Consider the following 115604-nt stretch of genomic DNA (forward strand, 5'->3'; position numbering starts at 1 on the left):
GAGAGATAAAGGAACCAAGAAAAAAAGAGAGATTAAGAGGCAGAGAAAACAAAAGAAGAAAAAGACTGGAGATAAGGATTTATGTACTACGGGTCACAATCACTTTTTTGTGTTGTTTTCCTTTCATTGTTTTTGGGGTTTGTACAATGTGAGGAATTATGTCAGACTTACACTTGGGGGTGGGGAGCAGGTTATATACATGATGTACTGAAACAAAATGTATCAATAAAAGGACTTTTTAAAACAAAGACAGAAACAAAAGAATGAAGAGACAGAGGCAGAGGGAAAGGAGAGATAGAAACAGAGAGGAACAGAGAGGGAGGGAGAGGGAGAGGGAGAGGGAGAGGGAGAGGGAGGGAGAGGGGGAGAGAGAGAGAGAGAGAGAGAGAGAGAGAGAGAGAGAGAGAGAGAGAGAGAGAGAGAGAGAGAGAGAGAGAAACTGACACAGAAGATCAGAAATAAAGAAATAGAGACTGATATTATCAGATATGAGAGACAGATAGAGGGACAGAGGCAGTAACAACAGAGATGGAGAGACTGGGGGACAGAGAGATATTGACAGTGAGAAACAGTAAGGCCAGAGCCCTAGTGGCAGAGACAAGAGACAGAAAGGAAGCAGAGAGCAGCGGAGGGCAAAAATGCCTGTGACCAGCAGGGCTGACCTCCCTCAAGCCCTGGGACAGAAAATAGCCTGCCTCGTGCTGCAAAGCATTTCCTGTGGGGCTCTGGGGACCCCGAGAGCTGTACTTTCTCAGGGGTGGGGCCAGGCCATGGGAGTATGTCCTCTTGCAATAAGATTCAGGAGAGTGAAAGGGGCTGAAGAAGGGCCTGAAACATATCCCTCCCCATCCCCTCTGCCCAAACATTCCCTCTCCTACCCCAAGTCAGGGAGCTCTGCGGCTCAGTGCATAAAGGTGTAAGCTAGGCAGCTCCATTTATAAAGCAGAAACCTCAGCTTAGATGAGCCTAAGAACCCTATCTCCAAGCAGATTCACACCTCCCAAAACAATGGCTCTGAATCCCACCCTCTGTAGCCCTCTGACCTAGTCCCCAGCCCTCACTGAGGAAATGGGGTCTGACCCCGATTGGTCAGAGGGAGAAGAATCATAAAGTACTGGAATGAATGACTGCTAGACTTGGAGTCAGAGGATCTGAGTTCAAATCCTGTCTCTGCTGCTTGCTGCCTGTGTAACCTTGTACAAGTCAATTCACCTCTTTGGGCCTTCTCTCCCACTCTATAAAATGAGGGGGTTGGACTTGATTATCTCATGGGTACCATCCAGCACTACATCTACGATCTTAAGGCCACCGAACTTGGAGTTAGGAGATCAAGAGTCAAGCTCTGGTTGAATCTTTGAACCAAAATTACTAGCTACATTGCCTGTCCAAGCCTCAGTTTCCCCATCACTAAAATAAAGGGGTTAGACTAAAATCTAGTAACTTGGATCAGGAGTTCTTAATCTGGGATCCACGAACCTTTAAAAATATTTTGGTAACTGTATTTGAATATAATTGGCTTCCTTTGTAATTCTAGGTATTTTGTGCTATACGTTTAAAAACGTGATTCTGGGAAGGGGTCCAGAGGATTCACCAGACTGCTAGAGGGTTACAGGATGCAATAAACCTGTAAAGGTAGCCTGGAGCCAGACTGAGAAGCTGCTTTATGTGTCAAGCTGAGGAGTTCAATTTTATCTTCAGGCACTGGGGAATCACTGAAGGTTGATGTGCAAAGGAGAGATGTGATCCCAAGTAGTCCAGGAAGATTATTTTCTCAGCTATGCAGAGGATGGATTGGAGAAGGGAGAGCCTGGAAGCCAAGAGGTCAGTCAGGAGGCCATTGTCCAGACAAAAGATGAAAAGAGCCAGAAACACTGCTACAGGAAAATGAATTTAAGGAGCCAGGTATATTTAGTCTAAAGAAGAAAAAACTTGGGGTAAGGGAACAGATGGAAATGAGATTCACTGTCTTCAAGTTGAAATATTAAATCTCCATTTAACCTCCAGAAGTCAGAACTTGGACCAACAGATAAATTACAGGGAGGTAATATAAAGAACATCCAATAATGAAAACTATTCATCAATGAAATGGACTAACTCATGAGGTAGTGAGTTCCCCACTTCTTGGAAGCACACAGATAGAGTGCTCAGTCACTTGTCAGGGGCGTGGTGGGTGGGACTGCTTCCACAGGCAGGAGGATGAACTAGATGGCCTTTACTGTCCCTTCTGGCTTTGGAACTGCCAGACATTCATCATCGTCAGCTCACCGGATCATAAAAATAAAGCTGGAAAAGACCTCAGAAATATTCTACTCTCTCACCTTTATTTAACAGATGAGGAAACTGAGACCCAGAAAGGCAAAATAGTTTGTCCAACCAATTAGCAGAGCCAGGATTCCAACATCCTGACCAAGGTCTCCTTACTCCAGTCCAATACTCCCTTGCATCCCCATTCCTTTTCCTCCAGGGAAATCATTTCCATTGAACTTCAGGGGTTCCCCGTGATCACTAACAGAAAATACAAACTCTTCTGTTTAACATTCAAAGCCCTTCACCATATGGATCCAGCCAACAATTCCAGGTTACTACACATCACTCCCCTCTTCACAGACAAACTGGTCTATTTGCGGTTGGTTTCTCATATGTAACATTCCATCTCCCACCTCTGCACCTTTGCACAAGCTGTGCCCCACGCCCAGAATGCTCTCCCTCCTCACCCTCTGCCTCTTAGAATCCTAGCTGTCTTCAAAGCCCAGCTTGAGTGTCACCTCCTACTTGATGTCTTCCCTGATTGTCCTCCCCCACCCCCCAGCTGCTATTGACCTTTTCCAAAATGATTTTGTGTATGTTTGGCATTAGTTTTTCTGCCTCTGTGTTTCCCTGAGAGAGGACTTGTTGGTTCCTTGAGGTCAGGGACTGTTTCCCTTTTTGTCTCTAGACTTCCAGAGTCTACCATTGTTTGTGGCACACAGTAGGTGCATAACAAATGCTTGGTGATTGCTCGCTTGATTCCCACCAAGCCAGTCCGCCCTTCCTCCTCCAGCCGCCTTCTCTGCTTTGGACAAGAATCTCCCTGCGTCTCTCCATTCCATCTGGCTTCTTTTCTTGCCTGAGACTACACCAAGGACTTGGATCAAAACCACGGAGAGAATGGGGGGAGGGCAACGATGCCTATTCTGGGACATCCCCTCCCACTGTCCAGTCACTAACTAATCAGTCTCTTCTTTATATTAGAGACCTTCCTGAGGCCAGGAAAAGTAAGGTACAGTTCTACACCCCTGAATCCCTTTAATCACCCCTGGCAGTCACAGGGACAGAGAAGGACTCCTTGGGGCCAGCTCAGCATGTCCCTTGCAGGGGGCAGAAACACTTTATTTCCTGACTCTGGGACAACTCCCCGGAAAAGCTTCCCCCGGGCCAGGTCCAGAGAGAATACCAATCTCCTTAAAACCATTCCCCATAGAGCACTGCTGACCACAATTCTGGCCCTGACCCCAGTCATTCAGGGGGAGGGGAGAGGACCAGGGGACCAGGAGAAAGTTGAAAAACAGTTTGTTCCGTACTGAGAAGGAAGGGAGTATCTCAGGGCTCAGTTCGGTGAAAGTGCCAGAAGATAGTCTGCTTTTGTCCACAGAGGGGCAGGCACCTAATCCCTACTGCTTCACTTCCACCCCAGAGCAACCAGGACATGTAAAACCCACATATATGATGCAGCACCTCAGGTTTGCTGTGTGACCTTAGACAGGTCACTTCCCTACTCCACCATTCATAAAAGAGAAAAATCTTTCCTACTCCTTTCTACCTAAAGATGGGGAAAAGCCCAATAAGCCAAAATTGTGTAGGATAACCTCTGACCAATGATAATTACAATGATATCAACCTTTCCTTTTTTTCAGCATATAACAGTCTAGAAAGGCTCTTCTGATAGATTTGCTCATTGACGTGTTAATCAGCTTCATCCCTGTGACTATAGAGTCAAATCAATAAGCCTTTTTTTTTTTATTTTTTTGGCAAGGCAATTGGGGTTAAGTGACTTGGCCAGAGTCACACAGCTAGTGAGTGTTATGTGTCTGAGCCCGGACTTGAACTCAGGTCCTCCTGACTCCACGGCCACTGCTCTATCCATTGCGCCACCTAACTGCCCCAACAAGCATTTATTAAATTCCTACTGTGTACCAGGCACTGTGAGAAGTGCTGGGGATATAAAGAAAGGCCAAAAAAAAAATGGTACCTGCTCCCAAGAAGCTCACAGTCCAACGAGAGAGACAAAATGCAGACAGCTCTGTACCAACAAGATACGGAAAGGATAAAAGATATAATCTCAAAGGGAAGATACTAAGATTAAAGAAGACTGGGAACGACTTCTTACAGAAGGTGAGACTTCAGCTGAGACTTGAAGGAAGCCAGAAGCCAGAGATGAGGAAGGAGAAAGCTCCAGGCATGAGGGACACCGCCACCCCCCACCCCACCCCAGCACCCGTGAAAATGCCTGGAGTCAGACAGGCAGTTTTGTGAGGTGAACAGCCAGTGCCACTGGACTGAAGAGTTAATGGAAGGGAGCAAGATATGAGAAGATTAGAAATGTAGGAGGGAGCCAAGTGATGAAGGGCTTTGAAAGCCAAACAGAGGGTTTTCTATTTGATTCTAGAGATAATAGGAAGGCACTGAAATTTATGGAATAAGGGGTTGCCATGGTCAGATCTGTGCTTTACACTTTGACAGCTGAATGTAGGGTTGTCTGGAGTGGAAGCCTGAGGCAGAGAAACTTACCAGTAGCTACTGCCAGCGGACAGTGCAGGTGTGAGGTGAGGAGAGCCCGCAGCAGGGGTGGGGCAGTGTCAGGGGAGAGAAGGGGGGAGTATGTTGAGAGATATTGCAAAGGTAAAAATCAGAAGGACATGGCATCCAATTAGAAACGGAGGGTGAGAGAGTGAGGACCCGAGGATGAGACCTAGATCTGTGAGTCTGCATGACCAGGAAGATGCTGGCACCAAACACCCAAACCACCCGGCCCTAGACTCTGCTCCCTTCTGCGTGTTGTCCGTCCCTCCCTAGCAGAATTCAAGAAGCTTGAAGACAGGGACGTATGCATATCTGCATCCCCAGTGCTTCGCACAGTGTCTAACATTAATAATAAAATTAATAATAATAATAGCTAATATCTATGTAATACCTACCATGTGCCAGGCACCAGTGCTTTATAATTATCTCATTTGATCCCACAACAACCCTGGGAGGTAGGTGCTGTTATTATCCCCATATTATAGATGAGGAAACTAAGGTGAACAGAGGCTGGCTTCAAACTCAGGTCTTTCTGACTCCAGGTCCAGTGTTTTACCCACTGGGTCACCTAGCTTTAATTAATTTAGTGGATCCTCACAATGACCCTGTAGGGTGGATTTGTTATACCCATTATCCAGATATGGAAATTGAGGTCAAGAATAAGGAAGTAACTTTCCTAAGATCACATAGTAAGTGTCAGAGCTGGGACTCAATCCCAGGTCTTTAGGTTTCATGTCTTTTTTTACTGCCCACTTGATCTCTCCAGGATATTAGGTAAAAACACCGTGGCATCATGGTAAATACAATCAAAAATGGCTGGACTTGGAATCAGGAAGATCTGAGTTCGAATACTGCCTCAGATACACAATACCAGCTGCATGATCCTGGGCAAGCTTCCCTCAAACTCAATTTCCTCTTCTGTAAAATAAGAAGATTAGACTCCATGACCCTTAAGGACCCTTCCAGTTCTAAATCTGTGACCCTATGAATCAAATTCTACTTCTGACATTCTGACATTTGTGACAGTGCATCACACAGGCCTGTCAGCTAAATTCTCTAAGTTTCCTCTTCTGTAAAATGAGGATAATGATCTGTGGCAAGGGATAGCAATGGTATACAAGATAAAAAGCTGGGCTCCAGGTCAGGAACACCCAGGCTCAAGTATCACCCCTGATACTCACTGGCTACAAGTCGCTTAACCTCTCGGGGGACCCACACAACTCTCTAGTGACCACAAGTTGCAAGGTAGAGAAGGCTGCACATTAGCAGGGGGAGATCCTTACCAGGAGCTTCCCTCCTAGCCTGACAAAGTAACTCACAGGCTTGATGCAAGGATGTCATGGGATGATGCACAAAACTCTGAAAGTCTTAATTCCTTCTATAAACATCGACCTGTGGGTTGGCTTGTTTGAGCTCCCTGAAATCTGCATCCTGGGTAGAGCTAACACTTCGCCAAGTCCACAGATGGAGGAGAAATAAAACAAACAATACAAAACCAACAGACAAATCTACCTGTTTAAGGAACATATTGTAACTAGTTGTGATCAAACAAGATAAACATGTAAAGCACTTTGCAAATCTCAAAGTGCTTTGTAAATCCTAGTTATTAGGATTTATTGGCACGCCCCCCCCTTTGCAGTGAGCTTTCCAGGTTACTGACAAGAGCAGCAGGTAGCACCCACCTGCTCCTGCTTTGCTGCTGGGTGTGTTCCTGCTACTAATGTTTCTTCTATCTATTCTTCTTTTACAGAATCTCCTCTGATGTTCAAGCAAGAGTTAGACATTTCCCTTGCCACGGCTAGTTGCTTCATCTGTGCTCTCCATCCCCTCCCCTCATAACTTTTCCATGAACTTGCCCCACACATCATCCACTCTCTCTCATCTTCAGTACCTCACTAACTCTTACTCAGGGGTACATGTCTATCTCATTCATAAGAAACCTCATATGACCCTGCCATAGTTTGATATCTCCTCCTCTTTTTCACAGCCAAACTTCCAGATAGACTTGTCCACACTGCTACCTCCATTTCTTCACCATCCATTCACTCCTCTTCCTCCACATCCACTCCATCCTTGCAATTTGGCTTCAGACTCTACCATTCGATGGAAACTGCTCTCTCCAAGACTACCAAGGATTATTTAGGTATTCAATTTTATATACATATATGTACATATGTGTGTGTATCTATATACACACATGTACATGAACGTGTGCATGTGTCTATGTATATGTTGTCGTTCAGTCACTCTCAGTGGTGTCTGACTCTCTGTGACCTTTGGCAAAGATACTAGAGTGATCTGCCATTTTCTTCTCCAGCTCATTTTACAGATGAGGAAACTGAGGCAAACAAGTTAAGTGACTTGCCCTGGATCATGCAGCTAGTAAGTGTCTGAGGCTAGATTTGAACTCAGGAAGTTGAGTCTTCCTGACTGGAGGCCGGGCGCTCTATCCACTGCACCACCTAGTTGTCCCATATGTGTATACATGTCTCTGTGTGTGTATGACTATTACCAAGGATCACTTAAGTTTTCAATTCCATGTCTATATAGAGAGATTCTCCACAATCAATGGCCGAGTTCTTAGCTCTATTTCCACAATCTCTCTTGCACCTGCCCTATTCTCTCTTTCAAACAGCCACTGCCTAAGTTCAGGTCCCCTTCCCCTCTTGACTTTTGTAATAAATAACTTCCTAACTAATCTCTATGCTTCCTGTCTCAGTTATCTCTAATACATCTTCCAAGCAACTGCCAAAATTATCTTCTGAAGGCACCAGTCTGGGTTCCTCTCCTGCTTGAAAACCCTCAGTGGACACAACAGGGTAAAATACAAACCATCTATTCCTTCCTACTCTCCATGACATTACTCTCCCCTGGTAATCACACTTTCTCAGTCTCTTTTGCTGAATCTTCATCCATGTTGTGCCTGCTCAATGTGAATGTCCCCCAGGATTCTTTCCTCGATCTTCTTCTTTTACCCCTCTATGCTACTTCACCTTTAATTTCCAGAGATGTAATTACCATCTCCACGCTGATGGCTCTCAGATTTCCTTAGCCAGCCCCAAACCTCTCTCCTAACCTTCAGACTTGCATCTCCAGCTGCCTGTTGGGCATTTTGAGTTGGGCGTCCTATAGACATCTCAAACTCAAAGTGACCAAAATAGAATTCATTTTCCTTCCCCCAAACTTTCCCTTCTTCTGGACTTCCCTATTGCCGTTGAGGGTATTACTAATATCTCAGTCACTCAAACTGGAAACACAGTTATCTGTGACTCCTCAGTATCTCTCACCCACCCTACCCTCATAACCAATCTGTTGCCAAGTCCTTTCAATTTTACCTTCCCTAAATTCAGTCCCCCAGAACTGGACACAGACTTCCACATGACCAGGACAGAGAAAAGCAGGAACTAACTATTTTTGTATCCTACATGCCTTTTATTAATGCAACCTAAGATCCGAAGAGTATTTTTGGCTGTCACTTCATAATGCTGACTCATATTTACCATGAGAGAGGGAAGCCCTTTCTAACTAAAACACTTAACCAGGCCATTATTTTGGGGAAGATTGCAGAGCAGGCTCTACTTAGGCTGGTACTAATAGACAGAAAAGTGAGAGCGAGCCAGCATGGGGTGTCTGGGGAGGGAGCATGGGAACAAACCCTGGACACAGATGTTCCACCCAGTGAATGAACTACCTAACAGAGTTAACTGAGGAGGTGACCCTTTCAGTTACATTTGGAAATGTGACTAAAACTGGGATATCTCCCTACCCTCCCCCTCTGAGAAATCCAGGGTCCTAGGGGAAGGGGCCCCTCCATAGAACCAAGGTCCATTGTATAGCCAAAAATAACAACAACTTAGTGCAACCACTGGGCGCCTGTCCCTCTCCCAATGAGCTGCCAGTCCAGCACAATGACACACTGGGTCCAACAGCCATCAGCCACCCTCAGAGCCCCTCCTCCCCAGCTGGTCAGGCAGTTCCCAACCCCCTCAAGACAATGGCCAGGCCCCTAAGCCCTGATAGCAGCCGTGGACAAAACTGGGTGAGTGTCCATTCACAGGAAGTAGCCTTCAATAGCCCGATAACTTCCTGTATCCTGACATTGTGAAGGCCTACTTCCTGCCCACAGTCTCCTAAAATACAGCAAGGCAGAGTTGGGGCAAGATGACAAATAGGGCCTTTCCCCACCACTCCAGCCTCCAGCTCTTGGGCACTTAGCTTCCTGGATGACCCGGATTCCTACCCCACTCTTACCCTGAAGCTTTCTCCTCACCCAGCACATATACCCAATGACTGTCCTAAGATCAGAGGTCATCTGGTCTATCTCTGCCTCCCAGCCAAGCTTCCTACCCCTGCCTCCAACACAATCAGAACCGAGATTGGTTCTGCTTGTAATGCTCATCCAAGAAAGTGACTCTATAGTAGTCACCCTATTCCAGCTATCTCATGTGTCTCAGTGTTATCAACATCTCCTTCAGGTCTAACTTAAATGCCTCCTGCTGCACTTTAGGGGAAATGATCACATTCTTCCATGTAATACCCTTTCGCAGACCAAAAAAATAAAAATAAATCGTGCTTGTTCACCCAATAATAACCTTTTCTCCAGGTCCCTCAGCTGCCCGTGATCCTACAAATATGAGAGAGGTCCTAGGTTAGCCTAGGAACAAAGCAGGCAAGGTCTCCAGGAGCCCTGGCCACCCCTCTTTGTACCCCCCTATAGCCAACTTTCTCCCAGTCTCACCCACTTTGACATCCCTTCCTACCTCTCCAGTGCGATGAAACAAACATAGCCTCAAAGAGGAAGAGGTTTCCCAAAAATCAGTGGGAACAGGACCATAACTAGGAATTTTTGTACTCAGGACATCAAGGAGGCATGAGGACATGCCATCTGATAACATCTTTTTTCCTAATTATTCTTACTAAGTAAATTAAGCTCAGTTGTTTCTACAGTGTTGAGAGAATGCAAATGAGGTCATCACCATCTAAATTTTAATACCCCAGGGCAAAGCTCCAGTCACCCTACCCTAGTCACAGTTCTGGAAAGAAACAGGCAACATAAACTCAAGCCCCTTGATTTCTATCATCGGGTCTCTACCACTTCCCTTCCCCTCAGCTTTCCATTCAAAGTCAAACCAAGTAGCCAAAGTTAGCTGCCATCACTCTAGTTCAGGCCCTTGTTAACTCTCTCCTGGATTATTATAATAACCAAGTGTCCTCCCTGCCTCAAGTCTCTCCCCATGCCACTCCACCTTCAACTAGGCTGTCAAAGGGAGCAGATCTGAGCATGTCACCCTCACTCCCAACTCAAAAAATCCCAGAGGCTTCTTCAGGATCAAGTAGAAAATCCTCTGTTTCACATTTAAAGCTCTTGATAACCTGACTCCTTCCTAGCTGTCCAGTCTTCTTCCATCACACATTCTACAATCCAGCTCCACTGGTCTCCTTACTATTCCTCAAACACAAAATGCTCTATCTGTAGTATCCTTGCCTTTGCACTACCGCCTATCATGCCTGCTAGGTTTTCCATCACCCCCAGATGCTAGTACCTACACCCCTTAGATTATGTTCCATCTACTCTGAAAATATCTTCTTGTATATAGTGGTCTCCTCCACTAGAATGTGAGCTCCTTGAGGACAGGGCTGGGTTTCTGCCTTTCTTTGTACCCCAGGCACTTAGTGCTAGGCATACAGCAGGCCTTGAGTAAATTCTCGTTGGCTGACTTAACTGCTAACCTCGGACCAGAAAACAGGGTTGTTTGAAGATATTAGAAGGGAGGAAAAGGAAGGCGGGAGGGAGCTCTGATTATCTTTACCCTCCCATCCTCCTCCTCTCCCATCTCAGGCAAAGTTCAGGGCCTCCCTTCTCCTTCTGGAGTGCCACTGGCCACAACTAACACCTTGGACCTTAGACTTCCTATTCCTCCTTGCTTCCCTCCATCTCAGATCTCTAGCCACAAAATAAACTTCATGGTAGAGATGGAATGAAAAGAATAACAGAAAGGGGAGAGGGGAGAAAAGGAAAGTGATGAGAGAAGGAGAGGGAGAGAGAAAAATGCAAAAGGAAAGGTATGGTGAGAGGGACAGAAAATGAAGAGGTTGAGAGGGAAAAGATGAAGAAGAAAAAGGAGCATGAGAGGGAGAGGGGAAAGGAGGGAAATAATAAGGGAGAAAAGGAAAAAGGAAAAAAAGAGGAGAGGGGGGAAAGAGAGAGAGAGAGAAGAGAGAGAGAGAGAGAGAGAGAGAGAGAGAGAGAGAGAGAGAGAGAGAGAGAGAGAGAGAGAGAGAGAGAGAGGCGAAAGGCTGAGGGAAAGGAGCCAGGAGGCCCATTCTCTCTGCCAGATATTGTTCTCTACTTTCTATGCCCCTGGCATTGAGCCACAGGTGATCCATTGTACAGGCTAAGGAGAGAAGCCCCCAGTGGGCAGGGGCCCATTCATCCCCCTCCCTGCCAAATGAGGGCTATGAGCCTACTTCTTGGCCAGACTGGAGCCTGAGGAGGAGAATGTCTGGAAACTACGGAAGAAAAGGAGCAGAGGAAGTCTCAGGGGAGGGAAAGCCTAGACACTTTCCCACCCTCCACCCACAGCAGAAAGAGAAAAGCTAGAGGGGGCACTCGGAGTCTCCAGTGCAACTGGGGGCAGGGACCTTGGGACTTCTCTTCTTTGGAGAGGTAGCCTGGTGTTGTTAAAAGAACAGTGGATTTGAAGTCAAGCTAGACTGAGGTTCACTCACCATCCACCTTCGACCTACATAAGCTGAGGATCTGGGAGAGTCACTGGACTTCCCTAAGCCTCAGCTTCCCTATCTCTAAAATAATCTTTTTTTTTTTTTGGCTAGGCAATGGGGTTAAGTGACTTGCCCAGGGTCTGTGTCTGGGGCCACATTTGAACTCAGGTCCTCCTGACTCCAAGGACGGTGCTCTGGCCACTGTGCCACCTAGCTGCCCCACCTAGCTGCCCCACCCTGTCTCTAAAATAGGTGCAACATTTTTTTGCAGTACCATCCTCACAGGTATGTTAGGAGTATCAAATGAATACAGAGAGGGCTTTGAACACCTTTAAGCCTTACATAAATGCCAATTATTATTCCAACTGTCTGTCGTCCTAGTGACTGACTTTGAGGTCTATTGAATATAAACTAATCCAGGATTCCCAGGAAGAGTGGGGCTACATCCCCACGGACTTTCTATCAGTACGGAATAAATCGTAACAAAAGCCTGAATCCCTTGGCTATAGGATCTCCTCTCTAGGCTTGACACTCTAAGCCTCAGTTTCCCCATCCGTAAGATGAAAGGATTGAATGAAATGGTCTCTAAAGTCCTTTCCAGCTCTGACATGAATTCTGTGGGGACCCTTGATTGGGTGCTGGTTGTAGAGGGAAGACTTCCCAGCCTGGAAGGTCTCTCTTCTTCCTGCTTCTCAGATACCTGGGATTAGAGGGTCCCTGAGGGGATCAAGAAACCAGTCATGATCCATTCTGCCACAAAGGGTTGCCTCTAAAGCAGTTCTCAACCTTTTTTTGAGGCAGCTGGGTGACAGAAACAGACTTAAATTCACAGCCTGCCTCATGCTTAGCTGTGTGACCCTGAGCAGGTCAGGTAACTTCTCTTATCCTCAAGTTCTTCTTCTCTAAAATGGAGATAATCATAGCACTGACCTCCCAAAGTCATGAGAATCAAATGTACTTAAAGCACTCTGCAAACTTTAAAGGACTATAGAAACACTAGTTGTAATTATGTCATAGACCCCTTGGGGAAGCCTATGGATCCCTTCTTGGAATGGTGTTTTTAAATGAACAAAATAAAATGCATAGGATTACAAAGGAAATCAATTAGACTGAAAGTTATCTATCTATTTTAAGTGACAGACCCTAAGATTAAAAACCTCTGTTTTAAGGGTTCCTTCATCCTTTAAAAGGGATCACCAGAGCAGGATCCCAGGTCTCTCACCCCTAGGGAAGTTGCTCCCCAAAACAGGTGACACAGACCCAAAAGGGAACAAAGATCACCTTCCCAGAGATTCCATTCCCCCACCAAGGACTCCCATGTCAAATAGGACAATGCCTGGAAAGCCAGGCTCCTGGCTGAAAGATACCCAAGTTAAGAGGGAGCTAGCAATATGTCTCCCCTTCTAACAACAAGCCAGGGTCCGGTGCTGCAGTGAGAGCCTCTGGCAGTTCTTCAGGCAGCAGCAGGAACATCTAGTGAGGCGGAAAGAGAGAACATTGGAGCCATGCACCCAGGAGATGGCTTAGCTATCATAGTCCCCTCTATTCCTCAGATGCAGGCTGTGTAGTGGGTTTTATCTGTGGTAGGTACTAGATCCCAGACACTCTGCAGGGCCAAACCCACTGCCGCTCCCCCCCTTCCTCACCCCACTACCGTCAGGTGGTTCGAGCTCAGGGAATGGAGTCTTAACTGAGCCAAGTATAATTAGGAAGGTAAATTTGCTGGCATCCACTGTTTCCCTCTCAACTTTAGGGATCCTCAAGAGGCTAAAACATAACAGTACATGTACTGTTACCAACTCTTTAAAAGCCAGCTGGGGGAAAAAAGGAAAAAAATATATTTTTTTTAATTTAAAAAAAAAAGCCACCTTGGGAAGAAGCCTGGCCCTGATAATGAAGGAGGGGAAAGAGGAAAGGCCGAGGGAAGGACTGGGCTCTCTGGCTGTTCCTTCACTCTAGAGACCACAGCCCTAATCAGCCCACACTGACTTTCCTCCCAGGGCCTGCTTGCTCTCTGCCACCCTGAGAACTCTTCTTAGCTGGGCAGAGATAGAGATAGAAAACCCCTCAAGGCCCACCTCACCAAGACCAAGAAGGTCGCCAGAGACACTCTCTCCCAAAGATTTCCTAGGGAAGGGACCACAGGCATTCCCTTTTCCCCACCCTACCCCCCCCAGCAGCTCTTCTCATTGAACTCTGAAAAGTTCCAAAGGTCACCTTTTTCCAGATGTTACACACCAGATATACAGCTAAGAAGTCTACAGTAAAACCATCTTCTCTCCTGACATGGGGATGCCAGGAATTCCCAGAATTGCTAATAAGTGTGAGCCAAATGTGACTTCCTTCAAATGCCCCCCTCCTCAAGCCAGGCCAGAGACACAATGGGATAGTATCCCAACGGTAGTGATAAGGCTGGGAGGAGTTCACTTCAACCCTTGTGGCCTGATAAGGCTCTGCTGGATTCTGAGCCTCCCCACTGTTACCCGACTTCTGTGGAAAGGGTCAAGCTCTGACGGAACAGAAGCCCAGAGACCTTGCTGAATGCCAATTAGACACCTCAGAGAGGGCCCAGGCAAAAGCTGATGAGGTACACCGTACTCAAAGCAAAGCAGAGGCAGTGAGGGAAGGAATGGATGGAAAGCAGCAGGGCACAGCATAATTGGATTAGAGGTAGAAGCGATTTTTAGAAGTCATCTATTTCAGCCACTCCATTTTACAAATAGGGTAGCTGTGGCAAAAGCAGTGAAGTGACTTGCACAAAGTTATACACATTGCAAACTGCAAAAGTGGGATTCAAACACAGATTCTTAAGAGGCAGGTAGCACAGAACCCAAGGGATTCTAAGGGTTTTGGTCACATCACACTCTTCCTCTTGCCCCCACCCCACCCCCACAACCCTGGCCATGAACTTGCTTCGTAAACCTGCTCTTCAGTTTACACCGCTATTTCCTGTTTATACCCAAGGAATGGTTATTCAGACTTTGTCCTAGACTTAGGAGGACTCCTGACTGTCCCCCCTCCCCCCCCAAGTCCTATAGCTTTTCTATCACCCACCTTCCCCAGGTTCAGTTTTGCTGTTTTTTGTATCTCTGAGATCAGAAAGTGCTGTATAACTGTGTGACCTTGGATAAGTCTTTCCACCCACAGCCCTCTCCCCACCCCCTCTTCATTTCCCCTTCTATAAAATGAGAGGGCCACAGTAGATGATCTCTAAAGTCCCTCTCGGTCTCAGATCTACGATTCTATAAACCTATATTCACGTCTGGGCTCCTAAGCACAAGCAGAACCCCCAAAAGGGGTCGTTAAGAGGAAGGCTGGCCAAGGCCAGGAGATGTAGGGGACAACATTAGGGGCAAAACAATCCACCTTGTCATCACTGAGCTGAAAATCAAAACACACACCACTCATGCCTGTGGGAAACACAGTGACCTCCTGCCCTCCTGAGCTCAGGGAAACCAGCCCAGAGAAACAAAGGCGAGGAGTTGCCAGGAGAACTCATCTGTCTAGCCTGAAACAATAAAGCTTCAGCCTTTGGAGGTGGGGGGTGGGCAGGAGTTGTGGGGTATCCTAGGGAGGTACTGGGTAGGAGACAGGGACAGGCAAAAAGAACATGCCTCCGAAGTCAGAGGAAAGCTCTCAGGGCTCCTAGCCAGGGTTCTAGTGCAACTGTGGCCACTCATATATACGGGTGCCTGGAGGGGCATCACTGGACACAACACAGGCTCGTTCTAATGGCTGCTAGGCTAGCCAAGGAAGGTCAGGAGAGAGCAATTCTATTCTGGCCTCTAGCCCTACCTAATCAAAAACTAGGAATTTCTACACCTGAAGCAATCAGGGGCAGGACAAGTAGAAAGGAGAGGGCTTGGGGGTGGGATGGGGGGCCACAGATGGTGATGAAGTAAGCCCTGGGACACAAAGCTTCTACGATGCTAAAGGATGGTTGCTTGGTTACTGCTGGGGGGAATAGGAAAGCAAGGGACAAGGGGTCCCACCAATAGGGAGAAAGCATGTACTCTAGGATGGTGCTTGGTGGCGCCCCAAAGCCCAAATCAGCCTGCCCTCGCCACAGGTCTGCACTAACCAGCTGTGTGTCCCTGGACAAGTCACTGCTCATCCTTAGCTCAAGAGGACCAGTCTTGACTTGATGTTTCTCTTTAGAAGGCCTGAGCTTTCCCACCCATAACTTGAAAAGAATCAGCATTGTTCTCTCCGGGGAGGATTAGTAGAAATCTTTGAGCTCTTTGAGAGTGATAGGAAGGCATTATGTAAATATAAGTGAGTTAATTCCAGATTTCCTGAGGAAATGGGGAAAACAGAGGAAACAGGGGGCCTGTCCCACAGACAAGGATCCCAGATCTTTTTAAGATTCCCATTCCTATAGAAACTGGGGGGGGGGGGGGTAGGGGTCAGAGATAGAGAGGCATCCTCTCCCATAACAAATCATTATACTTCTCTCACAAGCAGATAAGAAGATTGAGGCACAGAGGTACAGTACAAACTGTTGACCAGCAATTCTCCATCCACTCCACCTCCTAGGTCTCAGAACCAAAAGCTATGGACCCAGTGAATTCAGAAGAATCTTAGCATCTCAGAGCTGGAAGACACCAAAGAGGACATCCAGTCCAAATATAGTCCAAACAAATGCTATCAGAAGCAAGAATGTCCTTATAACATTCGCAAAGAGTTTGCCTAGCCTTTACCTGAACATCTCCAATGATGGGGAACTCACTACGTACTGAGGCAGCAAATTGCATTCTTGGACATCTTCCATTTTTAGGAAGTTTTCCTTACTTTAAACTACAATATGACTCCCTGTAATTTCCACCATTGGCCTCACTGCTACCCTCCAAGGCCAAACACAATGACTCAGACATTTACCACCTGGTAAATGCATTAGGAGTCTCCTTGGGCTCAGGCCCAGCTCCTTGCTGGACTCCTCAGTGCTTCCCACAGCCCAGACCCTGCTGAGCTGCCACAGACAGAGTTTTGATCACTGCTACATGAAGGGTTTCCTGAATGCTTTCCTGAGGACATTGTTTCCCTCTGCAGAGTCATCAAGGTCAAATTCATCATGGGCTTCATTGGCCCTGGTCTTACCAGGGCCCTGGATCAGTGGGCCATCCCACCCACCCCAATTCCTCATTTGTGGGGAATACAACCCCTGGCCCCCATGGAACCAATAACAATGGCACAAGCTCAACACCAAAAGACCTAGAGGGCCAGGCCAGGAGCAAACCAAGCAATCAGGTCCAGGCAGACCCTCAGGACAGAGTCCAGAGGAAGACCCTGCCAAAGGGTGATCAGAACCCTCCAAGATTTGTCCTCACGATCTATATAACCTGTCGGACAAGTACTGCCCTTTACCCTAACTGTGCCCCAGAACCAGCTGACTCGATTCAACAGGCATTTATTGGGCCTCTGCCTTTGGGCATACACCACTGCGAGCCGGGGACATGGGCCTTCCTCAGCCAGTGCAGCCAGCACTGGGATTCTTCTGCCTAGAAAGCTGTTCTTGAAGCTGCAATAATAGGAACATTTTTAAAAATAAAAAATCAAAAAACTCATTGTGTAGGACATGGTCAGTCAAGGCTTTGTCATTACTTGAAGACTGAAATTTAGCTTTGGCCATTAGCTTTGGAAAAAGAAAAACACTGTTAAGCAGACTGAAAGTGTAAACTAAAACAAAGCCCTAGGGACAAAGTTAACCTAAAGCTCATTGTTTTCAAGCATGTCAAAGTACTACTTCCATTACATTAATGACAAATCACATTTATCTAGTCATTAAAGTAGGTTCCTAAAGGACTTGGAAACATTTTGTACATAAAAGTAACTAAATTTCATTTCTTTAAAACTGTCTGATACTTCAGATGGGCCTTTACTCTGATTAGTCAAAATCAGTGAGGTTTTAGAAAGTTGCAATAACGTCTGGTATTTTTATAGACAGGACCTTTATAGCTTCAAAATTATTACCTCATTTTCCCCAGACCATTCTTTTGAGGTTGCCAAGGTAAGTTGCATTGTCCCCATTTTACAGAGAGGAAAACTGAGGCTCAGAGAAATTGTGGTTTGCCCAAAGTCACCCAGGTGATGGAGATGGGCACTAACTCCAACTTTCTACCTCCTCCAAGTCTCTCTCTCTCTCTCACACACACACACAACACACACACACACACACAAATTTACTCATTGACATTTATGCAAACCCATCCTCCACAGTGTCCTTCCCCAACCTCTTAGGCTGCACCTTCAGATCACAACCCATTGTATTTGCAGGAACGTACCCTACCAGTCCCCCCAGCTGGTTGAGGGTCTGGAGCAAAGAGAAGGTTTTTGTACAACAATATGGTATTCAGTTCTCCCAATGTTCTCCAGAAGTCTTCAGCCACAAACACTGTACCTGGAAACGCTGAGCCCCGGCCTCACCTGCATTCCCGAGGGCTACCCCCTCCTACTCTTTCCCATTCTTTTTCCTACTCTCCTGTTCACCAGACTTAGAGAATACTACTCCAGAAAGTTTCTCAACTCTTACTCGTCTTCCATAAGACTAGTTAAGAATAACACCCATTTACGCTATGTTGCACGTGTTTTCGGACTTTCTGAATGTATCCATCAGTTGTGTTATCTTTTCTTTTTCCCCTCTATAAAAAAAATACGATTTTTCATATGGGATGGCTCTCCAGCAAGGTGAGGGGAAGGTACATTAGATACTATGGTTATGTGAGAAACAGAAAATATCCATAAAAGTTATTTTAAAAAAAGAATACCACACATTAGTATCACTTTTCAAAGTGCTTTCACATCCATTACTTCATTTGACACAAGCAAACGCAATCTCTTTGAAGGCAAGGATCTTCAATTTTACCTCTGTATCCCTAGCATGCAGCACAATAATTATAAGAACCAACATTTACATAGTACATTAAGGTTTGCAAACCACTTTGCATTTATCTTATTCGATTCTCACAACAACCCTATGAAATCCCTGCTATTATTATCCCCATAAGATGAAGAAACCAAGGTTGAGAAGCTGAATGGCCTGTTTAGAGTCACAGACCTAAGTATCTGAGGCATAATTTGAACTCAGGACTATTTTCTGCCACTTTTTGTATCCCCAGCACTTAGCATAATGCCTGCCACCCAGTAGGCACTTTAAAATATTTACTGATTAACTAAGTCCAACACTTATGCACAGTGCTACCTAGCTGCTGAATCTCTGGCACATAGGAAGAATCACAAATATTTGTCAGGCTGGATTGGTTTGAATGGAGTTACAAGATCCTGAGATTACCTCCACACCAGGAAAAAGCATCAATCAGACTTCAGACCAGGAAGAATCTGATGCTGAAAGGGAGATCACGGGTTCTTTGGAAGTCATCATGCAAATAAATGCTACTTAAACATTTGTTCAAGTGCATGGTAGAGAGGATTCTTGTTCAGGTATATACTGGACCAAAAGGCTCTTAGATTTTGTGAATAATACTATAAGTTATCCAGGCCAACCCCATTTCACAGCAGAAGACTCTAAGATGTCAGAAGCCCAGAAGAGCCAGAATTGAAATCCAGTCTTCTGACTCTTAAGTTTGCAGAAAAGCAAAGGGAGAGGCTTTTCTTTCAGAAGCCCAACTGTCAATATTCCTCTGCCCAGGGAGCCAAGGCAGAACCCAGAACTCAGTCCAAAAGAGGCCACCCCCAAAGGCCAGTGGGTCCCACAGCCTACAGAGGGCCTCCAGTCTCCAGGGCAGGTCTAGGCTGGCCAATGCCCAGTTCACACACACTCTTGCTAACACAGCAGTAGGCACAGGAAAGGGACCAGAGACAGTGGAAAAGCACCAGACACAAAGTCGCTGAGAGTGTGGAGAAGTGATTCCTGCACGCTTTAACAGGATAACCCCGTCTGCAGCACCAGCTGAGTGACTAAAGCACAGTCAGAGGGAGAATGGGAGGAGGAGGGAAAAAAAAATACCAACAAACCAACCCTGATGTGTTTTCAGTGAATTATAACCAGACTGGTGAGAAAAGGAACAAGGGCACCTTGAGGAAATTAACAGGCAAGAGAAAGCATATTCAAATCCTAACTCATGCTCATATATACTTGGCACGGTGGAAAAGACAATGAATTTGTAGTCAGGGGATGAGAGTTCAGATCTCCCTGGGCAACTGGCCAAGCCACTGAAGCACTCTGGGCCTCAATTTCCTCATCTGTAAAATGAAGGGTTTTGGGTAGATGGCATCTACTAAATGCCTTCTGGTTCTAGATTTATGATCCTGTGACCACTCGGTTCTCTCACCCAGCTTCTCACAGAAATGCATCAGAACTTTTGGAAAGTGACCAAACTGAGGCAGGCCCAGCTTAAGTCAAGGATATGACAGCAGCCTGGGATCCCCTTAGCAAACAATGTTATTAGTGCCGGAGAGATTTATGACAATTTAGTTTTTTGCTGTCTCTCTGGGCTTCATGTAGCCACTGTTAAGAGTGGAAAGAACATAAGACTTGAGTAATAGGTCCTAAGTTTGAATCCTGCTTTTGCCACTAATTAAATGTATAATCTTGGGCAAGAGGCTTCCCATCTGGGAGCCTGTTTTCTTCACCTGCAGACTGCAGACTTTCCATCATCCTTGCACAACCCTTCAGAATCGTTTTGAGGGAATAGCTTGATTAATGTGCGCTTTAGTTACAAGAGGATAGAGACCAGACCTATACTTTCACTGGTATAGGGAAGTCCCAGGTGAGGAAACTCCCTCTCCTAGTGAAGGCTGCCACCTACACACAGAAAGGTGAAGTGATCTGCCTAGGGGCACACAAACAACAAGCTTTAGAGGTGGGACTCCAATCCCAGTCTCCCTGTCTCCAAGGCCAGCTCTCTAACCACGGCACCGAAGTTCACCCAATACAAGCATCATTGTTTTACAGATAAGGGAAACTGAGGCTCTGAGAGGTTTAAGCAACTTAGTCAAAGTGATACTATGAGCTATTGATCAGGGACCGCTGGCCTGCTGTTAAGACAGCAGCAGCTTCTAGGAAATATGATTTCAAAACCATCAGAAAGAATCTGAGAAGAGAGAAGGGGAGATGCCAGTCCCCAAAGTCAGCTTGACCCAGAGTCACCTTTCCACAAGAGCTGCAGTCGGCAGTTAATCCAATGATTCAATCCTAGGTCGTCAGTCAGTGTCCCCCATTGCCTGGTGTTTTTGCAGGTTCTCTCCCCCTCCAACGGTGCTTCACTTAAGCTGGTATTCAGATGACATCTCCTACAGCCATAAGTAGACTCCGAGGCAACGAAATCATCTCAACTAATCCAAAATGTGCCAGCTAGAGCCCTAGTAATTATGGCTTCCTTCAGAGAGCTGACCTCAGAACCCACCTCTGACAGGGATGGCTGTGTGACCTCAGGCAAGTGACTCAACCCCTCAGTGCTCTAGGCCAGTGGGATCAAACTCACAGGGAAACAGTGGCCACTCAATCCTACAGAAGGATCCTTTCAGCCCCTGCGGCCGAGTATTGACTGAGAAAACCACATATTGACATTATGTATGTTTTATTGTATTTGTTTAGTTAAATATTTCCCATTTACATTTTCATTTGGTTTGGTAGGCACTTGGGAGTATAGTGGACCCCATGCAGCACATTCAACACCAACCTAGGCACAAACTGCAAAGAAGGTGAGAGCCTGCCTTGTTCGGGAGTCCCCCATATCAATGAAACCACAGGTCCTGCCCCTAACCCTGAACAGGCCATATAGCACATGGCCCTCAAATAGTTTACTCCTCATCTAGCGCTGCTGCCTGGTGAGGCATCATGGGGCTATTAAAAGAGCACTGGATTATGAGTCAGAGGACTTGGTTTCAAAGCTCAGCTCAGCTACTATGTTCACCTATGTGAACCTGGACATGCCTCTGGGTCTCAGTTTTCCTCTAAGAGGCGATCCTGATATGATCTACGATCCTATGTGCCTCAGGGAGGATCAATTTAAACAAATGAACAGTAAGCTTCCTCGTGCTCACTACCACCAGGAGGGGGCAGCACCGACCCACTACAACAAACAGCAAGGGGCAAGGGGGGCGGGATGTGGAGGACTGGTACAAAATAAATCTTCCCTCTGACCCCAAGACTATTCCCCAGCCTACAGGGCCTAAAAAAGCCTCTTCAGCTCTTGGCAGATTCCCTACAGACTCTTCCAACCCTGCTTTATGAGCCCCGAACCACAGATGTAATGAGGTGGAAGGCTCTCCCAGGACCAAGATGCCCCGAGGAACAAGAGCAGTAACTTCCCAAAATGATGATGCAAGGGCTTCAATGAGTCTGGCCTGAGACTATGTCCAACCCATCCAGTCTACATCCTATTGGAACAGTTGTCTGCATGCTGGCTGCCCCAAGAGAAGGTGAGCTCCTGGGGGTAGGCACGCTTTTCAGACTGCCAGTACTTAAATAGAGCCTGGCACAGGGTGAATGCTTAATAAATGCCTGCCATCTGAATGGCGGCCTGCCTTGTGCCCTCTCAGCCTCTGCCTCATTCCCAAATACAGCCTTAGCCATTTCAAGCTTTCACCCAAACGGGAACAGCATCTTCCCTCCCAAAGCCCAAATCTCTAGGACAGATGCTAACTGAGGGATAGGAGGCATCCTTTTGACGGCCATGAGGAACATGGCGGCCTTCCCCTTAGATTTCGACCCCATCCCTGTCTGCCTCTCCAAATTCTTGCCCGATGTATAAAAGGTGGCATCGCTTGTTAAGGGCCCCCTCCTCCCAGATGACTCTGGGATGGTGCTGACTGAAAGGCTAATATTACCCAGAATAGTGTTTAGCTTATCAAGTCTGCTATCAAGTGCAGCAACTTTTCAGCATGACAAACAATTTCCTCCATTTTCCCCAAACCTCCCTGACCCCTTTTGATCCCTCCAGGACTATGTGATGACTAGAACTGATCACAAGCAACAAACAATAGTGTGGTCAAAGGAGTTTGGGAAAATCTACCCCCAGAAACCTGCTAAAAGATCCCTGGGAAAACAGCTATTGCTCATCTAGCAACTGAGCAAGTGAAGCAATGGGTCAGTCACTGACGGGCTTCTACCCCGCGAATCCCCCACCACCACACCAGCAGGGAGATAGAGGCAGCACGGTTCTCAGACTCCAGTTTAATTGGGTTTGCACTCTACAGGAAAGGGGGTGTTTTCGAGCAAATTCAGCAGATAGATGATCCCCCTCCTCCCAGCGGGAACAGCCTGGCCTCCCTCTAACAGCCAACAGCTCTCCTTCCCATGGGAATCCAATCCCCTTCCAGAGTGCAAAGGGAGAGCTTCTAGGAAGAATAAGAACAGGGAAATGGGATGGGATGGGAGAAAAAGACAGACTGGCTTTAAAATTCACCCCAATTGCATTCTGGGCCCAGGAATACCAGCAACATCCCACAGGCCTAGACAACCTCTGGAGGAAGACAAAGGCTGATCCCAAGTTCTGGCTGTGCTCACATAAAGTCAAACTCAACACTCCCCCCAGAGACTGATAGCTGGTGTTTCACTAGTCATCAAAAGACAGTCATGGGGCCACCGCCAACCTCATACTGGGGGCATGGTGAATAGTTCCCTTGTAAGCTGGCTCCCCCATCAGCAGGGTTCCAAGCTCAGGAAACCTAAGCAGTTGTAGCCACCACGAGACAAAGGGCATCCTCCCTTGCCACGAACATGAGTTTTCTTTGATAGTGTCTCTCCACAGGCTGGACAGCAGCTTAATCATCGGGTGGTAGCAGCAAAGTGCCTATGGATATTGATGGAACCAACCAGGTGATCAAGGGGAGAAAGACTGGAAGCTGGGGAGGAGAAGGGAGAGGAGGTGGAGAAAGCGCCAGAACAAGAAGCAAAGTAAACCAAATGTAGGTTCTAGGAAGGGGTGGGACAGAGATGGTGGCCATGGACTGCCACTTATCCACAGCCTTGGAAGGGACCATGGAGCCCAGGGCCCTCCATTAACTCTTTTCAGGACGATTTCTGTTCAATACAGCTTTGGGAGCAAATTCAAGCTTGTCCTTAAGGCTCACCACCTGCGTGAGGTCCTTGCCTAACAGCTCTTCCAACTTTCGGTCTTCCCGACGCTCTGAGATGCTCTTCTCCTCCTCTACAGGCTGGGGTGACTTCCCCCTGATGAACCACTCCAGGTGGTAGCCCACAGCCCCCACCACAAAGGCCACAGGGAAGGTGACATAGGGGGCGTAGGTACGAATCGCTGTCCAAAACAAAGGCCACATGGCATCTGCAAGATGGTATGAGACAACATTAGGGATAAACCGTCCTCTGCTGAAGGTGAAATCATAACTGTAAACCTTAAAGGGCTACATGTCACTTCTGATAACTATTAATGTTAGAGCTCCCTCCCAATCACTGGGAGGGCTCACTAAGGGAATTATTTTAGAAAGAAAACCACACCCCCTAATTTAGCTGTCTTCTAATTTCACATTTTCCAGGTGCTCAACAAATAAATTCCCATTTACCAGAAAAATTCAAATCGTCAGAACTTGTGTTAACCTTTTATACTATATTTTTAAGGTAAAAATAGTTAAACAGCTACGGTTTATTCCAAAAATTCAATTTCCAGGGTATATCATATCATGTGGTTGGTAGAAGACTCAACCTGATCCCAATTCCTACCTTCATGACACTAACAAATAAGGCCTGAGTGGAGCAGGGTTAGGGTCCCTCAACTGCTCTTAGGCATTTCACCATCCCTCTTTCCCCTTCTCCCCCAAAGGACTTCTCAGTCAATACACCAACCTCACTACTCCCTCCCCTGTGAAGTTCAAAACTATAGGGAACAAAGAGTAGCTACTCTGAAATACAGCCCTTGTATATATGACCACTTCCCATTAACCAGAAGGTACAACTGGCCAGGACCCTAACCCATCACTCAACCATTGTAAATAGTTAGATTCTGCTGAATTTTTAAAAAGCAGAACAAAATCATACTCAGATTCTACATCCCATTTAAGCAATCACTATCCACTATCACTTACTGGACACCAAAGGGCTTGAGGCTTATTGTCTTAATTAGTGCTAGAAGGACTAGGAAAAGGAAGTCTCAGGCTCTCCTAAAGAAAAAGACCAACCCCTAAGTAATCTAAGGGAACAAGAAATACCAAAATAGGTCATACCATTAATCCATCCAGTCCACTGCTTGTTTTCTGATAGGAAGGCCATGAGTTGATTTGTTCACCATTACAATTATCTCAAAAAGCCAAAGGCAGTTTCCAAATAACCTCAAAGTTAATTATGGGGCCACCATACATTTGCCTAAATTCTTTCTAAACCCACATTTTTTGGTCTATATCAATTGCTAAGGTAAAGACACCTCGAGGTTTACTATCCTGTAGTAGTGCTAGAATCCAGCACCTTCTGCCCTACAATCTGCCTAACCCAATGCTCCCTAGTTCTACTTTCCTGAACTTGGGGAACAATTCCCAGTTTTATCCCATGCATTCTCTTCATGACTGAATAACCTTCAGTCACATCCCTTTCTCAGTCTTCCTCTTTTAAGGCCTTTCATTTATCCCCTACAGATGCTCTTCTACTCCCATAATCATTTTAGCTGCTTTTCCCGGATCTTTTTCAAACCATGTCAAAGCTTTGATTCAGGTACAGCAACCAAGACTTGTGCCCAATATTAACATAAAATTCAATCTCTAACACAAGATAATGTTATTTTGTTTAAAAACCTTTTCCTGGGGATGCACAGCATTTTGCTAGCCTTCCTGACTCCACTGGACTGTAGTCACTGAGGAAAAATCAATGATGACTTGAAAATTCCCTTTCTAGAGCATAACAAACAGCAGTAGGGTTTGAGGTTCTCTCCTCCCAACCCCACAAAGCTTAGTCACCACTTCTCACAGCCCTGAGAGATTTTCCTATAATTTACCCCGATCACTTTCTGTAAAGGATCCTGCCCTAAGGACAGAACATGCTGAGGCAGCTTCATGAACTCTTAGAAACAACTCAAAGGATTCCTACCTTTGGCTTCCAGGTTTTCTCCTTTAACTATTTCCCACATTTCTCTGATTTCTAACCCTGGGTTAAGACACCAAATCCTTGACCTCAGGATCTACCCTGCTTTTGTCTTTCTTTGTATTTCTAGCACTCGAATAGTACCTGACACACAGTAAGTGCCTAATAAATGCTTGCTGACTGACTGCCTCCTTGACTTGAGATCTGTTATAGAATATCTGTGCTTTTTCTGCCAGTGTTCCCACCTTAAGCACTTTGAAAGCAGAAAACATTTCCATTTTTTTCCTTTGTATTCACAGCACCCAGCAAAAGGCCTGGTACATAGTAGGTGTTTAATCAATGCTTGCTGAATTAAGTTGACTTGGTGCTGGATTCTAGCACTACTCTCTCCCTTCTTACTCTTAGCCATACATAGCATATGACCACAAGAATGACCATAGGACTGGGGAACAATATTTTGTCAAGGATTAAGAACTAGCAGGTCTTTTTCTAGGTGAAGAAGTATAGCTGATGGGGTTGCCCAGGCACCTCTTAGTATTTCTACAAATGACCTGAAAGGAGGACAAGTAAAATCTCAAAACATGGAGAGAGTGTTAAATGCTTTCAAAGCATCTGGATCCAACAATGGTCTGGATCCACACAAGCAGAAGGCAGCACCTTCCTCCTGACTTCCTTCCCTCCTTCTATGGGAAAGGAAGAAGCATTTATATGGTGCCTACTATGTGCCACACACATCCCTGTGCCCAAAAAGGTCAAGGTTTACCGAGTGTCCTAAAGGAAAGTAAATGAAGAAGGCCCAGTAGAACAGAAAAAGCGGAGGCCAGGAGGCTGTCTGATGTCTCCTCTCACCCCGTGACAGTAAGCATTTATGGCCACCGCCTGCCCCTAGCCCCAGGTAATGTCAAAACCTAAGGACAGGGGCAGCGAGGTGGCACAGTGGATATAGAACTGGCCCTGAAGTCAGGAGGACCTGAGCTCAAATCCTGCCACAGACCAAGCACTTATCACTTACTAGCTGTGTGACCTTGGGTAAGTCACTTAACCCCAACTGCCTAAAAAAAAAAAACCTATGGACACCAACACAAAGCTGGCTGGGCTGCACCAAGCCCAGGGTTACTCTGCAGGGAGGAAGGGGAGTATCACCAGCAGAAAGGCTGGTCTAAGTGGCCCCTCCCCTCCCCTAAGGTCCAAGACTCAGGATCTGAGCTGGAAGCGGTCACATGAGTCATCTAGTCCAGAGGTGGGGAACCCGAGGCCTCGAGGCCACAAATTCCCCACCCCTGATCTAGTCCAATCCTACCCAGAGAAGGAATCTCTTCTATAAACGTCCCTAACAAGGGGTCGTCCAATCTCCAGTTGAATATTTCCAACCATGGGGAGCTCACCACTACACCAGGCATCCCATTCCACTTGGGCAGAGCTCTCTCTCTCTCTCCTCAAAATAGTTAAGGACGATCCTCCAGACTTCTGGCTTAAATAGGCCCCTTTGCCAATTCTTCCCCCCACCCCGGCCCCCGCCCCGCACTTCCCACTGCTCCTGACTCTAGTCTTGGTCAATAAGCATCTATTAAGCGCCTACTGTGTGGCTCCAGGGGCTGTGCTGAGGGGGTGCTTTGGCCCCACCTCAGAGTGACAAGGGCAGCCCAGGTCCCCGGCCTTCTCTTCTCCAGGACCCACATCCCCAATCACTCCTAGGGCCCCTTAGAAGGCGTGGCCTCTGGGCGTCACCAGGGGTCGGGACCTTGAACTCTCCGGGTCTCGGAGCTGGCACGAGCAACACCGGGATAAACTGAGGCGTGCTGCTGCTGGAGGAGCTTCCAAGCTTTGCCCCGCCCCCGGAGTTTGCCATGGTAACCGGGGGCGGGTCGAGCAAAGGTGACAGAGTAGGGGGGGAGGGGAGGTACAGCGCAGCAGGGGCTGAGGCCGGGGCTCCCTCATTTCCCTATCACACAAACTTACAACACTCCCCGCAACCCCCCATGGTTTGCCGGGCAAAGAGGCAAAGGTCATGAAGCGCGGTCGGGAGGAGGAGAGGCGGTGCGGCTGCCACTGGAGCCGGGGCTCCCTCATTCCCCGACACACGTACACACTCCCCGCTCCCCGGGAAGCCCCACGCTCACCTGTGCCTCTAGGCCCCACTCCGAGCCCCGCTCCGCACCCCCTCCACCCGCCAGCAGGCCTTGCGCAGGTTTCCCCACCCCCACTCCGCTCCCAGAGGCCCGCGGGGCCGGACCTACCCGCTTCGAGAACGGATTGGTCGGTTTCAGGGAAGCTGCGGGGAGAGAGAAAGAGAGCAGGGCGCCTGCGCCTGCGCCTGCGCCTGCGCCGGGACTGCCAGCGCCGCCCTGAAGGAAGGCGACAGCGCCACCTGACGGTGTGGCGTGGAGGGTGCCTTCGGAGCCCCGGGGATTTATGAATGGGTGGGCACGTGGTACAGCCTTCCAGGCAGCTAGGCAACTGGGCACCTTGAGCCTGAGAGCCCTGGGCTGAGTGGGATCCCCCCGGGGGAGGGGAATGCTTGCTGCTGGCCTGCCTACTAACAGGGCATAGAGTCCCCTCTGACATCCATACGTACTGAATCAGGGTTACCTGGGGCTACCAACGGTAGCCGTTGCCAAAGGTGATCAGAGCCAACCCGCCAAGCTGTCCAAGCCTGCCTGAGGCAAGGTAGGGGGTGGCTGTTTTTCTGGGATCCCCTGCCCCACAAGAAAAGCTCCAAACCCAGAACCAACTGCCTGGGCAGGAAAATCTAGATCTGAGCACAAAAAACAACTCTAAGTGCCAGATGTGCCCGGGAAAGTCGGTCTTCCCTAGGAACTTCCCACCTTGTGGAGAGCCCAGAATAAGAAGAAACAGGCCCAGGGAAGTGGGTATCTGTCACCTGAATAGAGCCACAGACACAAAGGGGACCCCCTGGAGAACCCCAGCCTTCGGGCCAGGACTCAGCCTGCGGCTGGCAGCCAATCTGTACCCCCTCTCCCCTGAAAACCAGGGTCTATCAGAGGTTGACACTGATCGGCCGCACCAACCCAACTTCCTAAGAGATCTTTAGTTTCTCTCCTCATTCTACTATCGCTGCTCCTTAGAATGCCCCACAGCAACACAAGAACCTGCCTACATGTCACAAGGACACACATGTACACACTGACCCAGATTTCTCCCCATTCTTGCCTCTGCCTCCCAACTTTACCCCTCAGATCTCCCTGCTCTGTCTCCTTATTAGCTAAGTTACATAGACTCTAATGGATCATGAGTTTCCCAAGGGCAAGGACCTAAACTTTTTCCATCTCTTTCTAGTCCCATTCCCCAAAGGTGGCTGTGCACTCAGGAGGCTTCAGGAAAGGGTTTAGGGAATATGAGTAATGTATTGAATTGAAACCTTGTTCTCTTTAAATTCCTCCTTCTTCCTGATCTTGTTGGGTTTGGTTCTTCTTAACAAAGAATCTATGAATGTTGGAGATGGAAGGGAACTCAGAGAACATCCAGGCAAATCCTCTCATCGTACAGATATGGAAAGCAAGACTCCTAGAGGATAAGAGACTTGCCCAAGGTCACACAGCAAGGGAATATTAGCCAAGACTCAAATCCAGGTCTTCTGGACTCCTGAGCTAGAGCTTGCTCCACTGCACAAGCTGTCCTTGGCTTTCCCTGCTCTGACATGAACAGATAAAGGGTTTTACTCTCCCTGACAGAAAGAATTGGGTGGTAGCAGCAAGCTGGCAAGGCCAGAGCCTCAAGCAGAGAGAGAAAGGGAAGTGGACTGAGTGTCAGGCTGACTGAGGAGGTGAACCCCTTAGGAGAGGTTCTGGGCTCACTGTGACAGCTGAAGGCAGCATCCTTGTGGAAGTGTGGAAGCTGTAGGCCTTGGAAGGGAAGGAAAGGGTAATTTTTTTGGCAAAGGGACTTCTTGACTAGGGGTCTCAGGGACCATCCTGGCTTAGAATGAGCAAGGGATCTAGGCTTTACTCTGGAGCAGGGATAGCCCTATTCAGAGATCACTGGACTGGAAGAGGAAGGGGAGAAAGGACATACGTGGGCTCCCATCAGGAGAAAAATCTGGTGCTCAAGTCCTTGTTACATCCCCTACAAACACACACACACACACACACACACACACACACACACACACACACACAGCAGATGCCCTCTTCCCAGATGTCCCAGGCCCTTGGGAGATGGGTGTAGGTTCCTCACTGAGGGAGGGAGGGCAAGAAGGGGTCCCTGCTGAAAGAGAGAGCATAAGAGCATGGCTCCTGTGCTGGGCGATGCTTCCACCGCCGCTTTATTCCTCCTGGTATAGTCAAGGTGGGTCCAGGGAATGGGAGTTGAGGGGGAGGGGAAGCCTCCCACCTCTCCCAGCACCCTCCCCTCCCTGCAGCAGGTGGAGAATGGGGCATGGCATCTCCTGGGTTGGTCCAGCCACTGTGGTCCCCAGCAGGCCTGGCAAGGGAGGGTGGGGATCACTATCCCCAGCCCATTAGGGTGGATGGCTGGGTTTGGGGATTCCCCTCTGCTGGGGGGAGGTTCAGAAATCTTCATAAAAAGGGGGTGTTAAAAGCCACAAAGCTCAGTCCCCACGAAGCCCAGCCCCGCGGGGAGGGAGGGACATGGAGCCTGAAGGGCGGGGGGCCTGGCCCGGCCCGGCCCAGCAGGGAAGGGGACAGGATGGCAAAGATAGTGCCTGAGGCAGCCAGTGGAGGAGAAAGCAGAGAAGGGGACCCTGGCCCAGAGGGGAAAGGAAGCAAGGGGGTAGTTGTAGGTGAGGAGGTGTGTGTTTGGGGGGGAGGACTTCCCTCCTCCCCCAAAGGAGTCTTAGCTTGGGACCCAGAAGGTAAAAAAAACCAAACCCAGAAACTGTGATAGGGCCAGACCAGGCCAGGGTCTGGGAAGGCAAGGGGCCATGGGGCTTCCTGGGGGGACACAGAGGGCTGGGCCCACCTCTGCCCTGGGGGGGCCCCGATATCACAGTGACCTCTACGCTGTGTATGTACAGTACAGATAGAAAACAAGGGGCCGCAGGTGGCAGGCGGGCAGGGCCTTGGGCAGGGTCTGGCAGGTCACAGTCTGGTCTGGGCCTCGGGGATATAGATCTCTATGCTGTCCGCACTTTCTGTGGCTGAGCTGTGGCGGAAAGAGGCTGCCCGCTTGGCTGCTAGGAGCCTCTTCCGAGCTTCCTGCCGCTGCCGGTCCACAGAGTCCAGGGAACGATCCTTCACTGGGACCCCCGGCCCCCGAGAGGGCTTCTTTGGTATCGGGGGAGGGACCTTCTTCTCCTCCTGTGAAGGGAGAGAGAATAACATGACTTGAGAGGCAGGGACTGGGATTAGGGAGGTTCCTCTGGTGTACTGATGAAGGAAACTCAAGGGGTAGGGGTATAGAAAGAGCAGGAAGACCTGAAAGGCAGGGATGGTGGAGATCTAAGGGAATAGGGATGGCAGAGACTAAGAAAGTAAGGAGAGAGGAAGGAAAGCAAGACCCAAGGGACAGGAATGGAAAGAAAGCAAGAAGACCCAAGGGGCAAAGATGAAGAAAGAGCTTAAAGACCCCAGGGAAGGGAGAAAGTGAGTAGGAAAAATACGAGAGCAAGGATTGAAGGGGAGAGTAGTAAGAGTATGAGAAAGTAGAGAGTCCCATTGAGGGGCAAAGATAGAGCAAGATTAGGGAGACCTGAGATATAGGGATGGTACAGAACTGAGAATCAGATGGCAGAAACAAGGAAAAGGGATGTGGAAAGAACATACACACGTAGAGCAATGGAGAGAGAGAGAGAAAGATGGAGAGAGAGAAACAGAAAGACAGAAGGGGGGAGAGAGAACTGAGAGGGAAAATTGGAAGACCTGAGGGGAAGGGATGAGGGTAGACAGCAGGAAAACTTAATGGGAAGGGATGAGAAGCCTGTAAGACAGGAAAGCAGAAATCAGAAAGGTAGGGATGGGACATATCTGAGGAGCAAGGACAGCAAAAATTCAGGGAACAAGGATGCAGAAAAGAGACCATATAGATGAATGTTAAAAACTGTTTTTACATGTAACTGGGGAAAAATAAAATAATTTAAAAAAAAAGGAGAGAGAGAGAGAGAGAGAGAGCAAGAGAGCATATACACACCTGGGTGGCAGATAGGATGAGAGCAGGGAGACCTAAGAGTCAGGGATGGGACAAAAGGAGAAGCACAGGAGCACAGATCACAGGGAGAAGACTCGAGATATAAGGAAATGGTATGTTTGTGTGTTGGGGGCAAACATGAAGGGCAGGAATGGTAGAATCCAAGGGGTATGGACATTGCAGACAGAAACAAAGAAAGGGAAGTAGCAAAAAAGACAGAATCCAGTACATAAAAAAATAACAAGAGAGATGAAATAGGAGCTATAATGACAGACATACTGACCAAGATCCTCTCAAAACCATAACAATCCCAAGAATGAAGCAAGCTTTGGATGGAGGTGGGGATCACCTACCCCCACTTCACTATCAAAGAAATCTCTTCTTCTCCCATGTCCAGAGTGTGACCCAGGCTGAAAACTTGGCCTTAGAGAAATGACCTTGAGATACCCCAAAGTGAGTGGCTGCCAGTGGGAATGACTGACCCTAAGACATGAAGAGTCCCCCTGAACCCTCCCAGACAAGAAAGTCATTGTTACATACCTCTGATTTTTAGGAAGTGGGAACCTGCCTTCCCATAACTTCTACTAACTTGCCTTTGGAGCTATGTGAAATAAGTCTTATCCCTTCATCATTCCTTCTCCACTCCTGCCTCAGTGCCTTCCCTCTATGATTGCCATATATAAAAAAATGTGTGTGTGTATATGTACATATATACACACATGTATATATGTACACGTGTGTGAGAGTATACATATATGTATACGTGTGTGTGTGTAAGTAGCAGGGACAGGTATTCAAATCCAGGCCTTCTTGACTTCAAATCTAATAGTCTTTAAACTACACCATGTATAGATGCCAAGCTGATCAAAATCAGGATGACATGCTCAGGATGGGAGGGGGGAAATCACTTTAGGCTGAAATCATGGATCAAACTCTAATAAGAGGACATTTGTGGCTTCACTTCCATAGTTCAAAGACCCATCATTACATCAGCATGGGTCTACCCCCTCCTCCACCTACAAACACAGATCTTCACCATTCTACATCTTGATAGACAGTTTTCTGGGTTGGTCCTCCCTGGGCCTATACCCTAAGCCTTTCTGCCTTGGTAGGACCTAACAGAACCTTCAAGAGCCTAGGGTCACCTCACTCACCAAAATATGGCATAGGAGGACTTGGATTTAATAGGGATACATGTAAACTCCTGCATTTAGCTTTGAAAAAAACAACTATGCTGGCAGAGAATGGGGCTGATGGGACTGGATAACAGTTCATGTGAAAAAGATCTCAAGCTCTTGCTAGACCTCAAGCTAAATGTGACTCTACTGAGTGATGTAGGAGTCAAAGGAGCTCCATTACCAGAAGTAATGTCCAAAAGGAAGGAAATGTTTAACTTAATAAAATGACAGGAGATGGGAGGATGGGGTGGAGGAAAGTTACCAGAAAAGCAGAAGCCATGTCTTTATTATCTTGTCTTGTACCTCTGGGTTGTCCCAGGGTCAGGACCTGCAGGATAGAAAACTCAACTACCCTTCATATAATGGTCAGCCTCCAGGCATGTGAGGGGAGAGGCAGGAGCCTTCCAGATAGTACCTGGAACCATGGCTAAAAACATCCAGGGATGAACCAGTGTACTGAGGGGACATGGAAAGGGAGCCTGCCTATAGCAGAGAAACTAATCAGAAGGAAACAAAGTAATAAAAGGCCTTGGGCTAAATTGGGTCCAGATGGGATGCATTAAGGTCAAGAACAGTGAGATGATAGGTTACTGCATTCTAAGCAAAGAGCACTGGTCTTAGAGCCAAAAGAACCGATTTCAGGTCCTGGATCTAACACTTACGTAGCAGTCAGACACTGAAGAAGTCACCTCTCTGAATTTTGTTTTCCTCAGCTATAAATGTAGGTTGGGTGGTGGAAAACCAGGATGACCCACCTAAAAGGCTGATGGTGATTGGAAATTTTCTATAGCTGTAAAGGGTTACCACTACCATCACCTGTATGAACCCAGGTGGACATACCCTTTTGAACTAGTGACTACAACCTTTCCATTGGGCTCCATGAACAACAGCTCCTATTAAAAATGGCCAGAGTTATCTTTTCTATCTCCTCAAAACCTAGCACAGTACTTGGTATATAGTGGGTGAAATGGTTATTGAATAAATGAATTATATGATCATTGTTTTCAAATATCTGCAGGCTGTCATAGAAATTGATTAGGTTTGTTCTGCCTGGGTCGAGTTGAGAAATAAGAGCAAGGGCACTTTCCCTTGTTCAAATTCCATCTTTGCCACTTACTAACCATGTAACAATGGGTAAGTAACTTATTCTCCCCAGGCCTCAATTTCTCTATCTGTAAAATGAAGGAGGATTTAACTAGATATCTAAGGTCCCTTCCATGCATTTCAGTTACAGACAGATTTCAACTCAAGATAAGAAGGAATTCCCTTACAATGAAAGTTATAATTGTTGTTGTTGTTTAGTTGTTTTCAGTCATGTCCAACTCTTCATAACCCTATTTTGGGTTTTCTTGGCAAAAATATTGGAGTGGTTTGCCATTTCCTTCTCCAGCTCATTTTACAGATGAGGAAACTGAGAAAACAAGGTTAAGAGACTTGCCCAGGATCATACAGCTAGTAAGTGCCTGAAGTTGGATTTGAACTCATGAAGATGAGTTTTCCTGACTCCAGGCCTGGCATTCTATCCACTGTACCACCTAGCTGCCCATATAATAATAATAGGTAGCATTTCTATAATACTTTAAGGTTTACACAAAGTGTTGTCTTAATTGGTCCTCAAAACAACACTACACAGTAGATGTTATTATCATCATCACCATTTTACAGGTGAATAAACTGATCCTGAGGGAAGTTATGTGACTTGTCCTGAGATATGCAGTTAGTAAGTACCTGAGGCAGCACAGATATATCAATCTACTATGTGCCACATAGCTGCCCATTGTTGTTATCCAACAAAGAAATAGGCTGGCTCAAGGAAAAAAATCTTTGAAATTAGGGAGCTTTTTATTTAAATCTTTGCATCCCTAGCACCTGGTACAGTGCTTGACACACAGTAGGCACTTAGTAAATGCTTGCTGATAAAATGATCACCACAAGTATTTGAATACAAAAATGGCATCTAGGAGCTGTCAGTGGTCCTGAACAGCACTACTCTCATGAACTGCTCCTGAAAGGCAGAAAGTGGGCTAATGTATAATAGCCACAGCACTGTGTGCCCCAAGGAATACATGTTGAGCTTGTAAACAATTGCCTTTGCCAGGCACCTTTCTGATTATCTTGACTAGCTGCTCCTGAGCTTAACTGAGAAATTTCATCAGAACAGAACTTTCAAAAAAGCTCTAACGACAGAACCACCTTCTTGGAGTGTCCTGTCTTTGTACTGCATAGAAGCCAGTCTTGACTGAGTACATTTTGCTCCCAGGCAGAGTCCTGGGCACTGGTTCAGGGGAGGTATGATTTTGTCTCTTATATCCCTGGGAAAGCAGGATTCTTCTGCAGAGATTTGCTCATCTGTGTATATAGGTGTGGAGCTGGAAAAACTGAGAAGCTAGCCTTTAGCTAGTCAGGATGCCAGGATTCAGACACCAGTGATAAGAACTGATCTCAGGCCTCATGATTATGAGGCTCTAAACCTCTTAATTGATATGGGGAGCAATCAGGGAGAAATGAAACTAGTTGAAGTGACTAGATGGGAGCTTGTATAGAAGATTCACACGCTGGTAGGAAAATTGGACCAGTCCCTTCCACACCATCTTCCCAGGTTCTATATAGCTCTGGAAAGCCCCTTTGTAAAAAATCCCAGGGATGTGTATGTGCATGTGACAGGAGAAGTAAGGCTATTTTCAGTCCCACAGGAGGTGAGAGAGAATAAAGTCTCCCAAGGAGTGGAAGTAGGAGACTACCCTGGTGGTAGAAGCTCAGCAGGGGAATAGGCAGCCTCTCCAAGGCATCTGAGAAAGAAGAACCAGGGCCTAGTACCTCAGAGTACCCCAGGATGCTTAGTTTGTCTGAGACTACCCACCTCAGGCTCCAGGGGTTTCCAGCTGTTGGCCTTAAGCTGCTGCAGCTCCAAAAATTTGAGGCTCACATCCTCGATGGCAAGTTGCAGGAGGTCCCAGAAGCCAGCCAGGTCCTGGGAGGTGGGCACAGGAAATGAGGCTGGGTCCTGCAAAGGTAAGAGAAGACAGGGATGTCCCAAGCCCAGGCATAGGGCAAGGTTGAAGAAACTTTCCTCAACTCCCATCCATTAGGAAAGCAGGAGAAATTCAAGGGGAATCCAACCAGTCATTCTGCAAGCTGGGCCAGTTAGCCTGAGGGTGGTCAAAGGGGAAGCTACTCTAACTCTGACAAGAACTCCACTTCTGGCCCCAGAGGCTCTTACATCACCATGGGCCCCCTCCCCAAACCCCAACTCCACAGAGAGAGTTCACACATTTCTTTCGGCAAGACACAAGCCTCCTCTAATAGAGATACCAGGTTCTGGCCCTAGAGGAGAAGGAGGGCACTCACCATGCTTTGCTGGCACAGCCGGAAAAACTGCTGCACCTTCTGTGACATAAGAAGCTGGGCACTGCCTACTGCGCTCCGGATCTTCTCTAGGACTGAGAAGAACAAAAAAAGTCATCAATTTTTTTTGAGAAAGATACCGTTAGCCCCAGCCTCAGGCATCCTCTCCCATCTATGATATTGACCATCTCCAGAAGATCAAGCTTAAATAACTAGAATATCTGCTGTTTGTCCCTATTGCCTTGTCAGTCACTGTTCACCAGAAACCGTTGTTTCCCCACATGCACCCATTTTTTTCAGTTAAAGGACCTTGTCTAGTTCATTAAGAAGATCAAGACTATTGGGATGAGCTCTACTGTCTATGCTGATCTTCATTTTTACCTCTCTGCCTCTGCCTACCTTCTCCTTTCTCCCTTCTAGTCTCAGAAGATGAGATGGTTTTCCTCTTTGCTAGGGCTAACCCTCTGCCTGAAGTTCTGGCCTTCTATAAGACCTTTATCCAGTCATCATCTCCTGTTTCCAGCATTCCCATTCTCTCCCTTTTTATTGGTTCCTTCTCTTAGTCTACAAACATTCACATGTTCTGCTTATCTTGGATGTGGGGGAGGGGGGAAGATCACTTATCTCAGCTGCTATTATACAGTTCTTCTTCCATTTATGACCACACTTTTAAAAGTAGTATTCTAATCCCCCCATATCCCAATCCCTGCTTCCATATCTTCAACACCAATCCCTCTTCAACTCCCTAAATCTGGCTTCCATAGCCACCTTTCTCTCCAAAGTCACTAATGACCTTGTATCATCTTTGACCTCTCTGCTCATCCGACACTATGGAACACTCTCTCCTAAATGCACTTTCTTCTCTTGGTTTTGATGACACTGATCTTTCCTGTTCCTCCTTGCCCTTCCTTAACCATGATTTTTGTGTTGCTTTCATTGGATTCTCTTTTCCTTCTTGATCTCCCTGGCTTCCTTTGAGACTCAGTTCAAGTCTCATTTTCTTCAGGAAGCTTTTACTGGTCCCTGAGATGTTAGTGCCTGCCCCTCTCAGATTACCTTCCATCTATTCTGTATATATGTTCTTTCTAACCTACTTATTTAGATGTTGCTTTCCCCACTGGAATGTAAGCTCTTTGAGGACAGAGATAATTTTTACCTTTCTTTACATGCTCAGTGCTTAGCACTGTGCCTGGCACATAGTAAATGCTTAATAAATGCTTTTTAACTGAATGACTTCTCCCATCCCCTAAATGGCATCATTCCTCACAGTTCGGTCCTCAGTCACAATCTGCTCATCTCTCAGAGAAAAAGTAGAACTCCCTCAAAGAAAAGGAACACTTTCTGTACCTGCATCCATAGTGGCAGAAAAGATTTTGGAGAAAAGTCCTGGACTAGAAGTCAGAAGACATGGGATTCTAATTCCAGTCCTGCCACTAACGTAATGTATGATTTCATATCAAGTCCTTTCCTCTCTCTGGGCCTCAGCTTTCTCTTCAGTAAAATGAGGAGGTGGAAGTAGATGGTCTCTAAGGACTCTCCCATCTCTAACATGGTATGATTTTTAAAAACCATTTCATGTGTGAAAATCCTGTCTCCCAAATTGTAAGAGCCTTGAAGGCAGAGACCATATGGTCTTCCTTTGTATCCACATGGGAACCTGCAGAGGACCAGGCAGGGGGAATTATATAAACATTGGGAATCCTCTGTTTTATGCTTAGCTTGACTCGGTGAGGGTGATTGCAACATTTCACGTGCCTATGATCTGTAGCTCCCCTAAAATAGAGAAAGAAGGTCTTAAGAACAGGAGCCTGTAAAGAAAGGAGCTTCTTTGGGAATCAAATAGGTGTTAGGCTGATTTGTCCTTTCTCAGTGATGGAAAACACTAATAAGATTTTGAACAAGGTCTCCTTTCTCCCCTCCTTCTTCTCAAAGACAGAGACAGGAATCAGGTAGCAAGTGATTCTACTGGAACATTTGGAATCGACACTCAAAGCTTGCCATAAGCCCGAAAGCTTCCTGGTTGGGTAAGAGTAATGCAGGCATTATGTAGCTGGCAAATGAGTTTCGTCCAAAATAACTGGCTAAAGTCTAGTGTTCAATAAACCACAAAACCCAAACTACTAGAAAAAGGACTTGGGATTCATAGGAACACAGGTCTAGGGCTAGAAAGACCTCAGAGGTCATCTAGTCCAATTCCCTCATTTTACAGAGGAAGAAATTGAAACCCAGAGAGATTAAGTGACTTGCCCAAGGTCACCCATGTAACAAAGCATCACAGATGGGATTTGAATCCAGGTCCTCTCACTCCAGAGCCAGTTCTTTAAGAATTGATGGGAGAACTGGAAAATAGTTTAGCATAAATTACATTTAGACAGTATTTTACCCATATACTATAATGATCTCCAGGTGGATATACAAATATACAAAGTGACATCATTAAAAAAAAATTAGAGAATAGGAGGAGGTAATTTTTAGATCTGTGGTTAGGGCAAGGATTCATAACCTAGCAAAGGCTAGATATTATCATAAAAGATAAAATAGACAATTTTGATTGCACAAAATTTTAAAGATTATATATAAGCAAAATCAATGCAGCTAGGATAAGAAGAGAAGCTGTCAACAAGGAAAAATCTTTGCATGAAATATCTCTGACAGTAGTCTGATATTCAAGATACCTAGGGAATTTACACAAATATATGACTAGACCGACTGGATTAGTCATCAATCAATCAATAAACATCTATTAAGCACCTACTATGTGCCACACTGAGTGCTAAGCTCTAGTCACGTCAAATCACTAGGAATATCCCATGGAAAGAACAGGTATTTTCATTTGAGTCCATATTGAAGGAGACACATAGTCCTGAGCTCCAAGTCTCGGGAAATCCAGCAGGACAATTTGGCAGAAGGACTGTAGCTAAATAAAGTGCGAGCTACCGAGTCATAGTTAGGTAGAGCCTTTTATATGTATTTCTGATTACCTTACCTTTCTGAATTTATGTTCTCTTTTCTCTTTTTTAATTAAGCCCTTAAAAAGTGCACATTTGGTCTGGACTATGTGGTAGCCGGGAGGAAAGAGTAAGAGTGGAGGAGAAGGACTCTGGAACCAGGACACCCAGAAGGAAGATGGCAGTGACAGAAATGGGGGGCATGTCATCAGAGGCTAGGTATAGCAGGAACTCAGGGATCAACAAGGTCAGGGCCTTAGTGCCTCTCTTACCACATGAAGGAAATCAGAATAGTTGAGTCGTGAGGGTGGGAGGGCAGCAGTCATGACCAGACTGCATCACCCACTTTCTCATGCTAATATTGCCAATGCAACAAATAAAGTAGGAAAAAGTAAAACTTCTGAATGGATGTTATCAGTTGGACCATTTAAGAGGTAATTATTTTCACAATAAGGGAGAAGAAGAAGAAACAGCTAGGTCATAACCCTGTGGCAAAACAATGTGGCTCCAGGACTTCCAATAAGCCTCTTGTCCTTGGTGTGGTATGTGTACCTAAAGAAGTCATGTGTGTCAGACTGATGTGAATTGCCTGAGATTTTTTTGGGCACAGAGAGCATGAAAAGGTTTGGCAATGATGACTGTATCACAAAGACATTGAAAGCCACATATGGGTGATACCTTCTAAGCCCTTCTTCTCTTCTCTTGAGCGGAACCATCTCAGGGGCAGTGGGACTGGAACAGCCAGAAATCGCAGGATCCTAGTACCCTCAAATCAGGTTTAGATATCTTAGAAGGCTTAGCTTACTGAACAGTAAACTTTTCAAGGGCAAAAGATGTGATTTGCTTCCTCATTGTTATCATCTCCCATGCCAAGCACTGCTCCTATGCTTAATAAATGTTTGTGGAATTCAGCAGAGTTTGTTGAATTGAAAGGATTGTAGCATAAAGAAATTTGTGAGCAGAAGGCACAGGCCCTCTGGGTCAGGTCACAGATGTGATTTTCTCAAAGTTGAAGCCTCAGATGTGCTATAGCCCTGGACAATTCTTTACACCCCACCTCAGATCAAGGGCTCCCAAAAGGTGTGGCTTTTTTAAATAGCCAAAGGAATGCAAAATGATGTTACTATGAGACAGACATAGGAAGAAGAAAAACTTTGTTGTCAGAGATGGAGTGATCCCCCCCAAACCCAACTAATGGAACTGTGGCTAATCCATGCAGCCATATGTCCTCATTCAAAGGTTAACCAAAAGTTGGCTGTGATATTAAAATAACAATGGTTAGCATTCATATAATGCTGTACAAATATTATTTCATTTGATCCTCACAATACCCCTGGGAGGCAGGTGCTATTATTATTCCTATTTTACAGATGAGGAAACTGAGACAGAAAGGGGTTAAGGGGCACACAGTTATTAAGTGTCTGAGGTTGAATTTGAACTCAGGTCTTCCTAACTCCAAGTCCATCACTCCATCGACAGAGCCACCTTGCTGCCTAGTGAGATGTAAATGAGACCCCCACATCCCACCCCATAGCAGGCAGCCTACTTACTAAGGCATCCCCTCAGCCTACTTACTCTCCTCAGGCAGGTCATAGTCTTCTGCCTCCCGCTCCATCTGCTGGCACCAGTGCTCCATCTTTTCCACTTCTGCCTGCAACATCTTGATGAACCATTCACCATCCCTGGGGCAGGGGGAGGCACGGCCAGAGTCAGGGAGGCTGCGGGAGCCACGCTCCATCCACGAGTCTCGGCGACCATGAGTCGGGGCCGGAGTCGGGGCAGGGGCTGGGCCAGAGCCAGGAGGCCCATCTGGGGCAGGTGGCTCATAGGACAATGGGTAGCCCTCGCGGTAAGCCCACTGGCCCTGCGTGTGGACGGTGCGGAAGACAGAGTAGGCAGGACCTCTAGGCCCTGGCTGGGGCTCAGAAGCATGTCGCTGGAAGGAGCGGCCGAACTGCAGAGCCTTGTCCTCTGTGGCTACAGTTGCCAAGCCAGCCAGGCCTTCCAGCTCCAGGTCCGCCTGGACTCCGGCAGTCACGCTGTTGGAACGCTTGAACCGGGCTCGCCTGGTCAGGGAGATGTGTGTCAATCACCTCTCAGCTCTCTGTCAGCTGAGCTCTCCTCCCCCAAAGGCCCTGCAAATCTGCCCCTCTCTCCTGGCCACCTAGTCAAAGTCGCCCAGGCCCTGCCTCTTTCTTCCCTCCCGCAGCTGCCTCTTAGTCTTATCTCATCTTATCTCCCTCCCAGTTTTTTTCCTCTTCATCCCCTTATGTTTACCTAGAGGCATGCCCTCTTCCCATATCCCCCTAAAGCCCTGACCCCTCATCTCCTCTCCTTTCTCATCCCCCCTCCCAATGTCTTTCAGGTCCTGCCGCCTCCCTCTTCAGGCCTCGCTCTTTGCCCTTCTATAGCCTAAGCCCACTCCCATACATCCTGTAGACACTTCTCCCTCTTCCCAGGACTCTCTCCAGCCAATAGGAACAAGGAGAAGATTGGAAGGAAATGTGGACCTCCTATGGAAAGAAAGCCAGATGGGCTCTGCCTGAAAAAGGTCTCGCTAATCCTGTTATTTAAAAATAAGGATACTGAAGCCTAGAGAGTTTCAGTGACTTGGCCAGTCATATAAGCTGTAAATAGCAAAGTGGGCATTCAAACCCAGGTCTTCTGACTCACAATCTAGGGCTCTTTCCACAACAACTCATGAATCTTAATTTCCCAACTCAAGCTTTCTCCTTCTAGCACAATGGAAAGATCCCCAGACTAGGAGACTAGAAACCTGGGTTCTAGTCTAGGCTCTGCTACCAAATCACCATAAGCATGAGCAAGTCACTGAAACTCTCTGGGCCTCAATTTTCTTATGGGGGGTGGAATGGGGAAAGCAGATATTCCTTAAGGCCTCTTCCACCTGGGATGTTCTGTGGCTCACGTTTTCCCCACAGCACCTAGCACTGGGCTGGGTACATACCAGATGTTTATCATATTGAATTCACTGACTGGAAGGACTGAAAGAGGTCCTGGGAAGGACTTTCCCTAACAAACAACTCCCCCTGGGGGGGACACAAAGAACCTAAATTTGAATTCCATTTCTGCTATTTGCTAACAACATTGTGACCATAGGCAAGTCTTTTCCGGGCCTCAGTTTCTGAATCTGTAAGATGAAGGCTTTGGGTTAGGTTATCTCTAAGGGCCATTCTAGTTACAGATCCTAGGATCTTACGAGCTAGGCCCAAAGACAAGCACCCAGGCAAATGGGGGACGGCAGACAGGCAGGGACAGAAGGAGGTGTCTGACTCCTTAGCCCCATCTGGACTGCCTTGTAGAAAAACAATGGTTTGGGAGCCAGACTCTGGGGCTCCCTTCTGCTCCCCACCCAGTTGTTCCCTCCCTCTCTCCTTTCCTCCCTTCCTCCCTTGCAGCTGCCTGGGAGCCTGTCGCCATGGCGACCAGCCCTGGATAGAGGCCACAGAACCTAAGGAGAGATGTGCTGCTGGCATTCAGTCTCCAATCTCTGCCTCATAGCATCCCAACTCTCCCCCACACCCCAAAGCCAAGAAGGGATGAGGGGAACCAGCCCCTGGATCCTGAAATGGAAATGGAGTTGGGGGGAAGGGGAGGGCAGGGGTTGAGAGTCCAGAGGGCAGGGGAGGGTCTAGGACCATGGAAGGACACACAAGTCAGCCTGTGAGTGGGACAGTAGCTGATCTGGTGGCATTGCCATCCTCCCAGTCGCCTCCAGATCATTGCTGACCCCTCCCTCTCCCTCACCCTATGTGCCCAAGCTGTTGCCAAGATTCTTCTTCTAAAAAAATTCTCCTGTTCATCTCATCCACCCCCACCTCTCCACTCACACAGCTACCATTCCAGTATAGGGCTTCATCACTTTTTGCATGGACTAAGGTAATAGCCACATCCTAATTGGTCTCCCTGATTCAGTATCTCTCCCTCTCCATTCCATCCTTCATGCAGTTGCCCAAATAAGCTTGCTAAGGTCCATATCTGACTAGGTCCCTCCTCTACTCAAAGTAGCCCCCCATTCCCTACAGGATAGAATTCAAATTTCTTAACCTGGCACTCAAGGCCCTAGGGAAGGGGTGGGGAACCTGCAGCCTTGAGGTCACATGTAGCCCTCTAGGTCTTCAAGTGCAGCCCTTTGACTGAATCCAAACTTCACAGATTCCATCAAAGGGCCACACTTGAGAACCTACAGGGCCACATGTGGCCTCAAGGACGAAGGTTCCTCACCCTGCCCTAAGGATACAAACTGTCCCCACCTTTATAGTTCTACTGTCTTCAACCCCCCCCAAATCCAGGCTAAGTAGTCCCTACACTGTTCTCATAATGTGCATTTGTCCCTCCATGGCAATGTGGTATAGTAGAAAGAACCCTGGACTGAGAGTCAGGAGACCTAGTTTGAAAGCCTGGATGCTTACTAGAGGTGTGATATTGGACAAGTCACTTCTTTATCCCACCCCCAGGAATCTCAGTTTCCTGATCTGCATAGTGGGGATAAGATTTGAATTCATGGTGTTTCACCCACTCCCCTACACACATACACATCCTTCAAAGCCCAGTTCAAACATCACCCTCTCCTGGAAACCCTCCCTGACTACTCTAGCTTGCAATCATCTCTCCCTTCACAGGAACTAAATGGCACTTGGTATTGGAAAGACCATTTATCATTTAGCTATACTCTAGCACCTGTCCATGTTTCAGCTTATTTCCTGCCAGTAGATTGTGAACTCTGGACAGTTACCATATCTGAATTTTCTTTGTCTCCCGACGCACAATTGGGCACATGAGACATTAATAAAAAATGTGTTGATTGGAATTGTAAATAATGGTGTTAGTGGTGTCATATATAATCATTTGGTTTTGTTGATGGTTACTAAGTTTAGAATAAATAAATAAAAATAAAATCTGTTGATTTATTGAATGACATGCCCACTGATGCCCTTGGCCAAAACTCTGACTCCATACTGCCATACAGGACCTAATCACCTTTATAACAAGAGAGGAAGAAAAGTGAAACTGACTCATGTGTCAGAGGGAGGTCAACCTTTCTCCACACTCAAGAGGCAACAGTCTTTGCCCCAATCTGACATCTCTCCCAGGGACAGAAGATGAAGAATGAGGAAGTGGAAGGACACTCCTCCCACCTTCACTTACCTCTTATCCTCCTCCACCTGGACCCCAATGGAGTGGAATTCTCTCCGGCTTCTTGTCTCTGTGTCAGAGTCTGAGATGGTCTCTACCTGAGAGGGAAAAGAGACATAGAGTAACAACTCTGCCCTGTATCCAGTAAGCCCTTTCATTGAGGAAGTAAGCAGTGACAACTTCCCAGGGAACAGTTAACTAGCTGGTGCTGGTCCCCCAGAATCTGACTAAATAGAATATCAACTGAAGAGAAGAAGTAGATGACGAATCTCTCATGAGAGCCTGGTGGATGAGATGGAGGGATGTGAGCTGAAGAAGCATACAGTGTGGCAGATTTGGAATGGATGGAATGACTGAATCCATTAAATGGTCATGTCTACCTGGAGGAAGTTTTCTAATGGAGTGCCCTAGGCCTCTGCTCTTGGCCTCGTTCTGTTTGTTTTTATAAATTACTTGGTTAAAGACACAGATGATATACTTATTACATTTGAAGAGAGAAGACATGAAACTGGGAGGGGCAGCTAATGGGATCAGAAATCAAAAGGTCTAAGGCTAGAATTTTAGGGCAAATCTAAAAAAAAAAGAAAAGAAAAGAAATTTAATAGAGATAAATGTAAAGTTTCACACAGGTTCAAAAAATCAACTTCACAGGTATAAGATGGGAAAGGTGTAACCAGATAGCAAGTCATCTCAAAAAGATTTAAGGATTTAATGGAATTCAAGCTAAAAATGAATCAAAAGCAAGATGTGTCAGCCAAAAAAGTGAAGAAATCAATAAAAGGGGCATAACGTAGAAACCAAGGATGATGATGATCCCACTATATTTGCCTTAGTCAGACCATACCTAGAATAGTGTTGAGTTCTGAGCACTAAATTTTGTGTGGTGGAGGGTTATATCCAAGGCTGTGCTGGAACCAAGCTCTAAACAGGTTGGGAGAACCAACTGTTAAATTTCTAGTGTGAGCATTTATGCCTCAGAAGTCGACAATTGCTATAAATCAGGGCTTAAGTTATTGTTTTACAATATTTATTTATTATTTAAATTATTTTATATTTTTATTTTATATTATCTTACTTATTTGTATGTATATTTGTTTATTATCTAGACTAAGAAAGTATTAATAATGTAGATTAAACTTAAATGTGTGGGTGCATATATTTTTTTTCTAGAGAGCCTGGTTGTTAAACATTTACCAGCACACTCCTATACTGCTCTATTAAATATTGCTTGAGCCCGACAGGGGGGCAATAGAAGGCCCAAGGAATGAAGTCATCAGCAAATATGAGGTGACCGTAGGCTAAGAATAATAGTGACTGACATTTATATAGGTTTATATAGGGCTTGATATCCATTTTCTCATTTGAAGCTTGCTACACCCCTGTTTATAGCTCTGTTCTATTGACTGGCTATCAGGCACAAATAGCCAACTATTTTCAATTATCTGAATGGCTGATACCAGGAGAAGGGAGCCAAACTTGAAGCAATAGCTGGAAGTTGCCAAGAGGTAGACTTTGACTCAATGTACAGAAAAACTTCCCAACAATTAGAGCTGTCTGCTCTTTTTGTGGTGGCAAAGAATTGGAATTTGAGAGGATGGCCATCAATTGGCGAAAGGCTGAGCAAGTTGTGGTATATAAATGTAATGGAATACTGTTGTGCTGTAAGAAATGATGAACAGACAGACTTCAGAAAAACCTGGAAAACTTGTATGGTCTGATGCTAAGAGAAGTGAGCAGAACCAGGAGAACATCGTACACAGTAACAGCCACACTCTGTGATAACTAACATTGATAGACTTAGCCCTTCTCAGCAATGCAAGGATCTGAAACCTCTCCAAAGGCCTCGTGATGGATTGAAGCATACTATTTGCTATTTTTTTCTTTTGTAGTGTTTTGTTTCCTCTTTCTGGTGGTTCCTCCTACTGGTTCTAATTCTTACTTACAACATCATTAATGTGAAAATATGTTTAATAGGAATGTATATGCATAGCTCATATCAGATTGCACACTGTCTTGGGGAGGGAGGTGGGAAAGGAGGGGGAGAAAAATTTAAAACTCAAAAGCTTATGGAAATGATTGTTGCTAATTCCAAATAAATTAATTTTAAAAAAATTAGAGCTGTCCCAATGTGAAATTTGCTGCTGCTGTTGTTTCGTCGTTTGCAGTCACGTTCAACTCTTTGTGACCTCATTTGGGGTTTTCTTGGCAAAGATACTGAAGTGGTTTGCCATTTCTTTCTCCAGCTCATTTTGCAGATAAAGAAACTGAGGCAAAGAAGGTTAAATGACTTGCCCAGGGTCACACAGCTAGTAAGTGTCTGAGGACATATTTGAACTCAGGAAGACATCTTCTTGACTTCATGCTCAGTGCTCTATCCACTGTGCCCCTTGCTGCCAATGTGAAATGGGCTACTTCAAAAGATACCCTCCACTCTCTGTCATGATTCATCTTCAATTAGAAGCTGGAAAAACACTGAACAGCTATGGTATAGAGGAAATTCCTGCTCAAGTAAGGATTAGACTGCATGGACCTTTCCATAGATAGACTTCAAGCGCCTTTCCAACTCTGATATCCAGTAAGTCACAAGGACTAAAAGTCCTGGTCATAGAATCCAATGAGAGGAGAGAAGACCATGGTTCTGGCTTTGGAACCTATTTCAAGCTGAACAGTACAAGGAAGGTACTTACAGGTTGGGATAGGATCAGTTTGCTCCCAAGGCAAGATGTTGGAGTCATCATGGGTAAGTCAGGCTGAGAGCACAGCCACTCCCATTTCTATAGCATTTTAAATTAGGTCATATAATCACTCCATTTAACATATGAGGAAACTGAGGCTCACAGAGGTGAAATGACTTGTCCAAGGTCACACATCTAGACCACTATAAAGTCAAATTTTGAACATAAGTCATCTGACAACAAACCTAATACTCTTTCCAATACATCAGGTGAGTTGTAAGCTGGGTAAGAGGGATATTAGACTGGAAGTTGTGTTGGGCATTAATGGTCCAATTAGGGATATGCCAACATGCAATTCCTAGACCCTATGAATTTAATTCAATTCAGTTCAACAAGAATTTATTAAGGGCCCATACTATATACAAGGAACTGAGCTAGGAGATGAGGTTACAAAACTGAAAAACAGCTCTCACATTCTGCTGGGAGTTAGAATATGTAAATAGATAAGAAAATACAAAAAATATGACACTATTTTTGAAGGCTATGAAAAATTGCTTCAGTCTGAGAATTATGTAACCAAGTGACGATCTTTAAAGTTGCTACATTTAAGGACTTATTAACAAGATACAAAGTGTTGGTGGCAGGATTCTTAGAACAAAATTAAGAAAATGCCAGACAAATTGTTGAGGAGGAAATTTCTAACTAGGGAGATCCAGGAAGGCTTCCCATGGGTGTAATCGGTAAGCTGAGCTTTGAAGGAAGCAAAGGATTCTGAGAAGCAGAGATGATGAAGTAGTGGGTTCCTGATATGAAGAATAACCTATACATAGAGCCAGAGATAGGAGATTGAATGTCAGCTTCAAGGAAGAGAAAGGTGGCTCATTTGGCTAAAACATAGAGTGCATGAAGAAAAATAATGTCAAGTCATGGAAAGGTAGGCCAAAGCCAGGTTGGAGAGGGCTTTAAATATCAGAGAACTGTTTGTATTCTATCCTGAAACACAGAGAACCCAAAATAAATTAATTCAGTTGGTACTCCCATCTTCTATTGATATCCGCATACCTGTACCCCAATGGAAGGCCTCCATTTGCGCTGCCTAGCCAAGCTACGAAGCTCTTCCCTCCCAGGGATGGTCTTGATGATGAGGGTTGGGGGTTTGGGACTAGCCCGAGCTGGGACTGGTGCCAGCTCAAGGGTCCGGGTCCCTGTGGGGGGGCCGTCCAAGCCATCAGCCGAGTTGCAGCGCCGGGTGGGCTCAGGGGCCCAGGTGGGGCCCTCCGGGGGTGGGTAGCTCTCATGGGCAGAATCGGTACTGCTCTGGGCTGTGATGGAAATGCGTGGTGGAGTCTGTCGTCCTGCAGGGATGGGCGGTGGGGCTTTTCTGAAGTTAAAGGCTGTGGCAAGAAAATTGACCAAAACATGAGATTATGGACACAATGTTATTTGACCAGAGGCACATGTGACTGCATGTAAAAACTCTCATGGCTTATGGGGAAACACATGGGTAGAATAACCAGCAACATGCAGACCCCAGGTAGCTTAGTAATAAATGCAGTCGCCATTTATGAAGAACATTCCGTTGTGATGTGTTTTCCCACCCATTCTCTCATTCCATCTTTACAACAGCCTTGTGGGACAGGGGAGAAAGGGAGTGGAGTGGTTGACAGGACAAGTATATTATTCCCATTTGACAGATGGGAAAACCAGGTCTCAAGGAAGGAAAGTACATTGCCCAAGGTCACATGGCTAGTAAGTAAAAGGTATGGGACTGGAACCCAATTCTGAGTCCAGCAGGTAGGGGTGGCAGGTGTCATATTCCAAGAGAAGTCCAAGGTTGGCCTCCATAGCCAGAGACTAAGACCCAGCCCTGCAGATGAGTAACAAGCTATCCTTGTTTAATAACTTGTCCAAGACACAGATACATGCACATACATAGCATCTTCCCCTTGTGTCCCCCTGGCATCTCTGGGATAATATTCTCCATTTTGCACATGGGGAAACCAAGGCTTAGAAAGAAGTGGCTTGCCCATGACCACACAGCAGAGGGGGAATAGAGCTAAGTCTAGATCCCAGGTCTCCTGGCTTCCAGCCCAGGGTTTCTTACTTATCCCCAAGGTCAGTTGAGTGGGGGAGATAGGCATAGGGAGTACTCACAGGTGCTGGTCTTCAGGACGCTGCTTGGCCCTGCTCCCATAGGGGCAGTGAGGAGGGGCAGGCAGTCGTCATCCTGTGAGCAGCCGGCCTGGATGGCCCGGAGGTAGCTGTGGCTCCTCATACGGAAGCAGCCGGGTAGGTCCAGGGCGTCCACCGCCTGGGACTCAGGCTCCCCAAACACTGACCCACACACGGCCTCAAACTGCTGGCTTAGCTCCTCACTGAGCTGGTAGAGGTAGAGGAGTAGGGGGTCAGGAGTAGGGCAGGCCATACCCCAACACTCTGAAGAACTGCGGTTGGAGGTCATTAACATATTCATGTTCACGGCCTGCATAAATTATACCTAACTGCACTCCCCTCCTTCATTTGGGTTAAATGAAATCTTTGGGGTTTTTTCCACAGAGAAGAGAACAAGTTTCCACCCATCCCTGTACCCAAGGCTGGCCCCTCTGCAGCCAAGTCCCCAGCCCCTCACATTCCCTTTGAGAGTACCCTCACCTCAACCAGGCAATCAGAACCGCCATGCCTCCCTTTACACACACCTTCCAGGGCCTCCCAGGATCCCAATGTGCCATCCAAACCTGCCCTCTCAGAGCCCTGTTCTCGACTTGCTGGCCAGCAGAACATAAAATTACACTGAATTTTGAATGACTGATGCCCCTTCCTTGACATAATATCCCTCCCTCCAAGGGGACCTTGACTTTTAAAGGGTGTATCTTATTCCTTTTTTTTTTTGGCAATTGGGGTTAAGTGACTTGCCCAGGGTCACACAGCTAATGAGTGTCAAGTGTTTGGTCTGAGGCCAGATTTGAACTCAGGTCCTCCGGACTTCAGGGCTGGTGCTCTATCTACTCCACCACCTAGCTGTCCCAGATGCATCTTATTCTTAAACCCAAAGAAATTAATTTCTAACAGTGAAAAATCAAGCCTAATTTGGCAGGGAGAAATAATAAGGGTAGGTCTTAGCACTCCCCTCACAACGATAATTCTGGCATGATTTGGCAGAGACCTAGAAGGTGCATCCCAGAATGGGACTTCATTACCCCTTATCCAGACTATCTCAATAGCCTCCTAATGAGTCTCCTCATCTCTCCTGATCTTCCCTTCCAATACATCCTTCACACCGATACCAAGACAGTCTTTATTATGCACTGATGACCTGAATGAAAAATCTTTGGTTCTCTTTCACCAACTGGGTAAGGTGTTAACCACTTAGTGACATCCAAGGCCCTCCAAAATCTAGCCCCACCCTTCCTTTAGAGGCTTCCCTTCTACCCACTGTATGCCTCAGCCAAAGTAGACTACTCTCTACCCCTGCCCAATATACAATGGGATCTCTCACTTCCAAGCCTGTGCTCCTGCTGTTTCCTAAGCCTTCCCTTCCACTCCTCACTTATCAAATTCCTGCTAATCCTTGAAAATCCAACTCAAATGCCATTTCCTCCATGAAGCCTTCCTGATTTCTTCTCAATAAGGACCTTCCCATCCACTCCCCCATAGATCTTACATAGCATTTTGTTTGTACCTCCCTAATTATGTAGCAATGTTATGTGTTGGAGTGATGCCTGCATGTCTTCTCCTCCTACCAGACTTCAAGTCACCTGAGTGCAGGGTCCACGTCCTATTTAAACCATTACACCTCCCCCAGCCACCCAGCTCTCTGACCTGCAAACAATAGATGCTTCATAAACACTTGCTGTTTTCCACATCTAATCCTGTAATATTTGGGGAGGGAGAGGGAGGAAGGAGCAGAAGAACCATAACGAGTCGATGCCAGAAACCAGGGGGGAGCAGGTGGAACTGGACGAATGCGGCTGAATCCTGGCCTGGGGAGCTCAGCCTCAGATGGTGATGGGCCCAAAGCTTCTTCGGAGCAAAAAGAAGCATTTGTCATTTGGCCTGGGCACAGCTCCCAGACAGGAGATAACAGGTGTCGTTTGTACACTGGGGCCAGTCTGGCGGTCAGATGGGAGCAGGTCCCAACATTCAGTGGCAGTCCCTCGGTGGCAAGATTTGAAGAGAAGGATAGCTTTCCATCAGGTTCTCAAGACTGTTATAGCAAGGGAAATCTGTATTCCTCTAGAATTCCATAGCCCTCCATAGACAGTGCAGTTTACTCTTCCCTTAATGGCCAGGGAATAATCTTAAATTTTTGTTTCTGGCAGAAAGGAATGAATCCAAAAAGACCTGGTTGGGAGTTGGGGGGGGGGGGACTGGAAGGACCCCAGAAGGAGCTCAAAGGCCTGGTTTTCCCAGTTCCAACCTAACTCCTGCTGCTCATCAAGATGGAACCAGCTTCTCCCTCTCTCTCTTCAGGCCTCTACTGGGGGAAGAGTCCCAATAACTTACCTGGCCTGTGGTAAGGGAGCGGCCATAGCCAGGGGCCCCAGTCCGGGGGTGAATCCGGGGTGGCACACAGCAGCTGGAATGGATATAGACACATGAATCAGAATGGGGTTTGATGGAGGGTCCCAAAAAAGACCCTATAGAGGGAAATTTGATCAAGAGACCCTATAGAGGGAACCCTGGGGAAAGACCCCACAGTAAAAGAGCCCAGAGAGGGCCCACAGAGGGGCCTGGGTTGCCTCCTTGCCAACCTCCAATCCCCTGGTGGCCACCTCCTTACTTGACCCGAGCCTGGTCCACACTGGATGAACGGCGATAGGCGTAGCGGCGGGCAGCTCCCTTTGGAGACATCTTAGGGCTGCCATCTGAATCACCGCTGTCCTCATCCCCCATGGCCTTGATGTAGCTACCACTCCGCATCCTTCGACATGGGATCTCCCCATCCTTGCCCCCAGTTGGATAACCCCCCCATTCATCATGGGGCACCTGCCAAGATCAAGGGAACAGGTCTCAGCTCTTTTAGGGCAAAAAGACCTTCCCCTCCTCCTCCCCACCCCCCAAAAAAACTCCAGGGGAGTATGATCATCTCTTTGTCTATACCTAAGCCCCACTTCTACCCTTCTGAGCTCCCCTTCACTCTCTTCACTACCTCACTTTTCTCAATTATTCTCCTAGACTACTCTTATCCAAACAGCCCCTTATCCTGGCCACCCCCTTTTTGAAGCTCCCTTATCCTTTCCAAATACTCCTCAGTGTCCTATCACCCTGTTTGTCCTCTTCTTATCTTGCTTCACTCTTCTCAGGTCCCTCCTAACCCTAACTACCCTCTCAGTATCTTCTCACCTTGACCAGAACCTCCTCAGTGCTCACTTACTCTATCAATCAGAGTCTGAGGTCAGGATCAAGTTCCTAACCTTGGATTCATTCTTCATCCCTCCTTCTCCATCACTTCCATTATATTCATATGACAAATCCTGTTAATTCTTCCCTTTAATCTTCCTAAGGCATAAGTCTGACCATGTCACTCTTCTGCTCCAAAACCTTCTCTGGATCCCTATTGCCTCTAAGATAAAATTTTGTTGTTGTTCAGTCATTTCCAACTCTTCATGACCCCATTCAGGGTTTTCTTGGCAAAGATACAGGAGTGATTTGCCATTTCCTTCTCCATCTCATTTTAAGGATGAGGAAACTGAGGCAAATGGGGTTAAATGACTTGCCCAGGGTCATAGTTAGTAAGTGTCTGAGGTCAGATTTGAACTCAGAAAGAGGAGCCTGCCTGACTCCAAGCCCAATGCTATATCTACTTTGCCACTTAGCTGCCCTTTTAAGATAAGACACAAACTCCTTATCATGGCATTCTAGGTCTTCCTCAATAAGGCTCCAACCTTATTTCACCCTGTGCTCTGTGTTCCAGCCAAATTGGATGACTTACAAACCCCTGGACACATCTGGTGTTTAACATTGCTCATTATGTGTCTCCCTCTATCCATTCACCCTCTGGAATTTCCAACATAACCCTCTAGGATTATCCATAGCCTACCCATCCTCCCAGTCTCAACTCAAGCCTTTCCTAATCACATTAGCCTTCTGCTGTGTCTCTGTCCACAAACTCCTAGTATTTGTATTGTCTTCGTCTCACAATCAGGGACTTCCCTTTTATTGGTCTCTGTTTATCTCTTTCTGGTCCACTGCTGTGACTCTGGCTTTAAACTCCCTAAAGGCAGGACCAGGATTTTATCCTTCTCTGTCTCCCATAGCATAGCCCAGCATAGGATTGAGGTCATTATAGGCCTTAGTAAAGATTTTTTAAAAGGATGGTTGAATGGGTGGATGGATGGAAGGATGGTGGAACGGAGAGAGGGAGGGAATATATCAACGGCAGTAAAGTCTCCATAGCTGATGATTGCTGCTCCATTTTGGTCCAGAGAAGTCCAAATGGTTCCAGAGTGAAAACTCAGTCAGCCATAAACAATCACCCATGGGACCCATCTGTAGCCATGGTTAGACTTAGTCATGATTCTCATCCAAGAAGAGTAAGCCTGACACTGTAACTGAGCACCAGTAACTTTTATGGTGCCGGTGAGTGGATTGGCTGCTCCCCCAGCCTTGCTGGGAGAGTGAAGGCAAAGTGGTGACTCTGCATGTGCATAGATTAAAGAGATTTATATAGGACCCATACCACAAAACATCCTGGCTCTGCAGGATTTCACGTTGGCCCTGTTTCCCTCCTTTTTTATAAGTATGTGTTTCTTTTTGGGTCAGTGACTCAGGCCTTTTTAGTCAAAGGAAGACAGAACTTTGTTTCTCTGACCCTGGGAGAATGGAGAATATTGTTGAGAGCTCCATTGATTTATGTATGCCTATGGATAGCAGGAGGGAATTAGGCTTGGTCTGGGCCAATTAAAGGCAGCATGACGTAGTTGATAAGTGCTGACTTTGCAATCAGGAAGGTGGGTTCAAATCCCCATATGGCCATGGGTAAATCTCTAAGCTTGTTTGCCCATCTGCAAATTGGGGATAATGGCGCCTGTATTACCTACCTCACAGGGTTATGTAAGGCTCAAATAAACTAATGTATGTAATCTGCTTTGCAAACTTTAAATCCCCTATTCAAATGTCAGTAATTATTTGTATTATCATGTTTTCAAGGGTCCCAGTTCTGATGAGAACCAGCCCCAGACTGGTCTGGTTGGATTTACATATCTCAATGTTTGGTTCTAAGGCCTCAGCTGTTCCTAATTGTAAGCGAGGGCTTTGAAGAGGAAGCCACTTCATAGAATGAATAAATGAGGATCTGAGAGGAACTAAGTTGGAGGATGTCCCTAGGGACCCTCTCATGCTTCCCAGGCCTTATAAAGGGATGGACTGATCCAAAAGAAGGGAGGACAGGCAATTGGGAGAAGGGGGATGATATAACCTTTAATGATCCCAGGAGGCTAAAGCCAAAAATCACTGGCAGAAAGAGAGGATGATAACCTTATAGAGTTAGAGTTCTCTCAGAAGTATCAAGAACAAAATAAGGGGGGCCCTAGGTTCCTCTGAATCCCACCTCTACCTAGAGGGAGTTTACCCAAGAAAGTCACTAAGGAAATTGAGTACGTAAGCAAGTGGGATTCAGCCCAGAAAGGGTGTCTCCAGCTCTCCTACTGCGCCCCACCAACTCATACCCATCTGGACCATGGCTTAATATACAGGAATGATGGGCCCTTGGCCACAGATGGAGTACAGCTAAGGAGGGTTGGGAGAGATATATTTGCCTAGTGATTTGCTGATCTAGTCAAGAAAGCTTTAAAATGAAAATTGAGGAGGAGGAAGAAAAAGAAACTACCCACATTCAACTGCTAAGCCAGACACTATAGAGAAAGCAGGTATAATGTCGGAAGAACTGCAGAAGAGGTGCTCTTTAATTCAAGCGTAAATGATTCTTATGGCCTCAGATAGCCATACACCAATAACTGCTGAATTAGAGCTCTTCATGAAAGAAGGAAAATACAACCTAACGGATATCACTGACTTTTGATAAAATGCAACTCATGACTAGAATGCGGCAACAGAAGAGTAAACCTTGTTCAAAAACGAAAAAAAATGGGAGAATTAGTAGTAAAATAGCATGGCATCTCAAATAAATTACTCCTATGTGAAAATCTACCAACCAAAATCAAGAGACAGTGAAGAGCATTCAGGTAAGCCTCAAAGGAGGGAAAACAGAAGCAGTGTTGTGGGAGAAGTATGTTATATTTCATCCAGCCGGAGGAAATGGATGATAGACAAACATATGGCAGATTCACAGAGGCAGGCTATAATAGTGATGGGAAACTTCAACTGAAAATCTATTGGAGATTTCCACCATTATTAAATAAAAAGCAGAGCAGCCCATTGCTCTCTTTGGCCACTTTTCTCTACTGTGTCTAGAAGGTAAAGATCACAGTTCACCCAGAGCATGGACACTATGAACTGAACTGGTGAGAAATGAAGGATTTCCTTCCCCTGGTTTCCATCTTTTACCCCAGTTCAGAGAAATGAGCCTGGGGATATTTGTTTCTGTTCTGTGTCATTCATTCTTCTAGCTTCAGGTGCCACAGGTGATCTCCACCAGAACTGGAAGTTGGAGCCATAGTGACCTTAGAGCCAGGACTCCAGGATGGATGGTACAGTCAGCCATGCCAGGATAGAAGTCCTGAGAAGCCAGGGTGCCTGGGACTAAAGACCTAGGTGAGTTTTGGACTAGGAACTGGGTATGTGCCCTCTAGGAAATGAGCTCAGCTATGAACCTAATCCTTTCCCCTTCCCAGAGGCTGAGGTGGTGCAAAGATGGGGTGAGAGGTGAGGGAGATTATGCCTCCCACATGTGGGGGGGGCAAGTGAGTTTATATGTTAGTGATTATACCTTCTGAAGTAAATATATCAGTGTAAATGCTAGAAAAAAGCACAACAGCTGATAAATCATTTTATTAGTGTAATAATAATTTTATCCTTCAGAAGATAGAAGAGATGATGAGGGGAATGGCTGAAATGGCTATTCTATATCTGATTATGACCAAAAGGGACACATTTGTTACTGAAGAGGAAACAAAAGCACACTTGGGATGATGTGATCACCCTGTCTTAGAGATCATGCTAGATAAGGAAGATAAAATCAGATGGCCACACTAGACTTTCAGGGTAGGGAACCTGCGGCCTCAAGGCCATAGGTCCTTGAATGTGGCCTTTTGACTGAGTCCAAGCTTTACAGAACAAATCCTTTTATTAAGATGATTTGTTCTGTGAAGTTTGGATTCAGTCAAAGGGCAGCACCTGGGGATCTAGAGGGCCACATGTGGCCTCAAGGCTGCGGGTTCCCCACCCTTGTGGGTGAACAGATTTCTTAAGAGTTCAGTCTCATCCTGAACCTTGGACTCTGGAAGGGAAGATGGATCATGAAGAACAGGAGAATCTCAAGAACAACATTCAGAAGATGGAAACACAAGCCATACCAGACTAAGCTTATTTCCTCTTTGTGATAGGGTTACCAGGCTGTATATTAGGGAAATGATATTTAACATAGTACAGTCGGATTTCACTAAGACATTTGACAATATCTTTGTGGAGGAAATAAAGAAATATGGGCCAGATGATTGTAGAGTTGGATGAATTCAGAACTCATTAAATGACTAAGTCTGAAGAATATTGATTAATGAACCTATTTTAACAACTAATGGGAGGTTCACAAGGCTTCAAATTTGGACTTATTCAATATGGAGGATGTATTACACTTGCTATGTTTAGGTCTAGAAGGCACAAGGAGGACCACTGCTAAGAGAAAGAATGCAGCTCAATATAAGGAGTAACCTCCTTATATTCTATTGTGCAGCAATGGAATTGACTGCCTTGGAAAGTAGTGAGTTCCCCCAATCACTGGAGGCCTTCAAACAGAAGTTGGATGACCATTTTCCAAAGGTTCATGAATCTTTACATGTGACAGAGGTTGAACTAGATGACCCTTCAGATCTCTTGTAGCTCTGGGATTCTATGATTCTCTTTATATCAATAAGGAATTGAGAATTAACATTATATGTAGCAATGTCATAAACATATACCTGTCATATAGTCTTGTATGATAAATAATGATAATAATAGCATTTATACAACACTTTTAAGATTTGCAAAGCACTTTACATACATTATTTCATTTGATGCTCATGACAACTCCTCAAGATAAGTGCTATTATTACCACCATTTTACAGATGAAGAAACTGAGGCTTAGAGAAGCCTTTCCCAGGATCACACATTCTCTCATCAGTCCTCATCTAAAGCAAGACTCAAACTCAGATGTTACCGACTCCAAGTCTAGTACTCTATCCATTGCATCACCTAACTGCCAATTTTAATGTACCCAAGGGATACATTTTATTCAGTTAGTCAAATTTCTTTTTAAATCCAGTAAGGATCTATTTTCTACATCTTTCATTTAGTTGTATAATCAAAAAGATATGTTCTGTTTGAGAAAATAATTGATGAAAACATGCTTGTCATATTTGCATGTTTTAATCAAGGGCTACGTCTTCATGTCAGCAGAGATTAATCTCATAAAAACTGTATAGACTTATGGGATCCATAAGATCACATTTATAAGAATCTCATGGCAATAAGGAAAGCGCAATCTGGGTCAACAGTGTCTGTCATCTCAGTTACCTTTTTAAAAAGTAGTACCTTCAGTGACTTTTTCCATTCTTTTGGAATCTTCCTTTCATTGAGAAATCTTAAGAATAGCTCTCCAAGTGCCTTTTAAATTATGTTCCCTCAAGCATGGGTTTCTCCTTTCTAAGTACTTGTTCAGATCCACTCTTCTTGTCTTCAGAGAATTATACACTTTCAGAGTTTGAAGAGACCTTCAGGTCATCTTGTCCAACTCATCCCTTAACAGGAATATTAGCTACAACATCCCAAACAAATGGTCATCCAGCTTCTGCTTGATGCCCTCCCAGTAATAGGTAACTTACTGCCTCCCACAGTCCCTTAGATTGTTAGAAAGTTCTTCCTTTTATTTACCCAAAATCTACCTTCCATCCATTGGTCCTCATTATGCCCTCTGAGGCTAAGGAAAACAAGTCTATTTCATCTTCCATGTAGCAACTCTTAAATGTTCAATAGTACAAACATCCCTTCAAAATGACGGTGATCTTTCATACAATGATCAAAGACAATGCCAAAAGACTCATGATGAAAAAATGCTATCTACCTCCAGAGGGAGAAGTGATGAAGTCTGAGGGTAAATTAAGGTATAATTTTGTCTCTTTATTTTTCTTGCTTTTTTTGAAATATGGATAATACAGAAATTTGTTTTGCATGACTTCACATGTATAATTGATGTCATATTACTTGCTTCCGGGGGGGGAGGGGAATATTTGGAACTCAAAATTTAAAAAGAAAAGAATGTTTAAAAGAAATAAATATTTTTTAAATGGCATTGATTTTTCTCTTATTCTAGTGACATTGCCAGTCCCTCACATCCCTTACTGAAGAGGGAGACTCTAAAGGTGGTGTTCCATTATGAAAACAGATGTCCATAAAAATACCAACTGTCTGTCATACTTTATGTCTTTCTGTTGTCTTCCTTCCAGTTTCATCTATAAATGTACTCTAGATGATCTAGCTCAGTTCCCTCAACTGCTTTCCACTGTCTTATGAGGAATATTATTCATAACTTTCCATCTTCTTCCTCTATAAAGATCCAAAAATGAGTTTAAATTCTAAACTGGTACTTTTCTTGGCTTCCATGTCACTCTTCCTGGAAAGGAAACCAGGTACTTGTTGGCAGAGGCAGTTCCTGAATTCTTCCAACCTCTTCATTGGTGATCGTTCTGTATCAATTAAACTTCTCTTTAAAATGGTGATAGTCAATGTCATTTCTTTTATCCATTTCCCATTTTTGGAATCAAAAACTTTTAGGGGTCAAGCTCCTATAATCACTTTCAATGTCCTTTTAGCTACCTTTTTTTTTTCTAACCTTAGCTCTAACAGGCTGTCCACCTGCAATTAGCCATTTTTTATCTAGTAAGATTTAATCATTTCTCCATTTCTACTTTTCTACATTTTCTACATTTCTACTTTTCACATCATCTAGTGCTCAACATGTACCCTCCAATTCTTATCTTAAAAAGTATAATGTGACTGCTATTCCTGCTCAAAGTACAGGCTGATTTCCCTCCTGGAAGATAAATAAAGGGGCTGGAGGAATCATTCTCCTTTCTCCATGTTATTAAAGAGAAAATGAAGAGAGAACAAATGTCCCTTTTAAAAAAAGTGAAAGGCAAAAAGTGAAAAAGAGAAGGTGTATGAAGGAGCAGAGGGAAATCATTATCTGTGTCAGCAGGTTGGAGGATGGAAGAATGTGGTGCAGAGGAAAAAGGGCAAGGGGTAAAGACCACTGGATACTTAGAGTTAATTAATAAATATACTCCTTATGTTGGAGTATACTGCTTATACTCCAAAGGATAATGACATATACCTATAAGTACCATCAGGAAAGAACTCACTCAGTAAGGTTTTAGGGAAGAAGAAACAAATAGCGGTGAGTGGTAATTCCCAGATGAAGAAAAATATTGAACTGACATTAAAGACAGTAATGTTTGCTGTCCTCTGGGGGAATGTACTCAAGACATAACAAAGAACTTCCCAACATTGGTGAAGCCAAAAGACTACTACCCACTTCTGGTGATTGATGTGCATACAAATGATACTTACTCCCAGGAGGAACCTAGAAAGCATTTCTCAGGATTATGAAGTTCTGGGCAAAAAAAAAAAAAATAACTGGACACTTTGGAGGCACAGGTGTGGCATTCTCATTGCTGCTGATGATGAAAGGCAAGGACTTCAGAAGAAAAAGACAGATTTGGAAAATGAACAGTTGGTTAAGAAGACAATGTCTGGGAAAGGGATTTGGATCTCTGGACTACAGCTTAAAATACAGGCTCTAGGCCAGGGATTTGGGTTTCTGGATCCCAACATAAATTACAGGCTTTTGGCACCTAACAATGACTGGTAAAAACGTATTTCCTTGGAGTCTTGCAAATATGATCAAAAGGGAAAGAGTGATGGGGGAGAAGGGAAAGTGATAGTGATGCCAAAAAAAGGAGAAGAGAGAAAAGAGCATCAATGAATCATTTTCAAAATACACTGAGAACAGAAGGAAGTTCAGAAGGGGACGCAGACAAGCAGGGCAGTGTTGCAACTACCATGTTAAATGAAATGTATACTTTTAAAAAACAAACTCTATATGACAAAGATTTATGGTTTCATATATAATCCTTTTTTGTTCTTCTTTGAATATAGAAATGTTCATATTTGTTGATGCTTGTTAAGTTCATAACAAAAAAGAAAATTTTAAAATAAAATCTCAGGGAAAGGCTTTAAATTTTTTTCCTGAAAAAGGAAAGGACGGTCTATAAATATCTACCAAGCTAGATGCTATGGAGATTAGCTACAATGTAGGGAGAAAACTAACAATAGGGATGTTCCAACACTCACAAGAGACAAAATTCAAGAAAAGAACAAGTTATGAAACCCATAGTCTCATATGGACAGATGGACAAAATATAGATAACAAATAAGATGCACTCAAAATTCTAATGCAAGTAGGCAACTTTGACCTCATAGTTACTACCAACCTCCTTATAGAGAGATGATAGACTAAGAGGACAGATTGATTCACATTTTTCAATATAGTCAATGAGGGAAATTGTTTTCCTTGAATATACATGTCTGTAATAGGGGTTTAATTTTTTTTTTTTATTTCTTAATTGGGGCATAGGGGAGAGTGGGAAGGAGAGAGACTTGGTGGGATGGAACCCATGACTATAACATGGTTCTGAAAGAGAGCACCTTACTGTAGAGAGAGCAGAGTAGCATTATATATTAAAGAGAAATTGAGAAAATTGAGGAATCAGAGGAAATTGGTATGATAAAAAGCAATCAAAGAAAACCAAGTGATATTTTCATTAGAGTATGCTACAATCCACCTGGACAGAAGAAAAAAATAGATGATAGAGGGCCTATGTTAAAGAAGACTGATATCCATTAGAGATTCCAAACCTCAAGAAACCAGAGATACTTGAGGACCTAACATGAGACATACCCAGTCTTAGAGTGCCAAAAACACTAGAGGGTCTCTGCTTCCACGGACTTATAAACTAGAAACTGAGTATTTTTTCCATCTCCTGTGTACATTCTGTATATGCCTCCTCCCTTCACCATTTTGAGATGAGGCTGCATCTACCACCTACATTTTCCACTTTATCTTGTGTGCTGCTGAGTGATGCCAGAGAAAGTCATACAACCGTGATAACTGGATCCACTACAGATATATCTTACAGAATCTCAACTGGGTCCTCACTACTGCCTACAAATGTGCCCAGGTCTTCCTTGTCTTTGAAAAAAACCCTTCTTTATCTTACATGTCTTACATCTTTAAAAGTCTCATGATGGAAACTGCCATGCACATCCAGAGAAAGAACTATGGAGTTTGAATGCATATCGAAGCATACTACTTGCTCTTTTTTTCCCTTGTGTTTTGTTTTGTTTCCTATTTCTTGTGGTTCCTCCTATTGGTTCTAATTTTTCCTTACAACATGACTAATATGAAAATATGTTTAATAGGAACTTATATGTAGAGCCTATATCAGATTACACACCATCTTGGGGAGGGGGGAGAGGGGGAGAAAAATTTAAGATTGTTGAAAACTAAAAGTAAATTAATTTTTAAAAAACAGGAAAAAAAGGAAAAACTCTTCCTTTCACCCTTAAGCCATCATCCTATATCTCTTCTCCCTCGTAGAACCAAACTCCTAAAAAAAAATCTACACTCCATTTCCTATTTGCTCACCTCTTGACCTCTTTCAGTCTAGCTTCTGAAACCAGTATTCAACCAAAATTGTTCTCTCTTAAACTGCTAAGTCTAAAGGCATTTTTCAATCCTTATCTTACTTGACCCCTCATCCACTTCCTCCTCCTGCAGACTCTTCTCCCTTTGCTTTTGTGACATTGCTCCCTAATTCTCCTCCTATCTATCTGACTAGGATCATCATGTATATCCTTCCCTCTAACTACAAGTGTCCCTCAATGCTCTGTCCTCTCTCTACACTCTCTCGGCGATCTCTGCTAAGATGGGACAATGATCATTTCCATGTCCATGAGTCTTAATTCTACACGTACAAGACTAATCATTCTCCTGAGTTCCAATCCTACAGTTACCTGCTGAAAATCCCTACCTATCTGTTCCATTAGCATCTCAGATTCAACATTTCTAAAATAGAATTCATTACCTTCCCCTTAAATGCATCCCTCCTCCAAACTTGCTTATTTCTGCCAAAGGTATCACCATTCCTCCTTACCACCTAGACCAGAATTCTCAGAGTCATCCTGGACTCTTCCTCCCATTTTAGCTTTGGTATCTAGCCAGTTGCCAAGTCTTATCTATACTTGCTTCCACTGTATCTCTCAAATTTACCCTCTTCTCCCTACTCAAATGGCTATTACCTAATTCATGTCCTCATCACCTCTCACCTAGACTATTGCAATAGCCTCCTGATTGGTCTTTTCCTGCCTTCAAATCTGCCAAATTCACATTCAGAGAACAAAGGTCTAGCCATTTCACTCCCCTGCTTGAAACCCTAATACCTCTAAACCAAAATACAAAAGTCTCAGCCTGACACCCAAAGCCCTCCATGACCTGACTCCCATCTACTTTTGTAAATGTATTTCATATTACTCTTTTTCAGACAAACTGGCTTACTAGGTGGAATCATAACTGGAAATGTTTGGCCCAAGACAAGTACCTCAGAGCAAGGAACATGGAGCACACCTTCAGTTGAGATTGGATAGGTTGAGAGGGGTAGTACAGGACAAGACACTGCACTACAGAAGGGAAAGAGAAAATAGGGCAAAAAAAGAATTCACTCTAGTCTACCCATCTGGCCAATTCCTAGTTTAACTATTATCATTAACTAGATTCTAAGCTCTGTTGTTTCTATGCTGCTGAAGCACTGTATATATTGTCAGTGCCCTTCAAATTCAGTACCTTGGGGCAAAATCCTAGTCACTCCATCCTAGTTGTGCTTCTGCAACTAGCTGTTTTCTGAACTCAGCATTCCATTTTCCTTATCTGTGGCTTCAAAGAGGCCATCCTGGATTCTCAGGTGTTCTCCCCTCACCTCTACATTTTAAAATAATCCCTGGATTCCTTTAAGGCTCATTTGAAGTACCACAGGGTCCCTTACAAGGCCTTTCCCAATCTTCCTGGTACTTTGTGCTCTCTCCCTTCTCAAATGATCTTATATTTACTTATCTGTGTACATGGTATATCCCTCCAGAAGAATATAAGCTCCTTGAGGGAGGGGACTGTATTTTTGTTTTCATTGTTGTCTCCCCAGGATCCAGAAACATACTTTGCATATTCAAGACATTTAATAAATGTTTATTGAATTGAATTATGAGTTTGGGGAACATATCCCAAGCCTGACCCAAGAGCTAGTAGTGATAAAGAACTTAAATTATTCAGAGAGCTGCAAGAGCTCTCTATCTTTGCCCAAATCAGAGCAGTTAATAATAATTCTTTGACTTGCCTAATGATAATTTCATCTTACAGAAAGAGGAAAAACTGCAAGGATAACTTCTATTCTGGACCTAATCCTGACCAACAAGAAGGAATTGGGTACTGAAGTAGAAATGATAGAGATTTTCTAGGGAAGGGAGTATTCCGACTTAGAATTCCTAGTGGAAAAGAGGAAAGTTGGGCATAGTCTGGCCCACACACTAGAATTAAAGAAAGCAGAGCTTTAAAGGATTCAAGTATAGAATATAGATCCCATAGTCAGCCTGGAAGGGATAGGAAGCTCTCAAGAATGAAATTCTGAGAACACGGTAAAAAACAATTCTGATTAAGGAGGAAAAATGAGTTGTCTAAAGTGGCAACTAAACAATATGGAATATGAGGAATTCAGAGAAGTATGGGTAGACTTGTATGAACGCATATAGAATAAAACAAGCAGGATTACAATATAAACAAGAAAACAATATAAACAATAATATAAATGCTAAGAACAAAACAATAAGAAACTGAAGGGCATGTAATTATAATGACTAAGTTTGGCTTTAAAAAAGAGATAAGAAAATGCACCTCCCTCCCTTATTTGAAGAGATAGAAAACTATAGGTATGGAATACTGAATATACTGTCAGACTTCAGTAATGTCATTGGTTAATTTAATGGAACTGCATTTTTTCTATTTTTTTTTTATTTTGTTATTTGTTACAAGGAATGGACTACTGAGTATGGGAAAGGGAAAGGACGTATTTGGAAATTAAGGCAATACAAAAATTAAAACATCAATAACAATTTGAAATGTAAGATAAAGGAATAAACATATATTTTGCACTGTTAAATAAGACAGGTATAAAAGATGGAAGCAAGGGCAGGAAACAGAGAATAAATAACAAAGCATGACAAAGTCTTGTAAAAATAGTGTCAGGAATCATTAAAAAAAAAAGTCAGAGGATCAAGGAATAAATTAGTGATCTATGGGCAGGGAAAAATTCATGGCCAAAAAAAGAGATAGAGAGGATCAAAGAAGGTTAAAAGGGCAATTTTGATTACACAAAATTAAGAAGTTCTTGAACAGACAAAAATTACACAGCTAAAATCAGGAAAGAAGCAAGTAATGTAACAGGTCTTTCTGATAAAAGTCTCATTTCTAAATTTATTATAAGAAGAAGAGTCATTCCCCAATTGATAAATAATCAAAGGCTACGAATAGGTAGCTTTCAGAGGGAAAAAAATCCAAGCTTTCAATAGCCATGTAAAAAAAAAAGGTCTGAATCACTAGTAATTTAGAGAAATGAAAATTTAAATGATTCAAGTTCCACCTAACACCTATCATTTCGGCAGAGATGACCAAAAAAGAAAATGACAAATGCTAGTGGGGCCGTGGGGAAACAGGTACATTAATGCACTGTTGTTGGAGCTGTGAACCAAGCTGACCATTCTGGAAAGTAATTTGGAACTATTCCCAAAAAGCTATTAAACCTACGCATGCCCTTTGACCTGATGATATCACCATCAGATATATATCCCAAAGAGATCAAGGAAAGAAAAAAAGAACCCACCTGAACAAAAATATTTATAGTAGCTCTTTTTGTGGTGACAAAGAATTATAAACTGAGGGGATGCCCCTCAATTGGAGAGCAGCCAAACAAATTGTTGTGATGGAATTCTATTGTGCTGTATGAAATGACAAAGGGGATAGTTTCAGAGAAACACGGGAGGACTTGTATGAGTTGATGGCAAATTAAGCAAGCAGAATCAGCAGAACAATTTTTACAATAAATTTATGCAATTTGTACAATAACAGCAACATTGTAAAGACAAACAACCCTGAAGGCCTTGTGAAATTGTGAATCAACACAATGACAAATCACAATCCCAGAGGATAGAAACTGAAAAAGGCTACTCACCTCCTTACAGAGAGGTGACAGACTCGGAGGACAGATTGATAACACATTTCTTTGGACACAGTCAATGAAGGAATCTAGTTTTCCTTAACTATATGTTGTGTTAATAAGGGTTTAGTTTTTTTTGGATTTTTTAATTGGGGCAGGGGAAAGGGTGGGAAGGAGAGAATGTAAATCTCAACATTTTTAAAAATTTTATTTTAAAAAGATAGTGCAGTATATTTGAGCACTAAAGTTCAAAATGAAATGAGACCGGCAAAGAATATTGAAGATGCCAAAAAAAAAAGTTTTTAAGTTTTACTGGGGCAAAGAAGAGAATGAAGGAAGAGATAGGGCCACTTCTTAGAGTGAATGAGATGATCATAATGGATGATGGAGAGAAGACAGACTCTTATTTTCCTTCTATTTTCTCTGCTAAAGACATTCATCTTTTGACTGGAAAAGACAGAATAAAAATGAATAATGAAGCATTAAAAACCCAAGTAAGGAAACAGTATACGCCCATGAACTGAAGTCAACCTGACCCAGATGAACTACATCTCTGGGTTCTAAAAGAACTGACCTAGGCAACCGCACAGACTCTGCTAGTGACCAGTGAAAAGCTGTAGAGAACAAGAGATGTGCTACACGATAAAAGAAGTGAAAATATGCTCATTTTTTTTTAAAAAGGAAGAAAATTAAGTCTGCAAACTATAGTCCAATGAACTTGACTTTGGCTCATGGCAAAATTCCAGGGTGTATTATTAAAGGAATGATTAATGAACATTGAGAAAAGGAAGCAGTCATTACAAAGAGACAGCATGGCTTCATCATAAAATCCTGGGCAGCTAGGTGGCCCAAAAGCCAGAGCATCAGGACTACAATCAAGAAGTCAGGAAGTTTAAATCTGACCTCAGACATTTACTAGCTGTGTGACCCTGTCTGCCCACTTCCTCAACTATAAAATGGGATAATAGTAGTACTTGCCTCCTAGGGTCGCTGTAACCTAAGGTTACAATGAGATGATAATTGTAAAGTACTTAATATGGTGCCTAGCACATAGTAGGTATTATATTAATATTATCTATTATTATTATCAAGAGCAGGTCATGTCAGACTAACTTCATTCCTTTTTTTTTACAGGGTCACTAGACTGGCAGACTAGAGAAATACTATTGTTTACCGAGATTTTAGAAAGTGGGAAGGAAGGAGGAAAGGAAGAAAGGGAGAGAAGGAAGGAAGGGAGGGAAGGAAGGAATGGAGGGAAGGAAGGAAAGGAAGAGTGAGTGGAAGAAATAAAAGAAGCAGAAAAGGAAGAAAAGAAGGAGGGGGGAAGGAAAAAGGGAGAAGGGAAGTAGAAAGGAAAGAAGAGAGGAAGCGATGGAGGCAAGAAAATTATCTCATTTGATCCTAACAAAAGCCCTGGGAGGAAGGTACTATTATCCCCATTCTGTAGCCAAGGAAATGAAGGCAGAGGTTAAGTGGCTTCCCAGGGTCACAGACCAAATTTGAATTCAGGAGGCCCAGTACTTTAGCTACTGTACTACCTACCTAACTGAAAAAAAGGAAAAAATGGGCTCAAAAAAAGGGAAAACTCCCAAAGAGTTAAAAATACATATACATTCATATGTGTGTGTATGTGTGTGTATATATATATATATATATATATATATATACACACACACATACACACATATACATATACATACATGTATATACATACATACATATATGACCTGGACCACCTGAGGAACAATTGATTCTCTCTCACTGGATGTCTTCGAGCAAAGACTAGATGGCCACTTGTCAGGGACATAACAAAAAGGCATTGTTGTCTGGGTAAAGGTTGGATTGGATGGCTTCTAAGATCCCTTCCAACTTTGATATTCTTCACTAAGGCAGTGACTTCCTTCTTTCCTTAATGCTGAAGTGCACTTCTCCACATATTTTTCATCATCCATCCTCCCTCCTCCCCTGCCCACATCTGGACCAATATCACCAAATAAAAGGGTATATGTTGGCATAGTTGGGAGCCTTGATCAAGTTCTTCACAGAACTTGTCTACCTTGTCTTCATCCTCTATGACAGATGTTAGTATATAAGCCATAATTATCTTCAGGGAGTTTATTTGCTTCCCCTCTTCAAGAGTACTGTCAATCAAGATGATCCAGTGTCCCATGAAGTAACACTGCCATTAGGGCAAAGGATGAAGCCAACTTTGCCAGTTTATTCAATGGACTCTCCAAGGAGAACCTATGCTCCATCCTTCCTTTGAGCTGTAACTTCATTTTTCTAGTTTCATTTGTATAGATAATGCCAATACATGTGGGTATAAGTCAGCCTCCCAAGTAGTTTATAAATCATTTGGTCATTGTAGAAAAATTACACATTAAGAACACCACCAGTTAAATTAATATATGCTGGTAGTCTGGAAGACTTAACCTTTCGTGTCTGGAACCCCAGAGCCCTGCTGTCCAGTGTGAGAAGTGTTTCACATTGACTCACTGCACCCAAATATAGGCTTCGGCCAGCTTATTCCCCAGACATCATCTTTCCGCCACAACAAGCACATGTAGCCCTCCGCCCCCCCCCCTTTCTAGTTCTGGAACACTAATCGAATCAATATTGTCATTGCCTTTCCAAAGGATGTGTTAATTCCCTAAGGCTCTTCCACTCACCATTCCTGTAACTTTCCAAACCACCGCCTTGTTTGTATTCCCAGCTCTCGGCAGTGCTTAGTATAAAGTAAGTGCTTCATAAATGGCTTTTTATTCATTCATCTCACCAATATACAAGCAGAAGAGGGACACATAGGACTGGGGGCCAATTTAAATTTGCATCTGCTTTTTAGGTGACTGTGCCCAAATAATTCATTCCCAGGTGGACAAATTTCTGATAATGAGACCCTCTGTCCTTGTCCTCAAGTGGCAGACCCACAACCCATCACTAGAACTGTACTTAAAACCTTTCCAGCTTGGTAGGACCACCAAAACTTGGAATCCAAGATCACCTACACTTTATGATAAGGTGTCAATGGATCTTAGTTTTCTGACTGCATGCTTCTATTACTTCATGACACCCCAGAGAGACTACCCTAGAATCTCTCCTTTCTGCTCTGTGGACACTGTATCTTTTGGGTTGTACTATCCAGGAAGGTGGTAGCTGATCTTGCCATTCTTTGAAAAGCAGATACTGGACAGGTCTGAGGCTGGGCAGTTGGGCACAGAGCTGGGAAAGAGTATAAAGAATACTTTTCAAATCTTTGGATTCCTACACAATCACCTCCTCAATTACCTGCTAATCTAATGAAGAAGAAGAGAAAACAGGAGAGGAGGAAAAAAAGAGTGAAGAGGAAGGCAGAAATGGAAAGGGAGAGGAAGAGAAAAAAGGATAAGGATGAAGAGAAAGGAAGGAAGGAAAAGAGGAAGACAAGAATGAGAAGGGAGAGAGAAAAAGGAAAGGAAAAGAGGGTGAGGAGGAAGAGGATTGGGAGGGAGAAAGGAGGGAAAGAAAAAAGGGAAGAATGAGAAAGAAAATGGGAAGAGAAAGAAGGATGATGTGGGAGAAGAAAGAGGAGAGGATAGGGAGCAAGGTAGGAGAAGATAAGGAGAGAATGTGAGAGAAGGCAATCAGAATAAGGAGGAAGGGAGAAGATATAAAGGGGGAGGAGGAGGAAGAGAGTAGAGATGGGAAGAAGAGGAAAAGGTCAAAAGGGAGGAAGAAAAGGAAAAGAACAAAGAAGAAGCAGAAGAAAGAAGAGTCTCTTGTTTCCTGCTCTCTCTCCCTGTTCAAGTTGTCCAAGCATTTTGCCTTCTCCCTTATCCCCCTCACCCCCGACACACAGACGTGTCCCTCTCTCTTCCTTCCCTAAAACCCAGTATCCCCATCCCTGTGACTTTCTTCCCACTATCCAGCACTGTCTTCTATCAAATACAGAACAATGGTAAATGGAGTTGGATTGCAAGGAGCATTAAGGTTAGAAATGAGTAAGAGCATGAAAGGCGACCAAAGAGGCCTGGGAACACCTCTTCCCCAGAGATCTTTAGCAGCAAAAGCCAGGCTGGGAGGAGGGGGTGATGGAGGAAGGAAAAGATGACTTCAAAGGACTTTCTCTGCCTGGGGACTGGGCATGAGTATCAGGCCCAGGCCAGGGAGCAGGAGGAAGGCTGACAAGGTCATTAGGTAGGCTGAACATTTGCATATTTCCAATTTGTGTGAACTGGTTTGAGACAAATAGGGGGTGGGGGATGGGGATAATTCACAGCCTTAGTAAGGCAAAGGGCCAAGACAGCTCAGTGAAGGGACAGGCACTAAGCAAAGAGATGTGGGCTGAGTGATGAGATAAGGTCTCAGTGAAGGGCTGGTGGTTTCCACAAGGACGTGGGGGCATCAGTAAGGGGCTGCTGTCTCCAAATTTTTTTTTCAGAGGCAGGGAAGGGGTGGTCAGCAAGCAGAAGCCTAGCAAAGGAGAGGAGGACTTTCATGAAAGAGATAGAAGGGGATGAGTAGGAAGACTCAGTAAGGAGACAAGGAGATAGGGTTTCAGTGAGAGAACTAGGGACTTAACCAAAGGGACTGGAGGCTCAGTGGAGGGAAAAGGGACCCAGTAAGGGAGAGGGGGGCTCAGCACAGGGATGGAGGTTCGATGAGAAATATGGAAGCTCAGTGAGGGGATGGAGGCTTGGAATTCCAGTTGGACTACAGGTTCAGCATTGCCTTCCCCTCTCTGGGGCAGGGAAGTTGCCAGTATCTGAGGAGTGGAGGACAGTCTAGAATCCCCAAGGAATACAGAAAGCCCCACCCTGGTGACCCTGCAGTACACCCCAGAGCAAACTTGGGTGTCTGTATCCAAAGGAGCCCCGCCCCAGAAAGGCCCTATCTCCTGCCCCATCCTTTTCCAAATAAAAGAACCGTATGGTGAGGGTGGGAGGAAGGGGGAGGAAAAGAGGGGGAGCAGAGACAGGCCAGACTGAGAGAGAGAGGGAGTGCAATCCAGGAAGAGAGCCGGAGCAGCAAATCTGTCCCCACTCCTCCCCGCTGCTCGGATCACTGGCAGCTGCATCCTTGGCTCCCCTCTGCAGAATCCTGTGAGGTGCATGTTAAGGAGGAGGGCCCAGGGGAGGCCAGGAGTCCATCCCCCCTCCATCTGCAAAAGGCTCTAGAGATAATCAGGAAGAGACCCCTCTCTCCTTCCCATCTCCCTCCCCTCTTCCCTATTCCTGGTTCTAGGGAATTTCCTACACAGCCCAGACTGTGCTTCTAGCTGAAAGGTAAGGAAATAATTGGGGGGGGGGGAGACACACTGCATATGAGGAGAGGGAAAGGAAAAGGGAAGAGGGACAGATCAAGAAGGCAACCCCAAAACATGCCCAGAAGTCCTGAATCCCAGCCCAGAATACGGCCTCTGAGGATTAGGAGATGCTTCTAGTTTCCCATCTAGGACTTCCACCCCCCCATCCCACCTGCCCTCTCCATTCCAGAGACCACCAAAGTTCTTGCAAACCCAAGACACTTACAAACCCACCCTTCCATTCCCGTGTGCCTTTGTCAAATGCTCAACGTTGGCCCTGCCCTTTACTGGGGGAGGTGAGGAGGGTGCCCCCTGCCCCAGGTTCCTCACCCTGCACCCCTCTATGATTCTCTCCTGCCTTCTTGGGCCCCTCTTCTCAAGGAGCTCAGCACCCTCCCTCGGGCCTTTCTGATGACAGATCAGCAGCAAGGTGGGAAGCGTCTGCCACAGGCATCCCTTGTGGCCACAAAGCAGGTTATTCCAGGCATTGCCAACCAACTTTGTTGGGCCTTTTATTTGACCAAAACATTAAACCGGGGCATGGAACCTGAGGTCTTGGGGCCATGTGTGGCCCTCTAGGTCCTCAAGTGTGGCCCTTTGACCAAATCCAAACTCCACAGAACAAATCCCATTTCCCACTTGTTCTGCGAAGTTTGGATTCAGTCAAAGGGCCACACTTGAGGACCTAGAGGGCCACATGTGACCTCAAGGCAGCAGGTTCCCCACCCCTGCACTAAACCCAAGTCCACTTGGTATTTAGTCTGTTAATCCCTCGGCAAGGCTGCCAGGACAGGCTTTTAAAGGCAATGTAAGTGGCCCAAGGCAGAGAAAAACAGCAAAAGAGGCCTCAGAAGCTTCTCTGGACGGCCACCACTTGCTTAAATGATGGGAATCGCTGAGGAAGGAAGTCCTTGTGATGGAAAGCACCAGTCCCATACTGTCAATGGACTTCTGTCCTTGCCCCAGCTGGGTTGCTGCCACATTTGTGAATTGGAAGAGGAGAAAAAGTACCAGGTTTGGGAATCAAAAGACCTGATTTCAAATCCTGGCCGTGCTACTCCCTCCCCACATGACCTCAGGCCAGTTCCTCCACCTGGCTAGCAGGTAAAATGAGAAGGGGTCAATAGGCTTCACCAGTCTTTCAAAATGGTCAATGACAGCAAAGAAAGTTAAGACCCCTTAGACTAGACAGCTCTCTGAGGACCTTTCCAGCTCTAAACAAGTGTACTGACGCCAGCTCAAACCAGAGAGAGCCAACTGTTCAATTTTCATTGTGAGCATTTATACTGGAGAAATCAGCAAATGCTACAAATCAGGGTTGAGACGTGGTAGAGGGCAAGGCACTGCACCACAGAGGGGATGTGACAGAGGGCAAAGAAGAGCTCACCCTAGTCTACCCATCTGGCTGATTCCTGGTTTAAGTACTATTACTAACTAGATTCTAAGTTCTTTTATTTCTGTGCTGCTGAAGCACTGAATATGCTGTCAATGCCCTTTAAATTCAGCACCTTGGGGCAAACTTCTAGTCACTCCACCCTAGTTGTGCTTCTGCTACATTTCCTGAACTCAGCATTCCATTTCCCTTATCTGTGGCTTCAAACAGGCCATCCTGGATTCTCAGGCATCCCCTCCTCAACTCCACATTAAAATCCTACAGTGTTTCCCTAAAACCTCTAAATTAAAATATGAAGGGCTCAGCCTGACACATAAAGCCCACCATAATCTGACTCACAACTACCTTTCCAGATATATTTCTTATGACTCTTTTTCCCATACTCTATGTTTCAAAAAACTGGCCTACTAGGTGGAATCATAACTGGGAATGTTGGTACCCAAGACAAGCGCCATAAACTATGCCCAGGGCAACGAACATGGTGCACACCTTCAGTCGAGGTTAGGTTGAATTGAGAACCAGTTGTTAAACATACTGAGGGTTCTAGATCATATGAAATTATAATCATTTGGTTCTAGAGTTGCCATAAGTCACCTATGGGAAAACTGAGGTCATTCTGGCCAGTTGTCAGATAGGACCATGTGTGTGCGCATGTGTGTGTGTGTGTGTGTGTGTGTGTGTGTGTGTGTGTGTGCGCGCACGTGCACACACTAAACCCAATCCTGAAACTAGGGAGGGACAGGACGGGACAGGGGTGTCCTCTCCAAAGCAAGAAAGAGCAGAGAGTGAAGTCAGAGATTCAGTCAAGACAAGGGCATGCTACATCTTCTGGCTGAAGCTGTCTGTTTGGTGGTGGACCTGTGGGAGGGCAAAGTCCATCAAGTTCAAGGGCAGAAGGGCTGATGACACAGGGAATCTATGTTGAGCTGTGGGGTAAGACCAAGGCCATCTCAAAACAGGATACAAGACTGTGTGACTTAAGCCTTCTGAGGTCTCTGGGCTTTTCTAGTTCTATTCCTTTCCTCCATAAGGAAGGTCAAGTAGTAAATCAAAAAGTGTTGGATTTGAAGTCAAAAGGCCTGGGTTCAAACGCTGACACTGCCCCTTATAGGCCTATGACCTTCAACAAATCCCTTCTTCTCTTTGGGCCTCGGTTTCCTTATCTAGGATTAAATTAAGGGACCTCTAAGGTCCCTTCTAGCTCTGGATACTCTGATCCTTTAGAAACTCGTAAAACTCCATCTGTTTGTGCTCTGGGAGGCTGAGACAAAGGAAAGGAATTTCCCAGCTAGGGACAGAGGAGTCATGTTCCCTGGTGGTCCTTGACTGATGGGGCTGCAGCTAGAATTGGGGTGTGAAAGTTCACTCCAAAAGATATGGTAAAAGGGAAAGAGTTCTGGATTTGGAATAGGACCTGGGTTCAAATCCCAGCCTTGCCCTATACTACCTATAATGATCTTGGTGGGCCTCAGTTTCCACATCTGTAAAACTTGGAAGTTAGATTAAATGACATCTAAGACTCCTTCTAGCTCTGCGTCTGTGATCCTATGCTCCTTTCTGCCTTAGGTTTCTTTAGAGTGGGCTATGGCCTGTGATGTCTGGACTTAGGATGACAGAGCCCAGCCTAGCTTAGCCCTAGGCTTCTCAGCAGCCCAGCCAGGAATGAACAGAACAGGGACACAAAGTCAGGCTCTTCCCTAGTTCCCAATAGAGCTATATTGCCTTCCCGTCAGGAAAGGCACACAAGGGGTAGACTGGCCACAACTTAATCCAGATTGCAGGGCCCCCGTTCCTGGTTTGGAGCCAGCCCCACTAGCTACAGTCAAGAAGTGATGCTAGAGGCAGGGAAAGGGGGGAGTGATGTCACATCTGTGTAAGGACTCCCTTATTCCCCATTCCTCCACAATAAAGAGACAGAAGGCCAAGGAAGCCACATCTGGAAACAGATGGACAGTAATCCAGCCTAGACCTCCATGTATTTTTTTTCCCACCCTTGCCCTACCCCTCCCAAATTCCTCAGCCAAAAAGGCCTTTCCTCCTGGACACAGACACACACATTCACACTTAGGTTTTCCCAATCCACATTCCCTCCATATCACACATAGTCCAGAAAATGCAAAACGCTGTTATTCTCATGGGAGGGGTAAATGAGCCCAGACCAGTGGATATTTAAACTTTGCCAAGTGGATGATGGAGAGATGACTATATTGGGAGCAGGCTCAATACTCCCCTTCCAAGGGCAGGAAGGGTGAGACATAGTGGGATGTAGGGAGAGAGGGAAACAGGGCGAGTATGTCACCAGCACACCTCCCCAACACAGGCCACCCCCACCCCACTAGAACCTCACCTGAAGGTAGTGGTAACTCCTATCCTTGGCCTTGGTCTCAGGCCCCAGGAGCCCCTTGCCTGGCCCGGACCCCTGGAACCCATCCCGGCCCTGGCTGACCATCATGGTGTGCCAGGCACTGCGCTTCACCGTCTGCCCGTCCAGTGACATGGACATGCCAGTACAGGCCAGGCACCGGCCCTCAGGCCCGCCTGGGAGCCCCTTGAAGCTCAGGTCCCGGAAGGTCCCATCAGGTGCCTCTAGGCAGAAGGGGGCACCAGCCTCTCCTGGGGGCCTCCCACCTGCCAAGAAGCCACTGTCGCTGTCCAGGTTGTCATCTGAGCTCCACCAGCCCATGGACTTGGGGGTGTGCCGCCCATTGGCCTTGCGGTCCTTGCTCTTGCTCCTCTTGCCGTGGCGGGACTGGTGGTGGTGGTGGTGGTGATGGTGGTGGTGGTGGTGGTGGTGTGGGGGCCCGTGTGGGGAATGGTGACCGGCATACCCCTCGCTCCCCGACCCGGTTCCAGACCGGCTCTCTGCCTTGGGCCCGTTGTAGTCCCGCTTCCCTGGAGCTTCCAGAGAATGGGACTTGGCAAAGAGCTTTTGGACAGAGTGGACCAGGTGGCGGATGCGACTGGGGCTCTCACTTCGGGGCTCAGGGGCACCCCCACCAGTGCCAGAGCCAGCCCCAGTGCCACCACTGCCACCCGCCACCCCTCGTGGGTATGGCAGGGTGTGGAAACCGTCCTGCTGCAGAGGCAACTGCTTCTCAAACTGGTCCAGGAGTGTTGGGGGCAGGCGGGCAGCAACCTTCCCTGGAGGGTGACCCACGCAGTCTTCACAGCCATCAAAGGGGGCCTGCCCAGGGAACATCCTGGGGAAGGTGCTGCTGCCTGCCCCGCCGGGCCCTGGCCCAGGGCCCAGCCCCCCGTCAGGACCTGCAGAAGGTGGCTCACTCAGACTCAGGGGGCCGTCAGGTGAGAGGTGGCCTGGACCAGCCCGTGAAGGGCAGTATCGGGGGTCCGTGGGGTAAGGTTCACCAGGGCCCAGGAGGTATGGGGGTCGGGAGCCCGGGGCCGTGGGGCCGTAGTCCATGGGCGAGTCGGGCAGACGGGCAGGGCGGGGCTGGCTGCCTCGGTCGCCATGATAGCCCCTCATGGCCTCAGCAAAGATGATTCAGACTCTCCATGGTGTTGCAGGCCGGGCCCTGGGGGCCACCTGCGCATGTGGGAAGAGACTAGAGGTTAGTGGAGCCTGAAAATCAATCTCCCCATTAACTCTCCTGTATCTAGCGCCACAGCCAACATCCCACCACCACCACACACACACACACACACACACACACACACACACACACACACACACACTCAGCTCCCAGTTATCCATCCAGGGCCAAGGACAGAAGCCATAATGATATGAATAATAATAGCTCACAGGAATGTAACCCAGGTGCACTCCTCAAGTATTTGCATAAAACATCCTCATTAGTGGAGGGAATGATGATTCCGTGCTCATATACCACCAAGGAGGAAGGCTACGCAAATGATTCAGGCTTGAACCTGGGTTACATTCCTAGAGCACTTGAAGGTTCACAAAATGCTTTCTTTACAGCAAACCTATGACAAAAATAGTGATCACAGTTTTATCTGAATCTTACAGATTCTGAAGCTCGGGCCTCCTGACTCTACTTCATTGTTGTTGATCAGTCATTTCAGGTGTATCTGATTCTTTGTGACCCCATTTGCAGTTTTTTGGCAAAGATCCTGGAGTGGTTTGTCATTTCCTTCTCCAGCTCACTTTACAGATGAGGAAACTGAGGCAACCAGGGTTAAGTGACTTGCCCAAGGTCACACAGCTAGTAAGGGTCTGAGGCTGAATTTGAACTCAGGTCTTCCTGTGCTCTATCCACTGCACCACCTACTTGTCATATCAAGTGATGTCATTGGTCCTCTTCAGGAAGGAAGGATGAACAAGGGAGATCACATGTAAAGCCTCAGCCACACACAAACCTTCCCAAGAGCAACAGAATAATAAATTGGAAAAAATACCCCTGCTTGGGTCCCCACTCTGCCATGATTAGACAGTGATTCAGGGAGAGGACCGTGAAGGACGAGGCCACGCCCACCAATTAATGCCGAATAGGACCAGCTGCTCATTGTCATCCAATCAGCCCTTTGGGCTAGTGTCTGAGGCCAAATTTGAACTCTGGTCTTCCTGACCCTAGGCCCAGTAACAACCCAGTTGGTGTCAATCTTTTCTACCTGCTTTTCCTCTTCCTTGTGCCCCTAAGACAGCTCAGAACCATGGCCCGCCACCTCCTCACAGCCCAAGGGTCTCATGAAAAGGCCTACAGGTGTCCGAGGTCTGTACAGGTCAGTGTAAAGACATGCTAGAGCCAGTTTTAACTGGGTTGAGAGAGTCGATTGTTAAATTTTCAGTGTGAGCTTTTTATACCTCAGAAATCAGCAATCGCTACAAACCAGGGCTTGATCTGTTGTTTTGCTGATTGTCTAGATTTAAGAAAATGTTACTAATGCAGATTAAATTTAAAAGTATCTGTGTATGCTTTTAAAAAAAAAAAAAACAGATCTGGTTGTTAAATATTTACCAGTGCACCACTGTATTGCTTTTATAAACATTGCTTGAATTTAGCAAGAGAGCAGTTAAGGCTCAGGGAATGACGACATCACCAGGCTAGAGGCCTGGTGACTGGAAATGCATAACAATAATAATAACTGGCATTTATGTAGCCCTTTATGTTTACAAAGTATATACTACTCATAATCTCTTTTAAGCCTCACAGCATCCCTGGGTCAGTGGATCTCTCTCTTTCAGGACTAGGAGTCCTGTAACCCTAAAATATCCTCCCATCCACAGGCACGAACAAATTGTAAGAAGAGGAAATGCTACCCTAGGGTGTGCCAGCACACTTGGGCCTATGTTCTCACTGCATGTCTGAGATTCTTCACCAAAACTCCCTTTCCTGGCCACAGCTGCTCTATTGCCCCCTATCAGAATGTAGGCTCTCTGAGGGCAGGCGCTGCTTTGGTTTTGGAATTCTACTGGTTCCCAGAAGCAAGCACAGTGCCTGGAGCATAGAAGGTTTCTTCACTCATGCATTCTTCCCCAAACAACCTTCAACTTCACTCCCTCTTACTCCCAGGATGGAAATAGGTATAAGGGGTAATAAAATCCTAGACTATCAAATCAGAAAGCCCTGGGTTCAAATGCTGCTTCCAGCTCTTACTAGCTATGATCTAGTGCAAGTCACTTCATCTCTGATTTTCCTCATCCATAAAGTGGGGATAACAAGACCTATAGAAGCTGTTTCACAGGGTTCTTGTGGGACTCTAATGAGATTGTAAAACAGTTTGCAGACTTTAAAGCACTTTTAAAAGTTTTAAAGGCTATGTAAATGTCAGTTATCATTATTATTCCTCAAGATCATGGGGCCTCTAAACCTCTTCCCCTCTCCTCCCACCATCCCCAGGAGACGTGATTCCCCACGTTACGGAGGAGTGTGCAAATTCCCAGAGAGCAGGTGAGCAGCTGAGCAGCTGAGCACGTTTCCAGGAAGCCCCAGAGCAACTCGGCAAGGAGACTGGAATGGGAGCTAGGCACCCTAGCCCCCGGACTGTCACTCAGAAGATCCTACGGGTTCAGGACCAGAAGAAAGAATCAAGCCTAACCTCTGACTTTACAGGTGGGGAAAAGGAGTCTTAAAGAAGGAAAGTGACTTGTCCAAGGTCACATAGCAAGTTACTAACAGAATCAGTACTTGAACACAGGTCCTTTGACTCCCAGGTCATTTCTTTCTTCCCTAAAATGCTAGAAATCTTCAGTCTCACCCCCTTCCCACTTTCTACCTCCCAACATGGTCAGGTCTCCTCTATCTCGGGAAAAAAAAATCCCAAATTAAAAAACTTTTACTGTTACATAGTTCCTGTCTACTCTCACCTTCCTTTCATAGCTAAGCTCTTCATCAACCCCCACACCTTTACTTCCTGCCCATTTGTTCCTTCCTTTGTTACTGTTGTTGTTCCATCGTTTCAGTCATATCAGACTCTTCATGACCCTATTTGGGGTTTTCTTGGCAAAGATACTGGAGTGGTTTGCCATTTCCTTCTCCAGCTCATTTTACAGATGAGGAAACTGAGGCAAACAGGGTCAAGTGACTTATCCAGAGTCATACAGCTAGTGAGTGTTTGAATTGAGATTTGAACTTGGGTTTTCCTGAGGTCAAGCACTCTGTCCAATACACCACCTAGCTCTCTATACTATACACTATCTTGTTTGAACTTCCAAATGTCTATAATCAGTACAAAATCTCCATTTTACAGATGAGGAAAGGGAGAAGAGTAAATGACCTGCCCATAGTCATATAGCTGAGTATATGACATGCCTCCTTGACTCCAGGGCCATCATTCTATAGACTATGCCATGCTAATTCAATGACATCAGTACCTTGATGCTCTCTCAAGGTCCTTTCCAGCTCTAAATTCCAAGATCTTATGAAGTTACTTGCCCAAGGTCACTATGGTCAAAAGTATGAACATAGGATCAGAGATTTAGACCTTAAAGTTCAATTTATCCAACCTCCTCATTTTGCAGATCAGGAAACTGAGTTCCAAAGTTTGAGTGACTTCCCCAAGGTCACACAGGTAGTCAGTCAGCCAGTAGCAGAGTCAGTATTCAAAATCATATCCCATGTCTCCAACCACACTGCCTCCAAATAATAGATCTGTGACTCCAACCCAAGCCTTCTGACTCCAGGTCCAGAGCTCTTCCTACATCATACTGTCTTCCCCATGTTAACCTAATATATGACTGTGGGCAGTTCAGTTCCTCTCTTTAGCCTCAGTTTTCCCATCTGTAAAATAAAAGGGAAGGACTAAATTCTCTAATGTCCCTTCCAGCTTTAATATTCTAGGATTCTGGCAATCAGCTTCCCTCTGATCCCAGTTTCCCACTTTGGGGTGATGGCATCATCTTCCCAATCCTCCAGATTCAACACCTCAGAGTTATCTTTGGTTCTGCCAAATCCTGTCATTTCTACCCCTCTGTGGCTCCCTTGGAATCCTCTCTCCATTGGCAAGATCACCCTCTTAGTATAGGCAAGCTCTCAGTCCTTTTCTCCTAAACTATGGAAGTAGTCTTCCAATTGATTTATCTCTAGCCTCCTGTCTGTCTCCAGCCTCCTAAGTCTCTCCCCTCCCTGTGCTCAAAACCCAAATAACCTCCCTAAAATACTGTTTTCATTGAGTTGCCCCTCTTTACTCCATCGAGTCTCAACTCTTCCACCTACCCTTCAAGGCCCTACCTGACCTAACCCTGCCAATTACAGGATCATTGGATCGAAGATTTAGAGCTGGTAGGGACCTCAGAGGTCATCCAGTTTGAGTAAGGCCAGGAGAGGCTGGCCAAAGTCACACAGGTAGTGAATAGTAGAAGAGACGCAGGTCTTTCTACTGCAAATCCATCATTCTTTTCACTGTTCCATGCTGCCTTATCTCTCATTCTTTCTCCCACCCTACCTGTGACTCAGTTTCCATCTTCTGGGGCCAGATAGTATGGATTGAGGCTAGCAGTTTGGGGGCAGGAGAAAGCGGGGTAAGGAAGACCTTCTCTGGGCCCCATGATGTCCCTATTCCTTTTTTTGAGGGGGGGAGGGTGAGGAAAGGGCAATCGGGGTTAAGTGACTTGCCCAGGGTCACATAGTTAATAAGTGTCTGGGGCTAGATTTGAACTTGGCTTCTCCTGACTCCAGGGCCAGTGCTCTATCTACTGTGCCACCTAGCTGCCCCCATGATGTCCCTATCCTGCCCAAGACCTGAAGGGTAAAAGAGGGCATCTGGTTCCAAGCTTCCATAGGAAGGAATCACAGCAACAGGGTTGTAGGCCCAGGAGATTTGTCAGGGGTGGGGAGAGTGCCCTTTGGGGTGCAGGGGGGGAGGGGCTGAGGAAATGGCATAATTGTTTCCCCTCATTAAGATGAGTATGAGGCCTGGTTTAGAAGCAATTTCATTATTCTCTCATGAAGCTTGGTTAATTAACAGACTCATTAGCATACCCAAACAGGGCCCAGGACAGCTCAGCTAGAGCTATTCCCCAGGGGGATGAGGTCTCTGTGATCATCAGGGATGAGGAGAGAAGCTTCAGACTCTCCCCCTCCCCCACAGCCCAACATAGTTGCCTCTCCCACTCCCAGCCCCGGCCCCCATCCCATCACAGGGGCAGCTCACTTATCCTCAGCCCCACGCTCTGCCACATCCTTTGCCCTTTCCCCATGCTCTCCTCCTTCAGGAAGCCTTCTCTGATTAACCCTTCACACCTTACCCCTGTGTTCCCTGGTCTCCTGTGATACACTAGAAAGGATACTTCCTGGCACGTATATTTAGAACCACCTTCTCCCACACTCAACCCAACCCAGGCCCCACCTGTCTCAGCTTTCTCCCTTTGTTCCTGATCCTGGCAAGTTTCCCCAAAGGGTCCTTCACTGATGCTCCTTAACATCAGAGCCCCTGCACCTGCCTTGACCTCCTCCTTCTCCTCCTCCTCCTCCTCTCTTGGCCTCACCTGCCGTCCAGCTGACTGGCTATCTCCAGCTGCTTACCCAGTCATAGGCAGGGGAATCCAGATCACAGAGTTAGGAAGGGGCAGAGCTGGGATTCAAACCCAGGTCCCTTTAAATCCAAGCCTAGCGGTCTTTCCACTGCACCACACTTCTTCCCAAATTCAAACTCAGAGAGGACTGATGATAAGGGGACTGATTCCATGTTTGCCAGTCACATCATTTTCTGTTCACAACTCACCCATTTACACACACACACACACACACACACAAGCACATACCACATGGAGACAGAACATTTTCACCTGCAGCACTCCAACCTCATTCTATCCCAAAAAGAATTCATCATCTCCACCCCACCCACCCCAAGACTGATCCAGCCTCCTGACTTCCCCATCTGGCTATGGCAACACTACCTCCCAGTCAACCAGACAGGAACCCTCACAGTCCTCCACTCCCCATCCCACAAATGCATCAGCCATATTCCCATCTTGTGCCTTTTGCTCGGGCAATTCGTCCTGCCTGAAACACCCTCCCTCCCCATTTCCAAATCCTCCCTTTCCATCAGGGCCCAGATCCACTTTCTCCTCCAGAGAGACCCATTCTCTTCTCTGAGACTGTACAGCCCTGACTGGACCATGCATTTGGACACTAAAACACTGGTGTTGTACTGTTCTCTTCCTCTTCCACGAGGGAGGTGGGTCTCTGCAATTGTCTAAGCTCAGAGACCAAGTTTTCTCTTTTTCCCATCTACCCCCTCAGCAGAGATCACATGGGGCTGGGCAATGAGTCAGGACTTGTGGAATTACCTATTATCCCGTTTCTCTCTTCCCTCTTCTCTCCCATCAGATCCCTCTCCTTTCTTCCTGCCAGCCTCTAGACTTCCAAAGATCACAGCATTAGACCTGGAAGAGACCTTAGGGGTCTTCTCGTCCAACCCCCCCATCTTACAAATCATAGACTGTAGAGCTGGCAGGGACCTCAGAAGTCACATGATCCAACATTCCCAATTTATAGATGAGAAAGCTGGAGTCTCAGAGAAATTAAGTGACTTGCCCCAGGTCACACAAGTAGAAAATATCTAAGGGTAAGATTTGAACCCAGGTACCCTGACTCGAGAGACAAGTGTTCTTTTCATTGTAACATACTGTCCCTTCATTTCAGCCTTAGCCCCCTTAAGCCCACTCTGTTCCTTCCCCCTGCACCATCCACAGCCCCTTACCATTCAGGGTGTCCCATCCTTGGCCACAGGGTCCCCACAGCTTGGTCACGAAGAAGGCTTCCTCTGCAGCCCCTGGTTCCTGAGGACCTGAACACATAGGGGTGGGAGAGACAAGGATTATGAAGCTAAAATGTGATATTCCCAGGCAGCATCCTCTAGACCCCACAGGCCCTGCCCCCTGGCAAGGGCAAGATTACCCAAACAACTCTGCTCCACACCCTAAAACAGACTGTCCAGGACCCAGAACACCCAGCATAAAGTTGGGACAGACAGCACACCTGCCCTCAGCTCAATCCTGTACCCATCCTACCTACCTCTGCCCCTGGCCTCAAACATCTGGATTAGGGATACCAAAAACACTTCCACAGCTGTTCTCCAATTTAAGCCTCATACACACACATTCCCTCCCATGGAGATCTAAAGGATCTAACCTGAGCTGTAGGCCTAGCTAACCACTGGGGACCTTGAACCCAAGCCTCCCAATGCCACCTCCCAATGCCAAGTCCAGTGTTCTTTCCTCTGTATCATGTAAGTCAAACTTCAGAAGGAACTTTCTGGCCCTTGAGAATAACCCTATGAAGGGAAGACAGAACTCTCACCTCTCACTATGTTTCTCATTTTCTCTATCAAAGATGATGATATTCCTACTAGAAATACAGAACAGAAATGGTTAACAGCACATTGAAACCCAAGATATGAAATGAGGAAATGGTTTAGGTTCTTTTTTTAATAGCTGGGTGCCTTCAATGAGTTTAAGTCACCAGGTTCAGACAAACTATATCCCAGAGTACTGAAAGACGTGTAGACATGACTACTGAGCAAGCCATGTGCTACACGGAAGGAAATTGTGGCATCTACTTGGAGACGATCCATGAAAAAGACTCCCCAAACCCAACTATCTGGATTAAGGAAAGTTAGAAACTATCTTGCCTGCAGGCAAAAAGCAAGACCTAATAGTAGATAATCCTAGCTATTTAACCATCAGATTGTGAGCTCCTTAAGAGGTTTTTTTTTTTTTGGTATACCCAGAACTTAGCACAATAGTAGTTCATAATACATAGTAGGTTCATAGCCCATAGTAGGTTTATAATAAATGTTTATTGATTGGCTAACTAACTGACTGACTCCAAACTCTCAAGGTTATATTGTCCAATTCCCTCCCAAAATTCTGCCAAAGACTGGGTCTTCCTATCTCACCCAGACTGGAAGTGTGGCTGCCATTCACACGCCTAATCCCACTTCTGACCCCCCCAGAAGCTTTGACCTACTGGTCCATTTACAGTCTGGGCCAATTCACCAGTTCCTTAGGCAGCCTGGTCCCCATTCTCCCTGACCTCCACCTCCTCTCCCATTTCCAGGGGCTCATCATATTGGTTCTGAATCAGCTTTAGCCCTACGAAGCTCAGAGCTCCCAAGCTCAAGCAATCCATCAGCCTCAGCCTTCCCTAATAAGAGGATTTAGAGGAATTGTACCACCATACCTGGTCACAGTAGACTTTTTTAGCTGCTGTGGCTTACCATTGACTCATATTGAGCCTGTAGTCCATTGACAACCCAGGTGTTTTTCACATGAACTAAAACACTATATATTAGATTGACTTCTTGATTCCAAGTTTGAACCTTGCATTTATTCCTATTAAATATCACCTTATTGGATCCAACTAGATTATATTATTAAGATCTTTTAGGATCCTGATTCTTTCATTTAAAGTATTAACTAGCCCTCCCAACTTCATTCAATCTGCAAGTTTAATAAGCATACTATCTATTCCATCATCCAAATCATCAATAAGAATATTGAACAGAACAAGACCAAAAGCATAGAGCAAAACTGAGGGGCATCCCACTCCTGACCTCCCTCCATATTAATAGTACTACCACTCTTTGGTCTGATCATGTAACCAGTTCATCTATCCCAAAAGGATGTCTTGAGGGACTTGGACAAATCCATGCTGAAGTAACTAGGCGTACTATGTCTATAGCATTTCCCTGGTCTATTAGTCTAATCAATCTGTCAGAAAAAGACATGACCTTAATCTTGAAGATTTGTTCTTGATCAGCTGATGCTGATTTGTAGTGATTGTTTCTTTCCTTTCTAAATGCTCATAAACCATCCCTTTAATAATATGTTCTACAATTTTGCCAAGAATCCAACTTAAGCTCATTATCCTACAGTTTACAGAATTTACCTTCTCCACCCCTTCTTACCCCCTTTGAAAATCTGGACAACTCTGTTTCCTAATCTGCAGTACTTTCTTCTTTCTCCATGATTTTTCAGAGATCACCAACAACTCAGTAATTACATCGGCAAATCTTTCGATACCTTGAGATGTAGTGGATCTGAACACGACAGCTTAAGCTCATTGAATGCAACCAGCTACTCTCTTACCATTTCCTCACGTAAACTGGTTTTCAACTCTCTGCTAACCATTTCCTATTCTCTACTTCCTAAATGAAATATAATTATCTTTAAGAGAAAACAAGAAATGCAATGGAGCTGAGTAGTTCTGCCATTGTTCCATCACCCAGTATCATCATAGGTTTTGTCCATCCCAAGCAGCAGACTAATCTCTTCTTTGATCTTCTTGCCCCAACATAGGTTTGCTTGGTTTTTTCAAGTTAAGGAATCCTTCCTGAAGGAGAAAAAGTGATTTGAACCTGAATTTTAGAGGAGAAAGGAAGCTGATGGGGAACATAAGGAGGTTGGGGGAAGAGGATGCTTAAGGAGAACAAGAGGCTGAGGGAAAGGAGGAAGCAGAGGGACAGAGGGAGGTTGGAGGAAAGGAGGATCCTAAAGACAAGACAGCAGGCCATGGGGATAGACTCTTCTGACTGGAACTGTAACCAGCACAGGCTGAAAGGACAGAGAAGGGGAGGAAAAGGGGAGCCAGTCTGAAGAGTTTGAATCAAGCACAACAGACTATAGAAAACTTGCACAGGAGATGATGGGATAAAAAAAGATATTTGAGGATGATTTCTCAGGCCAGGGCAGGGCCATGAGCCCAGCAGGGCTGCCATTCTCTAGTCTCAACAGCTAGGCCAGGTAGCTCAAAATAGAATGGCTTTGATACGGCAACCACTGTGAGCAGAATCAGCTGAAGAAGCACAGAACCTGAGCAACCATCTCCTCCCTTCCCTCCCTGCCTCCTTCCGGGAAGGCCCAGGCTGATGAGAGCCTCCTTTCTGCCAGGGGATGGGATTCCCTCCCATACCCCACCCTATATCCCTTTCTGCTGGTTTACTGAAGATTCACCTCCATCAAATCAGAGGCAGTCCCTCTACTTATCTAACCTAAATCTCTTTAATACGGAGATTTGGACCAAGATGCCAGAGGACTGAAAACAAAGCACCTCCCGACAGAGGGATGGACTTAAAATGCTGAATGAGACGCACATTTTTGGATATGGCCAATCGAGAAATTTGTTTTTCTCAACTATGCATATTTGTAATGAGGGTCTTGTTTTTTACTTTATTTTTTAATTGTTGAAGTAGGAAAAGAGAATTAATTTAGTTTTTACAAATACATAGACTTATAACCATAGATCTGGAAAAGACCTTAGGGACCAGCTACCCCCAATTCCCTCATTTTACAGATGAAGAAAATGAGGTCCATAAATGTGAATGTATATGCCCAGTGGCAGTCAGGATTCAAATCCAGGTCCTAACTCCTAGACAGTTCAAGTTCTCTTCCTCCTGAACCCCAAGCCCCAGCCCTGGGATGCTGGGAGAGTAGTCTCTGGTTCCTATATTGGAAATACAAAGGCAGTCCTCAGCCTTCTCTTCTTCAGAACTGTCACCACTTGTGCATCTGTAAGGTTTTCCTAGGGACCCTCAGATAAGCCAGAACATAATGTGCTTAACTTTCAATCATCTGCCTGTTGATCATTCCACCTTTAGGGAATGGATTATCTGTAGAGAATCACTGTCAGAGATCCTAAGAACTGCAGAAGGCATGGGCTTCATCCTCTACCTCAGCAGGAAACAGAGCAGTAGGAAGAGCATTGGATGTAGAGAGGAAAGACCTGGGTTTGAATCTCAGCTCTGCCACTTGCTATTGGTATGACCTTGGGTGGTACCTGTCTGTGCCTTAGTTTCCTCACCTGTAAAATGTTGGATTGGCTAACCTCTGAGGTTCCTTCCAAGTAGGATTCTGTGATTTTGATACATTAGCAATAGCCTCAGCAAGGAGTCAGCCACCCTCTGCCTGAATACCTCCAGTGACTCACTACCTTACAAAGTAGTCCATTCTACTTCTAAACAGCTCTGACTGTTTTTTTTTCCTTTTTCTGAACCAAAATCTCCCAGATTCCCCCACCCCCACTCTCCACTGCTGCTAGTTCTGCCTTTGGGCCAAGTAAAACAGGTCTACTATTTCTTCCAGGGGACAGCTTTTCAACTACTTAAAGACAGCTGGATGGCCAGTGGACCTGAAGTCAGATCTGAATTCAAATTTAGTTTCTGACACTGTAACTGTGTGACTCTGGACAAATCACTTATCCTCTCTATGCTTCAGTTTCCCTACATGTAAAATAGGGACGGTAATAGGACCTACCTCCCAGAATAAAATGAGGCATTTGCAAAGCACTTTGCAAACCTTAACACACTATATAGAGGCTATCAGGAGTGGGGAACCTGCATACTCGAGGCCACATGTGGTCTTCTAGATCCTTAGATGCGGCCTTTTGACTGATTCCAAGTTTTATAGAACAAATGCTTTTATTAAGGGGATTTGTTCAGTGAAGTTTGGATCCAGTCAAAGGGTCACACTTGAGGACCTAGAGGGCCACATGTGGCCTCGAGTATGCAGGTTCCCCACCTCTGTAGCTAATTATTAAAACAGCTACCATTTTTCTTCTAAGACTTTTCTTCAGGCTTAACACCCTGGGTTCTTTCAGCTTATTACCATATGATGTAGTCTTCAAAGCACTCACCATCCCAGCCACCCTCCTCTGGTCCAACTTGCTCTTCCCTAGAATGTGGCACCTGGAACTGAACACAATATTCCAGATGTGTTCTGACCAGGACAGAGTGAGGTAAGACCATCACATCCCTCTTTAGACACTATGCTTCAGCTACTGTCAAACGAATGTCAACGAATGACGCCCATGGCTTTCATGGCTGCATCACACACTCCTGATTCCAACTAAGTCAGGTCTTCTTCACTTGAACTGGTGTCTAGCCCTGCGTCTTACATTCAGTGAGTTGATTTTTTTAGCCCAAGTGCAAAACTTTACATTGATTTTAAGACTTCCACATTTCCAGAGATCCATGATTTCATTCATGTGGGCCTTCTCTAATTCCACCATCACACATCGTGCCCTTAATAGAGGATCTCATGAATTGCTATGACCCAAGTGACTTGACATTTATCCCTGACAATCTGAGATCAGGTCTCATCTCTGACACATTCCAGCTGTGTGACCCTGGATAACTCACCTCACTTCTCAGTGCCCCAACATCAGTAGAAGAAGTCATCATCCCACTGGAAGTTTTCTACGCAGATGCAAAATCACATATCTGGTACAAATTTTTTTCCATCTTATTAGATTCATTCTATCTCTCTAGCTCAGGGGTTCTTAATCAGGGGCAAGGCAGGGAGGAGCCCACAAACACTCAAGGGATCTGATGACAAATTTCAAGGAGTCCATAAACTTGGGTGGGAACAAAAAATACATCTTTTATTTCAACATAATTGGTTTCCTTTGGAATCCTATATATTTTACTTTATTCATTTAAAAACAGTTTACTAGATAGAAAGGAGTCCAGAGGCTACGTCAGACTCCCCCAGGGATCTATGACACAAAAAAGGTTAAAGATCCCCTGCTCTTGCCTGTCAAGATCTTTTTGTATCATGACTCGATTTTCTGACATATTAGCAATTCCCCCCAGCTTTGCCACCTACAAATTTGGTAAGCATGTCATCACCTATGCCTTCAGCCAAGTCACTGAGAAAAATGATGACCAGCACAGAGGCAAGGACAGATCCCGGAGGCTCTTCAGTGGAGAACTCTCTCCAGATTGATAGTGGTCCATTAATCACTATTCCTTGGGTCCAGCCATTCAACCGGCTCCCAGTCTGCCTACTCAGAGCATCATCCAGCCCTCAGCTTTCCATCTTGTCCACAAAGACAGAATAGAGACTGCAGTTAGAGACTGCATCAAACACCTTGCTGAAACCCCAGTACACTCTGTCTATGTCATATGAGGAGCTCACCAACCATCATTTTAATAATCTAATCCAGGGGCTCCTCACCTGGGATCCACGAACTTGACAGTTGATTTGGTTGGGGGTTTTTTTTATATTTTGGTAAATAATTTGATCTAATTGGTTTCCTTTGTAATACTATGTATTTCAATTGATACATTTAATAACATTCTGAGGAGTGCATAGGCTTCCCCAGACTGCCAAAAGGACAGAGGAAGGAAGGGAAGGAGGAAAAAAGAAAGAAAGGAGAGAAGGAAGGAGGGAAGGAAAGGAAAGAAGGAAGCATTTTTAAGGGCATACTATGTACCAGACATGGTACTAAGAACTTTAGAAATACCATCTTATTTAATAAGTTCATGGTCCTCATTTAAAAGAAGTCCATAACATTAAAAAGGCTAAGAACCTCAATCTATTCTATAGAATTATTTAACATCATCCTGCCTGTCCCCCCCAAACCCCCCCCCACTCAGCCCTACACTCATTCTCCAGGACCATATCCCCACCTTCTCACTAGGCACTCAAGAAATAGAAACTCAGTGAAAAACAATTTGAGACAAGCACTAAGTATAAAGCCAGAGACCTGGAGCTGGAAGGGGCATCAGAGGCCATCTAACTAACCCCCTTCACTATACCAATAAAGAAGCTAGGGAGGTATCTAAGGTTACAGAGGGAATAAATGATAGAGGCTGGATTTGAACCCAAGTCCCCTAACTCAAAATACTAAGGTCTTTTCCCACTGCACTATACTGCTTTTCTATTAGGAAGGGAGCTCTCCATCACTGAGGATCTTTAAATAAAGGCTGACCCCTCTAGTTCAGGGGTTCCTAACCTGAGGTCTGAGACCTTATTTTTTAAAAAGTATTTTAAAACCATATTTCAATAGAATTGGTTTATTTTGTCATCCTATGTATTTTAATTATACATTCCAAAATATGATTCTGAGAAGGGGTTCAAGACACAAAAAAGATTAAGAACCTCTGCTTTCATTGTTATTGATCCATCCCTCCACAAATTATCTTATATTTTCTGTTTATTTACATGTTTTATTTCCCACCCCAGTCCCCAGAAGAATGTCAGCTCAGCTAGATGATCCAGTGGGTAGAGCATTGGGCCTGGAGGCAGGAAGACCTGAATTCAAATCAATCTTCAGGCCTTATTAACAGTGTGACCCTGGGCAAATCACTTGACCTCTGCCTCAGTTTCTTCATCTCTAAAATGGTGGTTATAATACAATATAACCTCCCTATCAGGGCTATTGGAGCATAAAATGAGATAATATTTGTAAAGCACTTTACAAATCTTAAAGTGCTATGTAAATGCTAGTTGTTAATGTTATTGTTGTTGTTCATTTTGTCTTAAGATCCCCAGCAACTAGCACCGTGCCTTTGCACCCAGTATACTCTTAATGAAAGCTTGTTGGATTGCATTGAGTAGGATATTAACTCTTGAGGAGTGTTACAGACTGGATTCATATCTCAGAGGGGTTGGACTAGACGCCCTCTGAAGTAGGTTCATCTGGTGCAAAAAACATCCACCATATTCATTTCAAAGGCAGATGAGCATTGCCTGGATTATCTCCTGCTTAAGGTTCCTTGTCCCATGCATGGCTCTTCTGTCATGAATAATTGAAAGGTGACCATGTTATTACTACCCAGGCCTGGAGGTAGCAGAAGAAAGAAGGTGATGGGGCTTGAGACAGTTTGGGTATGAACAGTCTGTGCCCAATTACTGGGTATTTTGTTCTGATATATTAATCAGATCGACTGAGGAATGGGTGGGGAGGGAGGGGAGAGAAATGCTTACTCAGGAATTACCTGATTTAGGACACACTGCAGGATCCAGCCATGATTTTCTCAAAGCTCCAGCTTGCTTAAAGCCTGGCCAGCCGCCCTTTCTGCTAATTGCACTGGGCAAAATGGCCACATCGTTAGCCAGGAATCTGTCATCACCTGAGCAATAACTCTCATTGGAAAGAAGAGAAAATGGCTCAGGGTGCAGATAGGGAGGAGAGGGGTTCAGGAAGAAGAAATCTGGGTGATTTCCCTGACTCCTCCTGAAACCTCAGGCCCTCCTTCCCATCCCACTGCCCACCCCCACTCAGTGTCCTGAGTCTTCTTCCTTTGGTCCTAAGTGACTCAGAAACTTCCCAGATTCTGATTCTAATTCTTTTTCATACACGACCCTGATGAGGTGACTTAGACTCTCTTGACCTATGTGTCCCCACAACTGTAAACTGGAGAAGACTCAGCAGCCCCAGACACTGAGCTGGGGAAAAAAACTGAATACACATATCTCACCTGAGATGGTCGAGCCTTAACACCTGCCACATCTCCATCTGAGCCCAACGTCCCTGCTGTGCCCAGCTGTGTTTGGCCAGATAAGTCATCCTCAGCTAACTAGCTTATGAGACAAGGACCTAGATTGCTTGTGGTAGATCACCCCTCCCCCATGAAGCAGCCCAAGCTCGCTTGAGCATTGGGGTACTGACAGCGGCAAGTTTATCCCGTACTGTTGCCACGGAAACCCATCCTGTAGGATTCTTGATTCCCAGTCTGAGGATCTCTCCCTTGTACCATGGCTCATATAACCTCACAGCTGGAAGGGACCTTCCAGGTCATCAAGTTGAGAGTTTATTCATTGTGGGGGATAGGGGAGAAGAGAGAAGGATGGGGCATAGAGGAGATAATAATAGCTAGCATTTACATAACGCTTTAAAATTTGCAAAAACATTTTACATATGTTAACCCATTTCATCTTCACAGCAATCAGTCAGGGGTAGTGTTGTTATTAATCCTAATTTAGTTCCAGATGAGGAAATTGAGGCTGACACAGGTTAAGTGACTTGCCCAGGGTCAATAGCTAGCAAGTATCTGAAGCAGGATTTGAATACAAGTCTTCCTGACTCCAAGTATAGCACTCTGTCCACTGTATTATGTAGCTCCCGTTTGTCTAAGTGGGAAAGTGAAACAACAAGATGGTAAAAAACCATATGCTTAAATCCAGAAGACACATTAGAAGCAAGAACAGCAGCTCAGGAGCTCTGAGCCCCAGCCTGACATCCTATCTCTACCCCTAACTCCCCCTACTTCCTCTATGGAGAGCTCCTAGCCCTAGAAGACCAGAGAAGAAGCACTTACCCCTGACCCTTCACTAGAGAGGAAAAGCCAGATGGTTATCCCATATCTTATGGTGGCTGTGAGAAGTTTTCCAAGAGTAAACAGAAAATTATCATTATCTCCCTGGCTGAGCCCTAAGACCAAAAGCCCAACCAGTCCACCTCCTTGGGGAGAGGGGGGGGGAGGCATTAAAAATACTGAAGCTGGCTTTAGAAAACCTGAGTTCATATTCAAGTCCAGCTTAGTACCTGTGTGACCTTGGACAAGTCACTTTTCCTTTGGGGGCCTGAGTTACCTCGTCCACAAAATGAGGTTGCCCTCTGATGGCACTACAGGCACTAGATCTACATTCTTGCAAGGGAAGGGATTTACAATTCAAGAACTGAGAAAGAGGGCTTTCAACATCAATTAATCTACCTATTTCTATATTTGTGTGGGCTTTTGTTTGCACTTATAGAAAGAAAGAAAAAACTTCCTAACAATCACAGCTGTCTGAAAATTTAATAGGCTGTTTCAGAAAGAAGTGAGCTTCCTATCATCAGAAGTGTTCAAGCACAGGCTGGATACTACTTGCCAGGGATGTCATAGAAAGGATCCTTGCTGAAAGCAGCTCTTCGTGGTGGCAAAGAATTGGAAATTGAGGGGATGTCCATCAATTGGGGAATGGCTGAAGTTGTGGTATATGATTGAAATGGAATACTATTGTGCTATAAGAATGATAAGCAGGATGGTTTCAGAAAAACATAGGCAGACTTATATGAACTGATGCAAAGTGAAGTGAGCAGAACCAGGAGAACACTATACACAGTAACAGCAACATTATAACGATGATAAAGGGTGAAAGACTTAGCTACTCTGGTCAAGACAATGATCCAAGACAATTCCTAAGGAATCCTGATGAAAACTGCTATCCACCTCCAGAGAGAGAACTGATGAACTCTCAGTGCAGACTAAAACATATTTTTTCACTTACTTCATTTTCTTGCTTTTGTGTGTGTGTGTGTGTGTGTGTGTGTGTGTGTGTTTGCAACATGGCTAATATGGAATTATGTTTTTCATCACTTCACATGTATAATTAATATTGCTTGCCTTACCCACCAATAGATGGGGGAGGGGTGAGAGTGAGGGAGAGAATACAGAACTCAAAATCTTAAAGACGAATATTAAAAAATTTTTAAATGCAATTGGGAAATGTTTAATAAAATAAATAAAAATATAATTTAAAATTAGAAAAGATTGCTGCTCAAGCAGTCATTGGACTCGAGGACCTCTGACATCAGTTCTAGGTTCAAAATAAAGCTCCCTAGCCTGGGAATCAGGCAAAAAGTAGTCCTAACTTTGATACTAACTAGTTATGTGACCATGAGCAAGTCTCCCCTTCCTGGGCCACAGTTTCTTCCTTGGCAAAGTGAGGGGGATGGATTTCATAGTATCCCTCCCTGCTGTGGCATTCAATATTCTGTACTCTAATATTTCATGTTTCCTTCATTTTTAATAAAAATTTGGCAAAACTCTACCCTGATCTTGGATGACACTAAAAGGGATAGGTGTTTTTTTCATTCTTGGATCAGAATGGGGTGGAGGGAGAAGGAGCTGCCCCTCCCACCCACCCAGTTGGTGGCAGCAAAGAAATTCCCCTTTCAGGTCACAGAGGGTCAGGTTGACTAGAAATGGAGACGTGGGGATCTCACACCACCAACCATGGGCCCCAGAACCCAGCCTCCTGCAGAGAAGAACCAGAAAAGATTGGCTGGTGAGTGCAGGAGAGGTTGCCTTCCCACACCAATCCTAATTTGCCCTGCTCCCGGCCCCCTTCTTCTCAACTGTCTCTCCTTCCTCCTTCCCACCACAAAGACTTCCTTGAATCTGTGCAACCTCCCTGGGACTTTGGGACAGCAGGGAACACAGAACTCTTGAAGGGAGCATCCAGAGACGACCCTTCAGGGCAGATACAGGACCTACCAGGGAAGGGCCTTATGGTTCTGTAAGGAAGGGAGAAGAAAAGGCTAGGAAGAGGGTGAGGGAGGCTAAAGTGCTAGAAATGGTGAAACCAAACAGTCAAGCATCTAGTTGACTCAGAGACCAGAACACTTCTTGGGAGAAGTTGACTCAAATGGAGTAGATGATTGAAGAACAAACAGCACCCATCACCCCATTCCTTGGATGAAGAGAGCTTCCCCCAACTTCTCATACCTAGACCTCTGAGTCTGCTTAAGACAGAGAAGAGATAATGGAGGAGAGTGATCTCTGGGATGGAGGCTCAAGGGAAAGCCCTCCCTTTCAGAAACATCACCCTGTCTTTCCCCCATTGACATCAATAAAAGGGGAACCCAGTCATTTTTCTTCATTGGGCTCACCCTGACCCAGCAGGACCTGGAAGGGGGAGAGGGTTTGAAACAAGCAAAAGCTGAAAGGTGCGGGGGAGGGGATGGGGGAGTCTGTGTATTTTTACATCAAATGAGATGCAAATGAGATGCAAATAACATTCAGATCACCTTTTTAAAATGTCAACAGCTCAGGCACTTTTGTAATGGGGCAGCCACGCTGGGAAATGACTCTTTCCAAGCCCCAAGTTGATGTCACTGGCCTTGACAGCCTCCTGTCCCTCAACTCAGAAACTAGGACGCCAACTGTCCCTTTTGCCCTGACCCCTCCCTTATAGGCATATGAAGAGCCAAGGAGGCCTTTGATCTAGAGATCGAGGGGTCCAGTGATAGAGAGGTCTGAGTTCAATATCTAATTCTGGTGTAATCCTCCGGTCTTGCTTCCTTCCACAAAGAAGGGACAGGAGAGTAGGCCAAGGAACAAAACACCCAAGTCCCACAGAAGTTAATAGATTTCTTCCAGACTGACTTAGAGGCAGGGGACAGAGGAGATAGCGTCCACAAATTATCAACTGTCAGTAAGAAAAACCCAGGGAAATGGTAGTCCAGGAGAACCAAGCTCAAGCCATAAGGCTGTTGGGAAGGGGATTCATAGAATCAAAGAACATGGAAACCAGAAGAGAATTCCCTAATTAATTAGCCCAGAGAAGGGAAGGGACCTGCCCAAGGCAACCTGTGCTAAGTAGCAGAGCCAGAATTAAATCCAAGTCATCCGACCCCAAATTCAATATTCTTTCCACTATATGATGATTTGAGATGAATTTTCTCTTTATACCCCATAAATGAAGAGGCAGCCTGGCAAAGGAGAAGAGATCCAGCCTCAGAGTCAGGAAGACCCAGGTTCAAATGGGGCCTCTGACACATTCTAGTAGAGTAAGCCAGAGCAAGGGACTTAGCCTCTCAGTGCACCCAGGGCAACCCTCAAGGCAGAGTAATTGCTAATCAACATTGGTAGAGGGAGTTCCTCTATACCATTGAAACCCCAGGTCCACTCCTTCCCTCCCCCCAAAAAAAGTTTTTATAAATAACATCCTAAATAACAATGAGCTTCTCTACATTGGTAAGGGCTGTCTATTCACAGCCTCCTCAGCAGCCCATAGAGCCAGCCCCACAGTGCCCATCTTAACACAGAGTCCCTTTGGGTTTCCTCCAGACTACGGTAAGAGCCTCCTAACTGGACTCCCTGCTTCTTGCCTCTGCCTCACCCTGTACAGACCATTGAATTAGCCAGATCTGATCATGCCATTACTCTTCTCAAAAACCCTGAGTGGTTTCCTGTTACGTATAGAACTTCCTTTGCCTGACATTCAAGGCTTTCTACAGTCTGGTACCCACATCTCCAACATTCTTTTTCATAAACCCTCCAGGCCAGGAACCTCAGGGCTCCTTGTTTATTCATAGGATCATAGATGTAGGCCCTTAGTGGCCATTTGGTCTACCCATCTCATTTTACAGATAAGAAAACTGAGGCCCACAGAGAATAATTAACTTGCTTTAGATGTCATCAGAGGTGGGATTTGAACCCAGGTCCTCTGATTCTAGAGGAAGCCCTCTCTCTTCTATACTATAGTGCTTCAAACCATCATGACAGCTGTGCATATCCTACCCATCCTTCAAGGCCCAGTTCATGTACCTCCAGGGAGATTTCCCCAACTACTCCAGCCCACACTGATTTCTCCCTTCTCTGAAATTCTACAGTGTTTACTTAGAATTTGTAACACACACACACACACACACACACACACACACACACACACTCACCACCATCTAGCAATTAGATTCTGTCCTGTTTTCTCCTTAATTGTTTTCTCTTTAATTGTTTCCTGTGTGTCAATCTCATCTCCCCAAGCAGAGTGGGAACTCCCCGAGGGCAGAAAAGGGAGAGAGAAAAAAGGAGAGAAGGGAAAAGGAAGAAGGGAGAAAGAAGAGACAGGCAAAGACAGAGAGAAGTAGCAGGAATAAGGGAAAGGGAAAAGAGATAGGAAAGAGTGAAGAAGAGAGGGAAAGAAAAGGAAGATGGGAAAAAGAAGGAAGGCCTGGGGCCAGGCCGTGTTTTGGCTGGTCTCCCTCATAGCACCTAGCATAAGGCTGAGCACCAGGTTGGGGGGGAAGGTGACTTGCTGATTGCCAGATTAATTTATTCCTCACCATCCTTATTCCTGATCCCAGCTGGGAAAATAGCAATAGCTTCCACCTCTGAAGTCAAAGTCAGAGTCAGCCCCATGTCCCCTCCCCACCCTACCCCCAGCTTCTGCCCCCACCTGCTGAGGCTTTAGCAACCACTGTACAGGGAGCAATAATTGGTGAGATAGAGGAGGAAACCACTCAGCAGGGCCAGAGTCAGATTGAGCTCTAGGGAAAAGAGCCCAGCAAACCAGCCAACAACAGAGAGCTCTCTGATCAGAGCCAAAGAGAAGAGACAGGCCAGGCTAAACCACAGAAGAGGGGGAGAGTGAAGAGGGGAGGGGGGTGAAGGAGAAGAGGAAAAGAAGAGAGAAAAAAGGAAAGGAGAGGAAGGGATAAGAGAGAAAGGGGTGGAAAGGAACGTGGGAAAGGGGAGAGAAAAGGGGGGGGGAAGGAACAGGAGAGAAAAGAGAAAGAAGGGAAAAAAAGAGAAAGGGCTAAGAAGAGAAGAGGGGAAAAAGAAAGGGAAAGAGATGAGATGAGAGAAGAGACGAGAAAAGGGAGGAGAGGAGAAGGAAGAAGAGGGGGAAGGGGACAAAGGGTAGGAGAAATTAGAAAAGTAAAGAAGGGAGGGGGAGAGGAGGAAAGGGAGGAAGAAGAAAGCAGAAGACAAAGAGGCAGCATTAGAGGGTCACTGGCAAGTAGTACTCCCTTCAGAAATGGGAAGAGAAGGTTAGAGGAGGACAAGGGATGGGTAGAATGGGGGAATACAAAAAAAAGCAGGGAAATATATTAAGAAAGAAAGGAGAGATGTAGAGAGCAAAGCAAGGAAGAAAGGATACAGAGAGAATAAGGAAAGATAAGGAAAGCATCCAGATGAGATAGGAGAAATGGAAAGGGGAAAAAAGAACATGGGGACAGGGAAAGTGGGACTAGGAAGGAAGAGGAGGACTCCTGCATTCCCTTTGATTCCCTCAGTCCTGTCCCACTCCCCTTTCCACAGGTCTGAGAACCTGAGCTCTAGTCAGGGGTCAAGGAGTCAATATGACAAAGACAGGAGCCTCCAAAGGTCTTCACATCCATCCCTCTATTTCTGAACAGCCCTGAGCTCAGCTCTGCCTTATGTCCCACATCCCCACCCCCACCCATCCAGCACCTGGCACCAGAGCAGGAAAGAAGCTGAGGGAACTAGGGAGGCATCCCCACCCACCAGGAGGTGGAAGACCTCCCCATGTTGGTCCCCTGCAAGCCAGAAGAACCTAAAGTTTGATGAGCACTAGAACTCTGTCCATGTGGAGAGAGGTGAGGGAGGCAGGTAAGAGGAGGTTCTGTTCAGAGAGGCTAGAAATCAATTCTGACAGCAAGATCATCTGAGAGCCCACAGACCCCTCCCAAGGGAATGGGGTGGAGAGAGGATAGAAATTCCCCTTCTTAACCACTTAGCCTCAATAGCTACCCCTAAATTAATAGCATTTAAATGATCTGTAAAAAGGAATGTGTGCATCTGCAGTTACTGTTTCCATCCTGTGGGAGCCTGGGGACAGGCCAAAACCAAATTCTGGCCTCTAGATTGCAGCAGTTTCTCATGGAAAAGTCACAAAGAGGGTCACAGCAAAGACAGAAGCCAATACCACACATCCCTCTCCCTGCCCCATCCTCCCTCTTCCCTTTGTCTAGTCGACCCTCATTCACCTATTGCTTTGCCCCAAGGTCATTAGGGTCAGGCCACACCTCCCTGGTTCAGTCCCTAGCCCATCCCATTGCACAACATGCTGATCAGAGACAGCTGGAGATTCTGACCATTAGAGGCAGGGCCAGAGGAAGAGAGAGGTATGCTCCCCAGGGCTTCCCTCACCATAAGTGCCAGGCAGAGACAGGCAGAAATGCTGCATGCATACATGTATATGCATAATCACAAACAGAGCAAGACACCGTGAGGCCTAAAGCAAAAAGACAGATGGTGGTTCCTACATGGAATCATTCAAGCACTTCAGAGTCACACCTCACATGTGTATACACACACACAAATAGATACTTATATCCAGGTGCACACAGTCATGGTCACCCACACATATGCATAGCCCCCACACACAACATATGTTCAGAGATACACAGAAAAACCACCCCAAGCCAGGACTGAGTCCTGAGTTCGGCCTCCTTCCTTCCCCTCCCCTGCACCCCCACCTTTCCTACTAGCCCAGAATGAGGCCCAGGTGAGGGCAGTCAGGTCCCTGAGGCTGTCCCAAGAAGGCCCTGCCTGTCACTGGTCTGTGATGGATGGAATTAATCTGGAGCTGAGTAGAAGAGAAATAATTAAATCCTGCCAGGCCCACGCTAATGAGAGGGGGGTGGGAGAGAGAAAGGGAGCCCTGAGGCTCAGACCAATATCCCAGAGACAAACCGGGAGAGCCCGAAACCTTAGCCCTCCTGGGAGGGAGGAAGGGAGGGAGAAAGGAAAGGAGGAAGCAAAGAGAGGGTGCAAAGGTTTTGCCTGGGGAGAAGGGATTGAGGGTTTGAGGGATTGAGGAACATGGGTCTTTCATCTCCCCCAAAATCTTCAAATATCCACTTCAATGGGCAGGGAAGGGGTGGGGCCCCAGTTCCTTTGGGCTCTACATCCCAGGGATGAAGGGCTGAGGAGGCAGGGTCGGGGGAGTCAGTGGGGACCAGGCCGCTGCCAGATTGGCTGGAAAGTGGGTCACTTTCCTTTTGGAAAAAGAAAGAAAAGGAAGAAGTAGGTCGCTCTTGGGCCCCCTAAGCCCTGGCACCACCCAAAAGCTTAGCTTTCTCTCTCTCTCTCTCTCTCTCTCTCTCTCTCTCTCTCTCTCTCTCTCTCTCTCTCTCTCTCTCTCTCTCTCTCCCTCTCTCTCTCTCTCTCTCTCCCTCTCTCTCCCTCTCTCTTTCTCTCTCTCTCCCTGGTACAGGGTGGGGCAGGGTGGAGTGGGCAGCTACCACACCCCCTGCCTCTACTTCCAATGCCCTCCAGGGGTGTCTGTAAGCCCCAAGGGAGGAGGCAGGAGACAGAGTACTGCATGATTCTCTGAGCATAGATTGACAGGGGAGGTACCCCTCCCCTTACAGATGTCCCCAGGAGGCCAGCCTCAGCCAGGGTCACAGCTCAGGGATCCAATGATCCCTAGGTGAGAAAGGGCCCACTAGAAAGGCTTCCCTCTCAAACCCCAGGCCAGAAAATGTAGGGCACAGAAGAAGCAGGACCACACATGCAGAGATACCCTCCTCCCCTCCACCCCTCTGCCCCTAGAAGGCCCGATGTGCTACTCTTTACTCCCCTCATCCACACTACTTACTGCCCAGCCCCCTCACCCACTCTTCTGCCACCCAGGCCCCTCGCCCACACTACCCACCCACCCTCAGTGCTGACTCCTCTCTCTTCCCCATCTCAGTTGGCAGAGGCGTTGTTGCTATGTTACCGTGGATAGGATGGACAGACAGCAGCTCCAGCTGCTTCTTTCCCTGAGCTCCTCATGCTCTGAGTCCAGGGGGTGTGAGAAGCAAAACGGAGGACCCCCCCACCAACAGCTACTGAGTGAGGGAAAGGAGGATGAGCTCTCTTGGTCACTACACAAAGAAGACATTAGAGGCCCCCCAGGGGCACTTTCCTGGGGAGATATAAAGGAGACAGCCTCCTGGGCCAGAGTCCCTGGATACCAAGCACCATAGTTCAGCCACGTGGGGAAAGCCTAACAGGTGCTGAGGTGTCCAGTGTGCCCCAGTAAGGGAGGAGTGATATCTAATGACTTTACCAGGATGGTCCCCTCCCACCTCATGCCAAGAACAAGATGTCGAATTTCTCCTGGGATTGAGCAGGAAGGTCTAGGAATACAAGCTAGGTCCTGGTTCCCATTTCCTTGTCCTTTTCATCTCTCTCACCTTTACTAAAGAACCTGCTTTTCCACGGCTTTGAGTTGATGGGCAGGTGGGGGTGAGGAGAGAGAGAGAGAGAGAGAGAGAGAGAGAGAGAGAGAGAGAGAGAGACAGAGACAGAGAGAGAGACAGAGACAGAGACAGAGACAGAGAGAGAGAGAGAGACAGAGACAGAGACAGAGAGAGAGACAGAGACAGAGACACAGACAGAGAGAGAGAGAGAGAGAGACAGAGAGACAGAGAGAGAGAGAGACAGAGACAGAGACAGAGACAGAGAGAGACAGAGAGAGAGAGAGAGACAGAGAAAGAGAGAGAGAGAGAGAGAGAGAGAGAGAGAGAGAGAGAGAGAGAGAGACAGAGAGAGAGAGAGAGAGAGAAGCTAGGTCTAGTGTGATTATTTGAGCCAGGTAGGAAGGAGCATCTATGGGTATGTCTTTTTTTGTGAGTGGACACAGATGGACATGAATCTGCATGCAGGCTTATTTGAATGTACATTGTTTTGACACTCAAGCGTTTGTTGTGTTACAATGTGAACATGTCTATAATGTGTATGTGTTACCATATGCATGCATGTCGGTATGCATGCATATGTATTACAGTGTATGCAAAGTGGCATATCTGTAATGGCATTGGATAGTTATTCTCATGTGGTATCGATGGGCATATTCATGTTACATGTGTGGTATTGGTATGCATGTACAAGTTGTATATGTGAAGGAACATTGGCATGTCTAACACCTCCACCCACTCCAAAAGGCTTTAGAACCCTTGTTGTCCATAATATGTCAAAATCCCAAACTCCCCACCATCATTCACCCTTCCCAGTCACCTCTACTCAAACCACACTCCTATGACCCCTTTCTCCCCTCAGCTTTTTCTTTGCAGTCTGCCCGAAGGAAAGACCTGGGCCTCCAATGGCATTGAAAGGTTAATGGAAATAGAAAGAGGATCCAGAAATCTTGCCTCCTATAGCTAATGAAGATAGTAAGTAATCCAAATAAACATGCATATATCACAATTGTACATACAGAATAGTGAGGTCACAGGCATGCAAGCACATATTTACATTCACATACACATGGATATGCCTACTGGAATCATTAGACCTTTCAGGAGTCATTTATTCCCATTTCTGTTTGGAGTTCCATTTAGATACCTGGGGGTCTCTTCTGTCCTCAGAAAAGAAGCTGAGACTGCCTCTGCTTTTCCTACTCCTATTTCTCCCACATCTCTCTTCAGGAAGTGCTTTCTAACCTTAACTAGTCCTGCCTGAGCATACACCTAACCATGGTCTCCTTTAGTCCCAGGAAAGGGGAATGGCCAAACTAAGGCCTGGTTGGGGAGCCTCAACATTTGAACAGACTCTGCTGTGATGATGACTATCCTTACCCCCACATCTTTTTTTAATTATCTAATAAGGGGGAAACTGAAATATAGGAGCAAACTCTGAGGTTAGGTTCTCCTGTTATCCTCTCTGCCACTCAGGAAACATGACAGGCATGAAGGATAATGATTTGGTTTTCCTCTCATCTTCTGCCCATTTTAAGATCCCCAAACCACCTCCCCAACAACTCTTGTAGGCTGTTGAAAAAGAAATTGAGGACTTTCTCACTCTCCACAAAGTCGTGCAAGGAGACCGAGCCAGATGTTCAGGGATTCTCGGCTCAAAGGTCAGAAGCAAAGGAGCAGAATGATTAGGGCCTGGGTCCTACACAGACAAGAATAGAGACAGGGAATCAGATACAGGCAAAGGCCATTATACAGCCCTAGGGGACTCAGTCAGGGGTCAAGCTCAGGCCAGCACAGCAGGAGGAGCAGTCGATGAGGACCAGTTCAGTGCAAAGATGGGGACAGTGAGCACAAGAGCAGCCTGTAGTGGGGCGGGGGGAGGGGAGGGGAGGAGAAGATCAAAGATCAGCAAAGAAAAGGCCTGAAAACCACAAGGAAGAGAAGAGAGGGAAGAGGAGCAGGAAGCAGGACCCTTGAACCTGGGCTTGTGAAAGCCTTTTCCAGGCAGGGATGGCTCCAACCTGAAAGCTCATCAAAGCCATTATATAACCAAGAGATGGAGGAGCAAAGCTGAGCTGTGCACACATATCCTGCTCCATACCAACACACACACACACACACACACACACACAGTTACAAATATGCACATGCACACACCACCTCCCTGGTACCCACAAGACTGCAAACACTTAGTCCCTGCAAAAAGCACATTATAAAGAGAGTCATTTTGGTGGGGTATATCAAAATAGGGTGGGCAAAGAAGGGACCCATTGGCTGGAAGTCCAGGATCTTAGCCCTCAAAATTCAGATATTCCATCTAGAGAAGGGTGGAGCATAGGATAGTAGTATAGGGCTGGGGAAATCTGGAAACCACATCAGAGGAGTGGGGAACACAGGGATTAAGTTCATCATTTGTCCTCTTTGATAGGCGTGGGCACCTGTCTGTGTAGGGGTAAGCCCCTTTCCTCTCCCTGAGACTACTCTCCACCTCATTCAACAAACCAGAGCTCAGAGCTCAACCCAGCCCAGAACCAATAATCCAGAAACTAGGACCCAGAGTCCAGCCTAGCCCAAAGTCCCAGAGCCTTCCAGCCCTACTGAGAGAGGAAGGATTCATTTGAATATTTGATTGCTCTCTTGGGGAAGGGGGTTGAGCTTGCAATCACTGCTCCTACCAACTGTTCCCCCACAGACTATTTTACATGTCCTGAACTTATATCACCCAAGGACAAAAACAAGACACCAGGAAAGCCCTAGGGACAATAGGGAATCCAGATACCAGAGGGGGCCCTCATAGGGAACTGGTTCCTAGACCAGTAGGAGAGCTGGATAGCAATACGCAGAGGAGCTAAGGGCTTAAGAGATGGGCCCAGGCATCCCCCTTTCCCATACCCCCAGCAACTATTCCCTAGGAGCTTCTATCCAGCTCTGATCCCCATCCTCTCCATGTCTCCAGCCCTCCCCTTATTCCTCACCCATGACTCTGAACCTCCCCAATCCATTTTAATCCCCTGGCCTCTCCTTGCCTCCAGTTTTCCCCAACTCCCTCTTCCACAACTCTGAACAACTTCCCACCCTCAAACTCTGCCTGGAAATCCTATCTCACTCCCACCACTACAAGCCCACCTCCCTCTAGGAAGCCACCCCTCCAAGTACACAGACTTGGTTGAACTCTCATGAATGCCTGGGTCTCAACCGACCCAAACGAACTTCTAAATTACTACCTCAGAACCCTAAAGATGACCTGATCTGCCCCCCACCAACCAGGAGTCACTGAATGGGAACACCTTGGGTTCAGTGATACCTGTCACTGTCCTCCCCAACATCCTCAGTGCATGAAGCAAGAGCATGGAGCTGGGGGCATAGTTCCCACCCCCTCCATGATCCCAGAGATTTTCCCTGGGATATAGGTGAAAACTAAGGGATCAAGTATTAAGCCACTTCCCTAGGGTCCTTCAGGGCATGATGGAGCCTGGAGTCAGAGAAGGGACCTCCCTCTCCACCACCCACCCACCCAGTATCAGAGAAGGGTCCCTGACTTGCCGTCACAGCAAGTGGGTCGGACAGCAGCAAGACCTCCGGACCCTGCTCCAGTTTTCAATTAGTACAGAGGACAGCGGTCCTTTCAGCACCGTGGACAGCTTCCAGTCTGAACCAAGGGGCTCCTTTCAGAGCTGCTTAGGCCTGGGGAACTAACTAGAGGAAAGAGGGCACGGTTCCCTCCACCATTCAGCGCAGGAATCCTTCTTTGTCAGGGCCCTTCCCACAGCCACTGGCCCCTTCCTGCCCTGTCCCCTCCCAGCTAACCACATTCCTTCAACAGCCCAGCCCAGCCCGGCAGCTAATCCACAGGAGGCCAAAAGATATAAACGGAGGGGCTGAAAACCCGGATGCCTGGGTGCCCCTACACACACTCCCATTGCCTTCAGGAACTCACCCCCACTCTTCACTCCTCAGTCCCAAGGGAAGGACAGAAATACTCACCCGGTGACAGGTGTGGGCCTGGGGTATCCTGCTTCTGCTGCCCACACCCAGCTCGGTGGCCCCCTTCGAGAGGGAGCCTTCTCCAGTCTGGGGGTGGGGCGGGCAGGGCGGGGCAGGATGGGCGGGGCGGGGTAGGGGGGGCGAGCCATGTGGCAGAGCCGAAAGAGCTCATGGAGCCTACTGAGCCTAGAGGAGCAGCGGCAGGCGGGCAGGCGGGAGGAAGAAGGAGGGAGGAGAGAAACTGGGAGCCTGACTGGGAGGTGGGGGTGACAAATGGGGGTGAGGGAATCCTTTCTCATTTCACTCCATCCTAAGCCCAGGTTCCTTCATGTCTGAGTTAGAAGGGGACATCAAGACAAGACCCCCAGCAGGGAAGTTCCTCCTTAAGGTTCTTGGGAGCAGAAGAGTAGCCTAGGGTCAGCTCCCACTACCACCACCACCATTTTTGCCCCTTTGTTAACCAAGCGGTCTGACAGTGATTCCAAAAAGAAAGACACTCATGGAAGGCACCCTCTGACCACAAACACATGCATAGTCTTGCACATAGTTGATGCACACAAGGCATGTTCTCTGACATGCATGTGCACCCTAGTACATGCACACTGACAGATATACATTCATATAGGTATGCACACTCACAGGCACATGCCCACCCTCTGGCATACATGCATTAATTAATGCAAGCCCTCACATACACACTGGGACACACACATATGAACGCCTCCACAAACCCAGATTTCCTGGGTTCCCCAATTGCAGAAGGGGTGGGCATCTGCAAGCATGTTTTGAAGCATAGGAAACTATTTTGGTATGGACCAGCATGTGAGAATCTGAGTACATGTGTTCTACATATGTATGTTCAGGCCATTAACATGTTATATATGTGTAGCCGATGTCCACACAGAGCCTTCTCCACCAGCTTTCCAGCTGAGTTCCCAAGGGTAAGCTCTCCACATAAGAATGGGAGAAGCCAACCACCTCAGCCATAATACCCTTCCACATGCTTTATTGTGCCTGCCTGGAACCTGGGTTAGGGTGAGGGCCCCCACCAGGTTACCACAACAGATGAGCAAGCGCCTATGCCCACCCAGAAACTAGCAGCCTGTTACCATAACGATGAAGCAGCTGCCTCGCCTGCTCAGAATCACCAGCCACAGCCCAGGCTCTCCAGGAAGCAAAGCTGCCTCCCTCCTAACAGGGAAGGGGGAGGGGGAGAGGGAGGGAGAAGAAAAGGCAGGGTGGGGACAGCCAAAGGCTGATCAGCTGTTCTCCACTCCCATAGAGACATTTAGCCCCTCAAGCTGCAGCAAGAGGGATTGAGGTTAGACTTCAGAGTGGATCACAGGATTCAGAGCTGGGAGAGACCTTTGACACCATCCAGCCTCTTTTATGGAGGAAAACACTAAAGCCTCAAAAGGGAAAAGGTTTTGCCCAAGGTCACAGAGGAAGTCAGGGGCAGATCCAAGACTAGAACCCAACCCTTCTGATTCAAGTCCAGGGCCCCTTTCCCTACAATAAAACTGACCGACTTTTAATCCTGTATGGAACAGTGAGACTGAGCAGAGGTGCCCGAGGTGGCTGTGGCTCTCCTTGAGAAATGGAGATTCCTCTTCCAGGGAACCAGGGGGCCAGGGAGCACTGGAATATTCAGCCCAGCCAGGCCTGAAGACAGACTTGACCACTTCTGGGTACAATTCTTCCTCGACTCTCTACACACACACACACACACACACACACACACACACACACACACACACACACCAGCCACACCCAAGGCTGAGGATTGTTACCTAAATCCCTAGAAGGCAAGGTAACCATGAGCATGAGGCTTCTGTCTGGGCAGCTGCAATTTGCCCACTTCTAGAAACCAGGATGGAGATTAGACACAGGTTGGATTCCTGCCTTCTAATCTGCTCTGAAGCCATGCCCTTCCTCCCACCATCTATCTTTCCTTCCCTGGGCTCCTGACCTTGCCCTTCCTCCCCAGCCCCAGCTCTTCCCAGTGCTCCTCCCTCGGGGTACTTGATGTTATAAGGGCCTGGGCTGGTTTAGCTCCTTTATCCTTGATCCAATCCCATTTCTATTGGATTTTGCCAGAAGCTGGGCTGCCCGTTTAGTGTCTCATTAGGCTTAGGCTGAAGGGAGAGGCTGCTGCTCTGTTTGGGCCTGGGCCAAGCTGGACTTGGAGGAAGGGTGGTACAGGGAGAGAGGGATTATTGGTACCATTGTGATCACAATCACAAAGACCTTGTGCTTACTCCAAGCCCATTCTAGCAGATTCTCCCCATAGCCACAGGTGCAAAGGTGATATCCCTAAAGCACAGGTCTGACAACATTGCTACCCTCCTCAATAAACTCCATCAGCTCCCTATTACCTCTAGGATCAAATATAGACTCATCTGTTTGACATTTAAAGCCCATAACAAATTGGATCCGGTCTTTCCACCCTTATTATAGCTTACTCCCCTTCAAGAACTCCACAGTTCAGCCAGCCTGGCCTTCTCACTGTTCCTCACATAAATCATTCCATCTACCATAGACTGTACCTCAGTGACTAGAATGTACTCTCTCATGACCATCACATCTTAAAATCTCTAGTTCCCTTCAAAACTCAGTTAAATCTCTGCCTCCTATAGGAAACTTTCCTGATTCCTCCCAGCTGTTAGTTCCTCCACTCCAAAACAACTTGTATTCATTTTTATATATTCATATTGCATATATTCATCTGTGTATATGTTGTCTCTCCCTACAGAATACAAGCTCCTTGACAGCAAGAACTGTTTCATTTTTTGTTTTTATATTTCCAGGCCTGGTGCATAGTAAGCACTTCATAGAAATGTTTGCTAATCAATTGATTTGATAGCCTGGGAAGGGCCAAAAACATTGTGTAGACAGAGAGGTGAGGCCTGAGTAAGGGACTCTCAGTTGATCAGTTACACTCTCCATCTCGGATTTGATTTTACCATTTGCTCCACCAGATATGGGGAGGTTGGTTTACAGGAGACAATATGGTACAGTGCAAAGGAAGATGTTTTCAGAGAACATAGATTTGATTCCTCCCTCTGCCATTTACTGGCTATATAACTTCGGATAAGTCATTTACCTACTCTGGTCTTCATTTTCCTCATCTGTAAAATGAAAGGTTTGGACTTGATAACCTCTCAGGTCCCCTCTGATTCTAAATCTAAGATCTCATAAGTCAGAAAGGGCCCCTAGCATGTGGGTTTGTTCAAAAGGACCCCCAAACCACCCCTTCCAGTGTCTCAAAATCCTTGTGACCAGGAAGCTTTTCCTAAAGAAGCAGTTCCTTCTACTGGTAGAAATATGGGATTTAGAGTCAGATGACCTGAGTTCAAATTCTTGCTCCATTATTATTGTGATCAAATCTCTTGTTCCCTCTCTAGGCTTCATCTACCTAAAGCCTAAAATCAAGTGGCTGGATAAGCCGACCTCTAAGCTCCCTGCTAGCTCTACATTCTACGGTCTGCTATGGTGTCTAACTTCACTCCCTCATGCTGCAGGCAGCATCTCAATGGGAGTGGAGAATAGCTGTTCAGCTTTTAGTTATTCCTGCCTTCCCTTCCTTCCCTGTTTGAAGGCATCCTTGATTGCTAAGGTCCCTTCCTAACATTCTGTGACTGTATGTGCCAGCCTCAGGGGAAGTATAGCAGGTACGGAGCTTCAGCAAGGATGTAAGAGTGTGTGTGTGTGTGTGTGTGTGTGTGTGTGTGTGTGTGTGTGTGTGTGTGTGTAGGTAAGAGGGAGCACAAGTATGCATGTGAAAATGTGAGAAAAAAACAGATGAGAGACCTGTTTCTAGGAGTATGAAAAACCTGAACACATGTACTGCATTCATGTGTGTACATATGTGATTGGATATGTGCATGTGTGTTGCATGTGTGTGACCTAGGCAGGGGCCTTGTCTGTGTCTCCCTGACCTGTGCCGATGTTCCTTTTAGAAACACCTGCCCAACCAGCCCTTCCCTGTTCCCATTTTTAACATTGATTCACAGCCAACTCATGAGCCTTCCCCGTCTCCTCTCCCTTTCTCTCCTCTCCTCTCTTTTCCCCCTCCACTTTCTTAGGGCTCATATGGACCCTTTCCTAGGGTACCCCCCTAGTATGGAAGGATAGGAAGGACTCCCCCCACCAGAAATGGGGATTGACTTGTCTGAACAGAGGATGGAACCCAGACACTTTCTTCCATTCCCAGTCAATCCTGAGGCAGTGAGAACCTCAGGTCCTGACCTTCCAAGAGTATCAGAACAGAGGACCATACCCCCTGTAGGCTTTTCATTGCCTGCCCTAGTCCATATTACAGTAGAAATCACAGAGTGCCAGAGCTACAAAGGATAATCTAGTGACTAGTCCAACTGTCTCATTTAACAAAGAAGGAAAGTGAGGACCAGAGAGAGGAAATGACTTGCCCACCATCACACAGCGAGTCAGTGGACAGAACCAGAGCCCCATTTGAGGAACCTTCTTGAGACTCTCTTCATTGGGCATAGGAAAGACCCTGCAGTGTTGAGAAAGAATAATCCAACTCCTTTCAGTTATACAGAGAGTATAGACCTGCCTATTGGAGACAAGGGACTGTACAAAATGACTACCCATGCCTGAAGAGGGGAAATTGAAGAGGTTAGGTAAGACGCCTCACATCTACCAGACTAAACTGGGCAGAAGAGCCTCAGTGAAACCACTGACATCAAAGAGACTGACCCACGGGGCCCAAGATCCCATCATTCACCCAAGGCTGGCGCCACCTGCTCCCATATAGCCCCTTCAGTCCTGTCCTGCCAACCTGTCCCTCCCCCCAATAATAACATCATCAGTGCTATGCTTCAGATGGCCAGGGCCCCCAGGGCCCCAGTTTTTGTTCTTACACTCATTGCTCAAGGCCAGAAAACCAGGGAGATGAGATAATTCGATGCCTCATTCTTGCCCCCATCTTCCCTGTCCAGTGAGGAAACCCGGACCTAGAACCTAGAACTCTGGGCTTCTGATCCACCAAAGGATAAGGGCCAAGGTAAGCTTTCACCGACCCCTTAACAGTAAGAGAGACCCTAAAGTGACAAGGATCCCAGGGAGCAAAGGTCCCACCTCCAAATGGCTGCGAGGGTGCAGAAGAGGCTGCAGGAATGACCTGAGAAGTCCAAGGCTCCCTCCCCCTCTCCCTCGTGCCCCTCTCCCTTAGGAAATCCCCCTGGGAAAACATTTCAGAGTGAATCTCGTTCACATTCACAAGCATACAGAATAACATTCACACAGACACAGTCTCACAGATACACTCACACAATCACACACAGATCGAGAAAACTTCTCTCCAGGGGCCCTTCCCCCGCTGCCCCTTCGTCCTCTCTGCAGGGGAGGGGGATCCCCTAAACTGGCCCCTGCAGCCAGGGCTCCCTCCGCCCCCAAAGTCCTGAGATCCAAGTCCCCCTCCTTTCCTCCCCCCTTCCCTTGTGCGGAGGCGGGAGGGGGCGGGAGCTTAGTCTCCCCTGGAAACCGGGTCTCCGCCTGGCCCCTGGCGCCGCCGCCACGGCCACTGCCACCACGCCGCCCGTTGCCCTCCCGGGGCTTCGGAACAAGTGGTGATTTCGGAACCCAGAGCCGGGACAGCCAGCATCCTCCTCCCGGCCTGGGCCTGGGGTCCCTCCCTCGCCCCCAGCCCCAGCCCCCAGACAAGGCTGCAGGGCTGCAACCCCTGGCGAAGGGAGAGAACGAAAATAGAGGACCCTCCCCTTTTCCCCTCCCCAGGCAAGGGAGGCCGCTGGCGGGGGAGGGGAGACGGGGAGGGGACGGGGGCTGCAGCCGCAGCTGTCCGAGCGGGACGGGGGAGGGCACTGCAGAGGGGTGGCAGGCTTGGCTTTGGGACCCCCCTCCCCCAGCGCCGCCTTACCTGGCCCCGGCCGGGCTGAGGTTGCAGTCTGTCAGTCTGGCCGGTCACACGGCGGCCCGGAGGCTGCCCGGAGGCGGAGGGCTGGAACCGTTGGGGTGGGGGGAGAAGCGGCAGGCCAAGCCAGGGGGTTCAATTCGGTGACACTGAGGCCCGGAAGCTGTCCGAAGGCAGCAAGCTGGGATGGTTGAGGGGGCCACCAGGCCGGGGACGCGGGGAGAAAGGGTGGGGGGGTTCCGGGCACTGCGGAGCCCCCAGCAAAGGGGCCGCGCCGGCTGCGGAGCCGGAGCCTCAGAGACTGGGAGGGAGCCCGGCAAGCTGCGGAGGGTGGATTTCCCGGGAACCCGGACGGGAGGCGGGGGGGATCCCGCCCGCTCCGCCCCCGCGCAGGACGAGCCGGGGAAGGGGGGGGAGGGCGGGGCCGGAGCAGCCAGGGTAGGGGCGGGAGCTGGAACCCAGGAGGGCTCGGGCCCCTGCTACCTCTCCAGCCTCTTGTCTGGCGGGGGCGAGTGCAGATCTCTGCTCGATCGGAGTGAGCTATCCAATGTCCAAGGCTGGGGGGGGAGGGGTGCTGAGACCACCCTGAGGAGCGCCCCCCAGTGCCCAGGGCTGAGCTAGGCGGAGGCGGGGGATTTCCCTGGGTAGCCTTCAGGGATGCGAAAGAGACTTCGCTCCACCTCCTAGCAGCTGGGAGGGGGAAATAGGTGGGGAAGAGGGACCTCATCCTTGCATCCAGATACATAGTAACAAGCATACATAGACAGTCACAACCACACACAGGGTTGGTACAGGCTCCTGGTGTGTTGTACAAGCTCCTGGTGTGTAGACATACATACCAGTCTCCCAAGCAGACAGTGAGTGACACAGGGTCCAGGCTCATGGTTACAGTCCTTATCACACATAATTTCTGCCTCTGTCTCGCTGTGTGTCTGTCTGTCTCCCTCTGTCTCTCTCTCTCTCTCTCTCTCTCTCTCTCTCTCTCTCTCTCTCTCACACACCACACAACACACACACACACACACACACACACACACACCCCACAACCTGAATAGTTACAGTTTCTCACAGTCCCACTTCATCAGTCACTCACACACATACGCCAAACAGCTGCAGAAACTGTGACACAAGGCATAAGCAGCCTGAGAGAGAGTTTCTCACAAAAGGTCACACACCAAACTCCCACATAGAACCTATCATGTAGGGACACACAGAGACTGGGACATATGCACAAAGTCCCCTACTATCACACATCTTCACATCCATAACAGATTTACAGACACACCCTCTGTTCTCCAAACCTGTCCAAACTCCCCTAACTTCCATAACTGCCCCTCCTAAAACTCTAAATATCCATACTCTGGAAGCCCTGATCCTTCTCTACCTTTCCTTTGTCCCAAAGTTACCATGACAAGAGCCCAGTACAGTGAGACACCTCATCCCACCCCTACCCCCCACCTTCATCCCAGCTGCTCTGCAGTGAAAGAAATTAAAGCTACATCTAATTGGAGTCCTGAATCAACCTGCAAAGAAAGAAACCTCACCCCATCCCTGTCCACGCTTATTCCCTGCATTCAGGGGCTGGGTATGGGGAAGGGGCATGCTAGTCCCATGATAGCTAGGGAAGTTTGCAGGGCTTAGACTGAGGAATAGACGGGACTGGCAGGAGGCAGGCAGGCTACAGGAGAGCCAACTGCAGTAGTCCCTTGAAACAGCTCCTTCCTGGCCCAGAGTGATCCTGGGAGGGGGGAGGGGGCAAATGGGAGAACCCACATAGGCCCAACAGGCTGAGAGCAGTAGGGGAGCTACACAAGTCTTTGCTACATGGCAAAGACTTCCCACCCTGCTGAGAATGGAGCTGTGGGTGGGGGAGATCTAAAGCAACCTTTCCACTACTCTTTTCTCCACCCCTCACTCTGGGCACAGAAAATGTGGGATCCCACATTCTGACTGACACCTAACCCTTCCCCAACACACACACACACACACACACACGTTCTCACACGCACACACACACACACACACACACACACAATTTCTTTGTATCTCCCTGTTGCTCCTTTCCCTTTTATAAAGGGAGAAAGTAAGGCCTAGAGAGATGAAACAAAGGACCCAGGCAGCCCTCTGACACCTCCCCTTTCTCCCTTCTTATACCTCATCCACCCTAGGTTGGTTCAAGAGCAGTACAGTGGGAAAAGCATTAGATTTTAGAGTTACTGGACCAGGATTCTTATCCCAGTTCTGCTATTTATTGTTTGTGCGACCTTAGGCAAATCACTCAAACTTTCTGAGCTTCAGTTTCTTCCTCTGTAAAATAAGGTACTTGAAAAACAGGATCCCACTACTCCAAATCCTGTGCTCTCTATGGAGCAATCCCTTGATACAGAGACGGCCTGGCCAGGTGAGTCTCAGGCTTCTAAATAGGACCTACTGTATTATCTTCAGGAGGGAACTTCCTCTCTTTGGGCCATATCCATCTTCATCATTAAAATGAAGAGGAATGACCAGCACCAAGAATACAACCTAGACAGGAAATGGACCTTGGAAGTGGACCTGGAGGAATGGGAAGAAGAGTCAGACCTCTAGTGGGAGAAAGGCTGGGAGGAGTCCTGAACCCAAGGATGTTGAGGACACAGACTCATGATTGACCTAGAGCAATAGGTGAGAAAGCTCCAGCTTCCCAAGGAAGTAAAAGCGGATGTATGAAGTGCCTACTGATTGTGAATCAGCCGGACACTTCCCCTCCTCCAGGTCAGAATGACAAGGAGGCAAGAGGGAGGGTCCTGGGCTTGTGCTCAGCCCAGGAAGGACTACCAGTGATGTGAGTTGTGTTTCTAGAGGAACCAGGAACCAGAGAACATGCCAACAAGGAGAAAAGGAGGTGGCTTAAAGGTCAGGATGGGATTTGGGACGAAGACAAGGAATCATCTTTTTCTTCCAGGACCCAGGAATCAGGATGGATAGCAAAGTGGAGGAGTAAACAGAATTAGAATACAGGTCCTTTAACGCTTAGAGTCTAAGTTCAGAGATCTTTCCACCACAGCCCAGCCTAGAAGCTATGGGGTGGGAGGGGCTGGGGGGGAAGAGAGGTTAAGATCAGTACAGGACCTCATTGAAAAAGGCAGGAAATGAGTAAGAGTCAGTTCAGTCTAGGCCATAACAGGTCAAAGGAGAGGCCACTGGTGGGGACTGGACCAAACTGAAAACCTCCCTAAACCTTAGTTTCCTCATCTGTAAAATGGGTATAATAGTAAAAGTTACTTCACAGGGTTGTTGAAAGGACCAAATGAGATTATTATATATAAATCACTTTGCAAACCTTGAAAGTGCTATATAAATGTTAACTTATTATTATTGAAATGGAGATAATAATACATTACTTCATAGGGTTATTATGAGGAAGGTGTTTTGTAAACCTCATAATGCTATAGAAATGGGAACAATTATTAATGAAATATGAATTTCATTCAAGCCAGGGGGAGGCTGGAGATGAACAGTAGGAATAGGTTTACACACAAACACACACACACACACACACACAGCCACCTGGCTCTGCACTGGTCTCCCACTCACCTTGTTGAAGTTCCCTGGCAGCACAACAGCTTGAGGGTGGAGCACAGTTCAGGGATGAAATCAGGATGGAAGGTCACTCACAGCCCCTTCTGGTCCCTCATATTACTATCACCATCACCATTCCCCCACCCTACTCCACTTCCACCATTTTATACTCTGTGCATTATAACTTGATGTCAACCATAGAAAAATGCTGAAAGGTTTGGGTGGGAGTTGTAGATCTAGGCATGTGGTGGTGGAATAGTTGGTAGAGTACTGGACCTGAACCCAGACCCAGATAACCTGAGTTCAAATCTATCCTTAGACACTTCCCAGCTGTGCAATCCTGGGCAAGTCACTTAACCTCTATTTATCTCAGTTTCTTCAACTATGAAATGGAGATAATAATAATCAGAGCTGTTATGAGGATCAGATGAGATATTTGTAAAAAGAAAACGACACAGCATAGTGCCTAGCACATAGTAGGCATTATACAAGTGCTTATTCTCTTCCCTATCCCTCGTCCCAGATATCTGCTACATCCCTAGAAGTGGTCCTGACCTACATGGCATACCTACATGATAGAAAGCTTACTAAACACTCTAAAACCTCCATTAATCCCAGCCACAGACCCTCCTTCCCCTACCCACACCAGTGAAATAAAGACATCCACACTTTGGGCTACAATTTTTATTTCTCAGAACCCTAAATCACAGGCACTGTCCTCCTGGACTCTATCTTACGCTGGTACCCAAGTCAGGGACCCTCAGAGTGGAGTGGGAAATAAGACGAAAATGCTGCCCAGTTCCTCTTCCCTGGGCACAGCCCTGCTCACATCTCACCACCCCCCCCATTCACCCTGTTCACTAGCCCTAGAAAGAAGAGCTGGCCTGGATGGGGCTGGGCATCCCCTACGAGGAGGAGCAAGAGGCTGCTGGGACCCTGGCTCCTCTAGACCCTGGGCAGCAGCTTAGCCCCCGGCAGTCCTGGCGGAAACGACGTAAGGAAAAGCAGTAGACGAGGGGGTCCAGGCAACTGTTGAGACTGAGCAGGGCCAGACTGAGGGTATGCAAGACATCCAGGGTGGAAGGCACCAGACACTCACTATCTCCATTGTCACCATCATTCCCCGCCTGTCTGGCCACCCAAGGTGCTAGGATGAGGGTGGTAGGGTGCCAGGCAGACAGCAAACACCAACAACAGCCCCAGTACCATGGTCCGTGCCATACGTCGATGGGAACCAGTAGCTAAAGGACCCAGAGACGCCCCTCTCGATGTAGGAGGTACCACCAGCACCCGAGCCAAGGATATGTAGGCCCCGAGGACCAACAGGAAGGCAGCAATGAAGAAGCCCACAGTGATATAGGCCATGTCTTGCCGGGCCCAACCGTGCTCAAAGCAGCGGGTAGTGCCTCCCGGGCCAGGCCGAAGAGCCTGAGCAGAGACCAGGGACGGAGCAGCACACAGGCCAAGCAGAGCATCCAGGTAGCAGTACAGACAGCCTGGGCCACGCGAAGCTGGTTGAGGGGCAGGCGGGTACCGAACCCAGGCTTGGGCCCCTGCACAGTGCAATAACGACTGACACTGATGAGGACCATAAAGGAGATGGCGGCATAAGTGGCAGCGTAGTATGTGGCTCCAGTGACATGGCAGACAGAGGCAGGGAAGGGCCAGTGGGCCCGGCCCAAGTAGTAGGTGAGCCAGAAGGGCAGCGTGAGGGTGAAGAGGATGTCCGCCACGGCCAGGTTGAGCAGGTAGAGGCGCAAAGCTTGGCCTAGTCTTCCCCCACCCCTCCCAAAGACGGCCAAGGCAGCCAGGTTGGCAGGCAGTCCCAGACTCAGGGCCACTGCATAGGCTGCTGGCACCACAATGAAGCGGGCAGGATCATCCCAAGGGCCACATCCTTGAACGCCTGCTCCTGCTTCTGTGTTGTTCATTGGCTTCCAGGGAGAGGCGGGTGGGCTGTGGGAAGAAGGGGGAGAGAGGACCATGAAGGGTAGAAGGAGGGAAAGCAAACAAAGGCAAAGGGAGGGCTTATCTCTTTGTCCCCTCCTCCCACCCCTCCCAAGGAAACCACGCAGCCACCCCTTCTACAAGAAGCATTTTCCAATCCCCAGTAATGCTAGTGCCTTCCCCTCTGTCAATTACTTCCAGTTTATCCTGTATGTAGCTTGTTTGTATGCAGTTGTTTGCAAGTTGTCTTCCCCGCTAGAATGGGAGCTCTTCGAGGGCAAAGACTGTCTCTTTCCTTTCTTTGTATCCTCTCCAGTGCTTAACACAATGCCTAGCATGTAGTA

General features: G+C 46.4%; 3 protein-coding genes across 6 annotated transcripts; all 3 read right to left on the reverse strand.

The window, feature by feature from the left end:
• Positions 1 to 21021: 21021 nt before the first annotated feature.
• SMIM12 (small integral membrane protein 12) lies at positions 21022 to 27824 on the reverse strand. 3 transcript variants are annotated; one of them, XM_020983713.2, is made up of 2 exons: positions 27727 to 27824; positions 21022 to 23747 (listed from the first exon to the last, which is right to left on the reverse strand). In XM_020983713.2, exon 2 carries the CDS (start codon positions 23740 to 23742, stop codon positions 23464 to 23466), a length of 279 nt encoding a protein of 92 aa, XP_020839372.1. In that variant the 5' UTR covers positions 23743 to 23747; positions 27727 to 27824; the 3' UTR covers positions 21022 to 23463. The 3 variants fall into 3 exon arrangements, with proteins under 3 accessions (XP_020839372.1, XP_020839373.1, XP_078013137.1); XM_020983714.2 differs by lacking the exon at positions 27727 to 27824 and adding an exon at positions 27610 to 27706; XM_078157011.1 differs by lacking the exon at positions 27727 to 27824 and adding an exon at positions 24643 to 26929.
• Positions 27825 to 29740: 1916 nt separating this feature from the next.
• DLGAP3 (DLG associated protein 3) lies at positions 29741 to 110318 on the reverse strand. 2 transcript variants are annotated; one of them, XM_020983710.2, is made up of 12 exons: positions 109762 to 110318; positions 82156 to 82242; positions 74384 to 75580; positions 51672 to 51877; positions 51395 to 51467; positions 49046 to 49271; positions 47954 to 48285; positions 44229 to 44314; positions 40638 to 41128; positions 36118 to 36209; positions 35630 to 35773; positions 29741 to 30765 (listed from the first exon to the last, which is right to left on the reverse strand). In XM_020983710.2, exons 3-12 carry the CDS (start codon positions 75518 to 75520, stop codon positions 30547 to 30549), a joined length of 3006 nt encoding a protein of 1001 aa, XP_020839369.1. In that variant the 5' UTR covers positions 75521 to 75580; positions 82156 to 82242; positions 109762 to 110318; the 3' UTR covers positions 29741 to 30546. The 2 variants fall into 2 exon arrangements, with proteins under 2 accessions (XP_020839369.1, XP_020839370.1); XM_020983711.2 differs by lacking the exon at positions 109762 to 110318 and adding an exon at positions 103863 to 103965.
• A 3851-nt stretch (positions 110319 to 114169) lies between these two features.
• LOC110206394 (platelet-activating factor receptor-like) lies at positions 114170 to 115261 on the reverse strand. The gene is given in 3 exon segments (XM_020983723.2): positions 114170 to 114470; positions 114472 to 114771; positions 114774 to 115261. Coding segments are annotated over 3 exon segments (1023 nt in total). The 5' UTR covers positions 115245 to 115261; the 3' UTR covers positions 114170 to 114218.
• Between the last annotated feature and the right edge of the window lie 343 nt (positions 115262 to 115604).

This window comes from Phascolarctos cinereus, unplaced genomic scaffold (assembly GCF_003287225.1).
Source record: "Phascolarctos cinereus isolate Bilbo 61053 unplaced genomic scaffold, phaCin_HiC Scaffold_726;HRSCAF=1367, whole genome shotgun sequence".
NCBI lineage: Eukaryota > Metazoa > Chordata > Mammalia > Diprotodontia > Phascolarctidae > Phascolarctos > Phascolarctos cinereus.

Bases quoted from the DNA above. Each gene is read 5' to 3' on its own strand.
- SMIM12 (XM_078157011.1), bottom strand. From the start codon at position 24,688: ATGGCCTTCCTATCAGAAAACAAGCAGTGGACTGGATGGATTAATG. The intron at 23,748-24,642 runs GTATGACCTATT...ACCATCTTGCAG, and splicing joins GTGGACTGGATGGATTAATG to ATGCCATGTGGCCTTTGTTT.
- DLGAP3 (XM_020983710.2), bottom strand. From the start codon at position 75,520: ATGAGGGGCTATCATGGCGACCGAGGCAGCCAGCCCCGCCCTGCCCGT. The intron at 44,315-47,953 runs GTATGCGGATAT...TTTCCCTCTCAG, and splicing joins GGCCTTCCATTGGGGTACAG to GTAGAGACCATCTCAGACTC. The intron at 36,210-40,637 runs GTAAGTAGGCTG...TGTTCTTCTCAG, and splicing joins CTATGACCTGCCTGAGGAGA to TCCTAGAGAAGATCCGGAGC.